At 38.9% G+C, this 120,593-nt stretch overlaps 10 protein-coding genes, 3 long non-coding RNA genes and 2 pseudogenes across 14 annotated transcripts; 12 read left to right on the forward strand and 3 right to left on the reverse strand.

Annotated features, from left to right (window-relative positions):
* Nucleotides 1-2,492: 2,492 nt before the first annotated feature.
* LOC111335381 (uncharacterized) lies at nt 2,493-5,222 on the reverse strand. The gene is made up of 2 exons (XR_002695345.2): nt 5,084-5,222; nt 2,493-3,217 (listed from the first exon to the last, which is right to left on the reverse strand). It is a non-coding gene; the product is annotated as an uncharacterized LOC111335381 (long non-coding RNA).
* On the forward strand, nt 3,120-7,396 carry LOC111335380 (uncharacterized). Its single transcript, XM_022941271.2, has 2 exons — nt 3,120-3,675; nt 5,115-7,396. The coding sequence occupies exons 1-2, from the start codon at nt 3,126-3,128 to the stop codon at nt 6,089-6,091; spliced, it is 1,527 nt and encodes a 508-aa protein (XP_022797006.2). The 5' UTR covers nt 3,120-3,125; the 3' UTR covers nt 6,092-7,396.
* LOC111335379 (uncharacterized) lies at nt 7,188-10,382 on the forward strand. Its single transcript, XM_088762781.1, has 3 exons — nt 7,188-7,328; nt 7,861-8,418; nt 8,963-10,382. Exons 1-3 carry the CDS (start codon nt 7,280-7,282, stop codon nt 9,940-9,942), a joined length of 1,587 nt encoding a protein of 528 aa, XP_088618907.1. The 5' UTR covers nt 7,188-7,279; the 3' UTR covers nt 9,943-10,382.
* Nucleotides 10,383-11,677: 1,295 nt separating this feature from the next.
* On the forward strand, nt 11,678-15,511 carry LOC148743116 (uncharacterized). The gene is made up of 2 exons (XM_088762777.1): nt 11,678-12,284; nt 13,758-15,511. The coding sequence occupies exons 1-2, from the start codon at nt 11,684-11,686 to the stop codon at nt 14,735-14,737; spliced, it is 1,581 nt and encodes a 526-aa protein (XP_088618903.1). The 5' UTR covers nt 11,678-11,683; the 3' UTR covers nt 14,738-15,511.
* A 5,509-nt stretch (nt 15,512-21,020) lies between these two features.
* Nucleotides 21,021-25,652, forward strand: LOC111335393 (SH3 and PX domain-containing protein 2B). The gene is made up of 7 exons (XM_088749994.1): nt 21,021-21,076; nt 21,707-21,771; nt 23,200-23,328; nt 23,705-23,833; nt 24,511-24,628; nt 24,766-24,959; nt 25,417-25,652. Exons 1-7 carry the CDS (start codon nt 21,021-21,023, stop codon nt 25,650-25,652), a joined length of 927 nt encoding a protein of 308 aa, XP_088606120.1.
* Nucleotides 25,653-26,485: 833 nt separating this feature from the next.
* On the forward strand, nt 26,486-45,748 carry LOC111335367 (uncharacterized). Its single transcript, XM_022941249.2, has 12 exons — nt 26,486-26,805; nt 28,299-28,379; nt 32,176-32,251; nt 33,565-33,638; nt 34,293-34,390; nt 34,730-34,821; nt 35,378-35,509; nt 36,239-36,352; nt 36,457-36,574; nt 37,195-37,355; nt 38,060-38,091; nt 43,043-45,748. The coding sequence occupies exons 1-12, from the start codon at nt 26,734-26,736 to the stop codon at nt 44,477-44,479; spliced, it is 2,487 nt and encodes an 828-aa protein (XP_022796984.2). The 5' UTR covers nt 26,486-26,733; the 3' UTR covers nt 44,480-45,748.
* LOC148743117 (uncharacterized) lies at nt 38,099-39,795 on the forward strand. The gene is made up of 2 exons (XM_088762815.1): nt 38,099-39,168; nt 39,286-39,795. Exons 1-2 carry the CDS (start codon nt 38,413-38,415, stop codon nt 39,451-39,453), a joined length of 924 nt encoding a protein of 307 aa, XP_088618941.1. The 5' UTR covers nt 38,099-38,412; the 3' UTR covers nt 39,454-39,795.
* On the reverse strand, nt 45,595-56,798 carry LOC111335366 (uncharacterized). The gene is made up of 19 exons (XM_022941248.2): nt 56,641-56,798; nt 55,697-55,777; nt 55,073-55,151; nt 54,824-54,903; nt 54,616-54,704; nt 54,492-54,544; nt 53,428-54,296; nt 52,568-52,684; nt 51,855-51,935; nt 51,065-51,122; nt 50,538-50,620; nt 50,338-50,429; nt 50,128-50,159; nt 49,901-50,041; nt 49,575-49,688; nt 48,607-48,724; nt 48,367-48,485; nt 47,752-47,810; nt 45,595-47,298 (listed from the first exon to the last, which is right to left on the reverse strand). The coding sequence occupies exons 1-19, from the start codon at nt 56,713-56,715 to the stop codon at nt 46,414-46,416; spliced, it is 3,225 nt and encodes a 1,074-aa protein (XP_022796983.2). The 5' UTR covers nt 56,716-56,798; the 3' UTR covers nt 45,595-46,413.
* A 1,481-nt stretch (nt 56,799-58,279) lies between these two features.
* On the reverse strand, nt 58,280-59,983 carry LOC148743118 (uncharacterized). The gene is made up of 2 exons (XR_016002373.1): nt 59,742-59,983; nt 58,280-58,607 (listed from the first exon to the last, which is right to left on the reverse strand). It is a non-coding gene; the product is annotated as an uncharacterized LOC148743118 (long non-coding RNA).
* Nucleotides 59,973-62,184, forward strand: LOC148743119 (uncharacterized). The gene is made up of 2 exons (XR_016002371.1): nt 59,973-60,347; nt 60,634-62,184. It is a non-coding gene; the product is annotated as an uncharacterized LOC148743119 (long non-coding RNA).
* A 10,251-nt stretch (nt 62,185-72,435) lies between these two features.
* Nucleotides 72,436-76,794, forward strand: LOC111335376 (ficolin-1). Its single transcript, XM_022941265.2, has 4 exons — nt 72,436-72,929; nt 73,433-73,547; nt 74,287-74,716; nt 75,414-76,794. Exons 1-4 carry the CDS (start codon nt 72,606-72,608, stop codon nt 75,652-75,654), a joined length of 1,110 nt encoding a protein of 369 aa, XP_022797000.2. The 5' UTR covers nt 72,436-72,605; the 3' UTR covers nt 75,655-76,794.
* Nucleotides 76,795-84,933: 8,139 nt separating this feature from the next.
* Nucleotides 84,934-97,542, forward strand: LOC148743120 (uncharacterized). 2 transcript variants are annotated; one of them, XM_088762797.1, is made up of 6 exons: nt 84,934-85,054; nt 90,460-90,621; nt 90,932-91,049; nt 95,407-95,479; nt 95,701-95,833; nt 96,207-97,542. In XM_088762797.1, the coding sequence occupies exons 2-6, from the start codon at nt 90,517-90,519 to the stop codon at nt 96,738-96,740; spliced, it is 963 nt and encodes a 320-aa protein (XP_088618923.1). In that variant the 5' UTR covers nt 84,934-85,054; nt 90,460-90,516; the 3' UTR covers nt 96,741-97,542. The 2 variants fall into 2 exon arrangements, with proteins under 2 accessions (XP_088618923.1, XP_088618919.1); XM_088762793.1 differs by having other exon boundaries at nt 84,940-85,054; nt 90,460-90,713.
* A 75-nt stretch (nt 97,543-97,617) lies between these two features.
* LOC148743121 (ficolin-1-like) lies at nt 97,618-103,571 on the forward strand (annotated as a pseudogene).
* Nucleotides 103,572-105,851: 2,280 nt separating this feature from the next.
* On the forward strand, nt 105,852-111,405 carry LOC148743122 (microfibril-associated glycoprotein 4-like). The gene is made up of 6 exons (XM_088762827.1): nt 105,852-106,198; nt 106,738-106,988; nt 107,517-107,631; nt 107,904-108,026; nt 108,249-108,672; nt 109,616-111,405. The coding sequence occupies exons 1-6, from the start codon at nt 106,120-106,122 to the stop codon at nt 109,851-109,853; spliced, it is 1,230 nt and encodes a 409-aa protein (XP_088618953.1). The 5' UTR covers nt 105,852-106,119; the 3' UTR covers nt 109,854-111,405.
* A 97-nt stretch (nt 111,406-111,502) lies between these two features.
* On the forward strand, nt 111,503-113,737 carry LOC148743123 (uncharacterized; annotated as a pseudogene).
* The last annotated feature ends 6,856 nt before the right edge of the window (nt 113,738-120,593 follow it).

Raw genomic sequence — 120,593 nt, forward strand, 5'->3', positions numbered from 1 at the left:
GCGGATGTTACACGTTTGCTCTCCCAAGCTGCTACCAATTTGATAAGTCTAGTATCACAAGAGCTTCGAGCAACTAACACTACTTCTGATCTGGAAACGTTGCCTGAACCATCTCGTGGAGTTCTCCTGCACTAGAGTTTTCTGGAAGAAAACCTTTTTTTTCTCCAAGGCCTGCTGTTAGCAATTCCTTCTTCTCTTCAGTACTCGGCACTTCATCTTGTGCAGTGTATGCCAAACAAAATAATTTTGCTGTTAGTTCTTTGGTTTTTTACTTCCTCCCTTTTGCGGCCCTTGTGACGGTGAAATGTTTTGCTTGACTTGATGTTCCACGTGCAGTTGTGTTGCTTACAACTGGTGATGGAGCGTTGTGAACTTTTTGGTACGGAGAAAACGCTCGTTTCAACTCAGCTTGAGCTCGATCAGAAGTAGTATTAGTTTCTCGAAGCTCTTGTGATGATTGTGGTGCTAGACTTATCAAATTGGTAGCAGCTTGGGAGAGCAAACGTGCAACATCCGCGATCCCTCTCCTGTCGGCCATATTGCAAGGAAAAGGACGTGAAAAGAACTCTGAGATATATTTATAATCCCGCAAGTTATGTTGGGATATAATTAAAAACATGCCCCATGAAAAAAAGGCTGAATAATTTTCAAAATGGGCTGAATAATATTGTGTCAAGCATGGTTAATTTGTAAAAGTAGGTGGTTAATGAAAAAAAGGCTGAATAATTTTTGAAATGGGCTAAATAATATTGTGACAAGTATGGTTAATTCATAAAAGTAAGTGGTTAATGAAAAAGAGGCTGAATAATTTTAAAAATATAATTTTGGCGGTAATGGCACCCCATATGTTTGGGCTATTTGTATTTTGCCCTGGTTTTACAACTTTGCACTGGTGTTACATGAAAATGCACTCATTTTTGGCCAATCAAACACACATGATATTTTCAAGATGTATATACATATGAAGTGTGTTGGTGAGTTAAGGTTACTTCCTACCTTCGCGGATTTTATTCGGGAAAAAATTCCTACGCGCGCTAGTTTCGAGAAAACCCTGGCAAACTATATGTCCAAAGAAAACTTAATAAATGCAGTTTACGATAAAAATTTAATTTAGGCGTTTTTTCATTTAAGGAGTGTTAAAAGCCGGTAAGGCGTGAAACGACCGAGGGTCCTCAGGGGTGGATGCGGAATTTTTGATGGGGAGGTCCAAACTTTGGTTCAGAAAGGACTGTTGGACTCTTTTGAGGCAAATTACTTCTCCCCCACACCCCCCACACCCCCTCCCACCAGTCGCGGTTGCACGTTATAATTTCTTGGCCGCTTACCGTTTACTTGGATTCATTAATTAAAAAAAATGAGCCAGTTAAAAAGTGATATACGATCCCGCGGATGTAAGAATTTCAGTCTCAAAGTTGTAAGCGTCAGGTCTGATGGGGGGGGGGGGTCCGAACCCCCCGACCCTCCCCATGGATCCGCTACTGGTCCTTCTATTGAATTTATCGGGTATCGGATCCCGCGGCACGAGCAAAATGGCTGCACAGTCTCATTCACAATGCATCAATCGACAAAAGTTTGTCAGGCTTTTCCGACAATTCTGATTGGTTGTCTAGATGTCCGCATTTGAAGTTGGAGCAGTGTAAAATATGCGAAACGTGGTGCGTAAAAGCGTAAATAGACACCATGAAAATGTTTCAAATATCAAAATTCCCTGATACGCTTTCGTTCCTCATTATCCCTGGAATGTTTTGGCGAAATTTCACGAAAATCGGTCAAATCTACATACCCTATAAATTCGCTCAAAGTGAATGTATTCCTTTCAAAATCAAATGTGAGATTTTAGCTCCTAAACTAGTGCCACACCAGGAGATTATCTCGCCTCCTAAAACCGCCAACCAATGGGAAGACGGGACCTCCTAGCTTCAATGACGACGGATCAAGGTTTTCCCGGGAAAAGTATGGTTTTTTTTATTTTTTTTAATTTTTTTTTTATCTCGCTCTGTTGAACGTTAAGTAAAGGGCAAAGTTAGTAGAGGAAAACCCCGCGACAAAAAAGGTAAAGCTAAGGAAACTGCTAAAAAGCAAAACAGCGAATCGATTGACAGCTTACGGAATACCCTAATCGCTGCAAGACCTGCAATGAGTTCCCTCGGGGAAGGTTTATTCATATTTTCATACGATTCGAGGCGATTGCCAATGTTTTGTATCAAGGCCGGTACTTGCTAAATGAAAGGAAACTTCGTTTTGGAGCAATGATGGCGCCCTCTCTCTTCGCAATTTAGATGCTTGCGTAGAGAGGAGGACCAGGACTTTTTTTTTCCTGACAAAATGGGGCCATTGCTCTTTTCTTTGGGCCTGTTTTTTTCTTTTTATCTGCCAAAGGACTCCTCTCTGATCTTGATTTATGTTTTTTATCCATGAGCAAAGACTTTGCTCTAGCAGAGAACTTCTGTGTGAATTTTGTCAAGTGCGGCCCGTAAAACAAAATATGCAAATCACATGAAATTGCCGCGAATCCCTAGGGGGTTCGTCCATTTACGGAATTATGGCCCCCCTGAATTATTGACTTTTATTTGAAAATACGTTTTTCTAAATAGGTCGGACGCTTTTTGAGATTTTTGAATTTTTCTTTTTGTAAACGTTAGGTAAAATGGCTAACTTCAATCTAGTTCAATAAAAGAAAAAACGATTTTTTTCGGCCTCTGAAGGTGGGAAGTAACCTTAAGCTGGCTCATAACAGCCCAATTTTGGTTTATTTTTTGTTTTCGTTTTTTTTTTTTTTTTCATTTACAATGAGGTCAGTTTCAAATTATGGATCTTCCACTTTGGCCTTTTTTTTTTTTTTTTTCCATGTGTAAAAGTTTCTTTCAAAGTGACAAAACTCACAAATGATTATGAACTTTGTAGAAATGGCTGACTTAGTCTAATACTTCTCATAAGAATTCCATGATTGGGCTCTATAAAAGCTCTCTTGTGTGATCAAGCCACATTCTCGACAGAAGGCAAGAATTAAAAAAAATTAGACAAGAATTAAGCTGAAAAGCTCTTCGGCGATACCATAGTCATAGAGGTAAATAACTTCCATGTATGTACGCGATTCGGGCCTATCCTGTACTCAGTTTCGCAATATGGCTTCCATCCTGACTCTCAATGACGACTGCCTCTGCAGAATTATTTCCTTTTTGGATGATCCGCTCTCCTTCTACAGCGTCGCTCTCACCTGCAAGAGAGTCAAACAGGTGATTCGAAGCACTCGGAGCATTCTCCATCCAAAGGTACTACTAGCGAAAGCTGAGTATTACATAAAATGCTACCTTGTGGAAATTAGGAATGGCGAGAGAGACATGTATGACAAGTTGGAAGATCTTCTCTCCAATGCTGCGCGTCTTACAGAAGCCAAGAAACTCCTGACTTATGCAAAAGTGGTGGATGTTTGGGAGAAAAACGGACCTGTGGCCGCTAAATTGTTCACGTGGATCAAAAATCAGGAGAAGAGTACTGAAAAAGGCGAACCGCGAATGACTTGTGTTACCGAATATCGAAGTGTCACGTTGCATTTGCCTGGCTGTGACAAGGACTTAAAGATCGATACCACCTACTTTTATGATTACCACGATAATTACTACAACGAGTTGAGAATCCACGTAACTTGTGGAGATTTGGATGTAAAGTGGAACGGTAAGTTCGGAGGGTGTTGTTGATGTTTGTAAGTGTAGTTGACTGCGGTGCTGATGAGAGTGAATTCGTTCAGTTGACTGCATACTTGACTGTCGACTGAGTAACTGACTGTTGGAGAGAGGTGACTGACTCTTTGGGAGTTTGGTTTTTAACAACTGAGTTCATGATGTTGTAAATTGGCCACTGTTGTACAGAGTTTCCAAAGCTGAAGTTTAGAACAATATTTAGCAGGGCAAATATGAGAGTGACTGATTGACAGATTGCTGACTGCTTGAGAGAATGAGTGACTGACTGACTTATTGAGACAGTGACTGATCATGACTGACTGATTAAGAGAGAGTGACTGACTACTGACTGATTGAGAGAGCAACTGAATTATCGACGGACTGACAGAGTTATTGAGAGTCACTGACTGACCGGCTTTCCTGACCAAATGATGGACTGAATGACTGGCAAACTGAGGGAATGACTGCCTGATTGAACATCAAAAGAGAGGATGGGAGGTAGAGGGTGTGCACATGTAAGTGCGTCAGTGAGTAAGTCAGGGAATGATGATTGAATGATCTGCATCCTTTTTTATACCATGCCAGGTTTGGCTTAAGTGGAGAACTAAGTCAATCCTAGTCAAAGTAATCAAGAAAAAAATTGAAGCAAAAAAAAAAAACTGATTGGCACACAGGGATGTGATTGACAAAGGCCTCAAGGTGTAATCAACCCCTCTTTTTCAAAGAAAGCTGACTAATTATATATGGGTAGTCTCTCAAATACATGTTCTAGTAAAAGTTAGTCCAAGACCTTATACTGAATGTTGAGAATAATAATAATTTAATATTTATATTGTGCAAATTAATATGTGGATATGATCAAATGTACATCACAACACTTTTTGGGGGACTGTGGCCAGACTGCATCAGCAGTTTATAAACAATCGAAAGAAACTTATTTGAGGATGCCCCCTCCCCCTCAATTCCCAGTAAACATGCCAGACCACATCACAGTAATCTTGTGAGTGGGTTCTTTAACGTCCTCTGCCTAACCAGATTAACTTATTAATAGATGCAGGAGACAAAGTGCCTCGGCATTTGTTGTGAGCAGGTTGGTAATTATTACACCTCATAGTGTTGTACGTGATTCTACATCCATTCAGCAGACTACATGTATGTTTATGTCTAACTTTATAGCATTTTGACAAAACAAATAACCCTTCCACTTCCATGACTGACCAAGACAGAGTTTCTCCTTACAATGCTAATACAATATCAAGAAGACAAGTGATGAGAATAAAGAAAAATATCAACTATGCAATTATTAGTGGACCAGATACCAAATTCTCCAAAGAAACATCAGAAGAACTGTAGAGAGAATTACTAATGAGATTTTTGGGAATGAAACAGTTAATTAAAAATACCTTTTTCAATGCCAATTACCATTTTGTATAGATTTCACCTGCAATGGCCCAGATGCTTATCAGTATTGGACAGAAGAAGAAGTTCTTGCAGCTGTTGAACCAATGAAACCAGTGGTGAAACTCCTGCAGAAAGAGCTTGGTGACACAGTTCCTCCACTAACAGACCTATTCTTTATCTGGCTGTGTTACTTCTTTCCACTTGAGGAGGACTTGGCAGCAGAACATAAACTCAGTTTTAAAGATCCCTCCAGGAATGACAAACCCACGTCAAGCCATGTTCAGCCAGCTATAGATCTGTTTCACCAGAACCTTCAAGTTGACACCAAGTTGAAAAACCTAGCATCTGGATGGAATAATTCTGAGTCAAACCTCCCCAGAATAATTGCTGAAACTGTGGCTGTCCTAGTCCAAAGATCAGAGAAAAAAATTCTTGAAAAGCTTCAAAGGAATGCTGAAAGCTTTTATCTGATTACCTCTGACTATGACCTGAAATTACTGCCCAAACCACTTTTGTTGGATTTGTTTTTGCGAACAACTCTTGAATTTAGTAATTACGGCCCTGGTTCCATCGCAAACAAGTTTGTACAGAGCATCGCTTCGTTCAGGTTTGCAGAAGGTAAAGTGGTGAGAGTTTGGGGAGACTTTCACTGTGATGAGAGAGGTGAAGGATCATGGGATGACGAGTTGAAGCTCAAAGTCACCTTACCAGATGGCAAGGAATTGAAAATGGCAAGCTACAGATGCAAGGCAGACTCTATCGAAATTGAAAAGTTGAGTCCTGTTACCGAGCTTTTTCAACAGGGTGTGACTAAAACCATGGAAGGTGAGAAGCACATCCCCAAGTTAGATGATCGCTTTACAGCTTGTTATCTGTTGCATGTCTTGAAATTTGGAAGAGAAGATGAATCATTCTTTGGAAAGAAAGATTTTAAGAATCTGATCAGTACATGGTCTAGTGAGGAAGAATCATCTGAGGAGAGTGAAGAGGAACAGAGTGATGAACAATAAACTTTTCACTTAGTTTATAGCTTGCAGTGTAGGCATCGTGTTTGGGAAAGGTAATTATAAGCTTGTGATCGTCTATTGAAGCGCCATCTATGACTTTGAGTCAGAATGGACATATTCACTCCTTCACCCTAGCCCCAGTCTCCTTATTTTTGACTATTGCCTACCCCCTTGGTACAAATTTCTTTCACTCCCCAGCCTTTCACTGCCTTTGAAATCAAAGATGGCAGCCATTTTTTTGTAAAGAACATACTGAGCACTCCCAAACTACACTTGCTCTGCATGCTACTTAGTTTAGTGCTTTTTACAGTACTTTATTTTTCCTTCAAAATGACAGTTGAAATTAATCAACCTAGTGCTGCATAATTTAGTAACTGAAAAGACTATAACTGTCAGTAATATCCTAATGAACTGAGGTTTACTGTATGCTTTAAATTTAGAAATCTTTCATCCTATGTATAATGTAGTTATGCCTTTCAAAGGCAGTTACATAAGATGTATTTTACTAAGTAATAATTATACTTGTGCAGTTGATGATAATTATGAAATGTTAAATTCTTAGGAATTAGGTGGAATGCAGAAAGAGAAAATAGCTCCATTTGGCTGTAGACTTGTTCAATTGTTATATTTATCGAAATAGTATTTAAAGCGTATTTAGACTGCATAGCCTAACTCAAAAGTGGTACAAGACCTAGGTACTAGTGTTTCCTATTCAAAATAAAAAAAAAAACATCAAAAAGACCTGTTGGTATTGTGTTGGCTGACACATTGGCTGATACCTTGATGGGATCAGATTCTTTACCTTAACCAAATTAGCTGTTAAATTCTAAAGTCAACAAATCTACAGTAAACATTAAGGTCATAAGAAGAGAGGAGCTAATCACCAACTTAGGAAGCTCTTGTTTGCCTCTTTTTAACAACTTAGGAACAACTTAGGAAGCTCTTGTTGCCTCTTTGTAACAACTTAGGAACAACTTAAGAAGCTCTTTATTGTCTCTGTATCTAAATTCTCCTTGTCAGAACCAGAGGAAATGTATAGAAAGTAGTATGGAGAATATGCACACAATGATGTTAGGATGTAAAAGTTTAATGTCAGTTTTGCAGTTTTGTTTTATCTGGTGCTTGTTTGTTGTCTGTTTTCTTGTCTGTTTGCCTTTTCGTTTATTCTAGTCTTAATTCCCTCAAGGATTGATGTACAATATGGGTGATAACATTTTCTGTGCAGTCCTACAGTTACCAGGTATTTGACCCTTTTATTCGTTTAATACAGAAAATGAAAGAAAATAAACATTTTATTCGTTTTATTGACCCAAGCACAGATTACCTTGTTTACATTAGTTCTCCACTCTTTCTTTTTTGTTTGAATTACATTTGCAATAAGGTAAGCTTCAAATAAAGGAATAGTCTTCAAGAATGGTGCTGATACAAAAAAAATGGTAATTTTGTGAGCTTTCCTGTTTGGCTTTTATTTGTATTTCTTTTTTTTTCTTTTCATTTTGTAAAAGTAGCTTTCAAATTGACAAAATTGACAAAGAACTAATTAATATTTCTCATATGCATTCAAAGGCTGGCATACAGCATCAAGCTGCATTCCCTACTGAATGCAAAAAATTAAGATCATTAACAATTTGGATGAAAAAGTTCTCTTTAGCGATACCAAATGCAAAAGCATAAGTGAAGCATATTCTAGAAAGCGATATAGTCAAATACTTCCGCACGTAACTAATTTTTTTGTACGTGATGCGGGCCTATTTCTTGCTTACACTTTCCAGCAATGGCCTCCATCCTCACTCTCAATGACGATTGCCTTTGGAGAATTATCTCCTTTTTGGACGATCTTCCCTCCTTTCACAGCGTCGTTCTCTCCTGCAAAAGGGTTCAACAGGTGATAAACAACACTCGAAGTATTCTCCACCCAAGGTTGCTACGAGCAAAAGCCGAATATTACATGAAGCAACACCTAGTGGAAATCACCGATGGCAAGAAAAATTACAAAAACTTCTGCAAATTGAGGGATTTCCTTTCCAATGCTGCGCGCCTTTCAGCAGCTAAGGAACTCTTAACTTATGCGAAAGTGGTAAATGTTTGGGAGAGAAACGGACCTGTGGTAGCTAAACTGTTCACATGGATCAGAAAGCTGGAGAGTAGTACCGAAGAAGGCGAACCGCGAGCGACTTGTTTTAAAGAATATAGAAGTGTCACGTTGCATTTGCCAGTCTGTGATAAGGACTTGAAGATCGATACCACCTACTTCCGTGATTACATCGGTAATTACGACATCGAGTTGAGCATCCGCGTAACTTGTGGAGACTTGGATGTAAAGTCAAAAGGTGAGTTCGCAGGTTGTTAATATTGATGCATTTAATTTTATTTCACCTTTGTGCCGATAACAATAAATTCGTTGAGTTCTGGGACTGACTCAACTGGCTATTTCTTGACTGAGACTGACTGAATGACTGCATGGTGACTAAATGTCTGACCAAGAGAATTTCTGACTTAACGACTACTTACTGGACTGACTGCAGTCTGACAGACTGATTGTCCAACTAATTGAGAAAGTGACTGACTGACTGAGAGATTGGCTAACTGAATGACTATCTGACTGTGTGAGAGTGACTAACAATTTGAAGTTGACAAACATTGCTTTAAGAATCCTCTATGAAGATAACAAATGGGAAATACCAGTTTAGAGCCCTCTACTGAATGTCTCTAACAGAGTGACATGGCATTTATTGTGAGCAAGTTGCTATATTACATCTCATGGTATTGTGCATGACTATAGTACCTCAGTGGACTGTATCTCTAATGCTATTGCTATATGCTGTACTAAATGGTTAAAATACCATTTTCAATGTAAAAAATCATTTTGTTTAGGTTTCACACACTATTGCCCAGATGATTATCAGTATTGGGCAGAAAAAGAAGTTCATGCAGCAATTAAACCAATGAAACCAGTGGTGGAACTCCTACAGAAAGAGCTTGGTGGCACAGTTCCTCCACTAACAGACCTATTCTTTATCTGGCTGTGTTATTTCTTTCCACATGAGGAGAACTTAGCAGTAGAGCACAAACTCCTTTTCAAAGACCCATCCAGGAATGAAAAGCCCACCCCCGGCCATGTTCAGCCGGCCATAGCTATGTTTCACCAGTACCTTCAACCTGAAGCCAAGTTGAAAAACCTGGTGTCTGAATGGAATAATCCTCAATCAAACCTCCCTTGTCTCTTTGCTGAAACTATGGCTGTCTTAATCCAGAGATCAGAGATAACATTCCTTGAAAAGCTTCAAAAGGATGCTAATGGCTTTTATGAGATTGTCTCAGTTCTCAAGCGCACGCCCAGCCTGCCCAAACCACTGGTGCTGGACTTACTAGCACGAACAACTCTTGAATTTAATGACTACAACCCTGGTTCAGTTGCAGACAAGTTTGTAGAGAGCAGAGCTTCATTCAGGCTTTCAGAAGGTAAAGTCGTGAAAGCTTGGGGTGGCATGCATGGGGATGGGGCAAGCTATCCAACTTGGGATGAATTGGAGCTTAAAGTCACCCTACCGGATGGCAAAGAATTGAAGCTGGATACAGACTGCAGTTACAGGAGGAAACCTCTTCAAATTGAAAAGTTGAGTCCAGTTACTGAGCTATTTCAGCAAGGTGTGAGTAAATGCATGGAAGGAGAGAAGCACATCCCAAAGTTATGCGACCGTTTTACAGCTTGTTATCTGTTGCATGCCCTGAGCTTTGGTGGAGAAGAAGAAACATTTCTAGGAAGTGATGATGATTTAAATCTGAGCCCTACACAGTTTAGTGAGCAAGTATCATCTGATGAGAGTGAAGAGGAGCAGAATGTTGAACAATAAACTTTCCACTTAGTTTATAGCTTTAAATAGTATTTCTTTTTCCTTTTAAAGGGAAGGACTTGAACTAGTCAATTGACATACACATGGCAATACATAGTTCAGCTGCTGGAAAGAATATTAATGTAATAGTCTAGCAGAAGGTACGCAGAAATCTTTTGTGATGCGTAAATCAAAGTTGTGTCTCTCAATGGCAGTTAGAACAGATTTCAGTACATATTAATTATATTTATGCAATATGTGATCATTATGAAATCTAAAATTGTTTTGGAATTAATGCAGAAAATGGTTGGGTCCATTTGGTTAAGACTGGTTCAATTGTTATATTTATCAGAATAGTATTTATAGTCTGTTATAGATAGGATCACATAACTCAAAATTAGCTGTAACACTCTTCAAATTTATTGTACATACAATAAACAGTACTTCACATATTAGAGAAATTAATTTCAATATTTCTGTTAAAACAAAGAAGCTCTAAATTGATGAACCATTCTCAATGCAGGGATGAGGTTTGGGAAGACACTCTGAAAGAGGGAGACCTAATTATCTCCCTTTGAAAAATGGGGACTTGGGACCTCGTACCTCTTTGATTGGTTGACAAAATTAGCAATTAGTTGTAAAGGACTGGTCATTATTTTTTTGCCTGGGGGTGAAAAGGATTTTGGGCGTGTCACGATAAAATTTACTTGATTTCCCTTTAGGCTCTTTACTATTCTTGATAATTGTGAAGAACAGCTCCTCTCCACTGACAGGTGGTCAACTGTCGGCCAACAGTCAGCTGACTGTTGGTAATCTGTCAGCCTACAGTTGGCCAACAGTCATCTGACTGTTGGTAATCTGTCAGCCTATAGTTGGCCAACAGTCAGCTGACTGTTGGTAATCTGTCAGCCTACAGTTGGCCGACTGTCAGCTGACAGCTTAACGACAGTCAGCCAACAAACAGTTGGTTGACAGCTTTATTTAGGTTTTGCTAAAAGGATACTTCATTAGCAGTCATTTTCTACAGTCCAAAGGTCATACTCTGTTGGTGACTGCTGGTCCCCTTTTAAATCTTAACTTTTGTTGACCCAATCAAATATTATACGTTTTTCATTGGCAAAACTCAAATCTGTTATATAGGTGATCACTTATGATAGTTTATCTTTTGTTGAATTACAATTGCAATGTTCTTGGGGTCAGCTTCAAATAAAGGAATATTCTTTTAGATTAGTGCTAATACATAGAAAGTTTATGTTGGCACTCTCTAGAGTCTTCTTTTTGGCTCTTTTTTTTTTTTTTTTCAGTTTGTTAAAAAATTTTCTTCGGAGGATGACAAAATTCATGGAAGCCGGGAGGTCAAATCACTTCTGCCAGTGTGGAGTTTTAGCACCGCGTTTACGTGAAACGTGAACTGCAAGTGACCACGTGATCAAGTTTTTCCCGCCATTTTTCACGTTTGCCGGTTGCGCTCTGCCCTTTCTATGAGAAAGTAACCTATTTCGCGTTTGCCGTGTACATAACATTTTTTTCACTTTTTCCCTCACAGAAGTTAATTTCCGGAAAAAGGGGACCAAAACTATTCCTTGTAACTCAATTTTAATTGAGGGACACCTCACAGGAAGCTGACGCAACAATGTTTACGCTATTTTACGTGAAACGTGAAACGGCAAGCTGACGTTTGCCGTTTCACGAACGTGGTGCTAAATTCTTTCTTGTTAGTCGGATGGATAGGTTTCAAACACTTCCGCCCGTGACTAATTGTATGTACGTGATGCGAGCCTATCTTGTTGCAGTTTCCGCCCAATATGGCCCTCCCTCCATCTTGACCCTTAATGATGACTGCCTTTCCAGGATCATTTCCTATTTGGAGGATCCGCTTTCCTTTCACAGCGTCGCTCTCTCCTGCAAAAGGGTTCAACAAGTGATTGAAAACACTCGGAGCATTCTCCACCCAAAGTTGCTACGAGCTAAAGCTGAATATTACATAAAACGCTACCTTGTGGAAATCGCCGGTGGCAGGGATTACGGCAAATACAGCAAGTTGGAGAATCTTCTGTCCAATGCTGCGCGCCTTACAGCAGCTAAGGATCTCCTGACTTATGCGAAAGTGGTAGATATCTGGGAGAAGAACGGACCCGTGGCAGCTAAATTGTTCACATGGATCAGAAAACAGAAGAGTAGTACTGAAGAAGGCGAACCGCGAGCGACTTGTTCTACGGAATATAGAAGTGTCACGTTGCATTTGCCGGGCTGTGACAAGAACTTAAAGATCGATACCACCTACTTTCATGATTACATCGGTAATTACGACAACAAGTTGAGCATCCACGTAACTTGTGGAGATTTGGATGTCAAGTCGGAAGGTCAGTTTGCAGGTTGTTGTTGATCCAGTAAGCTTATTATTTATTTGTTTTTTGTCACGCAGGTCGATAAAAGGCAGCTAAAAAGCTGATGTGATTAAAAGATTAGCTGACTGCAGTGCTAATAACAGTAAAATTGGTCGAGAGAGCGATTGACAACTGATTGACTTCCTGACTTACTGAGAGAGTAACTGACTGAGAGATTGACTAAGGGCGCGGGCACAGGAGGCCAAATTACTTGTTTATTTTTCCAGAAAATCTGTTATATGTTCAGTGAGACAAGTGCACCCAATGATTTTTTATCTTACCAAATTTTCTGAAGCCTTATCAATTTCTAAAGCGTCATTTTCCTGCGTTAGAGCAGGACCAATTTTTGTCTGGCATAAAATGTGACAGATTTTTCAATTCACAAGCCAAGATTTGAAGGAAATGTCAATCGAGAAAATTAGATCTCGCTCGTTTAATGTGAGTCTTTCAGGCAGAAGCCTGCCAAAATATTTAATTTTTATGCTGCAATCAAACCATGAAGATGTAAGATTTGTACCTAGGGATGCTGTATGGTGATCAGTACCCAGAATATTCAACATACAACTATCATGGCTCCCAATTTTTTATTTATACTGAATCCTTAGGTCCAAGTACTGCTTAATTTGTGTATCCATGTGGTCAGACATTTGGTGGTTAACAAATACTTTCAGCAATCAACAAATTGAAAATTTTAGGAGACAAATTTTGTCAAGATTTTGATAGAGGAAAACAAATTTTGATAGCTCAGTATGCCCAGGCTCCTAGTGACTGACTGTCTGAAACAGTAACTGACTCATTGATACAGTGACTAACTGATCGACTTTAAAAGGAGATATTGACTGACCTACTGACTGACTGAGAGTGTGAAGGACTGACTGCACAACTGAATAGCTCTCTAATTGATTGAGACAATGACTGACTAAGTAACTGAATAGCTCTCTAATTGATTGAGACAATGACTGACTGACAGACTGTCTCATTCAGATTGAACTTGACTGGCTTTACTAACTGACCCATGGACAGACTGATTGACACACTGACTAAATGAATGATAAAAAGGGAGAATGAGAAGAAGTGGATGTGGAAATGAGTAAGTAAGTCAGGGATTGACTGATGGATTGGCTGATCCAGTCAAATAAGCATCCTTTATTTAAGCCAGGCCTGGTTGATTTTGAGTTACATCATCCCAGCCCTCTCTCATAAAGGAAAACGTGCAAATTATGAGAAAACCAGGCATGCTCTTGAAAGCTAGAAAAAAGCTAGTCTAGGACCCTCTACTGATTGTGTGTACCAAAGTGACATGGAATTTATTGTGAACAAATTGCCAATTATTACATCTCATACTATTGTGCACAATTATGTGTCAGCAGACCATGTCTCTAATATTGCTATATTTTTTGTTATATGGTTAAGATACCATATTCAAGGCAAAAATACCATTTTGTTTAGGTTTCACCAACTATTGCCCAGAGGATTATCAGTATTGGGAAGAAAAAGAAGTTCATGCAGCTGTTAGACCAATGAAACCAGTGGTAGAACTCTTGCAGAAAGAACTTGGTGACACAGTTGCCCCGATAACAGACATTTTTTTTGTCTGGCTGTGCTACCTCTTTCCAAATGAGAGCACCTTGGCAGTAGAACACAAACTCACTTTCAAAGACCCATCCAGGAATGACAAACCCAGCCTTGGCCAGGTTCAGCCAGCTATGGATCTTTTTCACCAGAACCTTCAAGCTGGCACCAAGTTGCAAAACCTAGTGTCTGGGTGGAATAATCCTGAGTCAAACCTCCCCAGTCTGATTGCTGAAACTATGACTGTCTTAATCCAGAAATCAGAGACAAAATTCCTGCAAAAGCTTCAAAGGGATGCTGGTAGCTTCTATGAGATTGCCTCAGAACTTGATAGGAAGCCCAGCCTGCCCAAAGCCCTGGTGCTGGACTTACTGTTGCGAACAAAACTTGAATTTAGTGATTACAGCCCTGGTTCAGTTGCAGACAAGTTTGTAGAGAGTAAAGCCTCGTTCAGGTTTTCAGAAGGTAAAGTCGTGAAAGCCTGGGGTGGCATGCATGGGGATGGGGCAAGTTACCCAACCTGGGATGAATTGCAGCTCGAAGTCACACTACCAGATGGCAAAGAGTTAAAGCTGGATGCGGAGTGTAGCAACAGGCGGAGAATGATTCAAGTTGAAAAGTTGAGTCCAGTTACTGAGCTATTTCAGCAAGGTATAAATAAACGCATGGAAGGAGAGAAGCACATCCCCAAGTTAGGTGACCGCTTTACAGCTTGTTATCTGTTGCATGCCCTGAATTTTGGTGGCGAAGAAGAAACATTCCTTGGAAGTGAGGATGATTTAAATCTGAGCCGTACACCGTCTAGTGAGGAAGAATCACTTGAGGAGAGTGAAGAGGAACAAAATGTTGAACAATAAACTTTGCACTTAGTTCAAAGCTTTACATGGTATTTTATTTTTCCTATTAAAGGGAAAGTTGAACTAAGTCAACACACATGTAACAATATATGATTTGGCTGTGGCAAGTAATATTACTGTAATAGTCTAACAAAAGTTAAGTGTACACCTTTAGAAATCTTTTACAAGGCATAAATCAAAAAGGTTGTGTCTTTCAAAAGCATTTAGAAAAGATTTCAGTAAGTAATAATTATATTAATGTATTATGTGATTAAAATAAAATCTCAAATTGTTTAGCAGGGTTTGTACAGGTCATGGAAACCTGGAAAGTCATGGAATTTCAAAATTTCATTTTTCAGGCCTGGAAAGTCATGAAATTTAGGTGTGGGTCATGGAAAGTCATGGAAAATCAATATGCTCTCTATGAGTGAAAAGCAATAAGACCCAAAGTTGAAAAGTTAACTGACGAGTCCAAAAATCAGATTTAATTTCATTAGAAATAAACAGAAGCATGCATTGTGAGAATGTTTGCAAACAGGTCATGGAATCTTTCAAAAGGTCATGGAAAAAGTCATGGAATTTTAACAGGTCAAAAGTGTGCGAACCCTGTTTAGGAATTAATGCAGAAAAAATAGTTTCATTTGGCTGTAGACTACTTCAATTGTTATATTTATCAGAAGAGTATTTAAATTTTTCGGAATATTTATAGTCTATTATAGATTGGATAACCTGACTCAAAAGTATCTGTAACATCTTTTAAATTCATTGCAGTTAGAATAAAGAGTATTGCACTTATTAGAGAAGTTAATTTCAGTACTTTTATGAAAACTTTCAGGGTTTTAACCGATTAAAAATTTGTTATTGTAGTGTTAAGGTTTAAAAGAGACACTCCCTGAGAGAGACCTAATTATTATTATTATTTTTTTTTTTTTTTCAAAATGGAGATCCAAGCCCCACACCTCAGTGATTGTTATAGAAAACTAGCGATAGGGTGTAAAATTAAAACTAATTATAATGATGCGGTCATTACAGCAATTTTCAATTGAGTATCGAAATTAATCCGGAATTACATTGGGTTTGCATTACTTCGCACTGTGATTGGTCCAGAATGCTCGCGCCTTTTTCTCAGCCAATCAAATGCAAAACTAAAACCAATCACGACTTGCATTACAGCAATTTTCAATTGAGTATCGAAATTAATCCGGAATTACATTGGGTTTGCATTACTTCGCACTGTGATTGGTCCAGAAAGCTCGCGCCTTTTCTCAATCAATCAGATGCAAAACTAAAACCAATCATGACTTGGTAGCCCGCGTTTTCCCGCACTTTTAGCAGTTTGTTTTTTTTTACCTTGAGTTCCCATTGGCTCTTTAGGGGTACATTGTTTTATTTTCATTGGCCCCTCTGCTTACTTTTGTTTTGGTTTTAAGAAGCTCAATCAAAGTGGGCTCTAACTCCCCCGCCGTGGGCACCTCTTTTAATTCTGAGGTCTTAAACTGAGTTTGCAAAATATTTTTTCTTTACCCTGATTGTCTTTAGTAGTTGCCTTTATTCATTTTTCAACGTATCTCGATAGATATGTTCTCTGAACACTGATTGATAAGCCATCGCTTGAGGGGAATTGGCGCCACTCCATCGTAAAATCATTATTTATTCCTGCGTCAGTTTTGCAAGTGCAGACTGCGGTCTAACCTCGTGCACATGAGCTTGTTTCACCTTAATATGTTTTCCATTTTCTGCTGCTGAAGCTGATTTCAATCTGCCAAATACCCTGCTACCTTGTGCGAAGTTAAAACGCGCTCTTTCAAAGTTGTCACGCCATGCTCGCAGTTCCTGGTAACTTGGAAATTCAGTAATGTCATGTATCGAGAGCGAACATATTTCTGTCTGTATTTTGCCGGTAGTTTCCGATAGCGTTTGCATTTTTGCAATATCCTTTGTATTTTGAGGCAATGTCACATTTCCTTCTGGTGACAAATTTGTCTCTTCTGGTGAGGGGAGAGATGATTGTTTACGACTGAAACCTTTGTCTTCAATGCAGTGTTTCTTTTCTTTAGCTTCGTAACATTTGCTTCGACTATCATGGTGATTGATGCTATCTTCCTGCGAATTTTTGTTGTGTGATCGATCATTTGGAATAGATAAATCCTCACTGGATACTTCAGTAGACCTGCGGTTTTTCTCAGATTTCTCCCAAGTTCCTTCATCAATTGATTCTCTTTCCGTCGATTTGAAAGGTTCTCCTATCCGAGGTTGCCCGTTTCCCTCTTCTGACTGTTTCAGTTTTTTCATGTTAAATAACTTCTTGTGATTAATATTCTTGGAGAGCTCAGTGGCTTTAAAAAAATTCCCAGTATTCGTCAACTTCACTGGATATTCAGGAACAGCTCTACTCCTCTCTACGGGTGGAAGTTTAACTTTGGAATCCAAGGGAAGCGATTGTGTAAAGAAAATGGAATTCATTCTCCTCTCTTTCCGCGGGTCCCTTCCATGTTCCATCGTGTGCGGCCGATAGATTCCAAGGGATTTTTGACGATCAATAATTTTGAGTCGACGTGCTTTAATCAGCGACATTTCAAAAAAGAAATATCTCTCTCGCATTTTCTTTTCCATTTCAATGCGTTTCACCTCCATGTTTAAGACAATCTGATGTTTCCTATTTGCTTTTATCACCGTGGCTTCCCCGTCTTGGTGTGAGGTACTCCGAATTTGTATCATTTTGATTAACTGTTCAGATATATCCCGCGATTTTGCTAAAAGCAGTTCTTTGAGGTCATTCCACCCAAATAATTGAAAATATGGTACGACTTCAAGAGTTACAAATACTTTTTCTCCTTGATGTTGTAGTTACTCGTTGGAGACCAAACAATATATGCTGTTGTTCAGACAAGCTGTTAATCTAATAACTATTCACGATTGCCGCCGGGTTCAGATCAAAGTGAATTAGTGCAAGTCAAAAGAGTTTCCCAGAGACTTTTCAGGCCCTTTCTTGTGAATGGCGTTGTATGAATTCAAACTAAAATCGACTGTAAGTTTTGTGTTGCCAGGTCTGGCCAGCTTTCTTGTATACCACGCTTCCAAGCTAAAGTTTAACTTAGGTGACTTAACGTCACTGCACCGTGACGAGCCTTTTGCCGGTCCAGTTACTCTGCTAAACACTGAATTACCAAGAATTGGCTAAGAAAACAGCTCAAGGAGTTGTCAGTGTCTTTTTCCCCCAAAATTTTCAAGTTGATTTCTTCACAATGCTATCATCTGTTTTCAGCAATGACCTTGGAAACGGAAGTCTTTTGGCTGTCAGACATGAATTTTCTATTTCAGAACAACTCAGACTGTTTGTTTAACTTTAGAAAATAACACATATAAAAATGCCTGAGGTATCAAGTTGGCCACGCGACGATTTTAGCGTCCTATTTTCGGTTGTTTCCCAGGCAATTGTTGGCATTCTGTCGTAAACACAATGACCAGCTTGCCGTCCGCTCTTACTCTCTTAAAGATTTATGGCTAGTGAGATTAATTAGTTTGTTTGCTTTCAATCCCGAGAGAATGGTGTGAAATAATGATAATCAAATATTGCAGCATTTAAATGCAAATTCCTTTGTTTGTCCGTATCGCAGAATCAGCCAATAAGATGGAGTTTTGCAATGACAACCTCGCTGTCACTTAATTGCGATAATCTGTCAATATTTAATTACTGCAGGTTTTATTAGGAGAGCGTTAAGTCAAAGAAAAAAATTGAGCAAAAAATTTGTAAAGGCTGATCCTGTTTTTGCATATTGACCTTGAAATGGTAAATTTGTCTTAATTTCTGAACACGTACAGTTTTAGCTTAAAAGTCGAGAAAATATCTCGAAAGAGTAACTGTGAGTACATGGTTATTTCAGTTCTACCCCCGCCTTTTCTTTTCGCTGAGCATTCACGCATCGCGTCATTCAGGTCACGTTCATGAAGATGTCATGCTCTTTTTATTGCAGTTTTTTCCTTTCTTTCGAATCTTGGTATGCTTCTTAACCTTCGGAATTCACTGTTCTCCCAAATATAAATAGGTTCAGCAGTTGGCGAACCAGTTTTTTTCCTTTAATCGTTGCCATAGTAATGGCCACAATGGCCAATCTTTGAAAAGATTGCATGCATCCGCGCCTTCAAAGGATAATGGGAAGAGCTTGAAGATACAGGTCTACCTTAATCTGTTGGAGGGAGATCTGGATACAAGACTATGAAAGGACAACATTGTGAAACTTGATTGTGGTAACTAGCTACAGCACCGAAGTGCGGAAGAGAAAAAAAAAATTTAGAAAACGTTTCCTATTTTCCCCATTTAAGGCCTGAATATTTTTTCCACGCTTCTTCTGCAATTCTTTAAATCGCAGTTCACCTTTTTTTCATTTTGATGGTCAGTAGCAGTGAAGGGATCGAATAAGAATTTAATACAGTCGACATATCGTCGGCTAAATGTCGGGCGACTGCGGCTTACCGAAAGTTCGATCGGTTGAGCGTCGGCTGCATGTCGGTGGCCGATCGTTAGCCAACGCGACGGTGCAATTTGATCTGATGTACTAAGACTGTTCGGTTTTTCGTACGCGTCCCTTTTCAAGCAATGAACAATTGTTTCATTCAAGTCGTAATAATTAAAGTGACCTTTTTAAAGAAAGCTATAGATGGAATTACGTCATTAGCGGGAACATGGTAACGTGAAAAACACGATAAAAGAATTCGTTGAATGAAAAGCGTCCGCCGATACCATGGAGGTTAATAAGAGCGCCGATTTGAAGGATAAATTCTTGTTCAAGAGTTCTGCAGCTTTCTGAACAGCAAAAGGGAAAATCTACTCTGATTTTGTAATACCCCTCCCCACTCCCCCACCGATGCAAAACCACAGTTTCTTCGGAAGCTCGCCCCCTCTTTTTATTTTGGGATAACTTGGGTTGACAGTAGAAGAGGGAAGAAATAACCATTGTTTAATGAGGATAGAAATTTTATGAAACACTTTCTTGATATTTCAATTCCAATGACCCCTCCTACTTGGATCTCTTTACAATTAAGAGTTCTTTTTACTAAAAAGACGCTAAAACTGTTTTGGCACCTGGGACAAGAGACACACAATGCTGCTGCTGCATGGACGTACAATTTAAAACAATTAGTACCAGGGAATTTTTTCCAGAGGATGCAACTTGAAGTATTTTTTCCGGTAGTTAGCGAAAGCTTTCTGTTTGGAGATGACCCATTTGAGGTTCACCAACTGGTATAAACTGACACGGTTTAAAAATCACGCAGAAAACAGTCGTTGGGTCAAGTCTCATGAAGATTTTTAACTGTATACGGAGAAGGATGAACTACGAAGCTTAAAAAAGACAGAAATTTTCTAGTGCATTGTTGTTTGGTTTCTTTCATGGTTGAACAAAAGAGCCCATATTTAATTTTTATCAATTATTTTTTAATATCTTTTGTGAACTGGAAGTCAAAAGTGAAAAATATTTCAATTGCGCTACACTCAGGACCTGACAGAGAACAGTGAAAACTCCTTGGAATTGACTCTAGATCTAGAAAGCTGTGTTTCCTCTTCCTCTTTCATCGGAATTATTGGAAATAATTCCCTAGTTTCCAGTGGGTTCGTTACCTATTGCGTGCCTTTTTGCGCCCAAAACAAAGGTAACTGCCTTTGGTGGTATACTCTCAAAGTGATCGATCGCAAACCTGTACGTCGACAGCAGCGTAAAACATGAGCAGATATTCCCCAGCAGTGGGGACGCCTCGGAGAGTGATAAGGGAAGTTTCTGTCGAAGGCTTTCAGCGAAAAAGACCCAGCAATCACGTTGTAAGTACATGATATTTTTACCATCTACTGTTATACCTTGCAAAGAACGGACAGCTAATATCATTCGTGTATTTTTTCTGGTTTAAAGGTCTATTCTATAAAGGTTTTATGGTCGGACGGCACCGTTAACATTATATATCGGAGATTCAGAAAAATTACGCAGCTTGAGGTAAGTAGAGTTGTACAATCGTATTCCTCTTTAGGATAGGAGCTGTTGCAAAAATTAATTGATGGTGTATTGTCTATTGCTGTTAATCTTAATCCCCAGTAGATACTTTCTACGACTCTTGGGCGTGAGTACTTGAAATTGTCTCTTTTATTTCTACTTTTGGTGTCATTTATGTTGTTCATCTAGACGATCTTTTAGATTTGGCATTGCTCGGCCCAACCCAAATATGTGGGGGACCTTTCATCATAGAGGGAGCGCCGTCTTCATAACGGTTAACCGGCTTGGAAAGCCGGAAACTTAAAACTTTGAACTCGTATAACATGACTAGAAATATGTTGAGAGGAGTTAATTCAGCTGCAAATGGTGTAGAGAAAGGGTAGTTTAAAAGACGCAATAAAGATTCAATCAAGACATTACAAGAGCTCACTTAAGATGCAAAGTTATCTATTTGTATTGTGATGCTCAATTAACAAAATTGAAAGCAGATTCTTTCCATTTAATCTAACTAAAGGTGTCTTTTATTCTTTTTTCTTAGAGCAACCTTTGAGCATCTTTTCCACTGAATAAACGCAGCAGAATCAAGATCCCGTCAGTCCAAGGTGCCATGGTCTCTGGAGGAAATTCACCAAAACAACTTTCTCAGTTGTAGTCATACAGATAAGAAGCTAGGGTTAGAGCTCTTGCGCTTCGATTACGAGAAAAAATTAGCAATCTTAAGACTGTGAAGGAAAACGTTTCCTTCAGTTTCATCGCTCACTCACGTGTGTTAGCTTATCGTTTGAACGTCACCTTTCGAAACTTTCTTTCAAGTTTAATTTCTGTGACTAGAGGCTAGTGTATGCTCATTAAAATAACCATCTTGCCTGAAGAAATCAAAACCCGTGGAACTAGTATCACAGCCCTGCCCAGAGAGTTGTTTAATACTAATCGCGAGAATATTCCAAAATTGTTGTTTACCACACACAATAAAGACTCTGAAACTCACAATCGCTGTTCAATATTTCAGGGAAAATGAGTTTCCTACCAACAACTGTTCATGCGAAGGTGGAGAGGATTCAAGAATTTGTCCTGGTGAGTAACATGGCAGGTTTAGCACAGTACAAGAGTCTACCTTGTAAGTTAATAAGAGGTTAATAAGAGTTAATAAGATTAATAAGGTTAATAAGAGTTAATAAGATTAATAAGGTTAATAAGAGTTAACTGAGAAAACTTAAGAATTTCGATTTTAGCACTCTAGGACCAATCTGTAAATGTAATACGTGTAGTTGACTTTAATTGTACATACACATACATTGTCATTTTTTATTCATATTCATCTACTGCAATGTCTTTCACTGAACAAAATGTTTAGACTCTTTTAATTATCAATATTAATCACCTACAATTTTACAATTATCATTCATACTCTGAACTTATATATTTTTTATCTATAAAGTTTTAAGTACTTCTAATAATTTACCTTTAATTATAATTAATTTATAGTCTACCGTTTTATACATGAGCCTCTGGCTCGGGCAATTGGGCAACCATGCCTCACGTTAGACAATAAACTTTGATTGATTGATTGATTGATTGATTGATTGATAGGAACATGTATTGCACTTTTTGGCGCTAAGAAACGGACTGTTCGGTTTTGGAAGGTTAGCTAGCTACAGTCTATTTTTATGTGATGGAATTTTCAACCGAATCCTTCAAGATCTCAATTTTTTTTTTTTTATGTGGACCCAAAATTTTTGTGAAACAGATGTCAATAAAGCCACCTGTACACGATATTACTCACCCTTAGTAATGTATTCATGGTCTAGGATTTGATCACACTACCCAAACACATATCCGGGTGTGAGCTGGTGACAAGTTTTTTTACTCCGCGCCCTGAGGATCTGGAAGTTTTCAAAAGGATCAAAAGAAAGTTAGTGCTTGCTTGACTCAATAAATCAATATCAAATGTACTCAGACAATATCAAACTTCTATTTTGAGCTCAGGTAATTTATCTGGCTGACAATGAATGAACGTGTGTGTGTGCATCTTGCAGAAAACCACCTCGAAAAAAAAGAGAGTCGAAATTTTCGATGAAATCATCTCTGTTAAGGAGGTTGTCATCGAAATTTCTCACAGGTGGGTTTATTAGAGAAGAGTAAGAGACTAAACTTTTTTTTTCACAATTTTAACGATGAATGACGCCAAAAAATAGTACAAGACTTCCAGTTTTTGGATAAAAAAAATCGCTTATATTCCAGGATTGATGCTCTTCATTAAAATGTCTTGCAATAATAAAAAGTAGGTATATGGCTCTTGTCATTAGGTTTTTCCAAATGACTTCCAAAGTTAGCCTGGCCAGCTGGTCCAAAATTGGAAAATTAAGAAGCGAAGGAATTAATAAATCCAATTCTTAAGGCGACGAAATCTTAGTTTTGGTGAGGATAGTATAGAATATTTCTACGGGAGCTTCAGTTGGTAATTCAGTAGCTCACCGTTTTGCGATGTTTTCGTTTCAATAGCAAATTCTATCGGGGAACCAGTGCTTTTGGAGCAGTTTGTTGCGTTGGAGAATTACCAGAAGAAATATCTCAGTGACATTGGCCTTACCAAAGGATACACAGTGGGTGTGATAAAAAAACACGAGAGCGGTGAGAGCCTGAAAGAACGCTAAGGGACCGGTCATTATTTTTTGCCTTGAGGGAGGGGAGGGAAGGTCGGAAGTTTTGTCACATTGATATTAACCTTATCCTCCCTAGCTAGGCTTCTGTAGTATTCTAATGATATTATTTGCAGTCAATTTTTTATAGTCCTCCCCTTTATACTGTGTTAGAGACAACTAATGCCCCCATTGTTTCTCTGAAACCATGTGATCTCCCCAATAATCCCCCGACCTCCCTCCCTGGTGACAAATATTGAGTGGCAAAATCAGCGCTCACTTTAGAGAAATAAATGGATCAAATTTTGGATGGCGTTCTTATGGGAATACAGTGAGCAAACCAACTTTTTCCCTTGGTTTTATGTCAGGCTGGTGGCATGCAGATTGTGAGGGTGAAATTGGTTGGGTACCAGCCTCCTTCATAAAGCCTTTATATGGCGGTAATGATGACGACGATGACGACGATATTGTCACAGAGATATTTGCCCCCGGTCAAGGTAAGAATCCAGTTACAGTTTTAGCCGCTGAGGTGAACACAGACAGACAGAAGAGACGCAAGACAGAAAAATTGGTGGAAGGAATAATTGAACCTATCTTTTAGTATGCGATTTTCCTCAAAAAAGATGTGATTCCAGAAAATTTTTCGATCTTGAAAATCCAGTAACAGACTAGTCTTGACAAACAGAAATTGCACTGACGGTGAATGTATGAAAATCATAGAAATAACAATGGAAAAAATGTGGATACTTGTGTTATTGATTCGTTTTTGTGTGAAAGGTAATGGTGAATTCTGTGCTCGAGTCAGGCCGCCCACCCGGTTTTATCAGAGATTTTACCAGTTTCCCTGGGATTAATGACCTATGGGTAATGTCTGACCTTCACCAAGGTTGGACGTTATTCCGTCACATATGTCTTGGCAGGTGTCTGATAATTATTTCCACTCCTGTAGAGAGAGCGTCTTTAATTACAGAGTAATAAAGATGACTGCAAATCAGGCTAAAAAAGAAATTGAATTTGGACCAGGAATATATTGCATTGACAATTTTTGCCACCGCGTCTCTGAACCTTGTTTGAGCGGCTTCAAATCAGTAGCTCTAAACATCTTTGTGAATGTGGGATGTAAATCCGGAGTAAATAAATAATTAACTTTTTTGTTTTGTTATTATTTTTACAGAAGAGATTTACATGACCACAAGTTCTTACCGGGCGAAGCACTGTGATGAAATCAATTTTGAAATCGGTGTGAATCTTTATGTGATCGAGAAAACTCTCGACGGATGGTGGAGGGTTAGGTAAGTCAGCCATGTGATATCCAACAAGAATACCGCTGCAAATTTTCCTTTTTTAAGGGAAACAGTCATGTGAATGGTTGGATTTTCATATCTGCCTTACCTCACACCTCACATGCTTGTGTCATCTAAAACTGTAGTATGAAAAATTGTTTCCTAGATATGGTAACAAAGAAGGTTGGGCGCCATCTGTTTATCTTAAGTCTTAAGAGGATTTCATCAGGTAACTCGGCAAAGAATTTAAGACGGATGGCAGCAGTGGGTCTTCAGCTGAGAGATGACGAAATGGATGACATCCGCGAAGGAGAGCTGCAAGGAAGAGCACAGCCTAATGGTAAGGATCGCAGGATCATTGGGGATTGAGTTCCCACTCTAGATCTTCATCTTCATCTTCATCGAGATCTACATCTTACATTTTGCATTCCAAGAGACATTCGTCAGATCAGAAGCTCTCCCTCCAACATACTGTGTCAGGTTCTATCAGCTTATTTTACTTTGAAAGTTGTGATCTTGACCCTAAGTACCTAATTTTTACTTGACGTAATGTGGTAAATGAATGTTAAGACAACGAATAAAACATGAACAATTACCCCGTAAGTTTAGAATCAAACAGGAAGGACCTTCATACAGGCGCTATGCCTATGGATCTACAGATGACGACTTGTTTTCAGTGATGAGAAACCACACGACTTACGAAAATTCCTCCAGTGACGATCTATCGGTGTTTAACACATCTGCATCTTAGGGCAGAAAGAGAAGAATACATTCAAAACGCATGCACTCGGTTGTAGTCAAGACCTCGATTAGCCACTCCAAAAGGCACAGAAGACAAGTCTATCAAGCGACTGCTAGCTACCAGGCCACAGAAAATGGTATGATTGATTCGTACGAGGGAGACATAGTGCAGGTGATACGGAAAAGTAAAGGTGGATGGTGGCTCGTGGAAATTCACGATGAACTAGGCTGGGTACCGTCCCATTTCCCTGAGCCGATCATGCGCTATGCTGAAAAAACTTGGGCTCGGTAATGAGAGTCAAATTATGGACACTCCTGGCGGAATTCCAAAGCCTTTAGGACTGATAAACAACATCGGAGTTCCAATAGTTTATCGATTGTTGTTTTACACGGAAAGGCTTAGATCCATTTAAAAAATACTAGACACAGATTTTAAAGCGTACTTATTCCAAATGAACTGGCTTCTAAACAATACTATTTTTAGAAAGAGGAACTCTGAAACAAAGGACGACACTCAAGGGTTCGCTTTGACCGAATTCATGCGTCATTAAATATTCTTTGTTTCACTTTCATCGAAGGGTGTGCAATCAGTTAGAATCTTAAGAGCGTCAGATAAATCCGAAGCATTGCTTTTTTGAAGAATTTTTTTTACATTAGACTTGCTCGCAACACATTATCACGAAGTATCTATCGATTATTTACGTAAGAACAAAATAATAAATATCGCCCAAAGTATTCCCACTCATTGTATCTGTCATTAACAGCTATTGTTGAACTGTATTCGAATATCCAAGAGACAACACGTATCTCAAGTGTTTTGCTGAAACCATTCTCCGAGAAGACGTGCCTGATATCATCGTGCACGTGTAAAACTATTTCTTTTTTGTTCATTCCTGATGCCTGGAAGATAACCGCAAGGCCCCTTTCTTCAGTAGACAGGGGTGAGAAAATGTAGATAGGAACGAGAGCTGTAAAATTTTTAGCACGAATACCGGTTGTTTGGAATGAACATCAAGAAAAGTCTTCGGCGTTTTCTTTTATTTGCCTTCTTTGAAAAGTGAGTTCTGGCATCGATGTCTTCTACCTACGATATACATACTGATCATGGACTTTTGTTTGACCGCTTCAATATTCGCCGCAAAGCTTACGTCGCTGATAAGGATTACGTGTTCAATTCTATTTGACAAACGAAGCATGGAATATATGCAATAATAGTGGGCTTCTTAGAGCGAAAGTGCCAAATGCTAATACATTTTCGTCATTGTTGTTGATTAATGTAGTGGTTTTGGAGCAAGCGACAGAAGAGATTAGGCGTTAATATTTGTGCTTGTAGAAACTGAAAACAACGTGAACTGAACTAAGTTCTGGTTACGATGGAGAATCGAACGGTGAAAGAGGCATCTGTTGAAGGGGTGCAACGGCGAACCAAACCTAAAAAACACTTCGTAAGTTTTCATTTATTAACATATTGTGGCTAAGCGATGTCTGTAACGATGAAACCTGTTTTGGGCAATCAACAGTTCAAAACTAGTTACGCAATTATCAGTTTTGAAAGTTCCAGGGAAGATAGCAGTAAGGGAATTTGTGTGTGACAATCTTTGCGTGATTGGAGCGATGAGAGGTACTTGGCTAAATAGTTTTGTTGGCGTCTTATTTGTAAACGCATAAGTGTAGCTCAGAAAAACACCAATTCCTAAATAAGTAAGTAATTGCTTGGCACGAATCTACGTGCTGCTGAAGGACAAAATGGCCTATTTCAGCTGTTTGGTTAGACAGTCCGCCTAAATTTTAACCTTGAAACAGATATCATACGTATGCAAATTTGTGATCCGGCTTATGCAAGTGGGAGGAACCTCAGCAAAAAAATAACCGGTTCGTATCATTTCTTTCCCTCCCGGGATTCCCTTACTACAGCTTACCTTGCGTAACTCCTGCTTTTAGACAAAGAAAACAACAGTTACTTACGCTTCGCATTTTTTAATTTTGTACGTGTTCATCGGATTTGCTTTATAAACATCACAAAGTGTTTAACGCTTGAGAAAATTATTTGTAAAAAATCGTTCTCAAGATAGCTTCGGTTGAAAGTGAAGAGTCAACTAGGGCTTTAGTGGACATCGGAGTTGTAGCATTCTTTTATGCACGCGAGTATTTTTGTTTTCGTACAACTTGTTCATCGAATTTGGTGTATAAACATGACCAAGTGTTTAACGCTTGAGAAAAGTCTTTGAAATGATCGTTCTTATGATAGCTTTGGGCAAACGTGAAGGGTCAAATAATTGAAGTGCACTTCGAAGTTTTAGCATTATTTTATGAACGCAATTGAAAAATGATAACACTGATCAGGTTGTGCTCTAAGAAACGCTTGAAATTGTAAAAATTAGTGCAGTTTTGATACTTCAATATGTAAATCTAAAAGTGTCTACAAGTAGATTTTAAAATAATGTATTTGGGAGTATTCACATTAAAATCGAAAGTCAAAAATCTGTTTTGTTCAAGGATTCGTCAAGGTGCTTTCTGGAAACACTTTAATGTGTGTTACCAGAGAGTTCCGAAGTGTTAGTGACTTGTAACAAATAAATTTTTTAGAGGACCATTTCATGCAGAGGTACCTCGAAATTCAGTTTCATTGGTAGACTATAAACACAAATATTCATTTTCGAATATTTGTGGCTTAAAGAGACCGATAGAAAAAAAAAGAGATTAAACTGTTCAAAGGACTTAAAAAAAGATCGATTAAGTCTCGAAATAAGACTTTCCTGTCGGTACGACAAAATTATCGTTTGAACCCCTGAGGCAACTCTTTTAAATGGTTCTTTGAATGAAGATAACGTTTAATGTATCGCAACTCTTTATTTAATGACTACGAAATACTTCAATGGCCTAACTCTGTTTTTAATATTTCCAAACTTATCCTGTTCTTTCTCATCCGTTTCTGCAGATGTTTTGTGTCAAGGTTTCATGGTCAGATGGCACAGTGAACTTGGTATATCGCAGATACAGCGAATTCTTACACCTGCAGGTTTGTTGATTTGTTCGCAATAGACATGTTCATTGCTTAGTGCATGTATTTAATCCCATCTGAATGGTAATTTGTTTTAGAAATGGAGTCAACATCTTCTTTTATGGTCGATCCTTTGAAATTTTCAACAATGAAAAAAAAGTAATGTTCTATTCCCACCAACTTAATTGTATATCCATAATTGAAATATTGAGCGACTAAAAGGTTCCTGATGAATTGCAGTGGCAGATCGTTTGAAGGACAATAAATAGTTCATTGTGTAGTTAATTAAGTTTTCTTGGACTCGCAAACAACTGCAGTTCACAATTTACCTAGATATGACTCTGGAAAGGGAAATGCATAGAATATTGAATCTCTCAGATTTAGGTTTTGACCTTAGTTTTTTTCTGCTTTATGTCTAAAAGAGAATATGTGTTTTTGAACCTAAAAGGCTGCATTTTCGTGTCTTAGAGCGATGAAGTCTCAGAAATCTGGGAATCTCTTGCACAATGAACCTAATTTTTGTAAATTATCATGCAGTATTCAAGTTAATTTTTTTTTTCGTGGTTTGATGCAAGTCATGGCATGTCACTTGATTGAAGGCTTGCCTCTGAAACATTTCTTTTTAAATGTCGAATTATTCTGTTTTCGGAAGCACCTCGTTGTAAAAAGAACAGACTAGGATGCTCCAAAGTTTAGAGGCTATCTCTCTGAGTCCTGAACGTTCATTGCGTAATTCATGTCGGTTCAGCACAGCGTTTTTCTTCCTCAGTGCATCTATTCTTTTAATGCCTTCTCTGTTCCGATAAATCTATCGTGACCTATTAACTAGGAAGAAGGAGACAATACTGATCCCGTAGAGTCACGCACTGCAAAGAACGTCATACTTTGTTAACTACCAAAAAAACGAGAAAGAGTGCTCAAAATTCTGGCCTCAAAGTTGAACCGTTCGATGTCAGCGGAAATTTTCTGGAATATCTTTCGTGCACAAGAAGATCGTGTACCATCAACTTTTACAGTGCATAGTTTTTTATTTTTCTGACTTAGAGGCTTACAGTACATGGGTTTTATTTTTCTTTCTTGGAGGCTTACAGTGCATGGGTTTTATTTTTCTTTCTTGGAGGCTTACAGTGCATGGGTTTTATTTTTCTGACTTAGAGGCTTATAGAGCATGGGTTTTATTTTTCTTTCTTGGAGGCTTTTCTTAAGGAAACCGTCGTAGGGCATTATCTTACAGATAATCAGTGGTAGGAAATGACGATATACTGTCAAATAGGAAGGGCTTTGTGATATTGTTGTACTCCTGGTGGGTTTATATTTGCAGGGAAGCAATTGACAGCCGAAGAAATAATCACGACAGTAATGAAAATAAGAAAAAGTCTGCTAAGAATGTTTTCCTATTTTCACGAGCAATTGATGCAAAAAATTTGAATTGAACTAAAGAGAGAGACACTTGGATCCTTCCTAGAAACTTTGACAGCGGGCATTCAAGTTGTTCTTAGTCAAAGAGATAGCGTGACCACCAACTCACGTGTCTATGCGTCATTGACCAAAGCGCCAATCAAGTATTTGTACGCACAGCTGAAAGCATGAACCGAATTCTTTTATAACTGAGCGACAACAAGGGTCTGCGCGAAGAAGCATTTTTTATTGTGACAGAATGCAAAATTCTCGCAACACACAAAAAAAGTAAACAAACGTCCCTATTGGTTGGTCAAAGACACGCCAATTTTTGTACTTTGGTTTGAGGGAGAACATTTGATACAGTTAACCGATAACTGTGGATGAAAAGCGCAAAATTAACGAGAAAAATGGAGAAAATCAAAGCTTAAATCCTTTTGAGCCGCTATCTCAGGGACAAATCTTTATTTACGCACGCCCGTGTGTAAATAAGATGACATGAGCTTTTTTTTTTTTTTACCTGGCTGCAGAGTTGCCGTCCTGTTAAGCTGCAGTGCAATTTTCCTACTCTATAAATATCGGCATCGACCTTTTAGGTCCTGATCCATAAAGCAGGCAAAACAAAGCCGAAAAAAAACTCACAAGTTGCGCGTTTCGCAAATTCGCAGGAAGACCAGTTGCAGCAAATTTTGGCCGAAAGATATTCATTGATAACTTCTGCCCAGAGTCTTTGAATTTTAAAACATTTTATGGTGACACTTGAGTTCCTTAAATAGAGCAAGCACCTACTATTCATGATCGCTTTGGATCGGCTGACTTTGTCGCTTGAATTATCGTCAACCTTAACGCCGTAATGGATGGAAAAATGGTACAAAATACGAAAATAAAGAACGAGGCCACATTTTAACCGCCTTAAATGAACAAGCTTGATCGATAAAAAATTTGCTATATGCCAAAAGCCAGCCTCAAGCGATTTTTTTTGCTTGCGTGAACTGGGCAGGCAATATTGAGCTTTCACAAAAGCCCTTGTTGCCTTCTCGCGTGTAACTTCAAAACATTCAAATGGCCTTAGGTCATTTTGACTTAGCCAGCCGTATCTTAGGATAAAATCCAAAAGCTGTGTTTAAGGATATTGATTACTGCAAGAGTTTTGGACAGGAATTGTCAATGACAACTCAGATCACGTTCTTTTGCATTGAGCTTCCTGAGCAACGGGTGGTGTTTAGGATAAACAAAACTTCGTTGAACAATTAACTGAAGGAACGCCAAAAAACTCTGTAGCTTTTTTTGCTTAAGTTTCTCTTTTCAGACCCTTATTTATTTGCCACTGGATCAACAAAAACTTGAAAAACAATCACAGCACAACTTTCTTTGAGACGTGTTCAAGTTGTTTTGAAAAATCAGTTTTATTCAACTCGCTGACGCTGTTGCTGAGCTGACATCATAACTTCTTACGTCACCGACCTAAACACGTCTGACCCAATTTCATACTTTGTTGAACTTTTCAGCTCTTAAACACTCCTTTTTTGGTTTGATAATGGCTCGATCCGAAAACATAATTGGTGACCAGAGATGCCCTGCCAATTTTCCTTACGTTAAAAATACCATGTTTCTATATGCTTAGTTCTTGTCTTGTCTTGTCTACGGTTCAATGCATGCTTTTGTTTCTCCATTTCTTAAAATACAAATGGTTTTTTGTAATATTTGAATGTTTCTCTAATGTTCCATGCTGATCAAAATGAACTCCGTATTTGCATTTAGTCGACCATGAGTCAAGGAAGTCGATGAAGGCAAATGCGAGCGGAAAAAATAATCTACCAACTACCCTGTTTGCTTTCTCCCAATCCTTTCAGAGATCCAACACAAAATTGGCAATTAATATCTACCTTACTCAAAAAGCAAATGTTTCCGCATTATTGTATAAATACCTATAACACAGACAAAAAAACCTTAGGGACCGTTCATTTTTTACAAGGCTGGGGGGGGGGGGGGGGGGCTGGTGGGATTTGGGGGTTTCACCAAAAAAAAGTGGCCTCAAAGGGGGGGCCATCTAAAAAAAATAAGGCAAAAAGGGGGAGTCACGTAAAATATTTTTTAGTTATGCTTTAAGATGGGATATGTTTTACTATTCTTAAAATTTACCTGTATTGGTGGGATCATGGAAAAAATTAAACGACTGAAGGGGTTATGCAACTTTTTAATGAAAGTTATATATCCCACCAGCCCTCCCCCACCCCGCCCACCTCGTAAAAAATGAACGGTCCCTTAAAATTTTTCGTTCGGGAAATTTCGTCCGGTCACCCTATCGCGCAATATTTATGAGGGGCTGTATTTAGGATAGACCAAGAATCGTAATAGTAGTTGCGTTGTTTTTGTTGATTTAGATGTATGATTTGAATTTCTTTTGGTGTTTTAGACAATGCTATTTCAAGCATTTCCCGGCCCATTTAGCAAAAAAAGTTCCAGGAGACAGGCCTTCACTCCACTGCCCGGTGAGACAGTAAACCTTAGTATTTAGTGTAAACCTTCATAAATCGAAAGTCTTCTTTTTCATTTTATTACTTTATCGATCGTACTCTGAAGAACTACGTGAGGACTGAATTTAATCTATTCGTCAAGGGGCCATTCTTCTTCTGAGTTGCCATACATTTTCTAAATCGGTTTCTTCCCTAACGCATTTTATTTCCTGATGACTGCCTCGGTTTCCCAGACAGCTCGACCCAAAAGAACACGATTATTCCAAAATGAGGGCCCCACCACTGGTCTGAACTATCAGGACGATCACATCTTCTGCATAAAAGTAAACACAAGAGTTCTTAGTCGTTCAACTCTCAAGATTTATTACGATATTCCGTCTACTTAGTGCAATTCATTTCCTCGGAAAGTACATAAGACAGTTTAATGTTTTATATGACTAAAACCTCGAAAGGGTAGTAAAGATCCTGCTCTGCGGGTGTAATTTGGGCGAGCGAATACTCAGTATTTTCTCAGGAGGCTGGAAGAGAAAGAAATTTGTACCAAGGGAGTAAGTGATGGTCATTGATAAAGAGACGGGCTGGTGTGCGGGAGCAAACCGCCCCCTAACCTCACCGTCCACTCTGACTCCAGATCAAACATGGCGTTTGGATAAACGATCACGAGCTAATAACGTTGACTCGTCATAACAAGACGGCTGTACTGCAAGCTAGATAACATGTTCACTAGATAACATATACTGGAGTTGCAAGGAGAAGTTATATGCTAAAGGGTTAAGCCTGCTCGCCTGGATCTTTGCAAAGTTCGTCCAAAGTTAGGCGATCTGGAAGATACCTATGTTATGCGGAGTTTAGACCTATGCCCGTAATAATAATAATAATAATGATAATAATAATAATAATAAAGACTTTATTTTACGAGGGTAACACATAATAGCATAGCTAATAAACTTGTGGCCCTCACTCAGAAATAATTACAATATAAAACTAGTATAATACAATATGAAAATAGAAACTAATATAATATAATATAATTACAAGATAAGTAAAGAAACTAATAAAATGTATGAATATATACAATATAACTAGTAAGAATGAAAAAAAGGAAACTATACACAAAAATGACTTAAAAGTTGTTGCTGCGAAAAAATATTAGTCCACATATTGTGCTTGAAGCACCTTATGCTGTCCGCCATCCGTATGCGTAGTGGTAACTCGTTCCAAATTTTGGTTCCGGTGACGAGAAAGGTGCGCCCACCTTCAGTTTCCATGTTATATCTGGGGCACAGTACATTTAGAAGCTAAGTTTAGCTTGTTCCTACCTATTTTAGATTCATTCTCATCAAGGATCAATGTTGGTGAGTCAATATTTACAAGAATGGAGCAAGTGAGCTTCTTCATCAAGGTACATAATTTTTTTACTGGATCTTACCGTTTCTCCCTTCCTGAAATGAGGGAACAGTAATTATTCATTGCAGGGGGGCTGGGGTGGGGGAAAGGGGGATGATGGATGTGTGAGAATTAGACTATAAAGGACGAAACAGCGAGGCGCGGTGGCTTCATGGTTAGTGCGCTCGACTCCAGATCGAGTGGTCCTGGTTCGAGCCCTAGCTAGGGACATTGTGATGTGTTCTTAGACAAGACACTTTACTCTTAAAGTGCTTCTCTTCACCTAGGTGTTTAAATGGGTACCCTGCATTGGACTGGCATTCCATCGAGGGGGGGGGGGGGGTAGAAATACTTCTAGTCACTCCATGCTACGGAAACCGGAGTTAAGCGCCAGCCTGATGGGCCACTTGGCTCGTATACAAAGGATCAGGTAAATTTCATCGTTACAATCACAATCCTCCGGCCCCACCATAGGCAAAAAATAATGACCAGTCCCTAAAACCATACTAGGAAGTAACCTTGAGGCATTACAATCTAAGAGAGGCCTAAAGCCCTTGGTGGACGGAACACTGGCTTTTGGACCCTGTCTAGTTGAAAGGGTGTATTTCTATTTCAAGCTGCCTTGGTACAATTGATGAAGAACAAACAATAAATGATATTTTCTCAACAGGATATTCTTGCCATGGATTACATCGTGGCACAATCACAGCACGTCATAAAATTTTTAACACCCACACAAGAAGATCTTGAACCGATATCCCAACCACGGTAAGGTGGCTTCTTATAGAGTAGAGGCGGTTTCGTATAAAGTGCCTTTTGGGAAAAGTTGTTATGGAGCTATCTTAAACATGATATCAAGAAACTCCAAGAATAGTAAAGGGACAAAACATATGCAATGACAAAAGAATGCAAAGAAAACCTCAAACCCTCGTGGAAAAGAATATCCTTGTATTTGTTAAACAGTATCAATGTCGTACCGCATTACGTACACTGCTTAAGATTGAAAAGAGTGTTAGAGTTTTCTTCTCTGAGAGGGGAGACTCGTAAGGACTTATCAATGTATTCTAAAAAATGTTGTTTTGTATCTTATTCCCTCATAATACTCAGAAAAATAAAGGTCAAGAAAGCTAACCGTGGTAGGAGAGGTAGTACTTTCACTCAGACTGTGAGAGGAAGGTTTACAAAGAAGACTAAGATTTGTGAGTGATGTTTTGTTTCTGTCCATAGCAAGAAAAAATAAATTATGACTTAAATCCTTTTGTGCTACTTTACAATAACCGATTAGGTAATTCCGCTGTAAACGTTCTTTGCAGGAGGTGGTAAGGCTGAGTTGAATAATGTTTGGAATGGCAGTTTCTCTGTTAATAACCTGAATTCATGATTTAAACATGTCATGCCTTAATTGTTTCTGTCAATTTTTGTCCCTCAAAATACACGTGGATACCCTCGAGTGTCTAACGAAACCTTATATCTCAGTAACAGGGAAGACGTTTGTCTGTATTTACAATTACCTAGGCCGAAACATTTCGTACGAAAATACATGAACTTAGAAATTTCCTAGGTCTCCTTTCTAGTCATCTGCAGTTAAGTGGTCGAGCCCCAGAGGGAAAATCCGAAGGCCTAGGGTACGATTCGGGGTGGAAATTAAGTTCAGAATTTTCTCTTCGTCCTGTATTTGCGACAAAAGGCACAACTATTTGCTGCCAGTTATAAGTTAGTTTTTTTGTTTGTGAATCTACTGAATTTCTCATTCAGGGGGTAATAAAATCAGTTCACCTATAATTTTGGAACACTTTGTGGTCATGGATGATTACAAGAAGATGGCTAAGAGTGATATTAACCTGAAGAAAGGAAAAGTAGTTGACGTCATTGAGAAAAGAGAATGCGGTGAGTACACAAAAAACAAAATTTATGACCGATGTTTGTTACTTACCAATCATTGTAGCTTACATAACCTCTGGCTCTTTGGGGATAACTGTTGAAAAGCTTCGATGTATCCGGGAATCACAAAAGCAAAAACAAAAAAACAGACAAACGAACAAATAAACAAACAACTGAAATTTGCAAATAAAAGGTCCTGTCAGTTGTCACATAGAGAGCTTCTTTGTTAGGTTTGCTTCGGGAAAGAGCAGCTATTAAACTTTTAAAAACAGCACATTGGATTTGTGGAGAGTTAAACAATGTCCTGGGGTACGAGTTCATACTGTAACGACAATCCTCGAAAGAAAGGGAAAAGAACCGCTTTGAACCCGGGACAATCCCTCCGATGGGGGGTTTGGAGGGTTTCGCGGGGTATCACGTGGTTTTCAGAGACACGGAGGGGACTCTCAGTAGTCACCAACAGAGTATAAAGGTGAGACTATAGAACACTGACTGCCAATTAACTTCCAAAGAGGGGCCATCATAGGATTATGAGAGAGCCTTATGGGAGATCAGGCAAATTCTATCATGACACTAGCAAAACCCTCCACCCCCCTCCCCTCAGTGATATTCTACAACCGGCTCCTTAGGATAGGCTCAAGTTATCGAGGGTGAATTACATTAATCGTATAATCAAAAGACAATCAACAAATGATCAAACGTGGTTAATTGTGGCCTTACCAATTGCTCGTGCAGGCTGGTGGTTGGTCGAGTCTGAAGGGGAAGTGGGCTGGGCTCCAGCACTGTATCTTGAGCCCGCGGACGAAATGACAGAATATGGCAATATACAAACATTTCAAGTTGGAAGAGGTGAGATCATTTGAATGTCAACCAGATATCAAATTAATTACACAATGTTAGGTTTTGATAGAGTAAATCTTCTTCTCGTCAGCTAATGCAGCTCTTTTCTGCAGGTGAATTCTATGTGACAGCTAAGCGTTATGTTGCCAGTGAAGATGATGAACTGAGTTTTGAAATTGGAGTTAACCTGCAAATCCTAGAGAAAAACTATGACGGATGGTGGAAAGCCTCGTAAGTTCCTAGAAACGGATTAATCAGATCTCTCTCTTTGCTCAGTATCCAAAAAAACTCATCAAAGTGTAACCCAGAAGGAAACACTGAGCCCGTCGATCAGCAATTAGCGATGCAGATCACTTGATACCAAGCCGTTGGCGAGGTTACCGGTTGTGAATCATCATCTAGACTAGAAAATCTACGTCATATTGCCGCTCTTCCTTGGAGCGAAATTAAAAAGGAAATTTTGATTCAGCCCATGATGTTTTTGGTATCAACCAGAAGGCAATCGAAAATTCTAAGAGATTTCTCCTTATAACAACACCGTTTGACATTTCTCTGGCATCATGAAAGGTGTAACTTTACTTTGTTTGGACCATCGCTCGTACTGGTGGAGGATGTCGTAGTTTCCTTAGCGCGAAGAGACCAGGAAAGTTGTTATTTCTCCTGGGTGAGACGTTAGTCTATTTAAGGCTCCCCCTCTGCTCAAAAAAATCGTTCTCATCAAGCTTCCTTGGGACCCATTTATTCATTTACTTATTCTGTTTCCTAAAGAATACAACATGGTTATAAGCCGACCTTTATTATCCACGTCTCCTGGATTATATAAAATTATAACAGTGATAATTTTTTGACAGATACCTTGGAAGAGAAGGATTGGTGCCCGCAATGTATCTGAAACGGCTGGGATACGATCGAAGGCAATCGAGAAATGGAAGAAGGAAATCCAGACTGTTTGCCAAAAATCAGCTCCGTGACTTTGATGATGGCGATGACGACAACATAGGAATGATCAGAGGTATGAAATTTTGATTAAATCACGTCATGTGTTGTTTAAAATGGTGGATTCCTCGTTCTGTCATAGTAAGAGGCTAACGTGGCGTAGAAATCACACGCTGGCCAGGATGATAAATTTGCTTTACTCTTCTCATTGTAAACCGCCAATCGTCTGGTTAATCATTCAAAGCGTTTCTTAATTTCACTTCCCCCCTCCCCCCCCCCCCCCCAAAAAAAAGACAAAAAACAAAAAACAAAAAACAACCGCCCTTTTGAAGCACCTTTAAAAGCAAGTGACCGATTAATGGTTGGCTTTAGTTTCGCATCTAGTTATTTTTTCAGGCGTGGTGGGGATTGGGGGGGGGGGGGGGGAGTGGTTGTGAGTGTTTTCTTAGTGAATCATAGTATAGGGAAGAACGGCAAAAAACAGATGGAATCCCGGATGGATTTTAAACACCCGATTGGATTTCGATTTATTTTTAATTTTTAGTACCCATAGCACAAACATAACTATTTGGATTTAGCCTGCATTGAACTCAGTTGAGGTTTTTATTTTAATTGTGTAACAGGTATCAAAAGAAGCAACTTGAAAAAGAGAAAATTAAAATTATAATTTTTCGGTCAGAGTATCCTTTCTAGTGCTGAGCAGTCAAAAATTCCAGATTGATGTTAGTGCATTTATTAAAAAAATCATGACGATTTTTTTCCTGTTGTTACGTTTTACAGAAATTCCTGAGTTTGGGAAAGAAAGCAAAAAGGTAAGTGACTGAATCAGAAAATCTTTCTCTAAGAATTAAGGTCCTGTAATACGGGCAACATTTTTCTTCAACTTGTCTTGCAACATTGTTGCATTGCACGTTGAAACCCTTTGTTGCGCGTATTACCACGTTTGTGGCCAACTTGTCTTGCAACAAAATATAGTGTTGCAAGTTGAGGCAACGTGTTACGCAAAGTAGACTCGAGTTCTTCTTTCTGCAACAAATTTTAGTTTTGCTTCAACTTGCCTTGCAACAAATTTGAATTCGACGCCTGTGTTTGGCTGTCGCAAAGCGCGGCGACGCGGCAAATTTAAAACAAATATGGCGGACGGAGACGAGCTTGAGGCTGTTGAAGTAGACCAGAAACTTTCCGAGAGCCAAAAATTTTCCCTATACAAAGACCTGGAGGGTTATCGTAGTATGTGGGACACATCGTATGTCCATTCAAAAAACAAGCAGCAAAACAAGCAGCAAAAGGAGAAAGGCTTAGAGGAACTGTCAGAAAAGTATAACTTATCGCCAGGTTACCTAAAACGACAACTTCATACTGTGCGGACTGCCTTGGCACGGGAAATTAAGAAGGAAAGTGACTGGCAGAAGTCCAGGTGGAGGTTCTTCGACTCGTTAAGTTACATGAAAGAAGACGTTCTTCCTTCGCTAAGGGCGGCAAAAGAAGAAAATGAGTGGACGGAGAACGAGACAGAGCAGTTGATAGAGTACTATCAACAAAATGACATCCTATGGAATCACAGCCTCTCATCCTACCGGGACAGAGACTTGAAGGAACTAAGCTACACAAAGCTATCCGACCTTCTCTCTGGTAGAAGCCACGATGACATTAAAAGTCGGTGGAATGTGCTCAAGACCTTTTTTAGCCGAGAGGTTAAAAAAGAAGACAGCAAGGTCAGTGGAACCGGTAGGGTCGGCGTATACACATCGCAGTGGAGATATTTGAAATCTTTGATGTTTATCAAGGGGAGTGACGACGTCGACCCTGCTATTTCAACACTTGATCCTACGGAAAATGAGAGACCGGCAAAGAAAATTAAAGCTGAGAAGGCGAAAGATATTGAAGAGGTAGCTATACGCGTTTCATTTATTGTACTTTTGTGACGCATCGAGGCAGAGTGATGTTCACTATTCACCGTCACTTTCGTAAGTAATTGTCAATCACTGTTATTATTATTGTATAAGGTAAAACTGGATCTTTACAAAGAAGCTATTAAGTGCCTGCAGACCCCTCTGCCACTTGCAATTGGTCAGCCAAATGTGGAAAATCGTAACGATTCCATCAGTACCTTTGTAAAATCGTTGGAGTCTTCATTACGACAGTTTAATTGGTCGCCACCTGGCTATTGCTAAGAAAAGAATCAACGATGTTATTTTTGATTTGGAAATGGTATGCTTTGCACCACAATCCACACCTGTATCTGCGAGCAGTTCTCAGTCTACAGACCTCTTACACAACCCACAAGCATCGATCAGCATTCAATTTCAACAAAGACACCTTAAACTGGACTTATTTACATTGACACTACACCTTTATAACCTGATTATACATTTGTAACACATTTATAACCTAATTTCAAATGTTATTTTGTGCCTTTCAAGCCTGCAAATACTTTAAATTTTTTTCATTTACCTTTAAGTTGTCAAAATATGAAAAACATCACTAAATTTCAACCTTCTGTGGTCACTGAATTTCAATTTTCTCCACTGTCAATTTTAACCTTTTGCAGTCAATTTAATTTTTCAGCACTGCCTGGGACGAATTAACGTGGAGGTTAACATCTGTTGTAAGAGTAATTTAGCATTCCCTGTGGGTCTGTTAAGTTGGTTTTCAAAGTTTAGTATCCTACATGTAGCTAATAAGCCAGAAATTTAAGTACTGAAGAAATGGAAATGTGCTGGCAAATCTTATTTAAAATTACCCTTCAAAATGAAGTCATTTCTAGTAATAAAGCTATTACTGACATTTTATCAAAACATATTTGTATTATTCCTTCATAATTTAAATGATGTAAATGTCCATTTCTTGTAAGATGAATGGTTTACAAACATATAATATTTCATTAAAATTAAAGTACCTTTTTAAAATGGTACACTGATACTTGAGGATCTTAAAAATCTCATTTCAAATAAGTTAAAGTTATTTAAATAAATCATTATGGTTTTTTATCAGACCATACTCATATTTATTATATCTTAATAACTTTATAAATAGCATGATGTAAAGTCCATTTCCTGTAAGACAAAGTTTCAAATCTACACTCTTGCATAAAGATTACACTATTTCAGTAAGTACCTTATTGAAAAGGTACACGCTTATAAGGACCTTAAGGTCTTATTTGTAATAAGTTACTGTTAATTAAAAAAATGGACTCTTGAAGTATTCATATTGCAAAGCCAAAAAAATACGTGAAACTGAAATTTTAGACCCAAAAAAATACCTGGCATCAAAGTATCCTACCCCAAAAAATACAAGACTTAAATACCTCAATACTGATTTATACATTCAAACAGAACTATTTAATCCATGATTATGCATCAATAGGCTAATTAAATTGGTATGTCTGTTAATGTCGCTGAAAAAAAGTTCAAACGAATATTATTGTGATCCACTGATCGCAACGAAAAGTTCTCTTAGAGATGTGACCCAAAAAAATACACATTTTTTTAGGATCTAAAAAATTACGCGACAGTTCTCTTCAACCAACAAAAATACTGAAAATGTAAATTTTCAACACCCCAAAAAAGTCAGACCCCTCCTTCATGTATACTTTGAGTATCCCCCAGGATATATTTAGGTAAGGGAGCACTCATGATTCTTTGTTTGTCAACTAAATCCGATGATCTTCCCTGCTAGTAGAGACTTTTTTCCTGGAAAAGAGCCTCTGCTAGCAGGGAATGATAATCGTGTTAATGCAGGCTTTAAGAAATAACAAAAATGGTGTGTGTGATAAAACCAGACTGCACAAGGATGAAGTCTGCATGATTGGGTCTAGATTGAATTGAATGTCTGCGTGGCAAGAGATTTGATGCCACCAAGTGCAAGTAAAATCCTTTTTTTGCATCAGATTAATACAGTGGAGTCGCGGCTTTCATTTAAAGCTTGTGATTCTACATACTGGTCATCTAGAAAAACAACATATTGTTTTTAGGTATAGTACTTATTGCTTTTAGGTAGAGTATATGAATGCAAACTGATACACTGTTTATAAATGCTATTTTGGGTAGCATTAAGTTGTTTTCATTTTTAGCTACCGATATTCACAACGAAGGAATAATGGTTTGTACCACTTGATTTTATAGCCCTACCTTAGAAAATTATGCAGCACTAGTGCTACCAAAATCAAGTCGACGACTGTGTCCGGAGACAAGAGAATTGGAGCACGAAACACCCTCCATCTGTTCAGCATGATACCAAAACAATTTTCTGAGCTTCTCCGCATGCGCGACAACCTGTAATTGAAAATCTGCTCTGCTCTTGACAATCCTGCCAGTGGGAAAAGCTTCATCATAAATCTTGTCAAGGCAAAGACATCGTCTCCCGTTAGGACATATGGTACTGGCATTACTCTCTCTGGCAAGGGTCTAGGCTTTGGTAAATTCAAAGTGTTGTGACTTAAACTCAGTGCCTCTTTCAGGTCACAATTTTGCCATATGGCAGAGTCTGGCGAACGACCATTTGTTCCAGCACTCGCCCAAAGGCACTGGTAGTCAGGCCCAAACACAGCAAGGAGAACAATGCTGTTGTTCCCTTTGTAATCGTAATAATAAGAGCCAGAATTAGATGGCTGCTGAACTATGACACGTTTTCCGTTTATAGCGCCAATACCATTCGGAAAATTCCATCTTGCCTCCAGTTTGTCCGCCATTGCGTCCCATTCACTTTCTGTGTTTGGTACTTTTGGATATTCTGGAGCAAGTACCTGTAGTATAGGAAATTAAAATGTATGTCAAGAATGTTAATTTCGACGCTGTTATATAAATAAACCAACGATTTCAAGACCTGCTTACCTTGTACAGGGCACGGCTTGTTTCTGACACGATTGAAGAAATTGTTTGGCTTGAAATTCTGAACGAGTACTCGAAGGAATGGTAAGTTTCTCCCGTTGCCAAATACCGTAGCGTTACAGCTAGGCGTTCATCTGGCTGTATTGTCGCCCGGACAGAATTGATGGGTGATGGCTACTCTTTCTTTTGGATCAGCGGGGATACTTTTCCCAACAGAAAGGAAAATTGCTCCTTCGTCATACGGAAAAGCTCTCTGTACGCCACGACATCCCCCACTTCAAGCTCTCTAATTAGCTGGTGAAAGACGCCTCTCTCCTCTCTCCGGGAAATCCATTGTTGCATGTAAAATTTCCGATTTCGTTTTCGAGACAATTCCTCGTCTTCACCGAGCAAAAGGCCCAAACAGAGAGAGCTGCAAGCGCTCTCTTCCGACAAAGAAAGAGTTCAGCAGCCGCCATCTTTGTTTACATACGACTGACCAATCATACGGGCAGGATTCCGCGAATTTGCAACACTATATTATGCTGCGAGACAAGTTGGTCACGAACGTGGTAATACGCGCAACATAGGGTTTCAACTTGCAATGCAACAATGTTGCAAGACAAGTTGAAGAAAAATGTTGCCCGTATTACCGGACCTTTAAGTAAAATGAAGGAAAAGGAAGGCAAAAACCATCATAGCTCTCACATGTTGATTTATGGATAGCTGCAGTGGGGGAGGGGTGGGGGGTAAATTGAGTCAAGACAATTATTGATAAAGTGAACTAAAATAAGACGGAAAGAGAGAACTTTAAACGCAAAGAATTTGTTATTGCTGAGGAACACTTAGCAGAATGACAAGCACTGATGTTGATTTCGGTAGAGGGTTTTTATGTTTTTGCCTGATTGCATGTGATGTAATGTGACTATATCCTTTTTGTTTTTGTTGTTGACAGAAAACTAAACTGAGGTTTGCTGGTGTACAAGACAATGGAGATTCTAATGGTGCAGTTGTTGAGGGTTCTGATTTTTTGCAATTGAATAAACGAAACAAAAAGCAGAAAGCGAAAGCAAGCGAAGAAACATCAGGTATGAAAACATCACTTTCGTCCTTAATGTCGTCTTTGCACAGCGTTGAGGAGGCACCCGAGCCACCAACCAATGACGACCGGTCCATGGAGATTTCCCAGAGTCGAAGTGTGGAGACAAGTGAAATGCCAGAGATCAACGAGATACCAGAATCAAATCCAAATGGCACTGAAAATACAGAAACAGAAGAGTCAGAAAATGATCTCAACGATCTGTCTCCACAAGACTCAAACTCCGCAAGTGGGAACGAGAATGACACCGGTAACTTGCAGCATGACCTCAACGGTGACGATAAGAACATTAACTATTCTGATGGAAGAAATGATAGTGCTACAACCACCGAAAATGCAGAGAGTCCCGAAAGTGTGTCCGATACACCGATAAATTTCGAGGTACCTCTTGATTCATCGAGGCACTTCAAAACAATTTCTTTAAGCGAAGACTCTCCAAGACTTAATTCACCGATGAGGCCACCGCCAGTTCCCTCAGGATACGAATCCCCTCGGACTGCAGCTCCTAGAAGGGTTCCTCCTTCACCAAGTGGAAAACTCATGCGTCAAGCGGGGATAGAGAAAGAGAAGTCAGAGGAGCTTAATGATGAGATCCAGAAGTGGAGCTCGAGTGACGATGAATCAGATCCCGAGCTGGCGCAAATGTCGTTCAACACAGTGGTTCTGCATCATAAAACGAGCCACTCACCTGCAATTGTGGTTGATGAAACAGGAGAGCCAATCGTTAGAGGAGATGAAACAGAAGAAGTTCTTGACCACGATGAGAGAATGAGCCTTGATGGTAGCATTCGCTCCACAGAAAGCTTTGAAATCCAAGTAAACGTTACAGGAGATGAGGATGACCATTCAATTAATATCTATCTTGTGATTGAAGACTGCGAAGTTGACGATGAAATGCGCCTCTCTAAAGGTGAATATGTCCAAGTTTTAGACAAAGCATCCACAGGATTCTGGTTGGTCAAGAATAAAGGAGGAATGAAAGGTTGGTTATCGTCCAGCCTACTTTGTCCTGCTCCTCAAGTCAACGGAGAAACAGAATGCACTTTGCAACAAAAAGATTTCGAAGAAGAAGAAGAAGGCACACTCCAGATGTCTTGTCGTGCAGTTGAAGATTACAAAGGAGATCTCGACAGCCAAGAGATAGACCTACAGAGTGGAGAATATTTACACATATTGCGCAAGAGTGAAAGCGGATGGTGGTTTATACAAAATGAGCAAGGCGAGGTGGGTTGGGCCCCCTCAAATTACTTGGAAGAATTCAACGATGACGAAGATATCGAATTCTCACGTTGAAAAGTCAGATCGAAAAAAGAACTGCCTATTCAGGCCAAACATTGGTATATCTTAAACACACGAAGAGACCACTTGTGAATAGTAGACTGTTCTTAAACTATAGCGTTTTTGTTATTGATTGTAATTATATTTTTTTGTTTTTTTATTCAATGTTCGAGACATTTTTTTTGAGAGAGGGTCTGTAGTTTGGTAGAGAATGGATTTTCGGGTAGGATTCCCTATAGTGAACCGACGTTTCACCCTTATGTCATTGCTAGTGTCCACCAAAACGTAGGTTTCAAGTCAATGTTGGGGGACTCAGTAAGGCAAAAAAATTTCACTGATCACTGAAAAAGTACTTTTCGACAACGATTACATATTGAAAGTACCACGTTGGGAAAGCCCGAGAACTAGCGATTCCCATATCAGGATTATCTGCCAATTTCTTAGGCGAGGAGGCTGCAGAGTTGCTATTCCGAGCATCAGTGTGTTTGCCTCTCTCTAATCCTCTGAATGTGTGGATCTCATATTCAGGCCTGAGCTAAGAGCGATTTTTGCTCATTTAAGTAAAATCTGACATAAGTAGAGCACCTTTTCAAAAAATCCTAGGAAAATCTAGAAATGGCCAATTTCGTGTCGCATGCTTCGCTCGTGTGGGCATCTCATGCAGCGGCTGGTTGTTCTCCACCGAAGCATTCCAGCAATACGCACGCTGCTCTTACTTTATTCTAGAGATGCCAAATATCTCGAGTCGAAATTAACTTGAGGGAGGTTGCCTTTGGAATACAATATATTATGAGGATTCGCTATCGTAGTTTTCTTTCACTTCTCCGGTACATATTTTTCTCCTCGTTTCTTTCTCCTATTATAGGAGGGAATGAAGAGAGAGATTTTTTTCTTTTCTTCTTTTGGTGAGAATGAAAGCTGCTAGTATATAAAGCGTTCTACCAAAGATAGCATTTGTTTCATATATTGACTTAATTTTCGCTTATCAGGAACTGGAGTAAGTAATTGAAAAAACAGATCAAGACTATTTCAAATTGGCCTCCCTTCAGTTGACTTTGTTACTTAACGGATGTGTTATAGCACTAAAATTTTTCAAACTAGAATCAAACTAGCAAGAAAAGTTTTGGTAGTTTCTTTCATAATACAATGTCATTTTATTAATCAAAAGTTACAACAGTTGAAAGACCGTTAATTACCTTAAAAAAGTAATTCGTCAAGTAATATTTTTATAAACGCATATTGTTAAGCTTGCGTTGCTGAAATTAAATGGGTATTTACGACTTATGTTTTGTACAATCTTTACTTGCTGATATCTCTGCTCTAGTGTTTTTTTTCTTTACAATGGACGCGTTATACGATTAACTAGATTCTAAAGCTAGTAATGACGTAGCCTACAGTTTAAATCTGTTTCTCAATCAACATTTATCGCTCTAACTGTGATCTGTAAAGAATAGATAAGCAAAAAAACCTTTTTTTGGAATAACTTTGGTTTCTCTATGTGATATATGACCTTAAAATCTAACACGCGAACTTTTAATGATTACTCATATATTTTACAAAATACTTAAGAATACCTTTTAGTGTACTAGCATGATTTTTAAATTTTAGAAGCAAAGTCAGATGTAGAATAGACTTAACAATTGGAACAATAGGAGACGGGAAAATAAGAATAGTACTCAGGAAAAACTGCGTCAAAAGCTTGCGCCTTATTTCCTCCACTTTGCCCCCGATCAAGGTTAATTTATTAGAACTTATTAACTTTTGGTATGGCGTACTGTATTTGGCAATAAGCCTTGTGCAAGATTACACACCCAGGTTCCAGCAAAGAGCACAGATGTTTGAAATTTACCCAGTTATAGTTCTTTTACGACGGTTTGTGCGTGTGACCCATTTGCTGGTAAAGTTCTAACACTTCCTGTTCATTTTTTTTGCCCTTGAGTTGCTAGAGCTCAACATGCCGTCAGTTGTAGAAAATTGGAAGGTCCCCATCCAAGTTCTTCGGAGGTTCGAACGAGCCACCAACCATTTTCACTCATCTCAATTACTTCAACGTCATCTCCTTCGATAAGGCTAACCTCGCCATCTTCTTGAGCGATGTATGTATAAATAGCTTTATATACCCTTGATTCACTTTGATCCCCATTTTTACGTTCAGAATTGCTGCTTTGATAGTCGTCATCGTCAACCGTAGAAATGGAGTCTCTCGGAGACAACCTTTGAGGCGATGCAGATCCAAACTCCCGATTTCTGGAGGGCGAAGAAGCTAGTGGACTCAATCTATTCGATGCAGAAATCTTTCTCGGGGTGGAAACAGGGCTGCTTCTTCCCGAGCTGGGCTTTCTGACATTTGATTGGATACCATTGAGACTCAATTCTAATTCTTTTTTGTATTGTGCCATAGAAGTTACAGATCGAGAACGTGGTATCTCTGGAGAGTTTTGCGTGGTTGGCATAATCTGGGCTTGAATGTGGTCAAACTGAGGTAGTGTTGCGCACCTCTTCACACCACCCTTTGGCGACGAAATATCCTCGGGAAAAACGTCAGACACGAGGGAAGTAAGGCTGCCAGTTGGAGAACTTTCGTATCCACTGCTTGAAATGGAGAACTGGCGAGTCACGTCTCCGTGAGGAAGCTCGCCGGAGTGTGGTCTGGAGGGTGACCTTGGGAGAGACAAGTTTTTTCCCGAAATCCTTTTCGTCAGAGGAGGGGTATTTACTTGTGCTGACAGAGATGGCTTTTCTTCTGTGGCTTTTTCGGCACTGTTGTCTTCCTCTGGAACTCCATTAAGGTCATGGGAATTTTTCTTCTGTCTAAGTCTTCCTGTTTTTTGGACCTGCAAAAGATAGGGATTAGAATGTTTTTTGGGCTAATATTTACTTACATTTCTTTTGAAACATTTTGTCTTTCTTAAACTGGGAATCGTCATCCTTTCTCTTTTACTTCGACCGTTGTCGTATTTAAATCAAAGGTTTTTCTTCCCTTGAAGGGCATAGTTACCAAAGAAGAGGCTATCCAACATATATTTACTTTAGTTATATCACTGTCTGTTCATTTAATTACTTTCCGTGCAAGGAGGAAAATATTTTTGATGCGGGAGAACCTGGTAAGGATGAGTGAAAAGCTTTTTCCATAACAAAGCTAAGCGCGGATAGTATTAGTTTTCCTTGGCTTCCCTTACTTATGGGACTGTCAGGCTCTTTATTATCGGCAAAGTTGAAATAGTGATAATAAAAATGATTTTCGCAGAGGCTCTTAGTCAACAGCAATCATCTTAAGCCTGACTCACCTGACTTCGCCGTGTAGGAGCGCCGCGTGGGATTCCCGGGCCTTCGTCATTGGTAGACTCTATTATAAAGAAATGAAAATTTCATCAGACATATTAGCTCCTGTTGAAAGGTTTTAGCATTTATTTCAAGGCTTAAACTTCTGGAAACAGTATCTTAATGAATGGAAACTACTTCATCAGGCTAAATGAAGTTTTATGAGCTCGGGTTTTGGTATTATTCTCACTAAACTGGCAGTTTGTAGTTAATGTTTAAGATAATGCTTCATCAACCTCCCATGGCTCACTGGTCGATCCCAGCGAGCATGAGCTGAAAGGTCATTGATTCGCCTTTTTCTGGGAACCTAGAAGAATTTTTTTTCTACGACGACGTTTAAAATGAAAAAAAATCATCGTTCACATGAAAGAAAAAGGACCTCTTAATGCAACGATTAGATTACCCCTGATGAAGGTACTAGACAGGAGTGTCGAAACGTTGGGTCAATGAAGTATAATTCCTCGGTTACATTTATTAAATCAGAGTAGCATCAAACCCTTTTCGATTATCCACCTGGTTGCTTTGTAAATTGAAATATATCATATCTTAAAGCGGAAAAACACTTGGTAACTCAATTGTACCGTCATCGTTGGAGACGATGTTTAATTGATCCAAAGTGCTGTCTTCTGCATTTACTGAGTCGTCTGAGTTCACTCTTTTCAGATGCATGGCAGGTGCCCATCCTTCTTCACCCTGATACCTGGTAACACAAATTATTATAATGTACAATTCATTACCCGTTCCACTGAAGTTAAAAATTAAAAAATATTCAACTGTACGGGCTGAAAGAAGATCTTTAGAAATTCTTATTTGTGGAATACCTTACGAGCCACCATCCGTCCAAGGTCTTCTCAACCACCTTTAACATAACATCAGCATCAAAAGACAATTCGTCCGCAGCTGTAGCTTGATAACGTTTAATTGACACGTAGATCTCCTCTGTTGGACAAAAACGTATATTTCAGCTTAGGATTTTTACCTTTTTTTTCGTTCCTTTTTCAGAATTCTAAGAATTTCCTGATTAACATCTCATCTGATGCACAAAACATGGGTTGGCTTAACAATCAAACACTTACACGTTGAAGGAGACAGCTTAATAGTCGTGGAGAGTTTAGACGGAGTTTGAGCTAAGTTAATGGGGACCTTAAGAAACCACGACGGCGACGCCAAGGAAGACTTCGATTAAAAAATGAATTTCTACTCTTAGTTAGAATTTCAAAAATGGCTGCAGGGGCTTACTATCTCATACAGCGCCACAGCTCAACTTCAGAATGACGTATAAAGTAGCCGTTGAGTTCCAAATGGAAATTAAGATAATTTGCCGTCGCGGTTTCGGTTTGCAGACGACGCAAATTTTGGCGATTTCACGGTGTTGTTTTGCATAGGACGGCTAAGAAATGTATAAAGTTTCAAAACTCACTGCTGAGCTATTGTTCTGCCAATTAGATCTCTTGTTTTTCTACGTCCTCGTTGCCGTCGCCGTCGTGGTTTCTTAAGGTCCCTATTCAGATGTTACTACAGCTGCACATTGTTTATGGGTGGAATGACATGTGCATTGTTTATGGCGTGGATCATAGCTCGCATCTGATGACTCTATTAACATTGCTTTATAATCCTTATAAAAATCTTCAAATCACACACATTATACAAATGAAAATTTAACTTTACGTATTCAAAATGTTATCACAACAGTTTGGATAGCTGAAAAAGGTATCTCCGTTGTTCTTCTGATGCACGAAATTTCAGAAATGTTCATGGCAAGAGATCTATTCCAACTATTTCAACCTACCTTTCCCTGGTGCAAAGTGTTTTGCTGAGGTTACCTCAGCCCCATCATCTGTGGGCTCAAGATGAGAAGCAGGAGCCCACCCTAACTCTCCATCACGATCAACAAGCCACCAGCCTTGAAAAGGAGATCAAATAATTGATCCGTTAGAGAATAAGGTGAAGGAGAACGCGTAAAAGACTGGACAAAAACGTTGGAAAAAAAGACGAGATGCGGATGCCGGGTTCGCGTATGATTTGAAGAGGGTTTCAAGAGTGTTTGGAAGAATATTTACTAAAACGAGGATGTTAATGGGCAAAAAAAAGTCTTCAAAATTCCAAGTTACTCACCGTAATCATTCTTCTCTATGACGTCAACGACATCTCCAGCTGTTAGGGAAATGTCATTCTTGTTCTTTTTCTTATAATCGCATATTACTTCATATTGTTCAAAAACCACTGGACCAGAGATCTGGACGTTCTCGTCGTCATCTGAAATTATTAACAAATGCGTGATTTAACTTCTAATCAATTAATTGCGTATTTCTGACAAATTAGATTTAGTTGACTTTACTTACCGCCCGTAGACTTTCCATCCTTCTTTCCAACCCTAATGGTAGATAAAAGGTGGAAGAAATGTTATTTACCAATTCAATATTCAAGCGAAACTTTCAAAATGAAAAACTGTTTAAAAAACAACAGATTTATTTGATCTATCAAGTTATTTTAATTTCTGCATAACTATGATAAAAATCATTTCACCAGAAGAAACAAAAAATATTACTCACTCTCCATGAGGAAGCACATCGCTGGGTCGAGACCTGCAAAAATCCATGACAACCTTGCTTCTAGAGATGTGGTCGGGTGCATTCACCAGTTCCTAAAAGAGGGCAAGAGAAAAATTGTTAGAACAATCCAGTGTCTGTTTTACGCGGCAAAGGTCTTTTCAGAAGATATTGGTAATTGCAATGAAAAGCTTTTTACTTACATGGCAAAACTGGTTCATGAATTTTTGTCTCTTGCATGTTCCATCCTTGAAGCAGAACTGGCAGTTCTCGGTGAATTTTCTTCCTGCAATGCATACAAAAAGAACAACAAAAATTTAGATATATATTAAAATTCCAGTCATGCTCTGATGGACTTATTACTTGTATTTGCTTCATAGTAGATCATAAAACATTCCTCAGATCTCACGCACGCAATACTTTTGAGTTTTAAAACGTTTCTTTGTAAACCTATATTTTTTTTTTAAACATGAATTTTATGTACTGTTCTGAAACGTTAGGAGTAGATAACATTACGTATTATTCTCCCCAAATTTTCATCGAGGCGCATAACCTTCGAGTCGAAAGAGCTAACTTGAATAGAAGTCAGGCCACGGAAATGATTCAGTGAAAAGATCTTCGCCTCTTGGTATACCACCAGAAAGGATTGGATTTTTGGATTTTTTTGGATTTTATCATAGTTATGCAGAAAGGATTGGAGTTTGGATTTTTATAAACAGTTCAAGTTTACCTTTCAAAGCAGGAATTTCCTTTCCAATGGCACTTGGACATTCCTTTCTGAGATTTTCCTAAGACAATTCAAAAGCAAAACATAGAGTATTGAATTACAAAAGTTGCCAAAACTCATTTTTCCAAGTGACCCCCTGTAGATCAATAAACTGGAAAGCCAATCTTGAGATGTGTTTTGAAACAAATACAAATAAAGCACTTAATGCACTTTTCGCTCTTTCTATTTGTCATCTTTTTTTCCTTGTTATACAACGCTTTGTTGAAAAGACGCCAAACGTTAACACCTTTATCTCAAATAAACAAAAAAGATCTTTAGGTTCTGAATGGTTTGTTTTCTCTTTTGTTTCCAAATGATTCCTCGTGAGTTTACAAACGCAGATTTTTCGCTGAATGTTATTTAGTGAACAGCTGTATAACCTCTAGACTGACATCACGTGCCCATCACGTGCCCCTCCGCCGTACCCATCACGCGAGTCTTGACCTGCCAAGCTAACCAATTATTTGACGTCGAGTTGATGGCTCATGTGTGATGACATGGCAATATTTCAACTCACTTAATTTGTTTAATAGCAAGGTATTAAAAGAATTCAACGACGTAGTTGATATATTGGTCCGCGCTTCGTTTATCAAACCACACAGTGACTTGCGTAAAGGTTTTGTTCGAGAGAGCCCACACAGAGGCAATATCTTTATTGACTCACACCAACAATATAGATAAGCCGTAACAATGAAAACAATAAAAAAAAAAAAAAACAAATCTGTAAAGGTGCCCTTATCCCTTGTCGCCTTACCTGAAGAAAGAAAAAATCGCTGCAAGTTCTGTAAACGATATTGATGTTTCCGTCTGACCAAACCACTTTGAGGATGTAAACCTGGCAAGGAAAGCCCGCAGACATTACGTGTTACTTTGTTTATTCATTTTTTCCGTAAAAGAAAGTAGCGACGTTCTAGCGTTACCGCCAAAGCCACATCCATATTTATTATCATGTCTCGTTATTGTTTTTGAACATCACTGAAGCTGAGGGTTTTTTCGCTGTCTGTCCTAGGCACATTTTTGCACGCAAGATTGTTATATCGTTGATTGTAGGAAATGTTTGGTTTCTGGGATTCTAGAGAGTTTCTAATTGTAGTATTCGTATTCGGTAGTTTTGTAGTTAACAGTTGATAAAAAGAAAAGTTTAAGAAATCTGAGACATTTTCATTTGATATTATGCTGTATAGTTGAAATCACAGAAGTATGTCATCTCTGAAATGCAGGTTGAAACCCAGAGTGGTATTCTCGACAGGCAATTTGTAGTAAGTGAAGTTTTCACATTGATTTACTTCCGTCTTTGAGTCTATCAGGTAGACTTCTTGCCTCTTATTACAACAAAATCTTGCAAAGTGTTATTTATTTTTGAATTCCCATCGGTCTGCTACGATATCTGTGGTATCATTTTATAATTCTGGTTTAAAAATGATGAAAAATAACTAATACAGCTGAAAGACAAAAACAGACACTTACGTAGTTTTTGTCTGGGTTTTTCCGTTTCTGGATTCCCTCAATAGTTAGAAATTTGGGTCGTCGATTCATTTCTATGTGCTTCTTTTGAGAACCTCTTTCCTCGGGACGTTCCAAAGACTAGAAAATGGAAAGTACAAAAGCTTTTAATGAGCGTCGACCGCGCTGTCATTGTACAGCGTCACCTCGCAGTGATACGGAAATGGCGTCAATGGTGTTATGTAATCTACGACCACTAACCGCGTCTCAAGTGCTAAGTCATTTTTAGTATGTTTATTGTTTAATTTACCGACGTCGCGACCGTTGCTAGTTCAAAGCTAACACAACTAGAGTGTTCAATTTGTTTTAATCACTGAGCGGTCTTATGAACTTCTTTGTTCATATAACCTTCAAACGCATCAGTTCTAACGACTGTATTTCATGGAAACATCTATCTTTTACAAGTAAGTTATGGCAGCCATTGTGTTCTATATTATGACTTCAAAGTCCTGACATTCATTGATCGATGATTTGGTACGATACTCAGGCTTTTTTCTTTCATTGAAGTTAGTCAATGAAGCCTGAAGCTGAACACGTGCATCCTGCGTGATAATTGACAACTCAATTACGTCTACTCGCGTGCAAGCAGGAAAGCAGGAAAAACGTCTCTTTGGTAAATAGACTCATAACTTTGCCTTTTTTAAATGGCATTCTTTTCACTAAACGAAGGAGAAGAAAGGAACTAGCATAGAAATAAAATTTTGACAAACATCAAATGTGTATTTTCGCTTGACAGTTTTGCTATACAAGATATACTAAAGAAAACCTGAATAAGATATGATAAGCAGAAGCCTTTGAAATTCGTGAATTCGACGTTTACTTACTTTTACTTTTGCTTGGGGTACAACTTTCTCCTCTTCTTTTACATCTGGTCTCTCTGGAAGGGATTCCATCCTTGGCCTAATTTCACTTGATTGATCTTGGGTGTCCAAACTCTGGGATGGGACCTGGGACTCGGGAGATGAAGACCTTGATGCTTGAGATGGTGCAAGAAATGCCTCCGGAGCCCATCCTTCAACAAAGTCATTTTTAACGTACCACCAACCACTGGATTCTTTCTGCACGACCTCGATTTCTTCGCCCTCTTCCAGTGAAACTTCACCAGTTTCTTCAGCAACGAATGTTGAGGTGGCAACATATTTTTTCTTGCTTGGGTTCTTTCTGCCCAGAGTACTCCTTACACTAGAGTGGGTTGATATCTTTCTTGATCGAGGTTCTTCTACTTCGGAAAACTCAGAATCGATGGCTGAAGTGTCCGTCAGTGCTGAAATGCTGCTTTCACTCCCAGAGTGTTGCCCATTCAATTCACTGAGAGTTTGTAGCGAGGGAACTTTACCTCTTAAAGGCTTGGGGGTGCTTGGACGGTTTTCCTTCATCTCATCGCTTTCCCTGACCATACTGGCCAATCCCACTGGCACGCTAATGGGCCTCCTTGTCAGGCCTGGTCTTGGAGATCCTTTTGGCTTGGCCAGAACAGCATCATCAACGGAGTCCGCTCTTTTTTTACTGAGAGGTAGTAATGGGACATCTTTGCTTGGTCGCCTTTCGCTAAGTCTGTTCAGCTTTTGATAAAGATGAGCTCTCGCCTCTTCGCTGAGCATACTCAAATCTTCTGGCATCCAGGTGGCATTCTGAGTTGACTTTCGCTTTGTCACTGGACTTTGATTAGGCAGATTCCAAAGTGGATCTCGTCCTGCAAATATCAGAAATTATTTTATGTGTAAAATCAACGATATCATGGAGTGGTATCCATTGCTCTACCGGAAATAATATCACATATCTCATTCTTTTAAAACGACAAGGCTTGTTGTCAAAACCCTCATGATCGTAAATGCGTTGTAAAACATTCCTTGCTCAAAGGACCATGGAAATTTTTTATTATCCTTACCGCTAGGTATTTCAGCAACTTTTGTCACTTTCTTTAGTTCTTCTTCACGCGATCTGCAAGAAATAAGATCCATAGTTATCTCTAAACGTTCCAACTTTATGCTTCACAGTACAGAGGTACTAACCTGTCTCCCTTTCCTTGTTGCTCGAAGGAACCGAAAAAAATCATTATAGCCTCTGAGTCCCTCACTGATGTTGGAAGGGTTAACAGCTCCTTAAAAAAAAGAAAAATAAGCCGTGAAACTTTGAACTTGGCTTTGTAATGTTTCGAACTAAGTGGAATTCATGATCAAAATACATCAGATTTGTAAGATGATGAATTGAAATCGTTACCTTCATAAAATCATCGATTCTTCCCATCTTCTTCAAAGAGTCGTCTTTAAAAAGAATTCTGGAAAGTGCTGAGTTGTTTTCTGTCGTGCAAAAGATTTTGAATGGTTAACATTTCTGTTCTCCATCATTTCAGCAAAACAAGCCGTTGATATGAGAAAAGCACTCGTCGATGATAAAAACCATTTTCAGGAGTATGTGTTGCCGGCAGACGTAGGCAATTATCTTGTCTAAAGGAGTACTCATACGTACCTGGCAAGCTAGAAACAAGAGTCCTCGATGTTTTTCTAGAGTAGCCACCTTTCTTTTTGAGCAAATCGTACACCTTAACCTACAAATAAAATCCTTGAGTATCAGAGGTTTGTATTGGGCTTAGTCGGGTTTGTTTATGGACCGAATGTCAACAACGATTGATTGTGGTTTTGGTAGCTGGGCAATTACATTCTTGAAATTAAAATGACTATTTGTTAGATTTATTTTGCGATAAAGCAAGGAAAAAACGGTCTTACAAGAGGCCTCGATTCATTATTGATCCAATGTATGTACATAAAATGGATGAGTGCCTTTGCGCTCAAACATTATCAAGTCTAATAGGGAAAAATCCAAAAATACTGCCACGTATTCGCTTACAATGAACGCGGATGTGCGGGATTTCTTATGCGGTTACTTGGGACTTCCTGTGTCACTAAAAGTAGATTCGGTTTTTTTTTTGGTTAGACGAAAAAGCGGTTTTGTCGTTTCGCTTCAAATGCCTATGCAAATGTTATCCTATCTGGTACACGTTTCACGGTTTAGGTGAACAATGGAATTAAAGAAGCTTTTGTTAGTTTGTTTGTGTGTGGGCCGGCAATTCTAAGAAAACATCATTAAACTTACCTGCAAGTCGACAAATTCTTCGTATTTCTTTCGTAAAACAGTCTTCGTACCGTCGCTGAAAACAACAGTAATTTTATAGGCCTGCAAAAGGAAGAAATCAGACCCATATTAAGCCCACTTGAGTGTGTGTGCATATTTGCATACTAATTTCCTTTTCCCAGAGCTAGTCGTTCGTTAAGCATTAGAAATCTTAATTTTTTTCAAGCCAGCCTCTTTATTTCACATAGCGAGTAAATCACAGCGCTTTGTAAGTAAGTTGGAGCAATTTAGTGACGGACTTCCTGATTAGTAATCAGTAATTAACTACTAGCTTGTGAGTAGCCACTTTCGATCCGAAGCATGAGTAAGCAGCTTTACTGCACGGCTACGGTAAAACACTACTATTCTTACGAAAAATTACACAAATACAACTTTTTCCAGTAATTGTGGAGATTTACAAATAACGTAGCATGTACCGTTTCATTTGAAATGCAGGCGTACCAAACTACCCTTAAATTTTCAAATATTTTTAAATAACTTTTGAAATCTTCTTCCCGTTTTCTGCGAATCATTGTAGCTGTTATCTTAGCGTGTACGCTCCCTTTCAAAATATATGAGAGTAGTTTGCCGCAGAATTGTTCACTTTTAAGCTTTACTTTAATTCAGAACGACTTACTAATAGAAAAATTGCAGCAACCCAAACTCGCAGTTATGAAAAGTTTCTGAAATTCATCGTAAAGCGATAACCGATGCGTTAAACCGCCGAACTCTTCTCTAGTTTCAAATGTGAACACTATTTGCTTTTATTGAATGGTCCTTTTATGGCTTAAAGATCATACCTTTTCGACAAAAAACTATGTAAACAAATGCACCACGACAAATACATGTTGTGTCGTAAAGTATCAGAATTTCAATTTCATTGTTGCGGTACCAAATATTTTGGGGAGGAATCGTAAGCAGCTTACCTCTGGTTCCTTGCCACCATCTTTTGGATCAATAGTCCCACTTACATTCGCCGTCAGAACAGTCTTGCCTGCCATGGCGTGAGTATTCGAATGGTTCAAAGGATCAATGTGCCGTCTTTTTATGTTATCGTCACGAGCAGGCGTAGGTGTCAGAGTCTGCGTCACTACGAACAATCAAAACAATTACAGCTCCTAAAAGTCTGATTTGCATAATTGCGTGATGTGTGGAACAAAAAGTGTCGAGACACGAATATCAAAAAAAAAAAAGGAAAAAAAAAAGGACACACGGCGAATAACGGGAGAATAAACTGAATTGTTTACCTACGGTGGAATATTAGTCGAGGCAAGATGTATTTCAGGAAGAAGCAAGACATCGAATAGATTTCCATCTTTCGAGCTGGAAAACTGAAAGTTATCTGAATGAGGTGGTCGTACTAAAGAATACTCACTAGGTTTTCACAAAAGAATTTTTGATGCATAAAATATCATGTTGTTTACGCCAAACAAGTTTTTTACTTTAGGCCGATAAAATGTGGTGGTTTTTCTCATTTTTTAATTTCTAGCTGTAAAAGTAAAACAAGGTTTAAACTAAAAAGAAACCGGAAAAAGGTGTATAACCCTGAATTGATCTCTTTTGCCTTGCGCGCTTTAAATTACCCTCATTTCCTGTTCGAGTGTGACGTCATACAACGGGCGCGTTCTAACTACGAACACGCAAATGCTTCACTAAACCTCAAAACGCGGACCCAGTGATTTTATTCTCGTCGAGCTCAATAAACCCTAGGGAACAAACAATCCCTTTGGGGAATTAATATCACTATCTATCATGCTTTTCTTTTCGATCAACTGTAAACAAGCGACTGCGCACATCGTGAGATAGTTATTATTCGGTGCGGCTCAGTTATATAAAAAGCATGAAAAAGATAAAAAAAAAAATCTCGAGCGGACACTTTGATAGTTGAGCAAAAGCCAATTCAAGTCCTGTTTTGATTAAAAAGTGGACGATATTCGATTCAGGACCAAAATAGTGTCGTAGTGGCTCAAGGTCTGAGATTTTTTTCGTAGAATGGCGTTCGCTCATAAGAGCATGCTTAGGGAAAGCTCCTCTGTGGTTAATTAGAGCCATTTTAGATGTTTGGGTTCTTTTCTCGATAGTTTACCCATTCTGAAATACAATATTGAGCAATGAATCAAACAAATGACCTATTTTTAGCGAACTGTTCATGACTTTAAGCATGATGTTAGAGTAAATGCAAAGTCAGTGACATTCACCGGGAGTTTCACTCAGAGCGCCAAACTTTCACTGAAGAATGAAAATGTAACCTTTGCGTGGGTAAAGGGCATTGTGGTTGAACAGGTCACTCTTTGGTTCTTTGGATTTGTCTGACCTATTCTCGCAAATAAAAATGTGTTATTTTAAGAGGATCACCTTCAGAACAGATACTGCTTATTTTTAGACTGATCGTGCTGGACGCTTGGATTCACGTGTTATGCTTTAATAAGCATCTCCTAAACACGTGGCTCTCACTGAGAAGTGCTTAGACGCCAAATGTTACTTAAAGAACTCAAGAGGAAACCTCTATAAGGAAAACAAATTCATGACTTTCTTAAGATCTCTCAGATGAGGCTCACTCGAAAGTTGATTTTCGAGGCTTTAATTAGTTGAGTGAAAAAGTCAGGAAATATTTTTGACAAGTACATTGACGTCATCGGCTCTGGAATCCGAAGTTTGACTTGAAATTTTCCCATTTGCTTCTTTTATTTTCTTCTTTATATGAGAATTTTGGCCACCCAAGGGATAGGTATATCCCTGTTTAGCATTTTTTTTTTATTTATTAATATCTTTACTTATAAGGCCTTCTAACATCTGAACCTTCGCCTTTTGGTGGAAGCTATAACCTTTAAGCCTGGAAAATACTTCACACGCAACCTTAAGCCCCAAAACCATAGACGCTTCATGGTGGTTTCTAAAAGGGAAATAATTTATGAAGAACAATGAGGAAAAAATTCACTCGCCATTTCAAAACAGAAAAAAATCAAAGTAGCTTCTCTCTTAATTCGTTAGGAAATCATGAGAAATTGATTGAAAAACATTGCAATTAATGCTTATGCCATCTCAATAGACAAAGTCAGGTTTCTGAAGTTCTGACATGGACCCTAATTAAGATTTTTCCAAAAATGTCACAGGCAGAAAAAATTCCTGACTCATGCAATTAGATATCGTCACTCGTTGCTTCCTTTTTAGTTGGTCATAGCTGCCGTTCCAATTTTGTAAGCCTTTCTTGAAATGAAGTGGATTTTGTTCGTTCCTTTTGTTCAGGGAAAGATATCGAATAATTTTTCTTTCCTCGCAATAATTTCAAAAGCTGCAGTCTTTCCCTTAGAGGATATGACGTCTGCGTTACGTTAGATTGTCCAAGATTGCCAACGTAATCGGACTTTGAAGGACCTAAAACAAATTTGAATTCTATCGAGATATAAGGGAAGGAGATTTTATTAAACAACTTGCTTTTTTCTCACCATTTGGGGCAACGGAAATGTGTGACGTCTATACTAAATAACAAAACTGGTTAGAATTTCATACTCCATCAATAAGGTATCAAAAACTATTCCCCAAATGAACCATTAGGTTTTTCTTTTAATATTCAATTGGGTTATCTAGGCTAATTTTTAAAGTTTTGTTTGGTAACTTTTTACAATTCAATGAAAAAAGGAAAGGACGGTGTACGCCTTTTATAAGTTTTCAAGCTTACCTGACCTTCAAAGAGATATTTTGCTTAGTCACTGTTTGCAGCTTCATTTACATTTGAATAGCTGTTTCGGGTGTCGTGTAGAAAGGATTAATGAAACATTTGTAAAATCGATTGTCCATGACGGAAAGAGCTCTCGTTCATACGCATATAGTTAAATATATGATACGCAACTTTCATTATCCGCTCTCAGCCTAGGCATTGAAAGAAACTTGCATGCCCACAATACATGAACAATACAACTTTCTGCCTCGACAGATTCACATGATGGCGGCAAAATTTTGAAAATCAATAAATGTGGCGATATAATTGATGAATAAGATTTTGTACTCATCAAGTCCTTTCACTTACGTTTATTGTTGTTTGTTCGTTATTGCTTTTTCCATTTGCTGAATATCCTCTTGCACAGACCTGGGATGTTCTGAATTGTGAAGTAAATATTACAGGGGAGGCAAAATTCAACAAAATTGCTCTGTGTTGTTACAATTGAACAATAAATTTTGCTTAAAGTACCCTTTGTTGATTTAAATATGGAAAATATTTTGTACTTCTTATGTGAAATCCCGGGTAAGAATTGACAACGAGGCGCTTGAACGATTAGGGAATTTATTATAAAAAAAAAAAAAAAAAAACTGGAAAAAACTGCTTTATCATTCTCACGTTAATCCAAAAAAGGAAACCTAATATGGAGAAGAATGATTTCAATGATAACGTCAATAAAAGTAACATAAAAGAATTAAGGAAAGTTGGTCCAATTTACATAAACTGATAATTTAGATGTCAGAATGGCAAACTTCACTTCAATCATTTATTTTCATTGCGAAATTGTATGAAATAAGCAAACAGATATCAATTATTGATATTGCTTCGGAAGGCCGCGTTTCTTGTTTCATAGATTGATCGTTGGTTAAAATGATTGAAACCGTCAAGAACCCATCATTTTACGTTTATGGCGAGGTAAGTTATCCCTAGTTCAATTACACTTTATTATATTTAAAAGGAAGCAAAAAAAGCTGTCAGACTATTATTTCAGTGTTATTGATAATGGTTCCTCCCCAATCGTTCAGTAATCTACGCTGCAAAAACAAATTTCGTCATCTTCACGGTTTTGATTGTAAATACTCATTTGCACGCGGGCCCACGTGTAACCAATGATCCGAGCATGCACATGACTGTTGCTGTTCACATGCTATGTGATCTAAGAGTACAATTGCAATTTTCGAGGTATGGTTGTTTCTTCCAGAGACAGCGTCGTGATGTTTAAGCTCGCTGGAAAAGCGCTACATGTACGAGTCTTGGTCACATAAGGAAACAGATTTCTGCATAATAAGAATAGAAACTGTCCATTCCGTTAACAAGCTCTGGGTCTTGTTTGTTGACCTCTGGTCAGAGGACGTAAGAAGTTTGATCATTTAGATCAGCTGATGATATTGGTTAACCGGCGACTGCATCAACCCAGATCGCTCCCGAATTGTGCACAACAAGGAAAACTTTCTGGTAAAGTCTTGAGTGCTAGGAAAAATTACAAATTCAATCAATTGTTTTATCTGAAAGAAATCGAGTGGAGTTTGGTACAACTCATAATTCTTTGCAGTTTGAAAGCTTTTTCCTGTAATTTTGCTTGACGTCATCTGTATCCGAGCAGGCGTGTTTACGTGGCATTACGTATATAAAGCATCTACAAGACTCTAAAAATGTTTAGGCGAAATTTATAACGCCAGAATAATAAAAAATTTCCCTCATCGGAGCGAATGGAATTCGATTTAGATCAAGGAGTATTCTCATGCAAAAGGATAAGTTTCTTGTGCAAAAATTTAAAGCACTTTGCTTTCAAAGGTGGCAGATTTCTCTGCCTTCTATTTTGAAATGTTGTTCTGTGGCTTTCAGTAATTTAGAAAGGTCTCCCCAAGGATTTCAAGAAAATTACTTTTTCAATTTTCACCTTCCTACACGTTTGACATAGTACTAATATTTTCCCTGTGTTATAGAATAAGGCGTGGGCAAATTAGAGAGTAATGCAAATGTTTTGTAATTGTTCGCATCTACGGCAGAGGGATCGTAAAAAATAATAAATAGTGAAATGGCTGGTGGCATTTTGTTCATTTACTCAACTTTCTGAGAGCCTTTTCTCGGTGAGTTATTTGGAAGGGAGGAACTTTGAACATTTGATTGTTATGTACTTTGGCCGCTGTTTATGGTAATTTTTATTATTACCTGGCCATCGCAATGACTTTGAACAAGATAAATCTTTTACCGTGGAGTTCTGGTTACTTAGAACCTAAGGTTTAAACAATTTTCTTCCACTTTGGCAACTAAACGAGCTTCTCTGACTTGAGGTATTTTCCATACGTAATAAACATATGCTGAGGAACGTACAGTATACACAACTTTAATGAATATAATTCCTGTGCTTCAAAGTTTGTTTATCAAGAGTTCATTTTCGCAGAGGATTTTTTTCGTTGTTTACTTGAACTGTTGCTATGTATAGTTTGATTCGCTGACTCAGTAAAATTAAAGTCATCAGTAGTATATGACAAAGTATTTTTATTACACAAAGACGATATTAACTTGAAATTTTAATTTGCCATTACCAGAAGCATGTGACTCATTATTCAGCCCCAAGAAATAAAAAATTGGCGCGAACAAATAGTGAGAATAACATGACAATGCAGTTTAATGGTGATTTTAAAAATCATGACTTGATGTGCTAACTCGAGACATGTAAACAATAACTGAGGTGCATCAAAATTGCCAATTCGCCTGTAAAACTTCATTAAAATACAAAATGCTTAAACTTGGTGATATGAACTTCACGATTTAGTCACTTTTAGCAATGTCGTTGTATTTTGTTTCGACGGCTAGCAATTTTTTCTTATGAGGTAGACTATAACCTCATTTCAGTTGATTCTTGTGTGGCTTTTTACAGTTAATTGTATTTGTCTTTTCTTCTGATACTTAGCTATCCTTTACGAATTGATCGGTGTCCCTATGTTATGTTTGTTAAACACAACTGCATTGTGGATGGACTATTATTTGTCTAGAAACTGTGGCTCGCACCATAAGAAATTTGTCCATAGGACTACTGATGTTCGCTAGCCATTTGATCCTATTACTGATAACATTGAGGGAAATATAGAAACAAAAATAAGAAATAAAATAGAGATATCTGAGTTTTCACCAAGCATTTTACTCCGAAACAACATTGGAACCTTTATACATGTTATCATCACGTTAAGGAGATGTTTCTGTGTCAGCTAGTACTTTATACGAGTCAGGGATTAGTTTACAAAATCAACGATTAGAAAAATCAAAAATAAATCAACACTGCTGTTTCATTACCAATGTTATTGTTTGTTAAAAACTATTTGATGAAAATAAGATTAAAGAGCGTGTTTCCTGTGGTCATGATAACATTGAACAGTTATCGATATGGGGCGTCTACATGGATTTGAGACAAAACAAATGGGAGAACTGATCCTTTGAATTCAGTTGGTGTGGGTAATTAGTAGAAGAGGTACAAAGGTGACGGTTTCATTACCATTATAATGACATAGAAATCATCATTTACAATTTTTTTTTTGAAAACGACAGTAGTTACAATTGACACCTCCTCTGCCATCAATTTCATTAATGGACGTCCCTTCAATACTTCGCCGCATCACTGTCGTGAGCTCTCACTGAACTTGACTAATTGCAGTTTCGTTGGCCAATTTAATTTTTGTCTAGCTCAACTTGAATTATGTCATAACTCCCCCACAAACACGTCACTGCTTTGCCGCCCATGAGCCAAATGAGAAGAGCCTAAGTTTGCAATCTCAAATTGTTTGTTGTTTTATTTCTTTCCGGCTTGGCTAAAATCTATCTTTGTTTGCTACTTTCTAAGAAGAAAGATTTTTTGAAAACATCCGTCCAGTTTTGGTGTGAATGCGATTTATCAATAAAAATACCTGACCAGTTGTCTGAGGTTTTATGTATAAATGAAGTATTTTTGAGCGTACCATTAGCATTTTAATGGCTGTTGTTCCCACAGCCAGAATCCTTTGACTCGGCTGTTTGTTTTACTAGGGTGTGTTCTCTGAAGTGGATTTGCTCTTCCGCCACTTAAAGGAAGGAATTAAATACGCCAGAAGGCTTAACTGGTTAAGTGCATTAAGGATTAGAGTAAAATTTTACTTAATGGAATCAAAGAATACCCATGGCTAACTCTGGTCGTGAACTGTTTCAATGCCTCTCTGTTGTTTTTATGCGTGGCTATTAATCCAATATGTTTTCCTGCTCAGGCGAGTTCGGGACGACTAATTACTAGAGTCTACATTTCAGTGAGTAAGTGGGTGACTCATTTGCGGACAAAGCATGATAACTGTAACGGAAATGGATCTAGATACTCGGAGTTTTGTGAATAAAAGCGAGTCTTTCCCTGATTTGTATCAAACGACCTGGGAGAATGTTACCAAAAGGAACTAGAATTTATCTCCTAATAACTAAAAAATCAACTGGACACGCCTGTGAGTTTAGCGGATAATTAATTATTCCCTTAGTCAAAACCGTATTTTTTTTAAAAATAGTAACAACCTGAGCGAAAAAAAAATGTATCAAAGGCCCATCGCTCTCCTGGAACGATACAGCTGACGGTTTCCTAAAAAATAACCACAACGTTGTTTTGTAATCTCTCTAGTAAAAACAGTTTTCTTTTACCAGTCGATGTTCCATTGGAACTACCCCATTTTCCGCACAATGGAAAGCACGCTGACATAGTCTTATTTTTTCTCAAAGGAGAGGGTACCCCTTACGTCATTTGAAAATACTGGAACATGCCAAAAGTCATGTTTCCTCAAGCAAGGTGTTCTTTGTCTTGCGTTCTTGTGGTCAGGTTGATCACAAGACTGCTTCCTAAAAAATAACCGCAACATTGTTTTGTAATCTCTCTAGTAAAGGCAGCTTCCTTTTACTAGTCGATGTGCCATTGGAACTAACCCATTTTCCGTACAGTGAAAAGTACGGTCATAGTCTTATTTTTATTTTTTTAAAGGAGAGAGTACCCCTTACGTCATTTGAAAATACTGGAACATGTCAAAAGTCATGTTTCCTCAAGGAAGTTGTTCCTTGTCTTGTAGTCTCGTGGTCAGGCTGACCCCAAGACTTGGCAGAGTGATACTTCAAAAATTAATTAAGAATATGGCCATTAAGAGCATTTCATGTCCACGAAACAGTTTCACTCGTGGGAGAACTATGGCAACTACCAAACATTTTCTGAAGATCAAAACTACTATCTCATTCTTGTAATTTTATTGTACTCAATAACAGGGTAATGGAGAATCCTATCCTCAAAGATTTGCTCGATTAAGATGGCTGGCATACGTTTCTTTCTTTTGTAAATTTCAATGAATTTTGAGGTGTTAATTAGTTTAAAATGTCCACCCCCCCCTCTTTCTGAGGGGGGGTGGACATTTTCTGTTTGAGTACTCAACGAGGAACGATGATGACCAAAAACGTAATAGGAACGAGAGATTTCCCCTGCCAATGAACCAAATACATGATTAGCTGACTCATTTTATGAACGGTTTAATTAGAACTCTACATGTGTTATGCTTCCGCTAAGTCATGGACATTCCGTTCAGTTTTTCTTTACCTTGGGGGAGGGTGTTTTAATTACTTTTTGAGGCTTTTTTGACGAAAGAAAGGGACGTTGCGGTCTAAGTTATTTAAGGTCCAAATTCTTGATAACAATCGTGGTCGGAAATTAGGTTTTGGTATAAATGCCGGTTTTCACGCAAGCTAATTACATGATAGCGATTGACGCGGACGATACATGTGGCACATATGTTATAGATGAAGACAACGGAGTGATTTTGACTCAGTGTAATGAATTCTACTCTAGTCGTACTGAAAATAAAGCCTGAAAAAAGTTCTCTCTCCCGTGCACTAAACTGGTTTTTGTCTCTGCACTGTGCACTTCACGGTCAAACAATTTTTAACCTCCTGGCGTGGGAAGTAACTTTTTCCTTTTTCACTGAAGCAACCATAACTGGTAAAAGTTTTTCTCGAGATAGGAGACCGTATGGTCAGAAAAAAGTACTTGAAATCGCGTTCTTCCGTTCTTTCTTTCTTCATTTAAACGACACTTGATGACCATGTAAATATGCAATGACGAAGTCAGTTGTAAGGATTTTAATTGGCTTGCTTCCTTCAAAAAAAGGCTATAAACTACAGGATTCTTATGAAAGCGGTGTTCGCATCCAACTGTTTTTGTGATTATGAAATTCTAGCCTCGCGTTATGTTAAAGCCAATCGTTCAAAGATACATGTTCTGAATATTTTTTGCTCTATTATCTCTGTATTGTTCATTGTTCATTAGGCTCAGTAGGCTCGGTTTAGGCTCAGTACACTCGGTTTTCTGGCATAGGGTAAAATATGGACTGGACTGGACTATTTTTTGGACGAGTTTTTGGACGATTTTTTGGACCATTTTATAAGAGGAGAGGCACACCTTTAGTACTCAGGGAGGGGTGGGTGCAGTCGACAAGTACTGAGGGAGAGGTGGGGGAAGAGTGTTATTACTCAGGGAGGGGTGATAGGTGGTTGTAATTGTGAACACTACCGGTTAATGGAGCTTTTACTCGATCGTAATAATTATTTTAATCGGTTTTTCGACTGACTTCTCCTACATCAACATTTTACGCTGGGCCGCTGCGTTTCTTTAATTTTTTAGCCATGCGAAAGCGAAACTGCCATGTAAACACTGGAATTTAATTCATATTGAAAATATCGCGTTTACGATCCTCCACGGTTGAGTTACCAGTCTGGCATAGGTTATGCGTGTGCCTTTTGAGTCGACTTGTGCACCATCAGTTTTCCTTTGTGTAATTACCAGATTTAACTATCTTTCTTTTGTCATTGACGTTATCAGATGAGATCACAGAATTTCCGTTCCTTGTCCCTTGACTTTAGCCGCAATATAGAATTTGCAAGCGCTATCGCAATTTTAACGTTTGTACGTTTACTGTATGAAATCATTTTTGGTACAATCGTACAAAGCAATATTCTCTCAGGTGTCTTGTTAACACAGACCTCGTAAACGCAGACCGCACACCTCGAAAACGCACACCTCGAAAAACGTGTATACAGTGTGTAATTACCAGATTTATCTCTCTTCCTTTTGTCATTGATGTTATCAGACAAGATCTCGGAATTTCCGTTATGCGAAAGCGAAACTGCCACGTAGACACTGGACTTTAATTTATATTTAAAATACTGCGTTTACGATCCTCCACTGTTGAGTTATCCGTTTGCCTTTTGAGTCGACTTGTGTGTGCACTATCAGTTGCTTCACGTTTTCCTTTGTGTATACAGTATGTTATTACTGAATTTATCTATCTTCCTTTTGTCAGTGATCTTATCATGAGACAAGATCACTGAATTTCGCACTACACCGAAATACCTAGTTAAACAATAGAGTGTTTCTGTCCAGGAACCATCGGCTGATAGTTGCCCCGCTGAAATTTGATGTTCTTAAAACAAATATTTCCCCGAGAAGCGAAGCTCCGAGTGCAAATATGCTAGTATTAAGAACATCAAATTTCCAAGGGGCAACTATCAGACCAATAGTTCCGAGACATAAGTATTGTCTTTATTGTTCACCACTAAATTTTCTTCCGCGCGCCAGTTTAAAAACAATCAATAATTATTACGATCGGGTAAAAGATATATTAACCAGTAGTGTTTACAATTACAACCACCTACCACCCCTCCCTGAGTAATAACACTCTTCCCCCATCCCTCCCTCAGTACTGGTCGACTGCACCCACCCCTCCCTGAGTACTAAAGGTGTGCCTCCCCCCTTATAAAATCGTCCAAAATATCGTCCAAAAAATAGTCCAAAAAATTGTCCAAAAAATAGTCCAGTCCAGTCCAGTCTATATTTTACCCTATGCCCGGTTTTCTTGACACTAATTGTTGAACAACTTGATTCACTCTTTCTAGTCACACATGTCTTAACGCATCTTATCTATTCTCAACCATCAAGAGAAAACAAACGAAACAAACAAACATGCAATAGGCAATAGAAGACTATATAACAAAAGCCACAAGAACGCGAAAACTAAACTAATTAAGCTAAGAAGAAAAGTGCGAACACAGAATATTATGTGGTTCTAGCGCCTACAGTCTTCTTTGAGTTCGAGAGGCCTTTTTTCGTTAAAATATGGCGGAAGATGCAAAATACTTTGCTTGATTTAAAATAATGATGAAACGCTTGACAAGTTTTTGTCTCACACGGCTTTGGCGATTTAAAAAACGTCTTTTCATCCTAAGGCTAAGTGGAATTAAAGGAAACTGTGAATAAGTCGTGGATACATTGCGTTTGAATGAGTTTTGAAGATAATTAAATTCCAATGGGTAACTCCCGGATACAGTTAAAACTACTTGGCATTACTTTGAACTGCTGGGGGGATGTTGGGCGAATGGTCAGAATTCACATTTTAGCTATCGGTCAGTACAAAATACAGACTGCAAACCGGTTACGAAATGCAGACTAAGTACAAAATGCAGACTGCAGACTGCAGTTTGGGTAAAGAATGCAGACTGGAAATTTTGAAAAATGTTATTTCGTCTGATACATGATAACATATGTCATCTTACAACTAACCGAGTGTCACGCAATCGCCTTTTAGCAATCACTTTCATAGCCTGCGAAGCAAGCCCTGGGGGAAAGGAGGGGGATTGGGGGGAGCGGAATGTGCGGAGGGGAAAGTGAGGGCTTGCCACAGACCCCCACTAACTAACGAAACGCCCCCTATTTTCATATTCATATCGTCTTGCAGGTGTCAATCAGCGCCTCTTAAAATTAACCGCTCAGAAAGCGCCATTAGCGAGAGCTCAGTGAACCATGCAAACTGTCAAAACAAGAACTAAAACTTGCTCCACGTGAGCGAGAAATGTCAGACGACAAGGAGAATCTGGTATCAAAATCTAAGAGAGGGATAAAGCCAAAAGTTAATCCAGAAGGCTGCCGGTTTCGTGGAGTAGATTTAAGAATTAAATTTGGAAGTGGCTTCAAGAGTTTTGTAAACATTTTTAATCAGATACGATGAATATATGAAGTTCATATATTTTGAACTGCGGTTATAGATACGTACGGATGCACGATCCTCGCAGTAGAGGGCGCTATTTATGCAATAGCAAAAATCAAACCTGAAAAAAATCAGGCCTGTTCGGGATTCGAACCACTGACCTCTGCAATACTAGTGCAGCGCTCTACCAATTGAGCTAACAAGCCAACTGGGAGCAGGCCGTTAAGTTGATTCGTAATAAACCCGTGATGATAAATCAGATACGATGAATACATGTAGTTCATATATTTTGAACTGTGGTTATAGATACGTATGATGCACGATCCTCGTAGTTGGCTTGTTAGCTCAATTGGTAGAGCGCTGCACTAGTATCGCAGAGGTCAGTGGTTCGAATCCCGTACAGGCCTGATTTTTTTCAGGTCTGATTTTCGCTATTGCATAAATAGCGCTCTCTACTGCGAGGATCGTGCATCATACGTATTTTTAATCGGAGTCAAAGGGAAGTGTATCTTCGCCGATCGCCTTCGGACGGTCGGTTTTCACTTCGAAAATAAGTCGCACATATCTCAAATGATATACCTTCCTTGTGCAAGAAAAGCTAACAGTTTTTACCAGTTTTATGAACTGTTGAATAAGACCGCTTCTCAATGTCCGGATTCCCGCGATGTTTCGTCGAAATGAAAGTTCTCAACACCGACAGGAGAAAGTCCAGGTAGAGAGAGCTTACGTGTCCGCTCCCCGGCACATGCAGAACCTACATCTAGCAGGAAAGCGTTGTTTGACTCGCCGACGAAAGGACAACCCTCAAATTCAGCGATGGATACAAATTCAAACTTTGATGATTTGGATCCAACGTCCATCAGCTTTGCAATATTGTGATTAAGGACAAGTTTGAGAATGAAGACGCCATTCTTATCAAGGCCCTGAGCTTCAACAAGTGGATGGCTGCCACAAATATTCTACTTCGACATCGATTCTTGAGGGCAGAACTCCTCGAAATCACCGTCGTCCGCCATTTTCTAAAAGGTAGCCGCCACGAAGACTGTTTAGTTCGAGGGTTGATTGACAACGTGTTGCTCTCAGCCAATGGGAATTTTTCGTCCATACGAGATCGGAAATTTCGTTGGTTAGTGGGGGTCTGTGGCAAGCCCTCCCTCTCCCTGCTACACCTTCCGCTCGCCCCAATCCCCCTCCTCTCCCCCAGGGCTTGCTTCGCAGGCTATCACTTTCATGGTCATTTGCACTATTTCGTAATATTCCTTACCCGTTTCCTCGCATATTTTGTTTTTAACAAAGTAGCCACTGAACTCGGTGTTTAAAAAAGCGGCCACAATCGTTCTCAAATAGAATTTCAAGCTTTCTGATAGTCTTCTCATGTCGCGCGCGAGATGTCAGTATTGAAAAAAAAGACAGCTTTTGTATGTGGTACGAACTCTTCACCTTTTAAACCGATATGTGTATATTTTCATTTTGTCGACAAAAATGTGGACTTAGACCAAAACTTTTCCTTCGAATTGATCTATTTTTAACGTTTAGGGGTGTTCACAATGATTTTCACAAATTAATGTTTGCGTAGTCACCAAACAGATGAGAGGTAAAACCATCGCCCAGTCACGAAAACAACGCTTCGCTTTCACCTATAAAAATTCGCTGGTCACTCATTTCAGCGATATATAACGATATAAATACTGACGGCTCGCAGTGAGAAGAATGTAGGCTTGAAATTGTATTTAAGAACGATTGTAGCCTGTACGCTTTGTCAAAAACAAAATATACCCCGGAACGGCGAGGAATATTCCACAATAATGCAAATGATGGTGAAATACGATCGCAGAAAAGCGATTGCATTAAGCGTGTTTGGCTCGCAGTGAGTAGAATGAAGGATTAAAATTGTATTTATGAACGATTGTGGCTTGGACGCTTTGTTAAAAGCAAAATACACCCGGGAACGGCGAGGAATATTCCACAATAATGTAAATGATAGCGAAAGATGATCACGGAAAAGCGATTGCATTAAGCGTCTTCACTCATAGAGGGGGGCATAGGGGCCTCTGGGAAACCGCAAAACCGGGAAATAAAACCTCCAAAACCGAAAAATCGACGAAAGAAGGCAGCAAAACAGAAAACCGCATGCAAACCTGACAAAACCGCTACATTTTCACCTTTAAAGGGTCAAAAAGAAAAACTGAAAACCACATCAGAGTTTTAGTGAAAACCGAAAACGGCATAGGCTAAAACCAAGACTGGACTCTGGACTGGACTCTGGACTGGACTCTGGACTGGACTGGACTCTGGACTCTGGACTCTGGAATCTGGACTCTGGACTCTGGACTCTGGACTCTGGACTCTGGACTCTGGACTCTGGACCCTGGACTCTGGACTCTAATTTTACTTTTACTGTAATCAGTATCGACAAAATTACGAACAACTATGCGCATCACTATGCGATTAATTGAGTTAATTAATCGACCGGTTTCGTCTTCGAGTGAGACTTCATCAGGATAAACTACATTACAGGAACTTATTTTATACTAGACCTTGTCAGTACATGTCGCGTTATTAGTTTGGGTGTGAGCAACAAAACACCCGCAAGTATTTTCGCACAGGATATGATAAAATTCTGTGCTAGAAAGTGGTTTTTGAAGGTGTTTTGGGGGCTCACGGTTTTAACCTTAAATCCAAAACCTTGTAGAAAACTACTTTTTGCGAAATCGAAACGAGCTATGTGCTCACAAGGATATTTCTATCAAGGAAATGAAAAGCAAACCTGTGCGACTTTGAAAGGACATTTCCATTGATGCCATTTAACAATGTCACATTTCATTAAAAAAAACCGTGTAGACCGTATACATCTCGTATATAGTAACGAGTACCGAAACTCATCTTTTTTCCAGCACTTCGAGTACTTACGGTAACCGGAATTGTTTCATCGAGTTTTCACAAGCAGTGACAAATTTATCAGTTTTTTAAGCTAGTAAAACCGCTGGTAAAACTGCATGCATAGATTAACAGTAAAAGTAAAATTAGAGTCCAGAGTCCAGGGTCCAGGGTCCAGAGTCCAGAGTCCAGAGTCCAGAGTCCAGAGTCCAGTGTTTAGTGTCCAGTGTCCAGTGTCCAGTGTCCAGAGTCCAGAGTCCAGTCCAGTCCAGAGTCCAGTCCAGATTTTAACCAATGCCACCGAAAACCGAATGCAAAAACACATAAAATCCGCAAACCGCTCTGAACATCAAAACCGAAAAACCAAACCTTTTTGGCCCAAAAACCGAAAAACCGATCCAAAAGACAGTCAAAACCGCATAACCGAAAATCCCTAAGCCCCCCTCCTCATAGTTACACCTTTAGTATTTCAAAGAGCTTTGACTCGGCTACACGTGTGCTAACTGCGACGAGTATTTTAATTAAAATCGAAATTCCTTCGAAGAAAGGTCGAGTTAAATTTCAACGTCGTAGCATTACTTCGGAAATGTGATAGAGGCGTCCTGTATAATTTCCGATTTGTTTACATCTGAGTGAGTGATACATTTGCATATTCCGCCTCATTCTAATAGTCGTTTGTACGCTTCGCGTACCCACGACTAAAAATGAAGACCAGAATTTTAGATGAATGGAAAGAACTGCAGAATTTCATTTTACAATTATGAGTACTTCTCTTTCTATCCTCAATCTATTATGTTTAAGTTTAAGACCGGATGAAGAGTTCTTTAGTTTGCCAACTCTATTAGTTTGAGACTATTAAACTGATGAAGGATTCCAGAAGTCACACACAAAAATTTATCAGCATCTTGTCAAGTTCAATTTGTGACCACTTCACCAACTTTTGGACATTTTAAATATGAAAGGAGCATTTTGAAAAGAGATCTTGTAAAAATCACACCTCTTTTTAAATGCATTTGTTTCAGTTGTCTTCAGGAGGGCGCGTTTACAGAGCACGCTTATATTAAAGTTCTGAGAAACCTTTAAACACTGTTGTAGGTTGATGAGAAATGAATAGTTTTTTAATATAAATATATGTATATGACTGATGACCCTGCTGTTATTGAAAGCATAACAATGAATAAATCATGTAAGTCAACTTGGAATCGAAGCGTAAGATTCACAGTGCATAAGTCGAACTTTATATCAACATCCAACTCAACGAACACGCGACATGTTCTTCTTCTGGCTCTCAGTCTTTTTGCCAGCGACGATGGTATTAGGACTTGGTCGGGTAAATACAAATGATTTACATGCCGTAAACTTTGCAGCAGAGATCATTGGACATAAACTTATTGGGAGGGTTATTGCGGAGACAGAAGAGGATTCAGAAGATGCATGCCAGCTGAAATGTGTGGCTAAAAGCCGTTGCCTTTCTTACAACTTTGGATCGGCGGAAGACGGGAAAAGATTCAAATGTCAGCTAAGCGACTCCGATCGATTTGCTGCAGCAGATAATTTCACTCAAGAGGACAAATTTTCTTACAGGGGAATACAGGTATTGCGTAACTGGGCACAACGTAGAAAAAGACAAGTTCGAAAACTCATCATTATTACTCTTTTCGTAAAACTTCTTCTCTGATTCAATGTACACTTAACCAATTTATTAGTTTGCCACCCAGCTTTCATTAAAAGACATAAACATATCGATGACAAATTATCTAGAGATAAAAAATTTCATGGCCGTTCGTTATGAAATTCTAACAATTTAATTTACAGAGCTGCATAAATAATTGTTAAAGCGGATACGTTTCCAAGGAAACTATGGTTCTGCGTCGGTGGGTTATTGCAGGATGATTTAGTTTCATTAACTGAGTTGATAATGTGAAGTGGCTATACCGAGTCTCCATTAAGTTGACCCAATCACATTAGTTGAAAAAGCCCAAGTTATGCAAAATCTGATCGTTGTCCTCTAGCACGAGAAATTTTTCCGATGCAGGCTGAGTGCAATAGCTGTAAACAGTTAGCACTTACATTAAAGTTGGCATCTTTCAAACACAGAGTCCTTGTGAGAATGGTGGTTCCATTTGCGGCGAAAAAGGAATCTGCATCCCCAACTATCAAGATGGCAGCGTAAGATGCAAATGTAAGGATGGCTACAGAGGCCCAACTTGCGGTACGTGTTGCAGCTGTTATATTTATAATTATGGTTTGGCCTAACTTCTATTAAAACATTGAGGGGAATGATGGAATATTTTTAGCAATGACACAAACACAATCCGAGAAATCGGAAAGTGGCTCAGACAAATGTTGAATCTATTTCTTCTGAAGTAAGGATAACTCTTACGACCCCCCCCCCCTGCTGAATTTCAGCCCAACTTGGCAGCTATAGCCGCAACCAGGAGCAGGCGCAAGACACAAGTCTCGATTTACTTTGTAAGCATTTGAAAGAAACTTCGATCCTCACGATAATCTTTAGAACAACCATTATAAGTTTTATGTACTAATAAGAAATCATAAACTGAGAGACGTATCCCCGTGACCCATGGTAATTTTTTTTAAAAATCTATTTCAAATTTTACGCCACGCTGGGAAAATGCTCTTATTTCTCGGTCTCCCATCAGCTGTTGTTCTCAAAATAATGGCATCGCAGGAACGCGCACTAAAATTTAAAACGAAAACAAATTTCTTTCAAGAATGGTACGTATGGCGAATAATTATAAGTTCTCTCAATTCATATTCTCTGGTTGTGTTCATGAGTAATGTGCCCTACTACTCGGCAAACGTTTACCGCCTACGGTACGGTGCGTGTCACTTGACAATTTTTTTTTTCTATGCTAGTTTGTATGTATGCTTGTTCGTATGTATTTTTCTTGTTTGTTTGTTTTTTTGTTTGTTTTTATACCATTCCATAGCTATAAAGCCGGCAGAAAGCTGTGCCGAACTGCTTCGATCCGGTTGGAATTCCAGTGGCTTATACACCATCAATCCTGATGGCAACAGTCCAATCCAAGTGTTGTGTGACATGAAAACGGACGGTGGAGGTTGGACCGTTTTTCAAAGACGTTTGGACGGCTCTGTTGACTTCTTTCTTGGATGGGAATCCTACAAAAACGGGTTTGGAAATTTGAGCGGCGAGTTCTGGCTTGGAAACGACAATCTTCACCGTTTGACAGCCGCTGATGACGTCAAGTTAAGAGTTGACTTGGAAGACTTTGATGGCAACGTCGTCTACGCGGAGTACACGACTTTTAAGGTGGCAGACGAGGCAGATAAGTACCGGCTTTTGATCGGAGGATACAATGGCACAGCTGGCGATTCTATGGCAGGTGACTTTTCGCTAAGGTAAATGAATTGTGGACAATAAAATGCGATGGAATATGAACTTGCTGAACTGACTGAGCCTGTCAGTGATAGGTACTTAAACTGCACAAATATTCTGCTCTGTAAGTTTTGGGGTGAGGAAAAAAAAACATCTGATGAAAAAAGGGGAAACGTTGAATACAGGGAGTATTGGAATAGGATGATTCTCGTTATACTTTTGAATTTCGGGGAGCAGGGATGGCGCAGTGGTGAGAGCCCTCACCTCTCACTACTGTGACTCGCGTTGAATTCCCGAACTGGCGTCACATGTGGAATGAGTTTGTTGTTGGTTCTCGTCCTTGCTCAGAGCTTTTTTCTCCAGGTCCTCCGGTTTTCCTCCCTCCGCAAAAACAAACATTTCAAATTCGAATTCGACCTAAAGTCGAGTGTTTTTGATATGAGCCGCTGGCTCGAAAGACTGGGCAACCATTTCCTACATTATCGACTTCAAATATATTATTTTTCTAATTACGGCTAACCCTTGTCCTTAGTCTCCTTTTAGTGTTTCTCTCTTGTAAACGCACACGAGGTCCAGTGAAACCAACCTTGCTAAAGGGTAGGAGGTGGTATTGCTGCTGGTAATGCTACTTGGAGTGACCCATAAGATTCATGGGATAACCCTAACCCATAACTGAGATTCATGGTTGTGAATGTTTTCTTACTCTCATCATGTTTCTAGTGATATGCAGTTTTCGACAAAAGATAGTGAAAACGACAAACATTCCAGGGATCATTGTGCTTCGAGGTTCAAAGGTGCTTGGTGGTACAAAAATTGCCATCGCTCAAATCTCAACGGTATCTATCACAGTGGGCCATATAGCTCAAAGGCCGATGGTGTTTGCTGGGTAAAATTCAGAGGATTTCAATACTCACTTAAGCGCACGGAGATGAAGTTTCGACCCCGTATTATGGAAAACTAGTTGCGCAGTCTTCCTTTGTACTGGGATAGTCATTTTTGTTGAAACTGGATGCAAGATTCGTTTCAGGGGAAACGCGATTTCGGGGCTTAAAATCAGCAAAACGACCTTTCAGTGCGAAATGGCTCGCTCCATGGTTATAGTTCGAGAGCCTAAATCATGAAAAGCCATTTTTGATAGAAAAAGCCATCAACGACAACGTTTGATCCATTTTGTAAAAGACGTAAATGAAATAGCTATTATATCAATAGCATTGGTCCTTGATTTTGCAAAACACTCAAACTATAATCTAAGCCTGAAGCATGCATGTCGCCTAAAAATGTCCAATTGTATTTCAATATGGTCCTTAAGTCATGTCACGAGGAGAAAGATCCGAGGAGTGCATTGAGATGATCACTTCTAGCAACCAACAGGATCTCTTATATAATAGAATATGATGCATCACCTGTGGATTTTCAAAGCTCCATTAAGTTTTAACTATTGTAGCAATTGGCAAGCCGTCTAGAAATTGCTCGTCAATATGAAGGAAAACTACAATAAGGGAGGTATTGGTATACCTTATTGATTGGTTACTTCTATTGTACTACCATTTTTAGTATTCTTAACCAGTTCAAAAGTTTTTTTTTACATTTACTCAGTAAACTAGCGGCTTGCCAAAGTTAAAGACGCATTCCTAAAGTATATTGAAAGCATGACAGCTGTCTACACTCAGTCGCATTCCTCATCAGCTGGTCCCTTTATCTCACGGTGGTTACCAAGAGTATTAGTAATGGAAATAGCGTGGCAGTGTGAGCAGTTTGGTATTAAATGCGAGTGATGTTTCAAAATTCCCCAAAATATCACGAGCCGCAAAGCTGCGAGCTATATTTGAGGAGTTTTGAAATATCACGAACATGAATCTATAACTCCGAAAGCATTACGTCGTAAAATAGCGCTTCGCCGAGATCGATATCTAATTATGCGTAAACGTTCAAATCTGTCACCTTTGTGCAATCTTTCCCCTGGTGTTTTCTTTTCTGTCGACTTTTTTTTTGTAGTTGTAGAAGGCTTCTGGATGTCATAGGTATAGTTTCTAGAGGCATTAGAGTCCATTTAATAAAAAGTGTATTGTCTTATAACGTTTTAAGATAACAATCGTTTCGAGCTGCCATGTTTGTTTTACTTGTAGACATTTTTAAAGCTCGCGCCATGTTTACATCCAGATCTCGCGCGATCAAAAACCCTCTGGAGCCCCTTTGGAAAACCGGAACATTATAACATTCCATAACATTACCCATTGGGGGAAGAATTCTTAAATTTTGTGGTGTTTTAAATATCCTAGATTAGGTTAAAATATTTGTGTTTATTACATCGCTCGCAGCACTCGTGGGCAAGATGAAGCGAGTATGATTGGCTACTCGAGCGAGCAAGAAGGGTCCGTCTTGCCCGCTCGGGATTGCCCACATTGATCCCGCGCATGAATAGAATAGAATTAGAACGAAGTTCGTAATTCTTGGACAATTTCGGCGATGGAAACGCAAAAAGCGGCAGAAGATAGTCAAAACGAAGAAAATAGAAACGACTCTTGTGAGTTTCTTGTGCTACAAACACAGTTTGGCTCTCGAAGAATAAAAAGTCATCCTCAATTCTTAATAAAGCAAAATCTTTTTGAAATATAATAAACACTTTATCAACCAAGCTTTTTCGGTTAAGATGTCTGGATATTAGCCTCGTTCTTTTTCGCATTTTTATGGACCTCGACTTCGTCTCGGTTCATAAAAATGCAAAAATAGAACTCAGTCGATTTTCAGCCATCTCGACCACACGCTTGGTTAATAACGCATATATATTTAATGAGTAAAGTAGCAAATTGCCATTTGTAATCGTTTTGAAAATATTATTGATAGAGCTATCTGAATACTGTCACATTACCTGTCAACTGGAACTTTCATTTTAAAACGATATTTTCCCTCATCTTTTGAGCATGATTTTGCAAAACCGAAGCATTATAAGTATCCCTAAAACTATTTAGATGGAGAACGAGTCTTAAATTTTTATTGTTTTCAGCATTTATTTAAGTAAAACTCTAAATCCTAACCGGAGTTAACAAATCCAGCTAATCAATCAGTCACTCAGTTGATACTTGAAGTTCCCTGAGTTGCCCTTCAAGGTTCTAAAGTTGTAAGACTGACACCGCTCTGTACTCAAGCTCTGCACCCACCACTCTGCACCCACGCACTCGGACTGACAACAACTTTCCTAATTCCATTTCTTTTATCAGCTCCCGTTTAACTTTCGCCCATCCACATTGTCAGCAAAATCGAAGGCCTTAAAGTCTGGCTCTGAGATACGGCTAAGGCCGTACACAAAGCTGCAAAACAAGAAATAAGTCTAAAGATACATATTATGCAAGAGGGATTCATAGTTTAGACGGGACACCCGTTAAAGCTTAATGCAGTTTTCTTGAAAAGACTTCATTAAAAGATATGTATTAATTTGGTTATGGATGTGAATGAATGCACATCTCTCAACAAAAGGTGAAAACCTACAGGGTTTTTCAGAGACCCAGTATCGGAGTAAAGTTTCCCATTGGGGCGTAGAAGTCCTCTGATCAAATATCAATTGGCATAAGTATGTTTGTTGACACAAAAGAGAAATCAACTGTAATCTAAACATTCTGTGTTAATATACCCGCCAGTCATATCAAAGACAAACGCTGTCGATTAATCATCATATAAAGCCTATCGGCAGAAAAAGAAACATCATTGAACCTGTAAAGCCGCAAAGGGAAGGTATCGTTTGGTTACTGGATCTCATGAATCGTTCTCAGTCATGTTTAGCATTTCTTTCCGTGGTTTTGGGAAGGCTGTCGTGGAATGACCTGTCAGAAAAAGGTAGGGGAATTCTGATTTGTTATTCCTACACAACTAGAATAATTTACTTCCAGAGTCAAATTCTGTCCACGAAAACATCTTATCAATCGAAGAGAATAGTATAGATTTTGGTTTGCGAGTTCCATGTAACCGGATGGCAGCTTTTCCTTTAGCCATTTCTACCAAGAATAAGGTCTTTAGTCGCCTGTTTTAACTTTAACATCTATCTCTAACGGCTCTGATGATACGTATCATTTTCTTATCAATACAAATAAACACTCGGTTTGAAAGCTTAGCCTTCACCTCAATTAGTTATATTTTCATTTGAATAACTAAAGGTTAAGGCTTGTTGCTCCATGTTCTGTCCAGCCTTTTTTTTGCCACATGTAATTTTTAGACTACCTCACGAAATCTTACACCAGACGTCAAGAAGCTGCAATTATGAGCTTTTCAGTCTTCTCGTTTCGCAATTTGCTCGCTGTCATGAAGTGAAGCCTTTTTATTTTTAAAGAAACCATATATGAATGATTTTCCAGATTACGGAATTTGACCACATCAACCGGCTCTCATCGACTTATACTGGCTTCCTATATATACCATTTAGAGTTCATTTAAATACAATTGTTTTTTTTTTTATGTGTTTAACAATCCAAGTCTGCCCCACATTAATGATTTTTTATCTCTTAAAACCTGCTTCTAATCCTGCTCTTCGTTTCTCAGCACAACCTCTTCTGTTCGTTCCACGGGTCAAATGCTCTTCTCCGGCATGCTTCCTATGCCTTATGGAACTCGTTGTCCTCATTAATCAGAGACTATAGCAGCTTACTTTCCTTTAAGAAACAACTTAAAGCATTTTGCTATAAGAAAGCGCTCGATAATATTTCATAATCCCTGATGCAATTTAAAACTCTTTTGAATATGTACAAAGCTGCACTATGCATATCAATGTTTTGCCCATGAAGTTCGCTTGATCTGCGTTAAGAATATGGCTTTATTTTATCTGCGCAGTTTTTAGTACCTAATAATTCATAATTTGATGTTTTTAGTTAAATATATCTTTAATTATGTAGTTGTTCGGTGTTGTGAATATTCAAATAGTTCCATGCATAACAAAAGAGTTTAAGGAGCCAGTTGCAAACAAGGCTCTCCTAAATCAGGTGATCAGCATACTGAGGGTAAAGACAGATTTGTGAAATACAATGTTTCATTAAAGCCACGTGTGAATCATACAACTTTGGTCCAAACAAGGATGGTGATCTCGTGTGCGAGCTGAGTGATTCTGATGGTGTCAGAGATCCAGACGATTTGGTCACACGGCAGGACTTCCTCTATCATGCAACAAAGGTATCCTGGAGAGAGTGTGGAGAAAAGCATAACATGAAATTGAGTTGATTTTGATAAAAAAATGCTTGGAAAAACCTTTTGACACGATGGATTTTTGCATCTATCGGCTTGTGTTGTTATTTTACATCAAGAAAGCTTCTCTAACTTTGTATTTCGTCGTTGCTCGCTTCAAGTTTGGAAACACGGCAAATACAGTTACTTTGTAAAGTCATAATAAAGCACTAGGAGTGGCGATTGGGCTAAGTTAGACTTTATGTAAATTTGGTACCTATGAGCTAAAATTCTTAACCTGCCAAGGGTTGCGTATACGATAATATTTGGAAAATGTTCTACTTAAAATCAACCAACGGAAAAGGTTATTTGCATCTTTTCTGTCTTTGTTACCTTTGAATCGCATAAAGATATGTCGGTCTTCTGAACATCTTTTTAAATATTTTTAAAGAATCCATGTGCTACCGCTCAGTGTCCTCTGAATTCACAATGTTATTCAGATTTTGAAAACGAAACTCATCTCTTCGTTTGTTCACCGGGCACTGGAGACAAGTGTGAAACCGGTGAGTAAGCGAGATAAGTTCGCGTTGTCCATTACAGAATCCTGTGACCCTTTCGTTCTTCAGCTTTCAATGAGAGTATTTTTGAAGAGCTTTATAGGAATTGGAATTAATGTTTAAATCAACGAGAATATAACACAGAGAACACTGAGTTGCTCCAGAAATCACACCAGATCAAACGTGAGTTGGAGGGGGAATATGAAAGCTTAATTTCATTTAATCAACAGATCAGTTATCCTGGAGGTGGCTTTTCAAATATTTTGCAGATGTAGACAAGTGCTCAGAAGGAAATGATGCTTGTCACGTGAACGCCTTATGTAACAATTCTGACGGATCGCACAGCTGCTGGTGCAAGGATCACTCGAAATTGACAACGTAAACAACAACGACATCTGCAACAAAGTTGAAATCACAGTCGACGTCACCGCCAAACCCTACCACAAGAAAACTACCCCGATAGTATGCAAAATAGATACAGGCGCTGAGACCTACGAAAAAGACGGGTCATTATTCAGACTTAAAAATAACAATATAACAAGAAATCTATATTTTCAAAGAGACGAAAGAGACCATTTCCGCCAAACCCTACCAAAAGAAAACTACCCCGACAGTATGCAAAATAGATACACGCACTGAGACCAACGTGATTTCTAAAACAAAGTTTGACAAGATTATCACCTTTCCCAGTTATAAAGCACTCGGACCACCCCAGATTCTCACAGCCTATGGTGGCCAAAAGATTGAATGCATGGGTACCTGCCAGCTATTTATCCACTACAAAGGCAAGATAAGGGAAGTACGTTCACAGTAACCAATGTGCAAGGACCGACCATTCTAGGATTAAAGACGTGTGAGGAACTAGGACTTGTTACGATCAATTGTAGCATTCAAGCAGATAGTAAAGGTATAACTTCAGCGACTAAACCTCATGACAAACGTCCTCTTACGAAGGACAAACTTATAAAAGAACACAAGGACTGTTTTGAAGGCATAGGTACCTTCAAAATGACGCCATACCCCAATCACTTTAGACCCTGGAGCAGGGCCAGTTGTGCACCCACTTAGAGCAGTTCCTGTACACCTGCGTGAAATGTTCAAAGTTGAACTCGACAACATGGAGGAACTCGGAGTCATCGTGCCAGTTAACGAACCCGCTGACTGGGTTAACAGCGTAGTACTTCGCGAAACCGTTAACGACAACGGAGAGATAGCCAAGCTGAGAGTGTGTCTGGGCCCACGAGACCTTGACAAATGCATAAAGCGAGAGCCCCACCACATGATAACAATCGATGACGTGGTTACTGAGCTACACGATGCAAAATGTTTTAGTGTCATTGATGCGACAAAAGGGTACTGGCACGTACCGATCGACAAATAAAACTCCTTACTCGCCACCTTCAACACGCCATTCGGACGATACCGGTTCACTCGGATGCCATTTGGACTAAATGTCTCACAAGACATTTTCCAAAGGGAACTCGACTCGTCCCTTGAAGGACTTACAGGAGTCACAGGTACTGCTGACGACAACTTTGTCTACGGAAGGACAGAAGAAGAACATGATGAGAACATCAGGAAGTTAATGGAGCGTGCAAGTGTAAAAGGTGTTAAGTTCAACAAAGTAAAAAGAAACAACTAAAGCGTAAGGAAGTTAGCTTCTTTGGCCACGCCTGGTCGCCACAAGGCATCAAGCCCGACAATGAAAAGGTGTCTGCGATTCTCAACACGAAGTCCCCCGAGGACGTCAAAAGCTTTCAGAGCTTCCTCGGTCTAACCAATTATCTGAAAGGATACTCTGGACGCCTAGCCACCTTATCAGCACCACTGAGAGATATGACCAAGAGAGACACGGTCTGCTCCTGTGGATCTGAGCACGACCAAGCCTTCACCGAAGTTAACAAAAAAGTTTCATCACTCGATGTACTTAGATACTTCGACCTGAACGCAGAAATCTTCATCGAAACTGACACCTCGCTGAAAGGATTAGGCGCTGTGCTACCAAAAGACAGAAAGCCTGTATGCTACGCTTCAGAAGCCCTCACCCAGACTGAACAGCAATAAAGCAACATTGAACGCGAAGCACTCGGCGTTGTTTGGGGACTTCAAAGGTTCCATTACTTCATCTACGGCAAATCCTGCACAATCCCCACAGACCACAAGCAAATTGAAGCGATCTTCAAGAAGAAACTCGGCAACTGCCCAGCAAGATTACAGAGGTTTGTACTACGAGCGTTTAAGTATGACGTTACCATAAAATATGTCAAAGGAGCCGAAGTACCCATCGGCGATGCCCTCTCAAGGGTATCACCACAGTCAGCCCCACCCAACGAAGAATTTCCACAGCTGGACATCCACTAGATCACAAAGAACCTCCCAGCGTCACCGATAAAGCTTCAACAGATTCTCACTGAAATAGCCATCGACCCAAATCATGTTTGTCACGTGAACGTTTTATGTAACAATTCATGTCAAGAGGACAAAGATCCGAGGGGTGCACTGAGTTGATCACGGCTGACAACCAACAAGTTCTCTTGTTCGTACGGCAGGTCGACGTGCGACCGTAGCCTGGGTTCGCATACGGGACATCTAAGTTTTCGTGCATGCGCGGGGGTGTTAACTTGGAACAGTGCCACGGGCAACCGAGCCAAACCTCCCTCTCTCTCTCTCTCTGGGCATTGTTCAGTTTTTCTCGACGCTTAGTCTGAATGTTGCGTTAAGCATTGTAACGTTTAGGGTGGGTTTGCTCGAAGCCTTCGTGAAAGTTTTTGATTTAAAGGTTTGATTTTAAATGGTTTGTAACCGTTCCCGGCAACACTTGTCATTAGCTTGTACAATAGAATATGATGCATCATCTTCTCATTGTCAAAGCTCCACTAAGTTTTAACTATTACAGCAATTAGCAAGCCTTATAAAAACTGCTCGTCACTTAAAAGAAAAACTATGATAACGGTAGTATGGTATACCTTGTTATTGGTTATTTCTATTGTACTACCATTTCTAGTATTCTTGATTCGTTCAAAAGTTTTATTTTATATATTTACTGAGTAAACTAGCGTCTTACCAAAATTAAAAACGCATTCCTTACTTACCTTGAAAATATTATTTATACAACTGTCTACACTTTGTCACATTCCCCGTCACCTGGTCCCTTCATCTCACAGTTGTTCCCAAGAGTATTTGTGATGGAAATAGCATGGTATTAAAGGGTGTTTGGTATTTAATGCGAGTGATATTTAATATTCACCAAAATATCAAGATCCACATAACGGCGAGCTATATTTGAGGAGTTTTGAAATATTACAAGCGTAAATCTATAACTCCCAAAACATTACGTCATAAAATAGCACTTCGCCGAGTCGATATCTGATCATGCGTAAACTTTTAAACCTGTCGCCTTTGTGCAATCTTCCTCCTAGTGTTTTTTTTTTCGTCGATTTCTTTTACAGGCGTAGAAGGCCTATGGATGTCATAGATAAAGTTGCTGGAGGCCTCAGAGTCCATTTGATAAAAACTGCATTTTCTTAAACTGTTTTAGCACACCATCTTAGATAACAATCGCGCGATCATATCGAGCTGCAACGTTTTTTTTGCTGGCAAAAATTTTTAAAGCTCGCGCCATGTTTGCGTCCAGATCTCGCGTGATCAAAAACCCTCAGGAGCCTCTTTGGAAAACCAAAATATCATAAGATTCCTTAATATCACCTAGTGGGGAAAGAATTCTTAAATTTGTGGCGTTTTACACATCCTAGATTAGTTTTAAAATATTTGTACATATTTAATAAGTAAACTAGCAGATTGCCAGATGTAACTCATTTTGAAAATATCATTGAGACAGCTACCTGAATACTGTCACATGACCTGTCAATTGAAACTTTCATCTTAAAACGAAATTTTCCCTCATCTTCTAAGTAAGCATGGTTTTGCAAAACCGAAGTATTATAAGTATCTCTAAAATTAATTAGAGGGATAATGAAGTCTTAAATATTTATTGCTTTCAGTGTCACTAATTATTTCAAATGCGTTTTTAGTTTTACTGAGTAGGCTACTGAATTATTTCGAAAATGCTGTTGATTCGACAGCCTGTTCAGTGTTAGTTTCCTTCTCTGACTAATTCTACATGACATTATATGGCATAAAACTATTTATTCAAACACGAGACAGGAAAAAAAAATTGTGTGAAATTGATCCTCGGCAAGGAATTCAGATTAGGAATAAAGAAAGAACAAATTAAGCAAAGTTATTTGATATTTGAAGAATTTCATTATCTTAAAAAGATTGACCTAAACCAAACCTGAAACGTTTTATAATGTCGCTTACTTTTATTCTAGAGTCACTGAATGAGAATTATTATTCGGTCAAACTGCGCTTTGCTTCATTCTGTGGCGGCCTTTTATTTCGTTCACTTCTAAGTTCCACCGTAATTACTGATATCTTGATGTGCACGGAATGTGAAGGTCTAATTAAGTGGCCGCTGAAATTTAAATTACACGGTAAATGATTTTTTCTCATTCGTTATTGATGTACCTGCTTAAATCCAGGGCTTTAAATATTCAAGAAATAAGAGGGAATTGAATCTTCACGAACATCAGCCAACCTGGGTTCCCACGATGGAGGTGTTGGCGATGGCATTGCTTTTATGTTTTATCCTCGGGAAAGGTACGTAAAATTTGGTAAAAAATCAGAAATTTTATGAATACTTAAGAATGGTATTTATTTTGGGTGATGAAATGAAATTGCAGTTAGTTTTCAAGTGAAAAATGACAGAAGAATGCCCAGAAAAACAGAGAAACTTGTAACTGATCTATGTAAGGTTACCGTGCACCTTCAGGGGTGTCTCGCGTGCAAGCGATGTAGCGCGTCCGGTTTAAACTGTAGATATCTAAACCCCACATAAAATTAAAGCTTATAGGACTGGCTATCAGACTATACCGAAAAGTTTGAAAAAAAATTAATTGTCGAAGTTTTCACGACTTCTAAAAAAACGTGTCTGCGATTTGCCATATTCAATTTCAGTAAAAAGTTACGGAACATTTTTGAAATAGGATTAAAAAGATGTGGAGTGATCGTACAAAAATCGCTCTTGAAAAAAAAAGTATTTAGAAATAAAAAATTCGGAGACACGTGTTTGTTGTTTATCTGTAAAACTAGCTACTGTCAAAATTTGAGAGCAATCGAACAAATTCCCTTTGACTTGTAGCTCTTATAAGGTGATTCGGGCGCTCGCATTTAGAAGTCGTGAAAAATTCGACAATTCATTGTTTTTCAAAATTTTTGGTATAGTCTGATAGCCAGTCCTTTAAGCTTTAATTTGATATAGGGTTTAGATATCTACAGTTTAAGCCGGACGCGCTACATCGCTTGCACGCGAGACACCCCTGAAGGTGCACGGTAACCTTAAGAGCTAATGTCAACAAGCATCAGACAAACAGGGCAAGTCACCCAAAATTTTCTTTCACTCCTACTTTCATATTTTGTAGCCAAATATGTCTTAATGATTATGATGTAGCTTGTTTGTGAAAATGTATTTTTGTTTTCGAGAAATGATGTTTTTAGTTCGACTGCTTGAATATGCAAATTTTCACCGTGAATGTTACCAGAGTTGTGGGCTTGTAATCAATATACTTGACCTCCGGTATTTATGACAACATAATCCTTTGTTTTATCATCTAAACGTAACCCCCTATCATTACTGAAGCTGACAAAGAAATATTTAACAATGACAGTTTTAACAATGACAGATATGACAGAATCTACCGAGCTTTTAGCTTTTAAAATACAAAAGGATGGTTATAAAGTTACTGTATTGTGTATTTGTGTTGTTCTAACGTGAGACGAACTCAAAGACGGGCAAAATTTACTTGCCAGCGACTATGAAATATACATGATGCCTACTTGTCGCCACCGTTTACTAGCATAAATCACTACAATTTGCGAAAAAATATCTAACGTAACACTCTTACCATAGTTATTTAGGATTTTAATAGCTGTTTCGATGATCACGTCATGCTCTACCACATTCAGACTAAGTTTACACTAGAGGGGAGTTTTCCGGATTCGTAAATGTTTCCGGATTCATCAATTTTGGAGTATTCGGATTCGTAGGCGTTTACGCTGAAAGGATATTCGGATTCCTGACCGTTTACACACAATGAAAACTCCGGGAACATTCCAAATGGAATGGTTACCAAGCCGAGTGTTGTTTCGTCGTTCGATCGACAAAGTGAAAATGCCTCCCCCAAAAAAGGCTAGGGTAGATCCAGATGCCACCAAGGCAAATTTGAGTAAGACAGATGCCCAGCCATCTACGTCGTCGGCGATTAAGTGTGGCTGACGTTAAACTTCCTTGCAGTAATAACTTGCGTTTCCTCAGAAATACCGCGGTACACATGATAAAATTGATCGCCTGAACCTGCAACAAGATTAGGCAACCGCCGGTTGCCAACCGGAGACCGCCAGCAATGTTAGCACCGGATGCTCCATTTTGGTTTCACCGCAAACTCAAAAGATTGCAGGCGGAAATAATATCCGGATTCGAGAAAAAAAGCGGTTACGCGAAAAACACTTTCCGGATTAAAAAGTTATCGGATTCAAAGTTCCCACTTTAAATTCCGGATTCAAAATATCCGGAGACACGACCAAACCGGATAGTTTTTATTTCGGATTCGTCCACTTTCGTGTAAACGGCAAAATCAATCCGGTACCAAAACGTTTCGGATTCATCACGAATCCGGAACAATTTCCTCTAGTGTAAATCTATTCTCAAGCCAGAGCTGAGTTCCAGTTTATATATCTTCTCCATCTTATTTTACCAGTTGCATGACAAGCGTGACACATAAATTCAAAGATGGATCAACCTCCGAAATACCAAGAGATTGTTTTTTTCGTCTTTGCATGATATCTAGAAAAACCTTCCAGGAATTTCTGTATTCAGAAAACTAAAATGTCCAGATTCATCAATGATTCCTTTGCCGGCGTAAGTCAGAGAATGTTTACGAAAGTCAATTTGATTAAAAAGCTACAAACTGAGTTAACGTGTTGATCTGTTATATAAGCGTCTCGTCTTACATACTAACATGGAGATTTGCTGTTCATTTAAATCGTTCGCTGGTGGAACTTGTGACTTTAGTTATCGAGAAGATCGAAGTTGTAAATCTGAAGTCGTTCCCTTGCCTAGTTGTAAAAAAGGCATTTCAAGCCACTTGCGGAGGTGCAAGTTTTCATATCCAGAAAATGAAGTTGATCTGATTTTGTCACGAGCCAGTATCTTCAAGACGCCGAAAGATATCGAGGATTTGACAATTTGCCTCGCTCATAGATCAAATCTCGGTGTTGGGTGGAGTCATGGTTTCAATAGTAGATGTATAGGTGTTTTGCAACCAATCTCTAGAGACACAGGTATCAATGGTGAAAGGAACAAATGCTGGTGGACGAACAAAAGGAGCCAATGAGATATCTATTGTTTTCGTCCACCAACATTGCGGCAATGACGTAACGTGCAAACCACCTATAGTGCCAAAAGAAGTGTCCGGCCATGGTGAAGGCAGGGTTACGTCGATTACAAAAGGCGATTGGGGAATTGGCAAGCGTTTTTCACGGATGATACTCAAGGTATCTGGGAAATTCACACAACCTGGCTCCGGTAAGTATGACATTTCGTAGAAAGGGTGTTCGAGTTTGGAGAGCGTAAAACATTGGACCTGGCAAATGGTTACCCTAGAGTAACCTTGACATTTCTACCTATTACCAGCTACCCACGCTCAACAAAGCCACACCCACACACTGACGTTACCGTAAGACGACGAGTTTTAGCTAAAAGCAAGTCACCTAGTGATCAGATCTCTGACACACCCCCCATGAGAAGACACACAGGGCTTGCACTGTAAGTATCCCGGAGAGTTTTATACAATTCCTTATAATTTGATTATAAGGAATTGTATGGAGCTTTTTTAGCGTTAGTCGAGGCGCGGCAGGTGTTGTCACGTATGATCCTTGCGAGGATCATGTGACAACACCTGCCGCGCCTCGACTAATGCTAAAAAAGCTCCATACAATTCCTTATAATTTTATTATAAGGAATTGTATGGAGCTCTTCGTGATACTTACAGTGCAAGCCCTGTGTGTCTTCTCATAGAAGAAACAGATTCCGACCCAGGGGAGCAGAGCTTGATCTTTTGTACAGAAGAGGGTTGTATTAAGTCATAGCAAAGACTTTCATCCCTTCAGAACCACCGCGGTTGCGGTAAACAACAATATGTTTTAGAGCGTGAAAGCCTTTACGACAAGGCTATGTTAAAATATGCAGCTCAACTTGAAGAAGGTGCTCGACTAATGTCCCTTGTGTCTCTGTCAAAGCTGGTAACCTTGAACGAGGTGATCCCTTATTAAAAGTGGGATGGGCCCTTAAAATTTCCAAGCATTACAAGAGACTATCCAAAATACTGAAAGACTAATTGCTTGACATTGATAACGCTGCTGATCAAACTGGTCACAGGGGATCCTTTATCTGTGTCGAAATCCATGCGAAAGGCAAGACTCCCAAGTGGCGAACCAATTTTTAAAGTAGACGAATACCTGACATCTCAGCAAATAGCAAGTTTTTCTTCGCGGGCGACAGCAGAGAAAAAGACACTCAAAATGTCGAAAATGAAACCCAGAAAGACCAATAGGCTGTGGAAAAAGAAAAGGTCTTGCAAGATCTTCAGAAGGACATCATGGATTCCATATCCATCTGTCATCCAATCATGCACAGCAATCACAACATCTGTGATTATGCCTCCAACAAGAAATTGGACAAACTCTCCATCCTTCTCCTTCAAGATATCTGTTCATCCCTTCAGCTTGACATCTCCATTATTAAGGTAAAGCGCAAGAGACTATGTACTATGCTAATTGAATATTTGGTGGAGAACTTTCCCTGTAAATCCTGAGTCTTGTTTTATTTGTACATAATTGTTTCGATGGTATTACAATGCAAAGAATATTAACAGATAGTGCAAAGTAGTTAAGGTACTGCGCTTACTTGCGAGATAATTTAGCCTGTAAAAACAAGTATCTATGTCCTTTTCTGTCTTTTTCTCTGCAGATATGAGTGTCGTATAGCGTTCACATCATTCAGGTACAAAAGGTCGCTCACAATGAATATGTCGTTCTGAAATGAAAACCCCAATAAGCTTATTAAAAAATTACTCGTTTCGAATAAATTTTTATCCTAAAATCATGTGGCAACCGGGATGAACTCTTGAACAAAACTCAATCCATGTAACATTTTTATTCCCAGAGCCTCACGCTTTGCTCTCCTGTCTGTATATTATAAATTTCGATAGCGTTGAAGCAACAACCCGCTTTCAACTGCTTCGCTGTCACTGAAACAGCGGTTAGTGACCACAAAAAGCACACATTCTAATATTTTCCATTCAACATAAACAAAATTCTTTATACAGCTAGCAGGGTAAATATTCATTTGTGTCGGTACCAATTATTGCGTGACAAGCTTATAATAAGAGGGGAGAACCCAACGCAAAACCTGGGCTTCTGCTAGAAAAAAGTAAACTCAAACGTAATATGATAATCGAAACAGCTACTGAAATCATAATTAAAAAGATGAGAATGTTATGTTAAATATTTTTAGAAATTGTGGTGATTTATGCCAGTAAACGGAGGCGATAAGTAGGCACACCATGTATATTTCATGGTCGCCAGTAAGTTAATTTTTCCCGACTTTAAGTTCGTCTCAAGATAGAACAACGCAAACACACAAGAAAATCTTTACAGTAACTTCATAACCATCCTTTTGTCTTTTAAGAGCTAGAAGCTCAGTATATTCTGTCATATCGGTCATTGTTGAAACTGTCTTTGTCTGGATGCTACTTTTCGACATAGAAAAATTATGTTGGACAGAAATATTCACCAAAAAAATTAATATTTCTTTGCCAAATTCCCGAAATTTGTGGAACTGACCGGAGAGAGTTTGGAAATAAGCCAAAATTGAAGAATAGGATATTAGCAAAAATACAGTTAGAAGTGATGTTAGAGAAATTGATTATTTAGTCCTTTTTTTTCAGAGGGTTGCGTGATCAAAGAATTTTCAACCGTTATTAAAGGGAGGGCTTTGCGAGGACATGTGGTCAAGACCCTCTATGTGCCCGACCAAGAGATTTGTAAGATTCACTGTTTTTTGGATGAAGTCTGCCAATCAATCAACGTCAGCCCAAACGGTGCTAGTGGTACGTGGAAATGTGAATTGAGCGATACAGACGAAAAACAAAATCCACAGAGTCTCATTGCGGCAGAAAGTTTTATTTATTATGCAACGGAGGTGGAGAACTACATTTTCAAATATTCTTTAATCTTTAAAGATTTTGTCTATTATCTAACTTTCATTCTTCCATTAATAATGGTACAGATACATATTCTATCTGTGTTCTTACAGTCTCTTGAAACATTATTTTGCTTAATGCCGTCAGAGTTTGCAAGAATGAAACTGATATCACTGTTGATAGATTTTAAACAAAGCTTTCTTCTTAACAATTACAGAATCCATGCAGTCGTACTCCTTGTGCAGAAGGATCAACCTGCATTCCAAACTTTGCTGTCGACAACAGTTTCCGGTGTGTTTGTCCACGTGGATTTACAGGAAAAACATGTGAGATAGGTATTACCAATATGAATAAGACTTGAAAGGAAAAGTTGATTGTAATTGCTGAATCCTTTTCATTTTGCTTTAGCGTGAATTTTTTTTCATGTGGTGTGGCAGAGAATGTTTCAGCCAAAAACCCTTGTAGTTGACTTGCGTGCAAGTAATTTGTGACGCCTTTACGAAACAACTGCGAGGTCTGGGTTCGAGTGATTCGGCCGAGTGAGGTCTAATTAAATATTCATACCGCGTAAGTGCACGAGGGCTTTTTTAGGGTAGAATTAAATCGGCGTAGGTGCATAAGGGGTTTAGGGTTGTTGGGGGCTAGGGTTAGATATCGCGTAGGTTCGTGCGTAGGGGTTTTTTTGCACCACATTTTTAAAAATAACGGTACAAAAAAGTACAAAGCGAACAAAGAAATCCAAGATAGAGTAGGGATAAAGTACAACATTGTTTTTGCATATACCAAATTTTATTGTCACGTCACGTGTCCACATACAATGTGCGTTTAAGAGTTCATAATAGCTCTTAAATGTTCGGGAAAAGGATTAGTGGTTTCTTTTTGTTCCTTAATGTCCTCTTTCTTCTCGGGTGTCACACACACTTCATCTTTGTCGCTGCTTTGTTCGACTGCCAAACGATGTCTGTATAGCTGTTTACAATGTTGCGCGTAAGAGAGGAAAGCTTTCATGACATCTGCGTACAGTTTAAACAATTTATCATCGTCGTTTACTACTTGTGTAGGTTCATAGACTTGCATGTAGCTATTGACATGCCTCTGCATTCGACAGTAGTCATCATAGTCTGCATTTTTCTCTACGATTCGTAGTAAGTCATCTAAAGTATCTCCAGACCAGTTACGGTTGTCTTCCAAATGTTCGAACACGTTGAAGTAAGCTCTATCTGTTCTGAAATGATAGGTGGTTCTGTGAGGGAAGTCTTTTAATAGAGAGGTAGCTTGTCAATCACCGGTCTTGATCGTCATCAGAAGTACTGCAGTCAGACGAATCTCTAAGGAGAGCTTTATCTTCACAATAAGGAACAAATTCCAGGAAAGCTGTCATCATATCGTTGTAGACTTTACTGAATTGTTTCTCGTCTTCACCGATACCGTAGGAATCACACAGCATCGAATGATGAATGCGGGATTTGATTTTTTCAAGATCATCCATCTTGGATTGTTCATCTACGCAAGACAGGACTCCGTCTAGAAGGATGCCTAAAAGCGTCTAGAAAGATGCCTAAAGCGTCTAGAAAGATGCCTAAAAGAGTAGGTAGCAGTAGTGTTTTATAAAAACCAGCTGTCAACCACGCGTAGGCGTGGTTTCTTGAACCGTGAATAGCAGACGTTTCTTACAAGAGGATATGTCATTTTCGTGATGGTATCGCACAAAGTCCAAGAAGGCCTGCATCACCTTACTGCGTAATTCCCAGGTTCTTCTATCGTAATCGTTCTCGTCGGGTGCAAAGTCGATTAAGTACTGCTCGGCATCTCGAATCACTCTTCTCAAGGTATCATCGTCAGAGTGAAACTCCATGACATCTAGCAACTCATCCATCGCTAACGCGCCAAGTTTAGGGTTCGTTTCCAAAGTAGGGTTCATGGTGAATGAGACATGTGTCATTCCAGTACCAGTCGATATATAGGAAAATCACACAATAGATAGCGTCGCGTCTCTTTTAGATTGCGTCGCATCCCTTTTAGATAGCGTTGCGTCCCTTTTAGATAGCGTCGCGTCTCTTTTAGTTAGCGTCGCGTCTCTTGTAAAACAATGGTTGTCAATCAAAATAGTGAGGTATTGTTCTCGAGTGTACAAAGCTAGAGCGACTCCAACACTTCACACAGTCTAGAAGCAGCGGTTCAGATGTGCAAGATGGAAACACTAATGAAGAAACCTACCAAGGGAGTCAAAGGCAAGAGAAATCATCCCTACGGCAAAAAAGAAGTTTTACTAGAAGTCAAGAAAGAAGGACTACTGGAATTCAAGAAAGAATGGAGGAAGAATCCTCCCGGTCCCGTCATGATAGATAATCTTTCCTTGGATTTGAATTCTTCAGTGCCAGTCATGCAGACCCCTATTATAATATTGCATCCTTCGGGCTCCCCAAACCCTGAATAGACATCAGAAGAACCGTTGAGACAGCTCGCTAATTTGGTTGACTCGATTAAACCCGAGTACGTGCAAGAGTGCCCCCAGGTACAGCCGCAAGTACCACCCCGAGTACAGAGGAAAGAGGAAGTCATGAAGGAAGGCGAGATATCCGAAGCAGGTAATTTTTAATATGGTACTTTGGAGGAATTACTGGCCGATGTAGGAGTCTGCTACCCCTGTCCCATTCATAACGTGGGAATGGATGAAGTACATTCCCAGAAAGAATGGATACAAAACGTCTACCGCCCCTATCCCATCGACAATTGTCCAGTCTTCATGGATCTGAAGGATTTCAGTACCTACTACCACCAATGCCGCAGGCAGGGTCACGAGTGGTTTACCATCGACAAGATTGCTGTTATGAAGTGCGAGTGCAGCGAGACTCCTACATTGGGCATGTCCAAGTCTGAAAAAAATTTCAATCAATTATATCTACGATGTCGTAGAAATTATTGTAAATTATTTCAGTGGTGGCGATTCCTCCCCAAAGAAAGAAACATGGCGATTCTCACCCGTTAATTGTATTTCTTTCTGTAGACTGTGTGACTCAGGACACCACTGAAGTCTAAGATTTGATCACCATAAGAGTGCAAGTAGGACATATGTTACGAGACGACTTGAATTTTTTTTTGTCAACACGTGTGTAGCAGTTTGATTGATTGATTTTTATTCGAATCATGGGGAAACGCAGAAGAAGAAGAAAAAGGAAATCTAAGGAAAAACAACCAGGGGGTGCTTCCATCAGAAAAGTCAATCAATGGCTTAGGAAAGGCCTTTCTCTCACCGATAAGATAGCATATACAGCCAGTATCTTTTTATCGGGTCCCGCGCCCGGATTCGGAAAACTCGGTACCTTATTAGGAAAACAAGCTTTGAAAGGGATCGTCGATAATGTGAATCATTTTAAGAAAAGGCGTCGATAAATCTCATCAGTGTTTAACATGTCTCTGTGGTCGAAACTACCTTACGTTCATTACTCTCTACTCTCCTTCTTTTGTCGGAGAATAAAAATTATCGTATACACGACCAAACAAAGTCGGATATCGTATGGGTGGGTTCCTTATGGATGCGAACTTACCTTGTTCAATTACGTAGTGAGACCACCTTTTCCCTGTCGCAAAGAGTGTCTCACTTGATGTTATTCATGAGATGGTATCGGGGTAAATATACACATAGAGTCTATCGTGAACTGTACTCGCAGTACCTTTGTAAGTATTGGACGACTTACTACTGCGCCAAAGTGTGGATGACGTTAATACTTCTCAAAGTCTATTACGGAATGCAGTGTTCAAGACAAAAACTGAATGCGTTGAATACGAATCACCTGGACATATTGGGAGTCTAGAAGGTATTCAACCGTATGCCAAAGCCCAAAAAATTCCCCTATCTCAAGCCAAAAAAGAATTGGAAAGAAATTTGGCCTACACCCTTCACAAACCGCGGCGTCGCCGAGGAGAGTTTGCACCCGTGGTAGTCTTTGACATTGATGAACAATGGGTCGCCGATTTAATCGAAGTACGGACGATTGCAAAAGAAAATAAAGGCAACCGCTACATTTTAATCGTGGTAGATGCCTTTTCCAAATATGCGTGGGCTGTGCCCCTTAAATAGAAAACGGAGAAAGAGGTGACGGACGCGTTTACCACAATCGTAAAACAAGGCAGGAAACCCCAGAAATTACAAACAGATGCCGGGAAAGAATTTTACAATTAGACCTTTCAAGCTTGGCTCACCGCACAAGACATTCACCATTTTTCCACGCACGGAGATGCTAAAGCGATTATCGCCGAACAATTCATTCGCACCTTAAAATCTAAACTGTATCGCTATTTCACTGCCGGCAATACGTTGAAATATACCGATGCCCTTCCCGAACTTCTCCATCAATATAACAACACCTTTCATCGCAGCAAGAATAAAAAGAGATACTACATACTACTCGTGCAGTTATAAGAAGAGGGTGTATCAGTAGAAACTCCTCTTCATTTGTTCAATGAGATTTGTCATTACATAGATTGGTTCGAGTTTACACCTTTGGACTGATACGTTCAATAGCCGAGGGTGCATGTTATCTTTAAGCATTTAAGGATTTAAGGATATTCTATACCGTTAAAGTGTCTGTGTTAGACACTGTAAAGAGAAAATTAAACAAGGGAAGGTTTGGGAGCTCATATTAAGGGTAACGAGATTAATATCTCTCTCTATTAAATGTTTTTCCTAAGCTGTTGCAGCACCTAAAGGTTATGAAGCAGAGAATCCAGCCATTTCCTGTGAAGATGTCTTAGCAAACAAACCGTAAGTTTATTCACATTTGCGGGGAGTAAGAGAATGATTGAAAAACCATTGAAAGGGCTGGAAGAACTAAAAGTAATTGTCTAACACCACAACTAGAAACAAAAGAGTAGAACTGTAGCTACGACCATTCATGATAGTTGTCCAAAGTGAGGTAATATCCATTTCATCCGCCAAATACAATTTTAGAGTATGTCTTATTTTATGAGTATGTCTTATTTCAGTGATTCTAGAAGTGGTGCTTACTATCTCAAAACGGAGCAGGGAGGGGTAGCTCACACCTATTGTCATATGGATGTCATTCCTGAATGTGGGAGAGGAGGTTGGACGCTAGTCATGAAGATTGATGGCAACAAGGTTGGTACAAGAAACAGTTTCCCATTCGTTGACTTCCCATTTTATCCGTTGTGACAAATGATGAAAATGTTGATATCTTTCGAGTTTTAGTCACTGTGAAACATTTTGACGATTTCATCTTACACAGAAAACTGTTTGTCCACATTAATTTAGTCGCCCACCGATATTGTTTCCATCCGCCAAATCGTAATACCAATCCAACGACATGCATCATTTCATCAAAGACCCTAAAGTTCTTATTTATGAAGAAATGAACAAACAAGCAAATGAAAACAACAAAAAAAAATTGGTCTCTAAATGAAGAAATGTATTTGTTTTTCCTTTGCATTATCGAGTAATAAGGTTTATACACAATCTTGTGTTTCTTCGAAAGGATACCTTCTCGTACCGTTCAAACTACTGGAGCGACAAGAACACATTTAGCGAAGTTTCGGGCACAACTGGATTTGACCTTGAGGAAACAAAGATGCCGAGCTACTGGAGTAATAATTTCACTCAAATTTGCCTTGGAATGAGGGTCGGCGATCTAATAAAATGGCTAACTATCGACTTGCAAGCAACCTCATTGCATTCATTAATTGCAGAAAATATCCACAAACCGACAACTCTTGGTCGAAATAAATGGAAATCACTTATCGATGGATCCTCTCTTCAGCAGGAATGCAACATGGAAGGTTTCAATGTGGAGTTTCCAACCGCAAAAGACGACTCGGCTTTGACTAGAATTGGAATTATCAGTAACAACGAAGAAGATTGCAATTCCTGTAACTCAAGGATTGGACTTGGTTCGGGTGGCACTAGAGGTGGAATGGATGGTACCAATTCATGTGGAAATGAGGCAGAAGCTTTCAAACCAGACAACGGAGCGAAGCACATTAAAGCCAACGGCTACATCCTTGTTAAATAAATTCGTGCTTCACTAACTAAGTGCAGAAACGCTAATAATTAACTAAAAAACTGCAATTTTGTTTCTTCTTTCCATTACCTTATGCATGAAACATTGGTAATATTTAGAAATTTTAAGAGCACTTCTGAGGTAGATAGATTGATTATATCAGAGGGCATGATTGTTGAAAATACCCTGGTAGAAGTCCACACCCTAGTTAGTCAGATACATCCTCGAGCAAATGTTGTTCCTCGAAACTATCACCTCCTCACTGGAAATCTAAACTGATTGAAGAGGGTCCCGCAAGGAAATATATAATCCAAAGAAATGGTCAGAACAATAATACCTCTTAATATTGCTTTAATTTCATTTTCGTTGTTTTAATCCTTTGTGTAGAAGTCGATACCAGTGCAAAAAAAGTAAGTGACGAAATCACTAGGTATACAATGAGCCTGCAAAGGAAAGTTAAATATTTTGTATAACATTTGAACTGTGCTTGACAATTACTTTTCGAGGGCAATCATACCTGCAATCTTAGGTCAAAGTAACCGGCTTCCAAATTTTTATCTAATATTTTAAACTTTACAGAAGAAGTAATGCCATTTGTGGGAGTAGCAGCACAGGCTATGTCTAACGTTTTTTTTTGTGTGTGCGTGCTATACGGAAGGCTCTCTTATCTTATCTTATCTCTTATCTAATCTCCCATTAGGGTGTCGAGGTTATTGAATATTTAGCAGTTTCCATATGCTTTGTAATATAAACGAGAGTCATTTCACAGATAAGAGTTGTCGGTTATGCATCATAATAAAATCTTGCGACAATAACAGAATCATCATTTTTCCTGTAGAGCCTTAAAGGGAAGGTATCCTTTAGCTATCTGCAATTGCTCCTGGATCCCATGAATCGTTTTCAGTTAGGTTTAATGTTTGTTTTCGTGGTTTTGGAGAGGTTTTTGTGGAATGGCCTCTCAGATATAGGTAGGAGATATCTGATTTTATTTTCCTTCGCAATTGCATATTTCTATAGACCCACATAGCTCCACGATAACGTCTAATCGATGGATAGGTACAGGTTTTAGTTTCCGAGTTCAATATAAGAGATGAAAACTATTTGCAAATCATTTAACCGAATATACATTTTTATCGCCACAGGTTATAACTTTCACATCAAACCCTTTTCTCTGATAACATCTTCTATCCGAATGAAAAAAGAAATGAGTAGACGTCTTGAAAGCTAAGCCTTTACCTCAGTTAGCTATCTTTTGATATCAGTGGGAATTATATTTGACGTTAGATTACTTCATGAAGTCAATGAAACAGCGTCAAAAACTGCAACATGGGCTCTCAGCCTTTTTGTCTCGCAATGGAGCTCTCTGTCAAGTGAAGGCCTTGGAAGAAACCACATATATGGCTATATTCTGCGCAATTCTTAGCAATCCATAATTGTTAATCTGATGTTTTAACTCAATCTATCTCTGATCAACTAGTTTTGCGGAGTTTGAAGAGCCAGTTGCAAACAAGGCTCTCGGAAATCACGTGATCAGCACCGAAGGCAGAGACAGCAAAGAGTTTTCAAATACAATGTCTTACGGAAGTCACGTGTGAATCATACAATTTTGGTCCAAACGAGAATGGTGATCACGTGTGTGAGCTGAGTGATTCTGATGGTATCAGAGATCCAGGTGACTTGGTCACACGGCAAGACTTCCTCTACCGCGCAACAAAGGTGTCATGGAGAGGGAGTGTGTTGAAAACAAACATAAACAAACATAGAGAAGATTTGTTTTTTGAATATAAGACTGAAATTCTTATCGTTTGAAAGACGGAAAGTTTGCTTAAACTTTTGCGACAGCTTAAACTTAAACTTAAACTTTAATGATAAATACTCCCAAAAAAAAGGTTTTTCAGTACCTATTTACAAATATGAGTGCTAGCTATATCTGACAAGCTATTGTTAAATTCTAAACTCTAACTGTTAGCTATGAAAACTACATGTATAAACTTAAGTCGTGTATGTAGTTTAAGAAAATTTTTGCTTATTTTTATATTTAGCCTTTGCTCATTTCTCTCTTGTTTGCAAAGTTCGGGAAATAGAGTGAGTTATAATGTAATAATGCTTTATCAAGTTATCCTGTTGAGGCTTTCCAGAATTTAATTACAATTTAAGAAATTATTTTAAAAGAACAAAACTCTAGCAATATCATAATGCACATAATCATTATATTTAAAAATTATATTGGTACTCCTTAATACTCCTTAAAACTAGTTTAAAACTTGGAAAAGAGCCAATACTTCTGACGCTCTCGGGTAGATTATTCCATACTCCAACAGCTCTATAAAAGAAACTACGCTGACCTGCAGGTAAGCAGTGCTTCTGAATGTGCAACAGATTCTTATTTTTAGTGTTGCGGCCGTGGATGTCAGATCTTATGATAAACCTGTACGACGGAGCTAGACCTTTAAGACACTAGAAGCCATGGCAACATCTCTTGCTCTTAGCATCTGACGAACTGGAAGCCAGACCAACTGTTTTAAAGCTGGCGTTATATGATCGTATTTCGTAATGTTAGTTATAACACATGCGGCAAAGTTTTGCACGTTTTGTAAATTTGTAGCGATTTTCTTTGATGTGTTACACCATACAGAGGAATAACAGTCCAGCCTACTGAAAACTAAAGCATTTACAACTTTTATAAGACTGCTAATCAAGAAGGTATTTCACTCGACTTAACTGACTTAGACTGGTAGTGCATTTTGACAAAAATTCAGTGGCATGCTCTTTATAAGATAGAGTCCAATATGATCCTGCAAAAGCGCTGAGAAGCCAATTGGATGCAAGGGTGTTTTTTTGAAGATATTGCTGATATTTTAAACCTGCCAAGAGTTGTGTATACATTGAGATTGGAATATTTCGTTACTTAACTGAAAACTTTTGCTAGTTAATAGTGAACTTTACTACCTTTTTTTAAATTCATGTCTATTGGTCTTTTGGGCATGCCTCGAAATAGCCTACTAGTTGTCTCTTTACATATTCTAAACATTATCTTCTTTTCAATCTTACATAAGAGTCCATGCGGTGCCGCCCAGTGCCCTGTGAATTCCCGATGATTTTCGGATTTTGAACACGACATTTACCTTTGTGTATGCCCATCAGGATTTACTGAATACAAGTGTGAAACAGGTAAGTGCAATGCATAGGGCATTCATGGCAGAAATCTGACATCTTTTCCCCTTTTTGGCTTCCAAAAGGGATGATCTTTTTCACTTAATTCTATAATTTGGAAATAATGAGTAAAAACTCGTTCAGGATATTATAGGACTTCGAAATGAAAATGGGAAACACTCCTAGTCAAAGATGGATTGGACGGAAACTATAGAAGATTAACAAGTTTCAATGACTCATGGGATCAGTGGTACTAAAGAAAGCTTAATACTTTGCAAAAGGAAAACATACCTGTCACAAGAACGCCTTATGCAACAACACTGAGGGGTCGCATAGATGCTGGTGCAAGGATGGATATGAAGGCGACGTGTTTCAATGTGAAGGTGAATTCTTAGTTTGTTTTCTTTAAGTTCGATTACATAGTAATATCTGCTCTTATTATCGAGATTTGATACCTGTTTCAAAGTTTTCAGCTCTATCGTTCATGTATGGGATACAGCGATCCAATTGACAAAGTTTTTTCGCTTTGTATCTTTTCCTTGCAAAATTACCGTTATTGACCTGCATGCATGATACCATCGCCAAACTACAATGTTTTATTAAAGCCACGAGTCATACAACTTTGGCTCAAATGAGGTTGGTGATCACGTCTGTGAGCTGAGTGGTTCTGATGGTGTCAAAGATCCAGATGACTTGGCCACACGACAGGACTTCCTCTATCACGCTACAAAGGTATCATGGAGAGAGTGTGTTTAAAGCAAAACACAAAAATAGAGAAAAATTGTTTTTTGAATACAAAAATTAATTTCTTGTTTAAAAGACGAAATTTTTTATTAAACTTTCGCGACAGCTATGACAACTACATATATAAGCTTACGTTGTGATTTTATTTCAAGAAAATTACGCTTATTTTTGTATTCGCGTGTCTCTTGTAGTGAGTTGTGATATGATAATACTCTATTATATTCTCTTCCGAGTTTAATCACTATTAATGTAAGAAATGATATTAAAAGAATTAAAGAATTATAGTAATATTATAATGCATATAATAATTAAAACTATATCAAAGCTCTTTAAAAATATTCTTTAAAACTAGTTTAAAACTTGGAAAAGAGTCAGTACATCTAACATTCTGGGGAAGATTGTTCTAGAGTGTAACTGCTCTATACAGGAAACTGCGCTGATCTGCAGATGACCAGTACTTCAACATCTACAACAGAATCTTATCTCTAGTGTGGAGGCCTTGGATGTCCGATGTTGTGATAAACCTGTTGGTCACCTACGATGGAGCTAGATCTTCGAGGCACTTAAAGGCCATAACGGCTTCTCTTAATCTTACCATCTGATGTACTAGGAGCCAGTGCAACTGTTTCAAATGCAACTGCAACTGTGCAAATGAGCAATAATCCAGCCTACTGAAAACTAAAGCATTTACAATTTTATCAGAGACTGCTTATCAAGAATGTGTTTCACTCGATTTATCTGACGTCGGCTGGCAGTGCATTTCGACACAACCAGTTCGGTGACATGCTCATTATAAGTTAGAGCAGAGTCCAATATAATCATGTAATAGCGCCTAGAAGCCAATTGCGATTGGTTAGACGTTTTGTAATAATATAACATCGTATTTATCAACTGCAAGGATGTTTTTTGACGATAGTGCTAGTATTTTAAACCTGCCAAGAGTTGTGTAAACATTAAGATTGGGATATTTTGCCACTTAACTGGAATCTTTGACCAATTGATAGTTAACAACTATTCACCGAAGTGGAGGTGGTTAGTGGTGGATATTTACCGAGCCGCAAAGCGACGAGGTAAATATCCACCGCTAACCACCTACACTGAGGTGAATAGTTGTTTTAGTATGTACTAAAACAGTGAGATAATATACAGCACCAAAAATTGATTTGAGTGATTTCTTCGCTTGTCACGGATGCAAACCGGGACGCCATTTTTTCCCGAGTTGCTCGGAGGTAAATAGCAAAGGATATTCGGAGTTTGACTTGCCAATCAGAGCGCGCCTTCAACGCTATCCACTGTTTTAGTATATACTAATAAATTTTATCACCATTTTCAAAATGAATGTCTACTGGTCTTATAGGCATCCCATGAAATAGCCTACTAGTTGTCTCTTTATATACTCTAAACATTATCTTCTTTTAGATCTTACATAAGAATCCATGCGGTACCGCCCAGTGCCCTGTGAACTCCCGATGCTTTTCGGATTTTTAACACGACGATGATCTCTGTGTACGTCCACCAGGATTTACTGGAGACAAGTGTGAAACAGGTGAGTGTAATGCATAGGGCTACGTTCATGGCAGAAACCTGATATCTTTTCCCCTTTTTGGTTTTCAGAAGGAATGCTCTTTTTTACTTCATTGTATAATTTGGAAATAATGAGTAAAAATTTCCCCAGAATATTATAGGATTTCGAGATTAAATTGGAAAACACTCCCAGTCAAAGATGGGTTGGATGGAGACTACAGAGGATTAAAAAGTTTCATTGTCTCAAGATATCAGTGGTACTTACGGAGCTTAATACTTCAGATGTGAACAAGTGCACAGGGGGAAATCATGCCTATCACGTGAACGCCTTATGTGACAATACTGAAGGGTCGCACAGATGCTGGTGCAAGGATGGATATAAAGGCGATGGGTTTCTGCGTGAAGGTGAATATTTAGTGTGTTTTCTCCAGTTGGAATGTAAATTAATCTCTTCCCTCATTATCTAGGTTTGGTATAAGGTTTTCAGAGCTCTATAGATCATAAACGGGAGACAGTGAGCCGACTGACTAACCTCCTTCACTTCCATTTTCTTCCCTTGTAAAAATTCTCTTTACTTGCTGGATGCCATAACAATTCAAGCGAAAGCTAAAACCTTGGTTTATAAATGATGGAGTAAAAATGGTGAACATCTCTCGTTCCTTGCTTGGTTGTTTGTGTTCTTTTTAGAGTTAAACAGCTGCTCCGAACTACTAAGGCCAGAATAACATTGGTATATATGATCAATCCTGATGGCGGCAGTTCAATCCAAGTGTTGTGTGTTATGAAAATGGTCGGTGGAGGCTGGACCGTTTGTAATAGACGTTTAGATGGCTCTGTTGAACTCTATCTTGGATGGGAATCCTACAAAAACGGCTTTGGGAATTTGAGCGGTGTGTTCTGGCTTGGGAACGATAACCTTCACCATTTAACAGCCGCTGATGACGTCATGCTGAGAGTTGACCTTGAATATTTTGAAGGGAATATCAAATTTGCCGAGTACGAGACTTTTAAGGCGGCAGATGAGGCAGATATGTACGGGCTTTTGATGGGAAAGTACAATAACGGCACCACTGGTGACTCGATGAGAAATGGAAAACATGATTTAAGGTTTGAGAGTTATAAAATCTTTTCTTCAGTTTTAAGTCAACATTTGTTGTCATCGTAGCCTCTCTTTATTCATCTTTAACTTTTAGTGGCATGGAGTTTTCCACAAAAGACAAAAACAACAAGTATGAAAAAAGCTGTACCCAGACGTTTAAAGGAGGCTGATGGTACAATGACTGCCATGGAAGCAATCTCAATCGTCTTTATCTTCGTGGTGAGCATTCTACGTTTGCGAATAGAGTTAACTAGTTCCACTGGAGGGGATATTACTATTCAGTTAAAAAAGCTGAGATGAAATCAAGGCCACCTCGATTCTAAACGTTTATTCTTGTTTCTCTGTGAGTGAGTTCTAAAGTCTAGAGCCATTCTGTGCTGATTTATTTCACTTCATAATTTAAAATAAACATATTTCATTCGCATTGGATGCAGTTCATGCACAAAATATCTACGAGGAGTGGCAAAATTAGCTGGCTCACCTCCCATGAAATATTAATCTTTAATGAATCTCTAAGAAGTTCATTGAAAGTCCTTCCCTTTTCGCCTTATAATTTTTTGTTTCTCCCTTGGTAAAGTTTCGATAATCCAAATTTCAATGTGAAACTTGAATACAATCAGAACAAAACCAAAAGTTGCTATACTTAAGAACACTCATGTATTCATCTGTTAAAATGGACAGCAAAGGTCTTGTTACTCTCCACGACTGTTGACACTTCTCTTGTACTCTTATTTATCTCCCCTCGCCCTCATTTTAATGTTGCTTGTCGTTCATAGAATGACCAGTAACCTCTTGCTAAAACTTTTGAAACAAATTTCGTTAAAAAAGGCTGTTTGTTCATGGTGCTGAAGTACAATAATAATAAAGTATCATTGCTTGTGTGACGATGTGGACACTTATGATATGAATCACGACGTTTCGATTGCGATAAGTCGACTGGTTTCGGGTCTTGTTATAAAGCAGGATTTTCCGCTGTAATTGGTTGGTTTCCACAGCTGTGGTCGGTTCATTTTATCCTCTTCGTTCGTGAGTCGTTCCCTCGGCGGTCCGCTGTCGCACGGCACTCCAGTCGGCTGTGCTTTTTGATCGTGGGCGTCCATGCTTCTGGAATTTCTATTCCACTGTCCTTGCTAATGTTTTCTGGGTGAAGTCTTATATGAGTAGCCTCTTTGATTTTTACCAGTGAGGATCACAACCAGTAAACTTAACCTCATTCCAAAGGGGTTCGTGTCCGGTATTTTCCAAGCTTAGGCCAAAAGAAATTGGCAAAACTGACTTTAACTAAAGATGTCTGCCCTTGTTTCAAGTATAAAATGATGCAAAATAATCTCAACATCTGTTTTGAACGCGAGATCGTTTTCTGAAAGGTCCAGAGAAGGATAATCGATGTGTATGTTTTGTCACTGGCAAACTGAATCAATTCATATTTCTATTGTTTACATCAACTTAATTCCACTGTAAATTAAAACCGTCATCGTTAGTGAATTAAAAAATTCAGCCAATCAACCAGACTCACTCAGTTATGATTACAATTTCTCTGAGCCACCCTTCATGGTTCTGTGAAGTTTTAAGACTGGCATCGCTCTTCATCCACACATTCTTATCGACAAGAACTTTCCAAATTCGTTTCTGTTTCTTTTTTTGTCATGCTTCCGTTCAATTTTCGCCCATCTATACTGTTAGAAAAATTAACAGCCGTACTTTAAGTCTGGCTCTAAGATGCAGCTAATGCCATGCTGTACACAAAGTAACAGAAAAGAAATGCCGTTCAGAGATGCATACTCTACCAGAGGGATTTACCACGACAAGTGGTAAATTCATAGGGACGATTAAATGGAGGTCCCGTCTCCTGCAGGGTTAGGGGTAGGAGACGTCAATTCTCCACTCACGAGATTACTGTGTGATGGATGTCCTCCCCTGGGGTGGATGGTGGGTACAAAGGTCAATTGGGACGAAACTTCTGTTCCTTTCTCCTGCCATTCCCGTGGCGAATGAATTAAATTTTAAATTCTAAAATTCTCAATACAAGTAGTTTTGACGGGATACCCGTTTAAGCTTAATGAGATATGCTTGAAAAGATTTCATAGAAACAAAGTATTGATTTGCCTGTGAATGAGAATTTATGCTCATTACTCAACAAAGGCGTAGACCCGCTGAGTTTGAGTTTAAAGTGCACGAGTTTCAAAGCTACACGTTTTTGGCGAGTGTTTCACTCGAAAACGTGACGTTTTCAAGTGAAAAACTCGCCAAAAACGTGTCTTTGAAAAGATTGTCTTTGTGGGTTGACTGTCTTTGTGTGTTGACTGTCTTTGTGAGTTGATGCGAATGACTGCTGAAAGACAATTTAAGAGTGAAGATATTTTTTCGTGGTTTTTGGGTGATTTTCGTATTCCATTTTCAGACATGACGATTTCGAGATGGCTGATCGTAGCTATGTGTTGGACGCGCGTCAAATGTGAAACTAGTAATAACCAAGCCCATTATAGACAGTCCGTAGTTCAGAGCATCGTAGAGTGGAATCCGACTCGATGTTCGATTGTTTAAGGAAGACTCAGAATTTTGCTTTGTCGTTTGTTCGTGACAAGAAAAGAAAACTTTGTAATATATATATATTTTTTTTATTTTGTTTTCCAGGGACCCAGCATGGGAGTAAAGTTTCCCCGGAGGCGTAGCATGAATGTGCTTGGAAATATAAAAGAAAATGCATCATTATGATAACTAAATTTTAATATGCCAGCCAGTCTTATCACAGACAAACCTTGTCGGTTATGCATCACAATAGAGCCTTACGGCAATAAAGGAATACTATTGAACCTGTAGGGCTACGAGGGTGAAGTTTCCTTTAGCTAATTACAATACATCCTTGCCTCCATGAATTGTTTTCAGTTATGGATAATTTTTCTTTTCGTGGTTTTGGAGAGGCTTTCGTGGATTGTCCTCTCAAATATAGGTAGGAGGGTCGTGATTTTATTTTTCTACACAACTTTTTATTTCCATATAGATAAAGTTAAGTCTACGATGACAACATACCGATCGAAAGATAAGTACAGGTTTTTAGTTTTTTGAGTTTCATGTTTCATGCTACCATTTGCGAATTATTTTGAATCTATTTTCACTAGCATACTGTTTTTTATCTTCCATCTGATCTCGAATGATAACTAGTAGTTTTTAATAAAAAAAGATTGAATAAGGAGGCCTTTCGAAAGCGAACCTTTAACTCAAATCATAATATATTCAATTTTATTTTATTTCTCTTTTTAGCCGGTTTTTACCAAATCAGGATTGGGTGATTTTTTCTGAACTTTACAAAATCGGTGCACCGGCTAGATGTCAAGAACTGAAATTTGGGCTTTTAAACATTATTGTCTTGTTGTCAAGTAAAATCGAAACGTTTCTATTAATAAAGATACCATAAAAGAAATCATACATTTTTCACGATTGTTTGAAATCAATAATTGATAGGTGTTCGGTGTTGTCAATTTGAAATAGCTCCATGCATAACAAAGGAGTTTCAAGAGCCACTTGCAAACAAGGCTCTCCTAAATCACGTGATCAGCACACCGAGAGCAAAGACAGCAGAAAGTTGTGAAATACAATGTTTCATGGAAGTCACTTGTGAATCATACAACTTTGGTCCAAACGAGGAGGGTGATCATGTGTGTGAGCTGAGTGATTCTGATGGTGTCAGAGATCCAGATGACTTGGTCACACGGAAGGACTTTCTCTATCACGCAACAAAGGTATCGTGGAGAGGGAGTGTGGAGAAAAGCATAACATGAATTTGTTGATTTTTTCTTGCGACAAGAAATGGCTCAGAACCTCGCATATCTCAGAGAAGCCTCTTGACAACGATAGATTTTGCATTTAGTAGCTCAGTTTCGTTGTTATTTTACATCAACAGAGTTTCTCTAACTTTGTATTTCGTTGTTGCTTGCTTCAAGCTCGCAAAACATGGTCACTATAGTGACTTGCGGTCATCATAAAGCGTTTGGAGAGGCGATTGGGCTAGGGTAGACGAAGCGTAAATTTAGCAGCTATCAAAGATATTGCTCTTATCCTACCAAGAGTTGCATGCACGATAATATTTGGAAAATGTTCGACATTTAACTAGAAACATAAACCAAACAATAGAAAAGGCTATTTCCGTCTTTTCTGTCTTTGTTCCTTTATTTATATAAAAAAGTGTCCTCTGAACATTTTTTCGAAAAGGCCAATAATTTGGTTTTTTGTTTAATCTACGCATTATTTTGTTTTTTATCCTATTAAAGAATTCATGTTCTACCGCTCAGTGTTCTCCAAACTCACGATGTTATTCAGATTTTGAACACGAAACTTATCTCTGCGTTTGTTCACCGGGATTTACTGGGGACAAGTGTGAAACAGGTGAGTGATAGAGATAAGTTTGGCATCGCCTATTACAGAATCCTGTGATCCTTTCGTTCTTTTCGAAAAGTTTTTTTGACGAGCTTTATAGCTTCTACAAGAAATGAATAATTTCCCCCCTCGCCCCCGACTGAGAATATAACACGGAGAACACTCAGTTGCATCACAAATTACGTCTGATCTAAAATGGGTTGGAGGGGGAATATAAAAACTCATTTTCATTGACTCAACCGATCAGTAATGCTAGAGGTAGCTTTTAAAATATTTTGCAGACGTGGACGAGTGCACAGAAGGAAATCATACCTGTCACATGAACGCCTTATGCTACAATTCTGAAGGGTCGTATAGCTGCTGGTGCAAGGATGGATATAAAGGCGATGGGTTTCTATGCGAAGGTGAATAGTTTGTGAGTTTTGTTCCAGATGGACTATAAAGTAATCCCTCTTCTTATTATCTAGGTTTGGTGCCTAACGCAAGGTCAAAGTTTTCAGCTCTATCGTTCATGAGTGGGATACAGCTAGCCGATTGACAAACTTTCTTGACTAAACCTACGTTGATAATTGATGGAGAAAATGCGGTAAGCCTCTCTTAGTTTTTGTTTGTCTGTATTTTGTTAGAGCGAGAAAGCTGCACCGAACTTCTTCGAGATGGCTGGAATTCCAGTGGCGTATATACCATCAATCCTGTTGGCGGTAGTCCAATCCAAGTGTTATGTGACATGAAAACGGACGGTGGAGGCTGGACCGTTTTTCAGAGACGTTTAGACGGCTCTGTAGACTTCTATCTTGGATGGGAATCCTACAAAAATGGCTTTGGAAATCTGAGTGGTGAGTTCTGGCTCGGAAACGACAACCTTCATCGCTTAACATCTGCTGATAAGGTCATTTTGAGAGTTGACCTAGAGGACTTTGAAGGGAACATTACCTACGCAAAGTACACGACTTTTATGGTGGCAGATGAACGTGATAAGTACCGGCTCAAGATTGGAGGATACAGTGGCACTGCTGGCGACTCTATGGGTACAGAACCACATCAAACACAGTAAGAAACCCTTAATTTCCAAGTCTAGTTTGAATTTACCTTTTAAAGGAACCTTAACGACTTATCGGTGCTAGATTGGATTGGCAGCTGAAGAGCTTTTACATTCGAAAAATAATAAACTAAAATCTCAGACGTTTTTGTTTAGTTTGGAAGTTCGCCATCTTACTGGTGTTCCTCTCCGTGTTAGGTTCGAATCGTTCTGCATAATTAAATAAGACCAACAAAAACTGCAAAGTTGCCAAGTTGCTTCTCTCTCTCCCAGCGTTCTAGATGACTCTCTGGTTACAACTACCATTATCATGAGAGGAGTCCCGATATCAATAAATAACAAACCCATTAACGCTTTCGTTATTGAAATTTGAAGGTACACAGTGGATAAAGGGACCATAGAACTTATACAACGCATGATAGAAATCTGGATGGATTAAACGAATCACTCTTTTTAAAAGTTGAAATAAAATTTAAGAAATAGGTAACTATGAATAAAAAAGCAGTAAATCTTAAAAGAAAAATTATTCTCCTAATTCCCATTTCCCATTTCCCATTCTTCATTTCCTCGCCTTTAAGAACACCCTTTAAAAAATTCAGTCAACGGATAATTAAAAGAGACTTTCCTACGTCACAAAGAAACTAAACTGATCCACGTGCAATTGTAGACAATATTGGCTGGTGATACTTTGAAGCTGATGGCTAGCAGCGATCCAAATTTCAGTTAAAATGCTGATAACGGAGATGAGAAGTTGAATAAATCTGTTCTGGGTTGCGTAATAAAGGTGCTTTCTCCTCATTATAGATCGCCGTATGGGAAAAATACCGATGCTTCAGTTAATTACAACTGAGTGTTTACCGTTACTGACTTTATGCAATTTATCAGAGTAACTTAGCATACGTAGATTAAGAATATGGTACAAACAAGCTTACATAAGATGTCATTTCATTTCAGCAATATGCAATTTTCTACGAAAGACCAAGATAATGATCTTGGTCAACACGTGTCCAACTGCGCTGAAAACTACAAGGGAGCCTGGTGGTACAACGACTGCCATTCGTCCAATCTGAACGGATTGTATCTCAATGGTTCCCATGCCTCCCTTGCTGATGGAGTCAACTGGTACACTTTCAGGGGTTATAACTACTCACTAAAACGTACCGAGATGAAAATAAAAACGGTCGGACAATGAAAGGATTTGAACTTGAACTAGCGTCAAACCTGCGTCAGCACGTATTTATAGAGAAATAGATATACTAATTGTATCAGAGAACAAAATCACAAAAGGGTCAGCTAGAAGTGCGCACACTTCGTTAAGAAGAAACATAATCGACTATTTGTTGTTCTATTAACGAACCCACCCCTAGCAAATTATCAATGTAAACTAATGGTAGAGGGTCTCGTATGTGTGTCCATTGGGAGACGTCTCTCGCAAAGATTCTAAAAAAAGTACTGAATGGCTAGGGCATACACAATAATAATAAAAAAAGTAATCCAGATTAATTGTATTTCCAATTGAGGTTCTATGTATTCGGATTCAATTTTTCCAAGCCATTCATTTCAACTTTCAGCATGAAAAAGGAATCGAACTTCAGACTTTCGGATTTCGTGCTCCAACGCTCTACCACCGAGCCACAGAGACTCTATGGTACGTAAGCAAGGTCCATTATAAAGTTCATATATCACATGCTTCCTGCATACTGCTTGGATCGGCCTTTTACATAATGTTCCTTTAGATCTAAGAATTGCGGCGAGATTGCTGATGGCTTGCTAGATGTGCACGGCATACATATATCTAATGAAGAATTTACTAACATTTAAATTACAAAGAGAATGATTTTCCGTAAATCGTTGTTGAAGCACCTGCTTCAAAGCACAGGCTTAGAATGTTATGAATCAAATTGCACCTGGACATTCCACAGTGTCAGCCATGCGAGTGATAACACTATACTTTGATGTTTTATACTCGTGAAAGGTATATACAAATTGATGCAAGAATGTAGATAGATGTGACGTAAGAGAGATCTTCATTTGCGTGCTTAGAAAATTGTAGTTATGTTGGAGTAAAAAATTAAAAAAAAAAGAACTGAAAAACCTTACGAATGAAAAGAAATATTTAGTCTACTATCTCTGTTATTTTGAGACAGTAATTAGATTTTAAGGATTCCAGCTGGCAGAAACAAACAATTATCAGCACCTTGCCAAGTTCATTTTCTCATCAACTTACTATTTCAATTTAGAAACGAGCTTTGAAAAGAGATGTGACATACATATTCTTCTTTTAAATGCATTTGTTAGGATTTATGTCGTGAGGGTGGCGTGTTTATAGAGCAACCTTACATTACACTCAAAAATTGAATGGTTTAAGTTCTTTATAGTTATGATTGGTGAACCAGCAGTTCATTATGAAAACCTTAACGATGAATAAATCCTGTGAGTCCACCCGGAATAAGAATAAGAGATTCAAAATGCAAAATTCGAGGGTTGTGTCAACATCGAACTAAGTCAAGTAAGCAAATCAACTTTATTTAAAGAGGGTGTGCACATAACAGCTTACGCTGACAAACCAGTGGCCCTCAAAACTAAGGATTAGTAAGTAATACGTGCAAGTCTAGAATTAAAATTGGAACTAGCCTAACAAAGTAACTATTAAAAACAAATATAAATAGAGTATATAGAATAAAACATTGCAATGTAACCTCAAAAGAATCAACTTCTCTCTAAGAATCAATAAAATAATTTCTCAAATCATTTCTGAAAGAGGAAGTGCTGCGTTTTTTCTTAAGCTAATTTGGCAAACTTGACGCTACTAACTTGAAAAGAACTAAAAAAACACAAACTATGTTCTTGTTCTGGCTCTCAGTCTCTTTGCCAGCAACGATGGTATTAGGACTTGTTCGGGTAAATACAAATGATTTATATGCCATAAACTTTGCAGTGGAGGTCAGAGGACATAAACTTATTGGAAGGGTTATTGAGGAGACAGAAGTGGATTCAGTAGATAAATGCCAGCTGCAATGTGTGGCTAAAAGCCGTTGCCTTTCTTACAACTTTGGACCAGCAGAAGACTGGAGGAGATTTAAATGTCAACTAAGCGACTCTGATCGATTTCTTGCAGTGGATAATTTTATTCAAGATGACGAATTTTTGTACTGGGGAATACAGGTATTACGTAACTTGGTACAATATCAAAGAAAACAATTGAAGAAAGAAAAGGTTTTAGCCATTATTTATTTCTCATAAACAGTCTCACCAGATTTGAAGTATATTTTACAAGTTTTGGTAGCCTTAGCACTCAACTTTCATTAAAAGACATGAACATATCAATATCAAAATATCTTAGCACCAAAGTCATATCTCCTGTAAGAAAAGCCTAACGGTACAATTTTCAGAGCCGCCTGAGTAATCAATATTTAGTACTTGTTTCCTTACACAAAAGGTCTTTTGGATAGGAGAAAAGGACACTTTATTAGGCTGTCGATTTTTCAAATTTTATCTCGTTTGGTGTGAAACTTCATAGCTGTTACTATGTACCTTTAAGTTGGCTTTTTTTTTTTGACATAAAGAGGGAAAAATTACTGAATGAGGATTGGTTTGTGACCTTTCAGGGCGAAGTCACATGCAGTGTCAATTGAGGGGGATTTAACCCCAGGAGCTTGAACAATCTAACACACATTGATTGTTTGAATAATTCCACAGAAATCAAGTTAAATCAATCAGAATGTTTATTGGAAGAAGCGGCGAATCAAATAGATGACAAAATAGAGGTTGTAGTTGTCTGGTCCGAATTTGATCTTACTCCTGCGAATAGCAATCGATAGAAAGATAGCTTTAGGAACTTTCGACAGCGAGAGGACGACGGATCCCGTAACTCAACAGATAAAAAGTAATAGTGGCTGATTATAGCGATTTCAAAGGTTATGTAACGAAATTCGATTCCTGGCAATCATGGCGTGGATAATAAAGCTTAAAAGTAACAAAACTGATAACAAGTATTAACTAAACAACAAAAATGAAACGTGTTGCGCAAGTAACATGGTTGAGACAAAGGGCATTTTTCATTGATTTTTACATCTGCCCTGGGAAAAATTACTCGAACTTTAGACGTTTTAACTTTGCCTCAAATTTTATAAACTCACTGACGGCGAACGTTTTGTTAGCAGGGCTGGTTTCATTGTTTTGGCGTTGTTGTGCAAAAATGTAATTTTATGGAGCTGATTTCTGCCTTTTACAGTTCGTTGAAGCTGCGTGAACTCTGAAATGACTTCTTAGAGCGTGTGTTTTGATCTTCTTCTTCCCTTTGTATTGATAACAAATAATCGGGTGTGTTTTCTACAACTTCTGAAAACACAAATAATTTTAACCTCTAATTTTATTCGACCCCATGGGATAGCCTACACAGATAGAGAGGTCGTGTGAGACGAGTGGTAATATTTGCGGCAAAAAAGGAATCTGCATCCCTGACGATCAAGGCGGCGGTAGCTTAAGATGCTACGGTAAGTATTCGTATTGTTTTGTTATGTAAAGAGTCGATAGAAACCACGATCTTAGGGACAATCTTTGAAAAGCTTTAAGTTGTAATTTGCGAATCCGGCGCCCTACCGTTGAGCAAGGTTTTCCTTTTTTTCTTTTTCGTGTTATTGCTTAACGTTTACTTGTTTGCACATCTAGCTGCTTTAAAGCCAGAAAGTTGCATCAAGATCCTTCAAAACGGTTGGAATTCCAGTCGCGTATACACCATCAGTCCTGATGGTGACGGCCCAATCCAAGTGCTATGTGACATGACCACGGATGGTGGAGAATGGACCGGCTCCTTTGACTTCTATCTTGGATAGGATTCATAGAAAAACGGCTTTGGAAATCTGAGTGGCGAGTTCTGGCTCGGAAGCGATAATCTTCATCGTTTAACGGCCGCTGATGACGTCATAATGAGAGTTGAGCTGGAAGACTGATGACACAGTCATCTACGCTGAGTACATGAATTTTAAGGTGACAAACGAGGCTGATAAGTACCGACTTTTGATTGGAGGATACAGTGGCACGGCTGGCGATTCTGGATCATTTGCATCACAATAAGAAACCCTCAGTTAATAAGTTTAGTGTAAATTTATTTTTAAAATTTAAATCATGATCCTCAAAGAGTGGATGTCATATGTATGGCTGGTGAGTCAATGGCATACCATAGATGACAACGGTGTTCGTGTTAACAAAGAAAGTATCCCTCACTAGCTGAGGAGAGCACGTTGTAATTAGCGGGTAGATCGTTAGTAAACTGACACCGAAGGAAACTTAAACACTTATCAGGCTTCGATTGTTTTAGCTGTGGTTTAACTCACCTCCTTCCCGAGGTAACCCCGTGGGTAATAACCGTGGGTTATTACCCACAGAATCGCTATGGATATGGTTATTACCCTGTGGGTAATAACCATATCCACAGCGATTTCGACAGCTATTAGCTGTGGTTACAGAGCTATTAGCTGTGGTTACACTAGACCTTTTGCCCACGAGAATGTGAGACCTTACCCACGGAAAGTCTGTGTTTTGTGTGTGACCTCTATTCCCGCAGTGAAACTGCCCATGGGAAATCGCTATGGATACATAAAAAAGAACAAAAGAATTACCCATGACGTTTCCCGAACCAAGTCGTAGGGTTTAGCAGTGGTTTATCTAACCACAAGAGTAGTTCAACCAGTCGGATGGAAGAAAATAGTAAATCCGGAAACCACAGCACATGCTGGGCATTTTTGTGGTGTTGCGCTGAAATCGCGGCAAATATCCTCGCAAGTACCAAATTCAAGACACGCGGCATCAAACATGGCCAACTTTCGAGGTTCACATTAAGTATGTTTCACTCGTCTTTGCACTGAATACTCCGACAAAAACCATAAGTTTCGCGGTTTGTGTTCTCCATGATGAATTAATTTCCCGCCAAACACTGCTAGGTCAAAAGTTGACCTCTGGTAATTTTTTGCGACGTAGCCGGAGGATTAAACCTAACCGGAAACCCAAACCCATCCCAACCCAAGATTATTAACCACTGGGTTAACTCAGGAAAGAGGTGAGTGTAATCACAGCTATTGTGTACCTGAAGAGATTTTACGTTCGCACAAAAAGTCATGTTTATTTTGGAAGTTTCATGTCTCCCATTTAATTTCCAGACAATTTCGAAAATTGCAACTACAACTACGTGCCGGGGATTTACGCCCTACAAAAAACTGCACGGCTTTCAGGTTATCTCTCTCTCTATCTCCGCTGTATTTGGTTTCCTTTTTGCTGCGCCTATCATCATGAGAAAAACTCTAGTTTCCTTGAATTGTCAAGAAAAAGATGTTATGTTGTGAAATTTCAAGATATTTCTATTGAAACAGAAGCCATACGGCTGTTTTAAATTTGACGTTTAAACGAATGGGTTTTATATAGCCGTTTGAAAGCTGAAATACAAAAATAACAAAATAAAGAGTCTATTACAATGCGAGCTGATTTTGAAAATACAATAGACTGAGAAACAAAAAAGATTTTTAAAATAGGGAGTAGAGTCCTATATTGTCTATTTGTGTTTCTTACTGGGTCCATATCGCTCCTGTCTCAATGAAAATTCCTCCAAGTAACTCTATTACAATAAGGTGCATAGATTTTGAACAAAAATTTCCCTACATACGTATGGTGCAGAGATGCTTACACGAAAATTTGTTTCATTTCAGTAACATGCCCTTTTCTAAAAAAGATCAAGACAAGGATCTTCTTAACTTGGTGAGCTGCGCCCAACCTTACAATGGAGCCTGGTGGTACGCTAAGCGCCATTACTCCAATCTGAACGGATTGTATCTCAACAGCTCCCATGCCTCTTATGCTAATGAAGTCAACTGGTACACTTTCAGGGGCCATCATTGCTAACTAAAACGCACTGTGATGAGAGTAAGAACGGAGGCATAGGATGCTGTCTACGTTAGAGGGAACGGCAAGGAAATGATTTGAACTTCAACTGCACTAGGCCTACCTCAGTAAGCAAATAAATTGAACTTTTCTTCAACTGATAACCTTCAATACAATTCATACCGACAAACCAGTAAAAGAAGAGTAGCCTTATGTTAACGTTCTCAAGTTTATGCATAAAAACCGCCTGCAACATGAATTACTTCACTGAACTGTCTGAAATTTTTTTTGTTTTTGTTTTTTTAACGAAAGCGAAGACTTATGAAATGTAAGTGTTGAAAGTAACTTTTAGTGGGATGGACTGATTCATTGTTCGCGTAACCATTAGAATAATCAAACAACAAACATATGAAATACATATATATGAACTGCGGTTATGAAACGTATATGTGCACGATCCTTCGCAGTAAAGCATTATTTAAGCAATAGTGAAAATCAGACCTGAAAAAAATTGAGGCCTGTACGGGATTCGAACCACTGAACTCTGCGATACTAGTGCAGCGCTCTACCAATTGAGCTAACAAGCCAACTGGGAGCAAGCCATCAAATTAATTCGACATAAACCCGTAGATGATAAATCAAACAACAAATATATGAAATACATATATATGAACTGCGGTTATGAAACGTATATGTGCACGATCCTTCGCAGTAAAGCACTATTTAAGCAATAGTGAAAATCAGACCTGAAAAAAATTGAGGCCTGTACGGGATTCGAACCACTGACCTCTGCGTACAGGCCTGAATTTTTTTCAGGCCTGTACGCAATTTTTTTCAGTTGGCTTGTTAGCTCAATTGGTAGAGCGCTGCACTAGTATCGCAGAGGTCAGTGGTTCGAATCCCATACAGGCCTGAACTTTTTTCAGGTCTGATTTTCACTATTGCTTAAATAGTGCTTACTGCGAAGGATCGTGCACATATACGTTTCATAACCGCAGTTCATATATATGTATTTCATATGTTTGTTGTTTGATTTATCATCTACGGGTTTATGTCGAATTAATTTGATGGCCTGCTCGCAGTTGGCTTGTTAGCTCAATTGTTAGAGCGCTGCACTAGTATCGCAGAGGTCAGTGGTTCGAATCCCGTACAGGCCTGAATTTTTTTCAGGTCTGATTTTCACTATTGCTTAAATAGTGCTTTACTGCGAAGGATCGTGCACATATACATAAGAATAATGTTAAAAAGAAGGCTTAAAACTGTAACTTAAATTATCATCTAAGATTTGGCAACCAGGATTCTCTATGCATCATTTGCACTGATGTAATGACATTATGTGGAGGTATTGTGAAGTATTGAAGACGAGAGGTCCACTTGCCACAAATCCCAGGTATATGAAAATTAGTGACGAATTTCTTTCCTCCCGTCAGGCTAAGCGAATTTTCTGAGTTTCGTTTCTCCACATTGTCCGTTCAGTCAATCAGTTCACAATCAGGTTATTAACATTCTTCAAACTTGTTGATTATAAAGCATAGGAAACCTCGATTAAAAGTCCAGGAATTGGTTAACTCTGAATCTGATAAGGAAGTGAAAGCGTTCCGAAACACCTTGTTGTGTATTAGGGTTCAATATATACTACTATAGAGTAATGCGTGCACAGATCAAGTGCTCTGCACAATTGCTTTTTTAGAATACTGATGAACTTAATATACAATGATAAATATATAAATAGTCAAGTGACTGCGGTTAAGGTGTGCTAACCAATAGAATTCAGATTATGTAATATCATCGGTGGTCCATCGGTTTCGATGATGACGTCTATGTGCGTGGCTGGGTTCGTTGATGACTGAGGAGTCCAAGGCGGGAACGGCAAACACGTCCGCAGTGGAAGAAGGGAAACTGGCCTGGAGGTTTGGGTGTCTCTGCTGCTGCCTTCCTTTTAGCGCGAGCCTCAGTGACATTGGCTCGCCGGTGTGCTTCGAAGGCTTTTGTTGATTCGCATGTCATGCACGCCATCCAGTGCGATCCTGTGCACACTCCTCAAGCTGCTTTGTTGCGATGCCAGTGTAGGCGATGTTGGCCTTGATGCAGTCTTTAAAGCGCTTCAGTGGCCTGCCTTGCTTTCTCTTTCCCTTACTGAGCACTCCGTAGAGGAGTTGCTTTGGGATTCTGTCACTGTCCATTAGGATGATATGCCTCGTCCATCTGAGCTGGGCTTTGAGAATGATAGCCTCAATACTGGTGGTTTCTGCACCTTCCAAGACCTCAAGGTTTGTGATCATGTCCTGCCATTTGATGCCCAGGATTGAGCGCAAGCTCCGCATGTGGAAGCGCTCCAGCAGTTTGATGTGTCTTCTGTATAGGGTCCAGGTCTCACAACCATAGAGGAGACTGGTGAGGACAACTGTCTTGTAGATCCCGAGCTTAGTAAACTGCTGGATGTTGTGTTGGTTCAGCACACGAGCTCGCAGTCTGCCCAGGGATTGGCTTGCCTTACAGATCCTGGCGTTAATCTCTTTGTCAAGGGAGCCGTCGCTGAAAATGACACTGCCGAGGTATTTGAATTCCTCTACAGTCCTCAGTTCTGTTCCCTCGATAGAGATAGATGGGCGGTGGTCTGTTGTGAGAGGACTGGGCTGGAACAGCACTTCTGTTTTTCCCAGGCTAATGGTGAGGCCAAATAGGCGGGATGCCTCAGCACACTTTTCGACAATGAGCTGGAGGGTGGATTCTGTATGAGCCATGAGGGCACAGTCGTCGGCAAAGAGGGCCTCTAGGATCAGTTTCTCAATTGTCTTGGTTTTAGCATTGAGGCGTCGAAGGTCAAAGAGAAATCCGTCCAGTCTGTACCTTATATATACTCCGTCCTCGATGTCTCTGACAGCATGAATGAGAACGCATACGAAGAAGAGGTTAAACAGTACCATAGAAGAGGTTAAACAGTACCATAGTTATGTAATAACTATGGTGTATATCCGATGGGAACAAACACTACGCGCCTCAAACAGGTATAGGGTGATGCTTTGTTTTTGTTTTTTTTTTGTTTGTTTTGTTTTGTTTTTTGTATTATCGATTTCAATAAATGGATGCTGTGTTCAGCCATTGTAGCCACCATTAATCAGACTAGCTCACTAAAAAAGGATGTACTTACATAACGCTCCTTTTATCCTCTGTGACAACAATTGCTATAAACAGAGACGCTCGAATGATAACAGTAAACTTTGAGGCCGTTAACCTTTTTAGAGATTTAAGAGGAAAATAGAAGAAGATTTATTGAATTATCTTCGACTGCAAAGTGCTGAAAAAAGTTTATGTCTGTCGAACAACTTTGAATGCTGTAACGGCAAGAAATTGTATAAAACTTCAACTGAGCGAATCTGATCGATTTGATAGGCTGAACAATTTTGATAAAAATAACGGATTTCTTACCGTCGAATAAAAATAAAATTTGAGATAATTTGTTTAATAAAAAATATTTGTATTAAAGAATCAATGAAATTTTGTTAAACGCGTTTTCTTTTCAAGAAAGCTGACATGTTCATCATTTCCGTTTACCTTACGAGTTTAATCTATAAAAATTCTAAAACTTCAAATAAAACTAAAAGCTCTATTATTTGAAGGATAAATTTAGTCAGGACCGAGATCTTACCCTACTTGTAATTTAATTGGTTTATGGAAGCACCAATTTCGATTCACAAAACTATCAATACTTGATGAGTAAGAACACAATTGTTTTATATAGTATGCAGATATTAAATAATCTGTGAAAAAACATTTGTCTTCATCATGTTGCACTTTTATAGCCCTCTGATGTATTTCGTTAAATCAGTTCACCTTTCATTCCTTTCTAATATTCTTATTAATAAGATCCAGATATTTTCATTATTAGTCGTGAGTGTTTTTTTTTTTGCTTAGCCAAAACAGGTAATTCTTTGTGGCAAACAGCACGTACTTTCTTACATGAACCAAGCTTAGGCTAAAAGAAATTGGCCAAAAGTGACTTTCACTGAAGTTGTCTGACCTTGTTTCAACTATATGATGAAAACATTCTCAACATTTGTTCTGAATGCGACATCATTTTCTGATGGGTCCACAGAAGGATAATGGGGATTTTCTAGTCGTTTTTGTAGACAAAGTAATCCCTAAATTCGCTTTAAAAATATAAGAATTGTGCAAAGGTAACAAGGCATAACGTATATGTTTTGTCACTGGCAAACTCAGTTTGTTTATATCTGTTGTTTACATCGCCTCTCAGCCATTGTGAGTAGAACCCTTCATCGTGGGTGATGTTAAAAAATCCAGCAAATCGATTAGATTTACCTAGTTATCACCAGAATTTCTCTCAGCCACCCTTCATGCTTCTGCTTTATCGCTATTCCGATCCAGACATTTACACTTCTGTTTCTCTCATCAGTCTTTCGTCCAACTTTCGCCCACCTATACTGTCAGCAAAATTGACAGCTTTTATGTCTGGTTCTAAAATGTGGCTAATGCCTTATATGAGTTTACAAACAAGAAATGCAGTCCAGAGATGCATCTTCTGCCACAGGGACTTACCACCACAAGTACTTTTGACGGGATACCCGTTTAAGTTAGGTATGCTTGAAAATATCTCATCAAAACAAAGTATTGATTTGATTTGTTAATGCGAATGAATGCACATTACTCACCAAAAGCGTAGGCCCGCTGAGTTTAAACTGCACGAATTTCAAAGCTACGTTTTCGCGTGAAACACTCGCCAAAAACATGTCTTTGAAGGGAATGTCTCTGCGAGTTAACTGTCTTTGGGAGTTGGTGCGAATAAGTGCTGAAAGAGAATTTAAGAATGAAGACATCCTTCTCGTGGCTTTGAATGGTTTTCCGTAGTTCATCTTCAGACATGACGATTTCGAGATGGCTGACCTTAGTATGACACGTGTCAGATGTTAAACTAATAAAAATCTAGCCCACTATGGAGAGTCTGTGGTTCAGAGAATCGAAGTGCAGAATTCGATTGGAGGTTCGATTTTCTTCATGGAGGACTCAAAATTGTTGCTTTGCGAGAGTTTTTTCCTTTATT

This window comes from Stylophora pistillata, chromosome 1 (assembly GCF_964205215.1).
Source record: "Stylophora pistillata chromosome 1, jaStyPist1.2, whole genome shotgun sequence".
Taxonomy (NCBI): Eukaryota; Metazoa; Cnidaria; class Anthozoa; order Scleractinia; family Pocilloporidae; genus Stylophora; species Stylophora pistillata.

What these genes read in the sequence shown, in the direction of transcription:
- LOC111335380 (XM_022941271.2), top strand. Translation starts at nt 3,126, where the DNA reads ATGGCTTCCATCCTGACTCTCAATGACGACTGCCTCTGCAGAATTATT. An exon ending in TTTGGATGTAAAGTGGAACG is followed by an intron (nt 3,676 to 5,114) that starts GTAAGTTCGGAG and finishes CATTTTGTATAG; the next exon opens with ATTTCACCTGCAATGGCCCA.
- LOC111335379 (XM_088762781.1), top strand. Translation starts at nt 7,280, where the DNA reads ATGTACAATATGGGTGATAACATTTTCTGTGCAGTCCTACAGTTACCA. An exon ending in TGCAGTCCTACAGTTACCAG is followed by an intron (nt 7,329 to 7,860) that starts GTATTTGACCCT and finishes TACACTTTCCAG; the next exon opens with CAATGGCCTCCATCCTCACT. An exon ending in CTTGGATGTAAAGTCAAAAG is followed by an intron (nt 8,419 to 8,962) that starts GTGAGTTCGCAG and finishes CATTTTGTTTAG; the next exon opens with GTTTCACACACTATTGCCCA.
- LOC148743116 (XM_088762777.1), top strand. Translation starts at nt 11,684, where the DNA reads ATGTACGTGATGCGAGCCTATCTTGTTGCAGTTTCCGCCCAATATGGC. An exon ending in TTTGGATGTCAAGTCGGAAG is followed by an intron (nt 12,285 to 13,757) that starts GTCAGTTTGCAG and finishes CATTTTGTTTAG; the next exon opens with GTTTCACCAACTATTGCCCA.
- LOC111335393 (XM_088749994.1), top strand. Translation starts at nt 21,021, where the DNA reads ATGACTAGAAATATGTTGAGAGGAGTTAATTCAGCTGCAAATGGTGTA. An exon ending in GGATTCAAGAATTTGTCCTG is followed by an intron (nt 21,772 to 23,199) that starts GTGAGTAACATG and finishes TCGTTTCAATAG; the next exon opens with CAAATTCTATCGGGGAACCA. An exon ending in GACGGATGGTGGAGGGTTAG is followed by an intron (nt 24,629 to 24,765) that starts GTAAGTCAGCCA and finishes CTAAAACTGTAG; the next exon opens with TATGAAAAATTGTTTCCTAG.
- LOC111335367 (XM_022941249.2), top strand. Translation starts at nt 26,734, where the DNA reads ATGGAGAATCGAACGGTGAAAGAGGCATCTGTTGAAGGGGTGCAACGG. An exon ending in GGCCTTCACTCCACTGCCCG is followed by an intron (nt 32,252 to 33,564) that starts GTGAGACAGTAA and finishes TACCTATTTTAG; the next exon opens with ATTCATTCTCATCAAGGATC. An exon ending in TACAAAGAAGACTAAGATTT is followed by an intron (nt 34,822 to 35,377) that starts GTGAGTGATGTT and finishes TTTCTCATTCAG; the next exon opens with GGGGTAATAAAATCAGTTCA.
- LOC148743117 (XM_088762815.1), top strand. Translation starts at nt 38,413, where the DNA reads ATGGCGGACGGAGACGAGCTTGAGGCTGTTGAAGTAGACCAGAAACTT. An exon ending in AGGCGAAAGATATTGAAGAG is followed by an intron (nt 39,169 to 39,285) that starts GTAGCTATACGC and finishes TTATTGTATAAG; the next exon opens with GTAAAACTGGATCTTTACAA.
- LOC111335366 (XM_022941248.2), bottom strand. Translation starts at nt 56,715, where the DNA reads ATGGCAGGCAAGACTGTTCTGACGGCGAATGTAAGTGGGACTATTGAT. An exon ending in GATGTGCTTCCTCATGGAGA is followed by an intron (nt 50,160 to 50,337) that starts GTGAGTAATATT and finishes ATCTACCATTAG; the next exon opens with GGTTGGAAAGAAGGATGGAA. An exon ending in GACGGATGGTGGCTCGTAAG is followed by an intron (nt 48,486 to 48,606) that starts GTATTCCACAAA and finishes TTGTGTTACCAG; the next exon opens with GTATCAGGGTGAAGAAGGAT.
- LOC111335376 (XM_022941265.2), top strand. Translation starts at nt 72,606, where the DNA reads ATGTTCTTCTTCTGGCTCTCAGTCTTTTTGCCAGCGACGATGGTATTA. An exon ending in TTTCTTACAGGGGAATACAG is followed by an intron (nt 72,930 to 73,432) that starts GTATTGCGTAAC and finishes TTTCAAACACAG; the next exon opens with AGTCCTTGTGAGAATGGTGG. An exon ending in GCAGGTGACTTTTCGCTAAG is followed by an intron (nt 74,717 to 75,413) that starts GTAAATGAATTG and finishes TCATGTTTCTAG; the next exon opens with TGATATGCAGTTTTCGACAA.
- LOC148743120 (XM_088762793.1), top strand. Translation starts at nt 85,006, where the DNA reads ATGGAGGTGTTGGCGATGGCATTGCTTTTATGTTTTATCCTCGGGAAA. An exon ending in GATGTCTTAGCAAACAAACC is followed by an intron (nt 95,480 to 95,700) that starts GTAAGTTTATTC and finishes GTCTTATTTCAG; the next exon opens with TGATTCTAGAAGTGGTGCTT. An exon ending in TGAAGATTGATGGCAACAAG is followed by an intron (nt 95,834 to 96,206) that starts GTTGGTACAAGA and finishes TTTCTTCGAAAG; the next exon opens with GATACCTTCTCGTACCGTTC.
- LOC148743122 (XM_088762827.1), top strand. Translation starts at nt 106,120, where the DNA reads ATGAATTGTTTTCAGTTATGGATAATTTTTCTTTTCGTGGTTTTGGAG. An exon ending in GATTGTCCTCTCAAATATAG is followed by an intron (nt 106,199 to 106,737) that starts GTAGGAGGGTCG and finishes AATTTGAAATAG; the next exon opens with CTCCATGCATAACAAAGGAG. An exon ending in TGGGGACAAGTGTGAAACAG is followed by an intron (nt 107,632 to 107,903) that starts GTGAGTGATAGA and finishes AATATTTTGCAG; the next exon opens with ACGTGGACGAGTGCACAGAA.